The sequence below is a fragment of the Triplophysa dalaica genome, chromosome 8 (genome assembly GCF_015846415.1).
Source record: "Triplophysa dalaica isolate WHDGS20190420 chromosome 8, ASM1584641v1, whole genome shotgun sequence".
Classification (NCBI taxonomy): domain Eukaryota; kingdom Metazoa; phylum Chordata; class Actinopteri; order Cypriniformes; family Nemacheilidae; genus Triplophysa; species Triplophysa dalaica.
Window position 1 is genome coordinate 6359577 of NC_079549.1, and position 115892 is coordinate 6475468.

The 115892-nt window shown below is 38.5% G+C and overlaps 9 protein-coding genes across 12 annotated transcripts; 4 read left to right on the forward strand and 5 right to left on the reverse strand.

The window, feature by feature from the left end:
• Positions 1 to 8833: 8833 nt before the first annotated feature.
• si:ch211-141e20.2 (nectin-2) lies at positions 8834 to 28463 on the forward strand. Its single transcript, XM_056754194.1, has 9 exons — positions 8834 to 8988; positions 9776 to 10114; positions 10426 to 10728; positions 15624 to 15729; positions 16514 to 16665; positions 25064 to 25148; positions 25227 to 25275; positions 25369 to 25439; positions 25858 to 28463. Exons 1-8 carry the CDS (start codon positions 8940 to 8942, stop codon positions 25399 to 25401), a joined length of 1116 nt encoding a protein of 371 aa, XP_056610172.1. The 5' UTR covers positions 8834 to 8939; the 3' UTR covers positions 25402 to 25439; positions 25858 to 28463.
• A 320-nt stretch (positions 28464 to 28783) lies between these two features.
• Positions 28784 to 40788, reverse strand: pdxka (pyridoxal (pyridoxine, vitamin B6) kinase a). 2 transcript variants are annotated; one of them, XM_056754195.1, is made up of 12 exons: positions 40506 to 40788; positions 40360 to 40414; positions 38035 to 38139; positions 34328 to 34411; positions 33982 to 34016; positions 33729 to 33814; positions 33626 to 33643; positions 33482 to 33527; positions 33234 to 33345; positions 32111 to 32247; positions 31380 to 31446; positions 28784 to 29765 (listed from the first exon to the last, which is right to left on the reverse strand). In XM_056754195.1, exons 1-12 carry the CDS (start codon positions 40584 to 40586, stop codon positions 29653 to 29655), a joined length of 939 nt encoding a protein of 312 aa, XP_056610173.1. In that variant the 5' UTR covers positions 40587 to 40788; the 3' UTR covers positions 28784 to 29652. The 2 variants fall into 2 exon arrangements, with proteins under 2 accessions (XP_056610173.1, XP_056610174.1); XM_056754196.1 differs by lacking the exon at positions 33626 to 33643 and having other exon boundaries at positions 40506 to 40787.
• Positions 40789 to 44252: 3464 nt separating this feature from the next.
• On the forward strand, positions 44253 to 47574 carry fgf9 (fibroblast growth factor 9). Its single transcript, XM_056755074.1, has 4 exons — positions 44253 to 44295; positions 46784 to 46903; positions 47047 to 47150; positions 47365 to 47574. The coding sequence occupies exons 1-4, from the start codon at positions 44253 to 44255 to the stop codon at positions 47572 to 47574; spliced, it is 477 nt and encodes a 158-aa protein (XP_056611052.1).
• A 1296-nt stretch (positions 47575 to 48870) lies between these two features.
• tmprss3a (transmembrane serine protease 3a) lies at positions 48871 to 54766 on the forward strand. Its single transcript, XM_056755634.1, has 13 exons — positions 48871 to 49207; positions 49337 to 49501; positions 49864 to 50107; positions 50606 to 50713; positions 51098 to 51431; positions 52368 to 52496; positions 52977 to 53023; positions 53175 to 53340; positions 53421 to 53590; positions 53766 to 53861; positions 54002 to 54144; positions 54233 to 54385; positions 54632 to 54766. The coding sequence occupies exons 2-13, from the start codon at positions 49397 to 49399 to the stop codon at positions 54689 to 54691; spliced, it is 1755 nt and encodes a 584-aa protein (XP_056611612.1). The 5' UTR covers positions 48871 to 49207; positions 49337 to 49396; the 3' UTR covers positions 54692 to 54766.
• A 170-nt stretch (positions 54767 to 54936) lies between these two features.
• On the reverse strand, positions 54937 to 63156 carry pknox1.1 (pbx/knotted 1 homeobox 1.1). The gene is made up of 11 exons (XM_056755635.1): positions 63033 to 63156; positions 61243 to 61354; positions 60015 to 60145; positions 59671 to 59842; positions 59394 to 59564; positions 57295 to 57409; positions 57108 to 57205; positions 56894 to 57022; positions 56724 to 56800; positions 56330 to 56493; positions 54937 to 56202 (listed from the first exon to the last, which is right to left on the reverse strand). The coding sequence occupies exons 2-11, from the start codon at positions 61294 to 61296 to the stop codon at positions 56009 to 56011; spliced, it is 1305 nt and encodes a 434-aa protein (XP_056611613.1). The 5' UTR covers positions 61297 to 61354; positions 63033 to 63156; the 3' UTR covers positions 54937 to 56008.
• A 397-nt stretch (positions 63157 to 63553) lies between these two features.
• ndufv3 (NADH:ubiquinone oxidoreductase subunit V3) lies at positions 63554 to 68345 on the reverse strand. The gene is made up of 4 exons (XM_056755786.1): positions 67909 to 68345; positions 67488 to 67602; positions 65962 to 67110; positions 63554 to 63855 (listed from the first exon to the last, which is right to left on the reverse strand). Exons 1-4 carry the CDS (start codon positions 67951 to 67953, stop codon positions 63683 to 63685), a joined length of 1482 nt encoding a protein of 493 aa, XP_056611764.1. The 5' UTR covers positions 67954 to 68345; the 3' UTR covers positions 63554 to 63682.
• A 146-nt stretch (positions 68346 to 68491) lies between these two features.
• On the reverse strand, positions 68492 to 76964 carry si:ch211-140m22.7 (uncharacterized protein LOC570370 homolog). Its single transcript, XM_056755788.1, has 7 exons — positions 76630 to 76964; positions 76297 to 76357; positions 75812 to 75899; positions 70950 to 71753; positions 69277 to 69340; positions 68938 to 69059; positions 68492 to 68727 (listed from the first exon to the last, which is right to left on the reverse strand). Exons 2-7 carry the CDS (start codon positions 76339 to 76341, stop codon positions 68696 to 68698), a joined length of 1155 nt encoding a protein of 384 aa, XP_056611766.1. The 5' UTR covers positions 76342 to 76357; positions 76630 to 76964; the 3' UTR covers positions 68492 to 68695.
• Positions 76965 to 77004: 40 nt separating this feature from the next.
• Positions 77005 to 83410, forward strand: wdr4 (WD repeat domain 4). Its single transcript, XM_056755787.1, has 11 exons — positions 77005 to 77116; positions 77715 to 77783; positions 77883 to 78023; positions 78513 to 78669; positions 80733 to 80845; positions 80921 to 80981; positions 81092 to 81196; positions 81619 to 81683; positions 82488 to 82674; positions 82752 to 82824; positions 83005 to 83410. Exons 1-11 carry the CDS (start codon positions 77034 to 77036, stop codon positions 83199 to 83201), a joined length of 1251 nt encoding a protein of 416 aa, XP_056611765.1. The 5' UTR covers positions 77005 to 77033; the 3' UTR covers positions 83202 to 83410.
• On the reverse strand, positions 82714 to 114013 carry pde9aa (phosphodiesterase 9aa). 3 transcript variants are annotated; one of them, XM_056755785.1, is made up of 19 exons: positions 113851 to 114013; positions 111352 to 111422; positions 111168 to 111245; positions 110457 to 110500; positions 106046 to 106100; positions 105859 to 105929; positions 97171 to 97255; positions 96567 to 96627; positions 95693 to 95767; positions 93575 to 93661; positions 93273 to 93377; positions 91318 to 91400; positions 91080 to 91236; positions 90708 to 90821; positions 89512 to 89616; positions 89256 to 89384; positions 83846 to 83941; positions 83710 to 83761; positions 82714 to 82848 (listed from the first exon to the last, which is right to left on the reverse strand). In XM_056755785.1, exons 1-18 carry the CDS (start codon positions 113911 to 113913, stop codon positions 83756 to 83758), a joined length of 1485 nt encoding a protein of 494 aa, XP_056611763.1. In that variant the 5' UTR covers positions 113914 to 114013; the 3' UTR covers positions 82714 to 82848; positions 83710 to 83755. The 3 variants fall into 3 exon arrangements, with proteins under 3 accessions (XP_056611763.1, XP_056611762.1, XP_056611761.1); XM_056755784.1 differs by lacking the exons at positions 82714 to 82848; positions 95693 to 95767 and adding exons at positions 83498 to 83630; positions 95515 to 95589; XM_056755783.1 differs by lacking the exon at positions 82714 to 82848 and adding an exon at positions 83498 to 83630.
• Between the last annotated feature and the right edge of the window lie 1879 nt (positions 114014 to 115892).

Consider the following 115892-nt stretch of genomic DNA (forward strand, 5'->3'; position numbering starts at 1 on the left):
ATTCAACACTTTATATACAATAAACACAAATACAATAATATGACATTGTCCAGTAAACTAGTAAAACCTTGCAAATACACACAGATTAAACAACAATTAAAATAATGTTTGATAAAATAAAGATGCTAAAGCTGAGCTTTGCAGAAAAAAACAAATGCTGAAAACAAAACAATTGCATGTATACAAATAAAACAAATCAAATGTGGTTTATTTATATCTTACACTTGTATAGTTATCATAGTTCTTATGTGTCTTATGTGCAGGTAATTGTATGTTTTACATGTAAAATAATACAAAGAGAACTGCAAAGCTTAACATTATTCATGATTTATTTCATTGTTTATTTCCTTAATTTACACTTTGGAATAAAACATCTGCTTATATATATATATATATATATATATATATATATATATATATATAGGCTTTTAACTTGAGATTGTTTAACATTCAAAATATATGGCTTGATAAACCATTTAATGTTGCATTTAAGCCACCTGCTGGAAATAGAGTGAAACACAGACCAAATAAATGCAAGCGTTTATTTATTTATAAAGCACAAAAAGCACTAATAAATTGTACACAGCAGTGGTCACCACATTTTAAAGTGGTGTGTATTTGTTTTAGCGAATTATATCGGAAAACGTGGCAGCAATAGTCGATCGCATCAGAACAATATAAACATCAAAAAGCCGTAATAACATGCCCAGTATATAATGATATAAAATGGTTTTGGACTTAAATGTATTTCACAAACACTTTACACAAAGCATTAGAAACTGCATTAACTAAGATTGACAGCTGGTCCTTACCAGTGTGTAACACAATTAACAGAATGTTTAATGAGGCCTTAACCTTTAAATTTAACATTATTCACGAAAAAGTTGTGAATTGTTCTTTTGATCTTTTCGCATCATCCGCTGCTACATCCACTCTGTTTAACTAACAGCATTAGGCTGCTCACCTCTCTGTCTGCAGCACACGCATTTTCAATGGAACACCAGAGGTTGCGCTACAGTTTTTTTTGTCCGTCATTTTGACTGACATGCTCGTAAAAAATCAGTCATAATCTGTTATTTCCCGTCATTATGGTTCAAGGTGGCGTTAGGTGGTAATTTGTATCTTCGTGACGTCATCACGCTGTACTGGCGTCTCGGAACTTGTTGTATTGTGATACAACAGAATGCCCGATAAAGCCGTTACAGTTTTTGATACCATATTCAAGCCCTTTCCGAATAAGTTTTTATTTTGCTCATATCTTGTGTATGTAACAAAAGTTATGGCTGAGGTCGACTGAAGCGCTGTGATTTTCAGAAACGGAATTTGGAGTAAATCGTGTTTAAATTTCAGTGATGAAATTGAAAGCACAACAGTCCAGTATCACAAATAAAAGTCACTTTACAGTGGTGAGAGACTTAGTCTATTAGCAATTTATAAAAAAATCCTAGTGTTGAAGTCTATAAAATGTGAGATGGTGGTCTAGTGGTTTCCTCCGGGTACTCCGGTTTCCTCCCCTGGTCCAAAGACATGCATGGTAGGTTGATTGGCATCTCTGGAAAAAAATGTCCGTAGGGTGTGAGTGTGTGAGTGAATGAGTGAGTGTGTGTGCCCTGCACTCCATCCAGGGTGTATCCTGCCTTGATGCCCGATGACTCCTGAGATAGGCGCAGGCTCCCCGTGACCCGAGGTAGTTCGGATAAGCGGTAGAAAATGGAATGGAATGTGGCTGTTCATTGCATGCTTCTTTGCAGACACGATATAGCGTCAGCCTCTTCACAGAGGTAATTAACGGCAAGGCATTTGGCTGTGTTAGCTATATTGAATAAATAAGTCCATGCTTGTTACATAACAATCATTGAGCAATATTATTGCGCATCCTTATAGTCCATCAATTTTTGTAATATGGAAACCAAAATCCCCTGGGCTACTGATAAAAGACATGCATAGACTAAAAGGCCCGTGTAAGTTGCTTTGGATAAAGGTGTCTGCTAAATCCGTAAATGCAACATCTATTACTGTTCGTTAGTCCTGTTTTTAGCATGAAAGTCCATGATGTGTGAGTTCAGCAGCAAAAATCAAGTGCAGATCCGTTTTATAAAAAGATCTCTCATTCCAGACTCTCTTTTCATACTGACCATGCATTAAGTACTGAAATATAAATCTAAAAACTACCCGGCGATACAGATAAAAAGATCAAGACCAACAACGTAAAAAATGACAGGTGATCTGAGCGGGCCTCGAACCGAAAAACGACCGTAATACAGAGCAGGAGTCGAATGTGCTACTAAGCAGGCCACATGACCACAACAAATTAACAAAAGGAAGGCACTTTAGATTTTACTTTGTCTGACACCGCTTGTACCAGGAATTGTTAATAGTACAATGATAATATTATGCAATATTTCAACCGATTGCTTTTTTACATTTTATGTAGACAATACGTGCCTATGTAATAAGCAAAATACATACAATAGGATTGGTTGGCCTTTATATAATTGTTGACGACGTTGTGAAACCTTAGATTACCAAAGAAAATGAATATTTTCTTCAGAAAGCAAGCAATAATGTGTTTAATGTTAGCAAACACTGCGCACATAATACAATCCTTTGAAATGATCAGTGGCAAATTGGTCTGGTCTGGCTCAGTTCATCAGGGATTGGTTGACAACGGTTCAAATTTACTGGCTTTGGAAATCAGTGGGAGGGGCTCATTATACAACAGACGAAACGCGTAAATGATGCGCGCTCTGTGCAACCAAAACGGCGTTTTTTACGCCGTCATATGGCAAGACTGCGGCGCAAATAAGGCGTTATAAACGACTTTTCGCGCGTTTTTTGCGGCGTTTGGAATTGCGACGCCGTTTTTTGTGGCGCAAACACCGTTTAAAACGCCGTCAAAAACGGCGTTCCGATACAAACGCGTTTAATCTATGGCGTAATTGTGACCCTCTTGGCTTGCCATAGTTGAGGTGTTAAAATTCGCAAGTTTTTGACCCTCTTGGCGTTCCATATGAGCTGGTACTCGACGCATTCACTAGTTCGCTGGGGTGCGCGTGCCAAATATGACGTCATCGCGGTGTTCGCGAAGTTCGCTTTGGGTGAGCGCGAGCTCATTTCGCGTGGCAGCGTGCAAAAACATTTTTTGTGACTCGAGCGAACAGTCAACATAAAAGCTTTGAAGAGATTTTGGCTGTACAGGTACGCCTGTACAGACATCTTTTATGATCAATGTGTCTGTTTTATATTGTATTCTGAATAAAACAATATTTATCAATATTGCTCTTTTGAACTGTTCTCATCTTCTCATTTTATATAACATAAAGACATCCAATGGGTTAATCTATGGCAATGTACATTTAGCAGTCCCTAACCAACAATATGTAGAAATGTGTCAGCATTATGCACAGAAATGAAAGGGTGAACAAAAAGTTTGATGTAAAAATTTTATTAAATAATACAGTGTAATAAGTGCACTGTAAGTCGCTTTGGATAAGTGCGTCTGCCAAATGACTAAATGTAAATGTAAATCAACAAACAATAGTTCGAAATGCATTTCCACGTCAATAACACGCATCTGCTTCACAAGAGCGATGTATTCTACATCTCCACATTTTGTGGCATGCAGCGGGCGAACTTTCCATCTTCTTTCCCCCCCTTTTTTTTTGATAGCAGCAACAACACAAAATCTCCTACGCGGATTGAAAGAGCGAGGATATATCATTTCACTTGCTTCGATTCCTCCGTCCTTGCGTCTTTTCCTTGCTTCCTTCTCTCGGATCCTGAAGAGGTGGAGCTAGGTAAGACACGAGGAAAGGAAGCTAGGAAAGGAAACAAGGACGCAAAAATAAGAAATGAGAAGCACCCCGGCTCTTTTTCGCGAACCGGTTCATTCGGACAGTTCGTTTCAATGAACCGGTTAAAAAAACCGGTTCATCGGTTCATTTGAACGCGATGACGTACTGTTATGACGTAACGACGTTCGGTCGGGATGAAAATACACTTGGCTGAACATTTAATGAAGACACTTTAAGTCATTAATTATCATCACTTAAAACATCATCATGATCTGATAAGTTTATCACATTTAAGTTTGGCAAATAAATGCACACAGATACAGACAATGGCAGAAATATGCAAGCGAACGTTATAAAGTGAATAATCTGTTATTTATTTGTTATTAAATAAATTTACGCTTTGTCAGATTGCCCCGCTCGTCGTCGTCACCCCTGCTTATTGTGTTCATACATTGGTTTTTACTTCAAGAGTGAGAGAAGCCTGCTAGTTTTCACATGCACGCAGGCGCAGCCGCAGTTTATCAACTCAGTAGCGCTGATCAACCGGTTCACATTTATATTATTCACAAATCGGCTCTAGGTTCCGAAAGACACGGCTCTCGGAAAGCCAATGCAATGCAACCGTTTCGATTTTGTGACTCAAGATTCTCTGCGAGAACGATTCAATCCGCTTGTTTCGTTCCCGTGCATGATAACGTTTAGATGTGTATCATCTTGTTTAAAAATGAAATAAAATATGTTCATGAAAATACCATGGATTCAACATGAAACAAATTAATGTGTAGTTTAGTTTTAAAAACTGATGGCCGGAATTGTTTTCAATCTTTAAAGTAATTATAAAGCAAAAATGCACAACATTAATGCATTTTAAGCCACGTTAACATATAAATAAAATACAAATAGTTTTGACAATTATAAAGTGTGTTCCCTGTTAATGTTTTTATGCTGCAGATGTAGTTTCTTATATGTATAGTATAAGTTTATGTAATTCTATTTTGGTGTATTTGAAAAAGCACAATAAACATTTTTGTACACACTTTGTTTTTTTCTTACATTATTACATTTTATTCTTAAAATATGTTTAATATAAACGTTAAAAGGAATATAAAGCAAACTATTATCTAGGCAACGGGCTTATTAATATGCTTAGACTCTGCCAAGGTAAACTTTGTGTAACCTCAAAAGTCAAAGGGCATGAACTACCCCTTCCCCCATACAGCTGTATACTACAACAAAGACAGACAGATAAAAAGAGCAGCTACAAGATGCACTCCAGAAAAATAGGCAATGTCTGGCTTCATTTTGATGAAACTGGACCTCAACAAGCAAAATGTAAGCTTTGTAATGTCATTTTGTCAGGCCATGGAGGATTAACGTCAAAAAAGCATCCAACTGCATTGCTTGAACATGTGAGACAAGAAGTTTCTGCAGAAGCTACACCAGCCACAGGTAGTACAGCTGCTCTCTCTTTTACTTTTACCCAATCAACATCTGGAACTGGCACCAGTGCACAAACAGCAAGCTAGCAGCAAGCTTTGTGCGAACAACTATTGGCCCTATCAGACAAAGCAAAGTGGATGAGGACTTGGTTAAAATGATTGCCCTAGACTGGCAACCTTTTTCAGTTGTTGATGATGTGGGATTTAAAAGACGCTTGAAGGCACTTGATCCATCATACATTTTACCGAACAGAAAGACAATTTCAAACACTCTGCTGCCACAACTCTACAGCAAAATTAAAGAAGAGGTGCTAGTGAAAGTCAGCATCAGCCCTTTGTCTGAGCACTGATTGCTGGACATCGAGAACAACAACAAGTTTTATGGCAGTCACTTGTCATTTTATTGATGAAGACTTTTCACTTTCATCATTTCTTCTAGACTGCTTCTCATTTCACAGACAGACATACTGCTGACAACCTGGCATGTGAGCTAAAAAAGATTTGTAATGAGTGGGGAATCACAAACAAAGTTGCCGCTTGTGTCACTGACAATGCAAGCATTGTAAAAGCAGCTATTCGGAAAACTGAATGGAAGCACCTCCCATGCTTTGCCCACACTTTAAATCTTATTGTAAGGGAAAGTTTGAAACACATCCAGGAGACAGTGGCAAAAGTGAAACATGTGGTTGAATATTTCCACAGAAGCACTGTTGCAACTGAAAGATTAAAGGGAACACAAAAACAAATGGGCCTTGAAGAGCTGAGGCTCAATCAGGATGTAATAACAAGGTGGAACTCCACCTATTACATGCTAAAAAGATTTTGGCAACAGAAAGAAGCAATCATTGCTACCCTTGCACTGGTCAACCCCTGTCTTCCAACCCTGACACTTGATGAGTGGGACATCAAAGATGTGTGTGAGCTTTTAAAGCCCTTTGAAGAAGTAACTGTTGAAATGAGTGCTGAAAGGTATGTACAAATTAAATTAACTGCTTGAACTGCTGAAATATTTTAAGTATAATATTGTGTAAGTGTCATGTTTTAACCAACCTCCTTTATACTGCTTTATATTTTTCATAATAAATAATGACTTATTTGATTTGAATTGGTTCTTGTGTCCTTTTACTTAAACAGATATGTGACTGCATCCAAGGTAATTTTGATGACAAGGGGATTGCAAAAAATTGTCCAGTGATTGCGGGGTGCTGGGTCTAAACATGCCCCAGTTATTGCAGTGATGGACTCACTGGCTGAGGACATGCAACATCGCTTTCACAACATAGAGCATTTTCGTCTGCTTACCAAGGCAACCCTGCTTGATCCAAAAATGTACAAATGTCCAGTACAGATGCGCAATCTCAAGCTGAGGGCACCTCTTCTGGTCCAGCTCATCCTGTATCCGAACATCAATCTTCAATATGGGAGGATTTTGATGAAAGAGTGGCTGATGCAGTCAGCATCACAAACTCAACATCTACTGCAGTGGCAGAAATGAGAGGGTATCTTGCAGAAACACTGATTCCAAGAGCAGAAGATACACTGGCCTGGTGGAATGCAGGGAAAGCGGTATATGAAGGGTTAATTGCTAGTATGAAAAGGAGACTGTGCATAGTAGCTACATCTGTGCCCTCAGAGAGAGTGTTTTCAAAAACAGGCCAGATTATTTCAGGATATCGAAACAGACTGAGTACTTACAAAGTTAGGCAGATTGTTTTTTTGAATGCAAACCTACCCTCACAATGAAGGTCAAGTTGCCTACTATATCATCGTCACTTTTTAAACCTTATTTGCACTTTTTTGATTGGACAATAACATTTGTCTTTTACAGAATACACGTAGTCTATAATACCTGTTAAAGTGTTAACTTGTAAGTGCACTTTTCCTAGCAATTGGTTTTTGTTTAAAATGTATTCTTTGTTTTACAGAAGTTGTGTTTGGTTTAAACTTTCTAATCTTTCTTTGTCTTTGTTAGACACAATAACTTTAGTTGTTTACAGAAAACGGTTATAATCTTAAATAGGCAACCTACCTAATAATGTGAAACATTAAGAGCTGACTGGAATGTGTAAGTGCACTTTTTTAGCAAATGTTCTTTGTCTAAATTTATTCTTTGTTAATAGAAGTGGCATGTTGTTTGAACAGTTTAATAAAATTGTATTAAAATATTGCTTATTTAATACAAACTCTTTTTCTTAGTTTGTGAATGCGTCATCATTACCCTCATTACATTATCTACAGTACATGTAGGCCTATTTAATATACCAGCGCTTTCACATTAAACATAACATTTCTGTTATTATGGTTCAACATCCTTAAACAAGATCATAATAAATAAAAAATATATAACCAACAGAGTCCTGATAAACACAGTTTTTAAAACAAACAAACAAATAGGCCTACATTTATATAAAAAAATGTATTTGAGTTATTTAAAAAGCTAATCTATGTAGCTGAGCCAAACACATCTTATGTTTTACTTTATTACAGACTGTTTCACAAATTTGTCAAATATTTATATTTTTCATAAAAACACAAACACGTGCATCAGCTAGCTCATCAGTTGAACCGGCCTGGTTCACAACTCGAACGTGTCCGAAAGACAGTGAACCAGCTCTTGGTTCAATGAATGTACAGGGCCCAGTTTTTCAAAAGTAATCCAGTGGGATTTCGGATCACGGATTGGATCAAATCTTGGAAATGGGTTTCTAAAAGCAAAAGAGGGATTCCAAGCTAAAATCAGATCATGTAATCCGATCTAACATTTGATATGGATCAAACATGCTCTTTGGGTTTTTCAAAACTTTTGACTCGGTTTGGGATCTATTTGATTAAAAAAAACAGGGAGGTTTTTTTAAGTGAATGATCACAAAACCAATGTTTACTGATGATATATACATCATATAACGTTCCTCAGCTACAAAACAGGCTGGTGACGGCTATGAGTTGCTTCTTGAAAAAAGTGCAGATGGAAATACATCTCCTAAAGGCAGAGATGGAAAGAGCTGCTGTCCTGTAAATTATTTTATTATAATAAAATATTGGATAGTATTATTTTTGTTTTGTTATTTAACATTTTAACAAAATAAGGAATGAAAAATGTTTCTGTTTATTACAGTGTTTCTGTTTCTCACAATTAAAAAAAACAACGGCTATTTGTGGCCACCGGTATTTTGCCTACATGTTGTTCTTTGCTAAACCAGTAGGCTACACTGTTGGTTTCATTTAAGGCTCTGGTAAACAGGATTTGGTAATCCTGAAATATGGTATTTAGATTTTAGTGATCCAATCCAATGTTCCTTTAAAAAACTGGCATGAAAGTAAGATGGATCACATGATCCTGGATAGCAAAACATAGGATTTCCAAATCCGGATCAATTTGATCCAGATTACATTTTTTGAAAAACTGGGCCCTGGTGATCCAAAAACTGTTGCAATCGATGCTTAAATCATTAACGACAACCGCTCTAGAGGGTGCATGCGTGGGTAACTAAGGAAATTTTCTGGATAAATTTTGACCGATTCAGTTCGATTTGGTGAACCGGTTCGACAGGCTCACTATAAAGAACCGGTTCAAAAGAACGATTCTTTCGCGAACCGGCCATCACATCTCAGTACATCTCGTCAATGAAGCATGCAACCAAAAGGAAGGACAAATACTCGACATGATTCTTCTTCTTGTTAAAAACGAACGTCCGAATACCGAAACATGCTTTTCGAGCTGTTTTTGATTTTTCTCTGCTACGATAAAACAGCAAGTAAGTATTTTAGACATCCATCCTTTGTCTCTTTTGTTTTACATCGATGCTACTCGCTTCAGATGGTGGCTATACTGTTATATCTTTTGAGGCATTAACATACGGTTCTGCTTGTTAAAATGTAATGGGTATATTTAAACGTTCCTAACTGAAAAATGTGGTTCCCATTATTTCTGTTAAGATAATAAAAACTAACCTTAACTTTCTGGGAGCCAAAAACAAAACATAAGGGAACGCTTAAGGGTGGTTGTGGATTGTCTGTTTTTTTTTTATTTGAACACCAAAAACGACTATGAGAAATCGGACATCCTGCCTTTAATGAGAAATAAAAATGTTAAAGACATACTTGTTTTGGAAGTGACAATTTCGAATATGTTTTATAATAGTAATATAACTTTTATAATACTTTTAGGTTTGCATAATGTTGCTGGTCTGGTCAGCCTTTCCTTAAGATCTTAATTAAATTGTTTTTCAGGAGGAGCTCTGTTCTCTTTATACGTGTACTATGTGTACTTTATATGTGTTTTTTGGAGCAAGTTTGTGTGAAACCCATGGGATCACATGTGAAGATTTATCACCACATGTTGCCCATGTGATCCCATAGATCTTTTTATGTGATCTAATGGATTTCACATCGGAAATCACTTGGGATTCACTCCAAAATGTCACAAAATGTCACATTTCACATGTGAATTTCATGCCATTTTCAAAGACTCTAGTCCTACCTGCCCACTTGGTTATCTAGTTGTGAAGAGTTTATTAATCTATACGTTGAATTGTTTTTCAGGTATGAAGATTGGTCAACATACATCAGTCAGATATGGAGAAAATGCCACTTTGTTTTCTCAGTTGACAGATACTGGAGAGAGTTTAACTCGAATTATATGGCGGAAAAAAACACGTGAAGATCCTGAGGAGAAGTCCTTTTTTGTTATTTTTCCAGATGGCCAAACTAAACACCTAAATGGATTAAAGGACAGAATACAATTTATTGGGGATTTTTCAGAAAAAATTGGTTCCGTTCAGATTCAGGAGATGAGGATCCTGGATGAAGGAATCTATACCTGCATCTTCAATTTATTTCCTAGCGGACCATTTGAGACTAACATAAACGTCACTGTTCTTGGTATGATGCTTTGTTTATGGTATTGGCAGGTTTACAGAAATAATAAGCGCATTTCATAATGTCTGCGTATAAGCATTATTCATTGTCAAAATATGATGATTTTTTTTATGTTGAGATGGTAATATGTTTAATGTTTATATTGTAGGCTTAATAGATGTTTATCCGCAAATACTTTGTGCTAAGCAAAAGTTGAAAGAATGTTATAAAGACAATGCTTTAAGAAATGTGAGAACATATTTATGAGCTACTTTGGTTCAGTTCTCAAAATTCACAATGATTATGCTATTTATCTTTCCTTCCTTCATTTTTAGTTCCTCCTGAGGTCAGCGTAATGGAATTGACTCCAGCTGTAGGTGATTTAGATGTTGCTTTGGCATCATGCATCGCCTCCAGCGCACGACCTGCAGCTGTAGTTATATGGAGATTAGGACCTCAGCAAACCTTTTTGAGGACTCAAACCAACATCACAGTGCATCCAAATGGAACTTTTACTGTTGTGGCCAACCTACTCGGTCCCATCCTTAAAAGTTCAAACCAGCAGAAGGTTCAGTGTGCGGTGACACATCAGGCCCTGGAAAAGGAACTTTTGCTGGACTACCAAATAAACATTCATTGTAAGTAAAGAATTTCAAAAACAGTGTTTTCGTTGTCTGGAGGAACATATTTGTTAGTTGCAGACATAAAGCAGGGAGCAATATTTTAAAGTGAACACAAAATGGGCCTTATTATGATGCACAAGGATTTTTTTTGTGTGTTATTCGTTCGTGAAGATGTTCTGACTTTAATTTCCGATTCATTTTTTTTTAAAAGGTTAGTTAGTACTAAAGAAATGTACACCTGCTTCCTACCATTTTAAATGGTGTGTAAAATTTTGATTATTTATAAAAACTGATCTGATTGCAATTAGATGCACTATATGTATGGATATTGTTAACCATATAGCCAATTCGTTTCTGATGCTGCATTCACACAAAAAGTAAATAAAGCAACTTGTGCAACTAAATTACATAAAAAGTCAATGCAGAGACACAAATATATGCGAATTCGCGCTGACAACGAAAATGGCGTAAACCAGGCAGCGCAGACGACACGTCTGCAGAAGTAAACCAATTTTAACTCAAGCAAGAAGTTTGCACAAGAACTCATTGATGGTGACTGTTTGACGCGTCCAGTCGTGTAAAGACACGCCACATAACAATTTGTTTTTCGTGTCACTAATAAAGAGCTTCATGTGAACACATCATTATGCATTTATGCAATACAATATAGCCAAACCTGAAAACCTGAAGGTTCCACAGCATTCCTGGACACGTAATTTGCATAGCTATAATGCATAGGCCGGGAATTTGTGTACATTCATTAACATTTACATAAATTCATTAACAAACATACATTTAAAGGTACAGTGTGTAGGAATTTGAAGGATTTATTCACCAAAATGTAATATATAATACAAAACTATGTTGTGAGTGGTGAATAAATACCTTACAAAATGAAGCGAAATGTTTATATTATCTTACAATGAGCCATTTTATGTATATACACCGTGGGCACACCCTTACATGTAATATATCAAATTGAACAGCCATGTTTCTATAGTAGCACTACACAGACAAACTGAGCGCGTTTCGCAAAACGAAGGATGCACGGGACTACGTTCTTCTTCGGCTGTGTTTTGAGGCAGCTTGCCACGCCACTACATAGAACGATTAGCAGAAGAAGAGGAAGAACAATAACAAAATTCACTCGTCATGTTTTTTATTAGAAATAAAAACGGTTCTTTTGTTGGGGTTAGAAGTGAAATTTGCGCTAATGGCGTAACACACGAGAGAGCGGCAATCTGTTTCGTCAAAAAAGAGAAAATACGATGCAGCAAGGCGAAGTCGAGACAAAAAAACTAAATAAAACCCGAATAAAGATCAGTGTGGCTTTTCCCAAATGGAGGGCACTGAAGCAGGAAAAGGTTTGCTAAGCGACGGCGCAGTTGCCAGCTTTCTGCTGGACCTGTAAGTTTGTCTAATTTCCACTATATAAGTGAACTGTTTGTTTGATAGCTTTAGTTAATAGATGAGCTGTTAATCTAGAGAAGGCGTTTTTCCTTGTAAATATTTAGCACTTTGTAATTGTACTAGAAGTCCTTGTTGCATAGCCGTGTGTAAATCAAGTTAGAAATCATGTTAACAATCATAATTTGCACAAATCGGGTTTAAGTTATATTATAATACTGCTTGGCTTTCACATCCTCTCTTGTGCGGTCCTCCCGGGTAACGTTAGGTCCTCTGCTTCTCCTCGCCCTGCCTGCATCTCCAACCCACCTATCTCTCCAATCTCTTCGTCTCCCTCTTACTACCCGTGATAAGTCTTCTAATTGACTCTGTGATGATGAGAAAAACGTCTGCTAAGACTTTTGCGGTTAGATTACATGCCTTTAGCATTAGCAAGCGGTTTCAATAGGCTGTAAATTACGAACCAAGTTACCGTGCCAAAAAATGCTATGTATAATAAGCAAATAAATCACTGACACAATGTTAAACAGTAAATGATGAATTAAGTAACCTTTATTTATATATTTTTCTTTGTAAATAAGCCTCGTCACTTGACTTGCAAAGCTTACTCTCTGCTGTCTCAGACGACGAGATCTCTGTCCTGTGTCCGTAACCTTAGTCTGTTGTTCGCCTGCGAGACGTAGATTGCAATTATCAACATCACCGATAATTGCCGCTATCATTTACGGAACCCTTTTGTCCTTTGACGGCAACCGTAGCTTCTCTAATGTGAGGGAGAGGGGGATGGCGGAGCTTTAGGTTGCAATTTCCAACATCGCCAATAGTGGCCTCTGAGACTTACACACAGAACCTTTAACACATTTATAAAATCTGATGTTTACAAAGTGTTTGTGAATTTAATCCGGAGTTTTCAGGAAGGTCTGTTTAACAAGCAAATAACTCAGAATTTACGAATGTTTCATGAATGAGGCCCAATGAGTATAAGGGATTGGAAATGAACAACTTCCCTTGCATTCTTTTTAAATGCTTCACAGTCATGTTTCATAGCCTAAATAGTAGATTAAACTGAAGTTAAGCTTTCTTATTTCCATCCTGTAAACCAGAACTAGTCAACTGGTGGCCTGCGGGCCAAATGCAGCATGCCAATCATCTTAACCAGGCCCGCCTTATAGCAAAGCCCCCCTACAATATTGTGAGTAATAATGTAATCTGTACAAGAATTCAAGATTGCTTTATAGTCCCCTTTAAAACTCTTATGAAAATGGCGTTAGGTTTCGTTATTTTGCGCATTCTTCGGTTAACAGCAGCAAATTGGAGTGAATGTCATAAGCATGGTAACGTTACAAGATGTGTGCATTAACATGACATCTGCATTTTTACCATTGTTATAAATGCAGCTCAATATGATGTGGGAGCGATACAAGACCCTTTACCATCCACTGTAAAAACGTTTTGAAAGTAACTATAGGTCAAGCTCAAGGTCATTTTTATTTAAATAGCACCTTTAACAACATTAAATGCTGACCAAAGGGTTTCACAGTAACATACTACAATGATAAAAAATAAAAAAACAGGGCAACAAAAATGTAAAAGAAACGACATTAAACCAGGCAAAAACAGGAACAAGAAAATTAACTCACGAAGACCGACATATCCAAGAACTATGAAAAGGCCTGAGAAAAGAGATACGTTTTCAAAGATGTTTTAAATCCGGATAAGGAAGAGACCACAGCTTAGGGGCAAAAACAGAAAATGCAATATCACCTTTAGATTTCAAATGAGACAAAGGGACAGTTAATAGATTTTCAGAGGAAGATCTAACAGATCTCCGAGGTGAATATAGACAAATAAGGTCTGAGATATAAACTGGAGCCAAACCATGCAAGGCTTTAAATACAGAAGTTAAAACCTTGTACTCCATTTAAATTTAACTGGTAGCCAATGCAGATGTACTAAAATAGGAATAACAGATAGAAAATATTTCCGTTTACGTAAACCCCTAAGTTGGTAAAAAATAACACTCGCAACAGAGTTTATTTGTGTGTTGAATTTTAACTCCGAATCGAAAACAACACCCAAGTTCTTTACATGAGTACGGATATTTGCTTGCAGGGGTCCTAAACTAGAGGACAGGGTGTTGACCAAATGAGGGGAGCCAAATTAAATGACTTAAGGCTTGTTCTCATTTGATTGAAGAAAATGATCACCCATCCAGCTTTTGATGTCGTTTACGCAAGCAAGCAAGCCGAATAAGGACTTACACCCAGGTTTAATTGACATGTACATTTGGGTATCATCCGCATATATGTGATATGGGAACTTGTGAATCTCAAAAATGTAACGAAGAGGGAGCCATGTGGTACCCCACCAGTAACCAAAACAGGTGATGAATGAGACTGACCTAACTCAACAGAGAAACTCCTTGCAGTAAAATAGGATTCAAACCACTCGAGGTCTGAACCACAGATACAAACCTCGGTTCTTAACTTGTTTAAAAGAATGCCGTGATCTACTGTATCGAATGCCGCACTTAAGTCCAACAGTTCCAAAACTGCACAATTTCCAGAATCCACATATAATAACAAGTCGTATACCACTCTTAACAAGGCCGATTCATTACTATGCTTAGATCTAAAAACCTGACTAAATGGATTCAAAATATTATTCTCTATTAAATAATGTGAGAACTGATTTAAACCACTTTCTCCACCTTTCTCATGAAAAACAGTCTTTGATAAGGCGCAAATGCCATCAGCAAATGCGACAGCAAATGCCATCCCCAAAATGCCAATGCTAACTTGCTAAAAAAAGCAACCCTTTATTCGGGAGGGGCAGATACCGCAGCCCAAGCCCTTAAGCCAACATTCAGTTCTGCTTAGTATGCCAGGGATTGGGAAATGCGAGTTGATTTAAACCACATTTTTACCCTCCCCTTTCAAATCGCAGCGACTAACCTGAGGCCGGACATGGTTCTGTGGATCTCATGGACAAAGCATTTGAAAGAAGTCAAATTTCTATAGCAGCCTTAAGTCATAGTGACGTGGCGTTGACTCCGTATAGACAAAATGTCTAACCAGTATGCACTGCTTCATCTGCCGATTGGTCTGCACAGCACTGCATGAAGTTGAACATAACCAGGAAGCAGGTAAGAATTGATATAAGATTTAAAATACCAACACAGGGTAAATTAAAAAATACTCTTTAATTAATACAAAGCATTGGTGACACTATACTTACTAAAACAGTTCAAATGACCCTGTAGACAGTCCAATTGAAATAAGCGAAATGATAGAAGAGAAGTTGACAGGAGACTAAAATTAACACTTGACTAACCACTTCGTCTGGAAACCAAAAAAGTGTAGTGGGCAACGCAGGAAGTCCTAAAGTGAAACAAGTGGTAATACACACACACACACAGACATAAGAAAAAGTAAATAGAGTCAGGAATTTTTTGCTGGATAATGTCTAAATATAATGAATGAAATGTCATTTTATTCTCCTAGATCCTCCAGAAGCAGTGATGATCATTCCCGACAGTACTAGAGATGCTAAAGAACTTAGGTGTGTTGTTGATAGTAACCCAAGGCCGACAAACTACACATGGACAAGGTAATAGATTTATGTCTTCAAAATTCTGTAGTCACTGGGCACTGCCTATAACATTTGAAATGCTCCACAATATTTAAATTATTTAGAGAAAATAAATTTAAAATTTACAGTACTTGGTCAACCGCTTTTCTGGTCAGAATTATTGGCACCAAAAATAACTATGAACTAAGACAGATGTGGAAATAAATATACACTCGGAGCGCGGAATTGGTTATCTTTTGGTATCTGTTTATTTTTTTGGTATGTGATACAATTTGTACATATTCAAGAACAACATTGGTACATTTAAACTTGGCCGTAAACTTAAATAAGTAAAGATTTATTTTACAGCCATCTTTGGTAATATTGACTTTCAATAATCAGACATTTGGTGTTCTGTGAAAAATGGTCCTGAGAAATCATACAGTTTTGTTTCAATACATTAAAGTATTGCTAAATGATAGCCCCTACAGTCAGCATTGTTAACCTTGCATCATTGTAACTCCTGTCGGTTCAGGCATTCAAGGCTCATTGCAGTGACCATTTGAATCAGGTTTAGTAAGATAATAATAAACATTTTAATTAATTAAACTATTATTTCAATCTATTTATGTGCAAAATCTCACTCCACTGACTTGTAGTGCATAACTGTACGCAGAAATTGAAGAATGGATTTTTTTTATGGTACATTTTAATCATTTCTCCTGATATTTTCGCCCTTTTGTATTTTGACATTGTATGTGTTCATTCATATTGCATGAGATCACGTTGACTGTTGCCTCATAAAGCATCTCGCTTTGAACAGGAAATATGAAAATACTTCTCGGACTATTCAGTCTGACGGAAACCAACTTCTTGTTCCAAAACTCTCCCCTGACATTAATGGGTTGTACATCTGTAAAGCTTCAAACCAGTATGGAAGCGCTTTGGGTTCCCTGTACTTGCATGTTCACACTGGTGAGTATATTTTGTTTGTATATTCTTACATTTATGCATTTGGCTTACGCTAAAGGGGGTCGCACACCGGATGCGGAAGCACCTAGCCGCGCAGTGTCACGTCTAATACAGCTCTGCTATTAATGTGGTAGAATCGAGAGGTTTTCTGTATTAATGTGCGGTTTTCTGTTACTCCCAAACAGATAAATACATCTTACAGTTTATGGTGAAGTCAGTGTTTACATTAAATTAGATGTTCCTTGACTGAAATCATATTTAATGTTAAATTAATCATGGCGCATTGTGTCGCTGCAGGACTCAGAACAGCGTCCTGAGTTGTAGCATAGCACCGCTATGAATAGTCCTTCATGATTCTTGCTTGACATTGTCATTCATGTCAGAATGTACGAAAGTACAGAAGACTCAAAAAAACTAATACACGCAAGAGAAATCGTGCAGTTTTATGTTATAGGTTGCTGTTGGAGAAGCCACACCGCAGGAATGCATCTCAAAACGTCTGACATCACATATAATCCCCAATTTTCATTAATCAGTTGACGGTAAACATTTTAAAGTAGCGATGAAGGACTACAGATTTTAGCCTAGGTTTCTCAAATTAGGTTGCAGACGGCCAGATTGTGGTCAAAATTGCCAAGTGGGCACCCCACTTTAGAGACATAATCATTGCTACCCATTAATTTGCGGGTTAAAAATCCTGTGATGTTGGGTGACACCACATGCCAATAAGACATCTATTTATGATCAGACAAGTGTTGGTGCTTTTGTTTTGCTACAATTTTATTACAACTGCATGCCCCGAAATGCAGTCCTTATTAAAATATTTGATGTCTCTGTTGAAGCTACATACAAACTGTGCACAGATTAAGTATATTCATCTGTTGAAACAGTCCCAGTTGAAAAAAAGGTATGTTTTGATGCTGGTTTAAGCTGGTCATTTGTTTTTGTTTGTTTTGTGTTCAAAAACGAGACACCATGTTTCACATTTGCTTCATGTGACCCTCGTTTCATGGGTACTTTCCCTTATAGAAAGCATTGTGAATAGTTTGTAGAAACGTGACCGGTTTGTCCAGTGTTCTTTCACATTTAGAAAATTAAACCTGAAAATCCTTTGCTAGGATTTTGTTCGCTTATAAAAAACATTGTGTTTGGTGTTTAAAGATGAATGTTTCTCATTCGCTTTATGTGACCCTTCTTTCTTGTTTTGTTGTTGGAAGCACAGGCTCACAGCCCTGGCTGTGTTTTCTGCTGACAAGGGGGCACAGACTAGCAGCCTCTTTTGCACTTAAAGAGACACACACCAGGAGAACGCGTTTCTCAACACATTCAAAACTGGGCAATTAGGGCATGGTATATTTGGAGCTGAAACTTCCCAGACACATTCTGTGGACCCCTAAGATTACATTTGTGTAAAAGTAGAAAAAAAAATCTCTCCTTTAATGTAAAAGTAATGCGCTGCACTTTAATTTGTCTGTCCAAAATGCGTCTGCCATTCACTGATCCAAAACCTTTTGACAAAAGTTTAGCTTGATTTAGGTAAAATATGACTTATAATTATTAATGACACACACTGTAAAAAATTCAAGTTGTTTCAACTAATTATTACAACTAGTTCCATAGAAATGTTATGTTCACTCAATTTCTGACTCCAAATTTTAAGCAAAACTAACGGCTAAAGCTATGCCGCTCAAAGTCGAATGGTTGCTAAAGTGTGGCAAAGCGAAAGTGATCCAAATGAAATGTCAATGAAAGATCTCACGAAGTGTGATGAAAATGCCTCACAACAAGTGTCTTCAATGTAAATATCTTTAAAACATTTTAAGGATGGTGCATCTGTTTCAAATAAAACAAGTGCTTACTTTTCTTCCAGTAGATGAGTTACACAACCAAAATGAATGGTTTGATTCTATTTCTAATCACAATGATGGTTTTGTGCAAGACTTGTGGTTGAATGAAATAAGGGACATGAGACGAAATGCTAAAGTAATGGGATCAAGTTCTATGCAAGGTTATGCAAATCCTGATCATTCACTCGCTGTTGTCCATGACACAAATTAACTATAATACTCAAACAACTATGACTACTATTACTATATAGCAGTTTTATCATCTCATAATACAAATACTACAAATGGATTTCGGAACTGTTATATGGATAACGAGGGCGTAAATAATCAGGTATTACCTACGGACAGTGCTTCCAACATGAGCTAAAGAATTTTGTCTAGGGTAACCCCAGGGACTCTAGGATCTCGATCCAGCTTGAAGCCAGAAAATGTTATCTCAGAAATATGAATTGGAAATGGAAAGAGGAGAATTTCAGGAGGAAAATGAAACGATTGGAGTTGGACACCAAAATTGCGGTGTCAATAGCACATATAATAGTATATGAGCATGCTAGAGCAGAACAAAATGGTCTTATGGATTTTTCAGAAAACAGTGTAGTAGATATGAAAGGCTTCACATTAGGGTTAAGAGTGCTGATAGCAACATTCCTCCCTCTTACGAGTTCACATTTGATATCATCACAACCAACAACATTAGATAGACAAGTTCATGTAGTACCAACGGGGTTAATGCCTATCAATACTACATCAACACAACAGCAACCAAACTCAATATCTACGATAAGATTGTCAAAATTTACATTACCTAGTTGCAGTTATTATAGTGGACATGTACATGGAGTACCTGGAGTCCATTATGCACAAAAATTGTGTTTACAGGATGGTCTTGAGGAAGGAAATGTTCTCAAGCTCATTGACAAACAGTGACAAACAAGTTTACCACTCTATTGGTTCAACAACACAACATAACATCGCTTCCAACAAAGGAGGTGCAAATATTCGATGGAAACCCATTACGTTATCACGACTTTATAAGAACCTTTGAAGAAATGATTGAGAAAAAAGCAAGCTGACACTCAGATTGTTTATATCTTCTACAACAATACACAAGAGGACAAGCTTGTCAAGAGTTGCCAACACATGAGATACAAGAGAAAAAGCTTTACTTAAGGAGAACTTCGGCAATGAGGTAATAATCTCATCTGCCTACACGAATAAAGCCATAATAAAGACATTCCGCTTGCATGGAAAGCCATAAAATCTGAAGATGATAATGCTTTACAGGATTATGGAATGTTTCTGAGGAGTTGTTGTAATGTCATGCAGGATATTAGTCACATGAATGAGTTGAGTCTTTCTACCAACATGAGAATCATTCTGACTAAACTACCTTACAAACCCCGAGAACAGTGGAGGAAAGTGTCACATGATCTACAGGGGAGATGTCAAGGCTCAGTTTGCTTTTCTGATATAGTCGACTTCATAGAAAGACAGGGAAGAATGCTTGAAGATCCGTTATTTGGAAATATTAAGGATGTTCTGACTATTGGGGGAAGAAACTTGAATGCCAAATCGCCTGGTACAAATCCTAGAAGTAGTTTTGCCACTACAGTTACTGCAACTCCTGCCAAGGATTCTAGTGGAAAGTAGTGCTATCGTACTCGAGTCCGGACTAAAGACGTCTTCTTCACGATCTCGGACTTGTCTTGGACTCGTTAGTATTTGAACTCGGACTTGGTCATTAGTCTCGCCAAATGTTCTTGTCGGGTCTCGACCGAGTCAGCGATATATGTTTTTTTTTCTCTTTCAAAACAAAACATTGATAGGGCATGCTTCTGTGATCCGAAAATAAATGATCCGAATACTGTTGCCGACTCAAGAACGAGAGCCGCGTGTGTTCATAAGCTCTCTCTTCACACAACAGTTCAATTCAGTGTGGACTGTTGGTGTAACTAAATAACTCCAGTATATTGGTACATGTCTGCGGGACTGTCATGCACGCCAGAAAATGAAGAACTGAATCACTTAAAACAAAGAACTGGTTGAAATTAATGATTCGTTCGCAACGCGAACTGAACCGCTTCAATCACATTCATCAGGCACGATGTCAGCGAGCAGCGGCATAATACAATTTGGTTTTACAAACCATATAGAATTTATTGACAGTGCGGCTAGAACAAAACTTTTTGCAACAAAACTTTCTCCGAAACCTCTGGGACAACATCCGATTTTGTAAGAAACCTGCCGAGGCATCACAAAGAGAGGTAGGCTAAGTTAATGCCATGTTTCAGAGTTAGCATTGCATTTGAGTATTTTTATAAATGTAGAAAGTAGGGCTTAAAGATAAGATTGATCGTATTTTTATTGTCATCGCTATATGTACATTTTATTTAAGGATGGGCACCGAAACGTGATTTTAAACGAGCCGTGGGGCCTTTGCTCTTTCTGGCAGATCCTCTATCGAACACGCACGAGCATGGGCAGGCGTGCTCACACACATACACATATATATTTTGATCATTACAAACAATAATGAAAATTATTATCTTAGAATAGAAGATATGCTGTCACTTGGATCACAAAAATCTGAATTAATGGACCTATTATGAAACAGGAAACGTATGCTGAGGAGGAGCATCAACACATGACTGTAAACAGGATCACAGTTATGAAACTGGATGAATTGTGGGACAAACAATTCAAGGTTGACCTTCCTGAAAGTGTTCAAGGTTTGTCAGAAGATGATCTTTAATTTATGGATTTTGTTACACAATCAACATAACTAAACAATGAACATTACATCATTGGTCTTCCACCCAAAAAGGAACATGTAATCATTCCTAGGAACAGAGCGATTGTGGAACAACATGCTTTTAATCTTTGAAGAAAGCTCCTAAGAAATTCTGCATTACATGCTGATTATACCGAATTCATGGAGAGTGTCATTGCTAAAGGTCATGCGGAAAAGGTCTGGACAGATCTGAAGGACGCTTATTGTGCATACCTCACCATAGTGTGTATCACTCAAAGAAGCAAAAGATCAGCATTGTGTTCGATTGTGGAGCTTAATGTTAAGGTATTTCTCTGAATGAATGTCTTCTGCAAGAACCGGATTTAACATGTTCATTATTGAGTGTTCTCATACGTTCAAGACTATTTTTGCGCTTTTGCGGACATAGAATCGATGTTTCACCAGGTCAAGGTACATCAAAAGGATTGTGATCTATTGAGATTTCTTTGGTGGCCAGAAGGAAACATTGACGGTAATTTGGAGGAATACCGAATGTTAGTTAATTTGTTCGGAGTAACATCATCACATAGTTGCTCAAGTTACGCTCTGAGGAAATGTGCAGAGGATCACAAGGATCACTACGAGGATAAGATCATGGATGTTGTCTTGAATAACTTCTACGTAGATGACCGTCTCATTTCTGTACCCACGGAATCAGAAGCTGTACAATTGTACCACACGCTCACTGAAATGTGTAGCAAAGGTGGATTTCGTCTTATGAAGGGGATTAGTAACAGTCGAACTGTGTTGAGTTCTATCCCTGAGAAATACAGAGACCACAGAGTTAAGGACTTAGATTTGGAACGTGATATCTTACCATTGGAAAGCGCATTAGGTGTGCAATGGTGTGATCAATCTGATGTTTTCAAGTTCAAGGTTCTCATCAATGACTGACCTCTAACTAGGAGAGGTATTCTATTTATCTATTTACGACCCTCTTGGTTTTCTGTCTCCTGTGATTCTACGTGCCAAAATGATACTACAAGATCTGTGTAGAGAGAAAGCTGGATGGGATAATATCATTCCAGAAGTGTACGTGCAGAGATGGACTAGTTGGTTGGAGGACCTTGATGGATTGAAAGATTTAGACGTTTGAGGGTGTTTGAAGCCATAAAACTTTAGAGAAGTTACAAGTGCTCAGTTGCATCTCTTCTCAGACGCCTGAGAGACGGGTTATGGAACTGTAACATACCTGCTGATTCATAAGGATCAAGGACTTATGCATTCCTCTCTTCTAATGAATACAGCAAGAGTAAAACCTTTAAGATCTACTACTATCCTGCGTCTACAGCTGACAGCTGCCAGTCTCTAGTCCCATGGATAAGTTGTGGAGGAGAGAGTTGAGAATGGAACTGGAGGAATCTATATGTTGGAAAGATAGTATGTCAGCACTCAAGTACATAAAAAAAGACTTATAGATTCAAGTGCTTCCTGGCAAATGGAGTTGCTAAGATTAGGAGAGTTTCTGAAGTTATTCAGTGGAGATATGTGAATCCTTTCAACAATACAGCCGATTTAGCATCGAGAGCATCAAGGATGGATTCATTCTTGAAGAACCATATGTGGATTTCTGGTCCCCCATTCCTGGACCAAACACAGGAGTTGTGGCCTAAGGATCCCACGGATGCAAGAAGTTTGTTTTCTCCTTGTGACCCTGAAGTGAAGAAGAGTGTTATTGTGAATGTTGTACAGGCTCGTCAAGAGTATGATTTCACACCATTCTTCAATCATAATTCTTCATGGATTCAAGTAATTCTTCATATGATTTCACACCATTCTTCAATCATAATTCTTCATGGATTCAAGTAAAAATGGGAATATCTTGGATTCCATGATTTAGAAACATTCTCATTGATCTTGCAAGGAAAGGAAAAGACTAACAACCAAGCATTCTAACATGGAAAAATTGCAACTAGAGGCTGTTTTTTAAGAGGAGATGCACAATGTTAGATCTAATATGTCTTCTAAGTTGTTGTCTTCTGAGGAATTGGAAAAATGCCGAGATGGAAATTATTCGTCTTAGCCAAGGAAAGAGATACTCTAATGAATTTTTTACGAAAAATCGATTTGTAAAACAAACCTTTGAACTCTTTCGACTTAACCCTGTGCTTCACCTAGGTATTATCAGAGTAGGTGGACGTCTGGACAAAGCTATGATCAAGCATCCGGTTATACTGTCTTAAGATTTTCATGTTTCAGATTTAATTCTGCAGCAGATTTTGATATTGGACAGTGTGGACGGAATTATATATTGGCCAATCTACGACAGAGATATTGGATCCCTGGAGCTAGTAATGTTATTAGGAGTATTCTATCCAGATGTGTAGTTTCTAAGAGACTGCATGGAACTATAGGCCATCAGCAGATAGCAGACTTCGAGAAAGGACCACACCTGACAAACCACCATTCATTTATGTGGGAGAGGACTGCCTTTGTCCTTTTAAAATAAAGTGAGGAAGGTGTGTTATCAAGCGCTATGGAGTGATCTTCATGTGTTTTACTGTAAGTGCCGTTCATATAGAAATAGTTGCTTCACTGGATACTGACTCTCTCATTCATGTATTGAGAAGATTTTTTGCTCGTCGAGGTCAAATTGTTGAAATCCGATCGGATAACGGAACAAACTTTGTTGGAGCTCAACGAGACATGCAGGAAGCTATGAGAAACTGGAATCATAGCCATATCAATTAATTTCTGCTTCAAAAGGGAATTAAGGGGAATTGTAATCACCCAGCTGGTTCGCACTGTGGAGGAATTTGGGAACGACTAATCAGATCAGTTAGGAAGATTCTGAATTCTATTCTTGGAGGACAAAGTTTGGATGAGGAAGGTCCCTGAAGTGGAATCAATCCTTAATAATATACCTATATCCAGAGCATCAATGGACGTTAATGACTTGGAAGCTCTTACTCCCAAACATCTTCTTTTGTTGAAAACAGAACCATGTCTGCCACCTGGACTATTTGAAAAGGTTGATTTGTATTTACGTGACGATGGCGATAGGGACACTATATGGCGGATCTACAGTATATTGGAAACAGTGGACTAAAGAGTATGTACTTCAATATGTACAAAAGTCCATGCGCCTATCCTTCTTCAGGAAAATCTCAGTCACTTTGTTGCAAAAGTCATCCTGACTTTTTGGCTTATAGCTGTAGCTGTCTGCCTCACCTTGTGCCTGTTGACTGTGGTTTTATGTCCGATTAGCAAGACTAACTATTTCACACACATTCATGAAAGATATTAGCCAGACTATTGAAAGTGAGTGTTTATTATAAAGTGCCTGCAAACATTATATTGGTGACATACAGAGAGACAGTGCAGTCTTTCATGATGATAAGTTAGGCTCTGCCTCCCGTGACGCACGTCACTGTTTATCAGCACATATTACTTTCCCTTACAGCCAAGCACTTCCCTTCTGTAAAAGGTTTTGGAGGTCTTTCACTTAAAATAGTAAACTTAGTATTTTTTATAGAAAATTCTGAAAATTCACATCATCATGAAAAAAGACTGTGAGCATATCACTCACCAGTTCTCATGTTACATAATCGTGATTTCAATATAAAAAATTATAATTTTTGCCATGATCAACATAATTGCACCCAAAAGAAACATTATGAACATCGTTACAAAATATTAAGATGTATTTTTTGACAGCCCTGTAAAGACTTAAACAAACTAGTTTGTTTTATGTAACTGGAAAAGTTACTGTAGAAATGTGATATCTGAAAGCTTCACTCTTTTTTTCTGCCCTGTCTCCTAGAATCCAGCCGTGTCTGTTGGGGTCTGTTTGGGTTTATCATCTGTTGTGCTGTTCTTTGCATTGTGGGTTATGCATTGAGGTTGCGGTGAGTTTGTCTTCTAGATTTTACTGTGTAAAATCCAAGTTTAAAACAAATTTTAATTTCTTATTTTTTAAAATTTAGGTATTTGTACTCTGGTAAAGAAGAGGATAGATACCCAAGTGGGCAGCAGGTATGTTTTATACCAGATTTTATTTAAGCTTTTACCTTTTGCAAGTTTTATTTTTTTAAATCATATTGTATACATTTGCTCAATCATCATTAGGAGGGTAATGCTGAAGAAACTGAGGAACTTTGAAAAAAAAATGGAGACGCCTTCAGATTCTGAGAAACCAGGTGATGATCGGCCAAGTTCCAGCAGCTGATTTGAATTTCAGTTGTGTGAAAGGTTGAAAATAAAAAAGAAGAATTAAAAATGGAAGAAGGGAGCATGAAAATGTTTGAAATAATGAAAAAAAATATTGATATTTACAAGCAAATATTTCAAAATACTAGCCTGCTCATTATTTATTTATGTTAGCTAACACAATAACTAATATTAATTAAAATAAAATATTGTAATGTTTTTATATTTTAACCTATATACAGTAATTTTTTAAATCCTTGGAGCTCCAGACACTATAAGCTTTTATATGTGTACTATAGTTCCTACATGTATGTTGATTGATGTTAAGGCACTGACTTGCTCATACTACTTTATAGATGACTGTATGTCTGTTAATTAAGGGTCCAATAAAGATTCTCTGTTTTCCAGGTGAGTTGGTGGATTCTGCATCAAGGAATCAAGGGCAACCTACAGCTCTGCCACCCCCCTCTCCCTCCCATTAGAGAAGCTACGGTTGCCGTCACAGGACAAAAGGGTTCCGTAAATGATAGCGGCTATTATCGGTGGTGTTGATAATTACAATCTACATCTCACAGGCGAACAACAGACTGAAGTTACGGACACAGGATAGAGATGTCGTCGTCTGAGACAGCAGAGAGTAACCTTTGCAAGTCAAGTGACAAGGGTTATTTACAAAGAAAAATAAATAAATAATATTTACTTAATTCATCATTTACTCTAATCGTTATAGTGAATATTATTGTTACTTGTTTAACATTGTGTCAGTGATTTATCCGCTTATTTTGCATAACATTTTTTTGCACGGTAACTTGGTTCGTAATTTAAAGCCTATTGACTTGCTAATGCTAAAGGCGTGTAATCTAACCACGAAAGTCTTAGCAGACGTTTTTCTCATCATCACAGAGTCAATCAGAGGACTAAACACAAGTAGTACATTTACATTTGTGTATTTAGCGGACGCTTTTATCCAAAGCGACTTACATTGTATTATCCTATACATTTATACATAGGTATTTGCAATCCCCTGGGAACGAACCAACAACCTTGCGTTGTTAACGCAATGCTCTTACCACTGAGCTACAGGAAAGCAGAAGTAAGAGGGAGAGGGCGGAGAGGTAGTGGTCCAGCAGAAAGCTGGCAACTTCGGCGTCGCTTAGCAAACACGTTTCCTGCTTCATGCCCTCCTTTTTTAAAAGAACCAAGCCGATGTTTATTCGGGTTTTCTGCTGTTTTTTGTCTCGACTTCGCCTTGCTGCATCGTATTTTCTCTTTTTTGACGACACAGATTGCCGCTCTGTCGGCTCCTGTGCAGAGTATGTGCATGCAGAGTCCGCCATTAGCGCAAATTTCACTTTTTACTGCAACAAAGAACCGTTTCTATTTCTAATAAAAAACACGACAAGAAAATGTTGTTATTGCTCTACTTCTGCTAATCCTTATATGTAGTGCTGTAAGGTAATATAAACATTTCGGTTCATTTTGTAAGGTATTTCTACACCACACACAACATAGTTTTGTATTATACATAGTTTGTATATATTACATTTTGGTAAATAAATCCTTCAAAATGCTACACACTGTACCTTTAAGGCTAAAAGAAAATATTGTTTGAGAAAGCACAGGTGGCATATCATATATCAACATCTGTGACACAAGAGAATGTGGTGTCTGTTTGACAGTTAAGGGGGAGGAAATCGGTTGCCATGTGCAATAACTGCCCAAACCTTTTTCCCCCTCTGTGATGTTTGATGTCATTAGAGTTTTGTGGAGATTAAAGCTTCAACAATTTTTTTTCATTTACCTAACTCATTGTTCTAGTTACGTTCACAAACAATTATTATTATATTTCTTCATGCTTTACAATTTAAGTGTTATTATGGTTACTAACTTTGCCTTTGTTTACTTTTACATTATCACCTTTGTTTTTTATGTTTCTCTTTAACAGTTTGCCAGTATTTTTTTTATTTATTACATTTGCATTACATTTAGTCATTTAGCAGACACTTTTATCCAAAGCTACTCACAAATTGGGTAAACAATGGAAGCAATTGGGTCAAACATTAGGACAACAAAAAGCATAAGAGGAATGAAAACATGTCTCACAAAGCCTACTACAGTGTATAGAGCAAAGTTTAGTTTATAAAAACATGCATTTTTTAATTTATTTTATTAGATATTGTAGAAAAGATGAAATCAGAAATGATCAGTCAGGTGCAGACAGAAGAGATGTGTTTTCAGCCGATTCTTAAAGCAGCGACACAATCTGCTGATCTTGTAGCAGCAGGCAGATCATTCCAAAAATGTGGAAGTTTCTGAGAATGATTTTTTTTTGCCTTTTTGGGATGGCACCACAGGACGTCATTCTTTTGCAGAGCGTATTTTATTAAATTATAATTATTAAATAAATATTAAACATGGAGACCCTTAGGGGTGCCTTTGTATAGGATCTCCTTCCACATGTATGAGGCTAACATATACATTTAAAGGTGGGGGCGGACTCTGCCGAGATGTGCTCTTTAAGGAATACCAGCTTACCAGCATTACCAACAGAGCAGTGGACTGTTCAAGTAATATTAAATATTAAATTCTGTTACACACATCTCAATGTATAAACATGTCTGTGGGTCTCAATGTCCAATTTTTTATCGTAAACGTTTCAACACATATAAACTGTTTGTTAAAGTAGCAATGATGGAGAATTGTTTTCAACCCAAAAGTTGTCTGCAAGTAGGTTATGCCCTTTGAGATTTTCTGTTAAGGTTAGCATTACTTGTAAAATGAGTGGTTTGGAATGTGGAAACGCGGAAACTTGAAATTAAAGTTCTAATTAATCTGTTCTGCAGCTTGTTTGCATTTTAAGAATATTTATCAATGCCATATTTAATAGTGAGTGAAGGTGAAGGTTTAAGTTATTTATTGCATATGGGTCCATTCTGTGTGTGACTGACCAGCATGTTAATTTTCTTACTCTTCTTTGTAGTTCTATAAAACAATAAAACTGTGTTGTCAGTAAACTCTGTGTTACTGTCATTTCTCACTGTCAACAAAACATAATACATAACACATACATAATTGGTATACACAACACATACATAATTGGTATACACTTGGCACTGCGTTCAAAGTTGAAAGTCGAGTGATCATTTCAAACATTTAAATTACATGTATTCATTTGGCAGACGCTTTTATCCATGGCGACTTTAAAAAGTAGGAGAGCATATTACGTTCTAAACAATCTAATACACTTACAAGTAAAATTATTTTTTTAGCCCCACATTCTGTAAAAAACACCAAAACATTTTTTTCAATTTGTGAAATGAATATCAGAGATACATAAAATTTAAAGGATAAGTTTATTATCATTTATCTTTTTAAAATATGTGATGAAAATGATTGCCAATCATTCCAAATGTTTATCACAATAAAGCACCTTTTTCAACGATGGCCATGGTGTGCATATTGAGACAAAACAGTGGCATTGACATATTTAAAGATATGACAGTGCAATTTTTTTGTTTCAGTTAAGACGCCTCGAACATTAATTTTAGTCTGGGACTAGTCCTTAATCAAAACGTTCAATGTGTCGCTCACGGGTGATTTACACGCTACTATGACAAAGGGTTGTATATACTGACATTGACTATATTGCTTCTGATTGGTTTATACACTGGGGACGTTGCAACCTAATTGGTCCCTATATATCTGCAAACCACCATACACCTAATCCTAGCCACAGGACAAGGGAGTGAGATTTCGATCCCACACCAAAAAAGTGCCAAAAAATACTGAGTTAGAGTGAAGCTTTAGTGTTCGATACAAAACCAAGCCTGTAATTATAGAGCTATACTGATAATCAAAATAAAATGTAATACTAATATGTTACAATGCATAGAATTAATGTTTGTTTAAAAATACTTGAATATCATTGCATGCATCATTAAATCATAGTAACATAAGAAAAATGCAAACAGTCAAGAACAGTATAACTGGAAAGTGAATATTGTTAGTTTTGATACTAAACCTGCACTGATTACTAGAATACTGTATTATTAATAGTTTCTTTTCATAGCACATCATTGCTTTTTTAGTGAATTATATAATTAAAGTGGGACCATTCAGCCTCTACAGTGCGATTGTAACCACTGAGCTCATAAATGTTAATTCTATCTATGACATTCATTTTGTCCAATACAGTGCAGAGCACTACAATATAACAGCTTTCACAATTATGGCAGGATCTTCAATGTCTGCTTTACTCTGTACCATCCGCAACTCAAGCTGAGCAGGGCTGGGCTTTTGATTTGGACACGCCACCTCTGAGAGAAAAAGAAAAAGAAAGTTCATGAACACTCAACTAAATTCTGAAAAAACAGAATGAAACTGAAAAATTCAAGTCACACAGGTTTGTAACAAAATTAGGGTAGGGAAGTTTTTTCAGAATTATCGTGAAGTAACGTGAAACAAGAATTTTTATGGTTGAGTAGATCGTATCTCTTCAAACAAAAACAAAATGCATACAATTGCTGTAGTGACCTCTATGTGTAAAAAGGGTTAGTGTGAAACTTGAACAGCCATTTTTTATCCCGTTATACCATGGTCTGTCTGAATACTCGATTCTGATTGGCTAAACGGTTGGCATTAAAACCGTTTAATGCACAGGAAGTTCCAGTAAGTTTGATTACAATTCGAAATGAATGCGCTGCATATAATTTAATCATATAACACAGACGCACACGCAGAGACATTGATTCCGCTGCTAGTGCTCGCTGAAACGGCATCGAACATGTTGTTAATGTTACCCAGGACTGGGGCTAAAATGGCTCTGGGCATCTTTGCCAAGAGCAGCAATCAGATAATTTTTGTCCGTTGACGTTTGTTTTCCGGACGGATGCTTTTCCGTTCGTTCGTCGTCCTCTTTCCTTTAAATGGGTAGGTGTCCTTTAGGGTTGCACCAGCCATTCGTAAGTACCTTCTTAAAGAGAACGTTAAGTCCACATTAGAGGCTTAGTAACTACTAGCTAGTAGTTCGTAAGATCTCCGTAATGTCATGCGAAGTTTTATAATATGACGATGACATTCAATAGTCCAAAAGCACCCTTTTATAAATAAAATATTTAGTTTACACGCAACGTTACGCTTCAACTAAGTCGAATGGTGCAACTCAAAAATATTTATTAGTGCGCAAGTTGTACCTTACTGCCCATTTATTACATTAACTTAAGCACAGCTGGTTCAACCGCGCCCTGAACACATGCTGCCATGCCGAGTGCTAGAATTTACGAGCTGTAACTGACGGAATTAACTGTAATTTTCACCCGTCTGATCAAAAATGTTACTCTAAACGTCAATAATAGCTTTAACTTGTTTTAAACTTGGTAAATTACCATGGTATAAGCAGGATAATCCATGGCAAGCCATGCATTAAAGGATTTTCCGCTTCGCGTCGGTGGTTCTTCGCCTCCACGTTAAAGGATTCTCACCAAAAATAAATTCTTTCAGCGTTTTCTCACCCTCTTGTCATTTCAAACCTAGTTCTATTGTACAAAACCAAGTAAATGAGGTCCAGTTAACAACATTTAAAAAAAATCTATTTTGTAGCCATACAGGTTTGAAAATGACAAGAGTGTGAGTAAATAATGACAGATTTTTGGGGGGGGGCTGAACTATCACTTAGAGTGCAGACCTTTATGTATTTTTGGGGATTACTGAGATACAGGTCTTTGCACCTAAGCAGCTGGGAGAGCGTGGTGAGATGTTTGATTGCAATATTGATTATTATATATAATAAATTGTACTGTCTTAAATTCTTATTTAAATTCAAATGTAGAAACTAAACTGTAATTTAACATGCATTTCCAGTTTAACTTTTGAATAGCGCACATACATGAAACAGACAAGGAATATAAAGACATGTTGACATCTGACCTTACCTTTAGCATAAGTAATAGTCCTCTGAATGACATGCTGCATGACTGAAACGGTCTTTTCACATGCCGTCTGTCAAAAACACAGAGGTTGTGCATTACAATACAACAAAAACTGCAAAACCTGTCTATACCATATACCATACACCATGCACTTTAACTCCACCACCACAACCGCAATTTCTACCAACTGGACTTCCATGTAGCATGCAGTGCACTTTAAAACAATAATACTCTGACAATATCTATTAATCAACCATTATATCTACAACCACTCTGTGCATTGTGGATTATGTGTATTATGTTGTTTATTTTGCATAATATTGTTCTATTTTAGTGTATGAAAGTATACTTTTATTAGTAAAATGTCTAAATGTGTATGTTATTTGTTAAATATGTCAAATGTATTATGCACTGTCTGGGGCACGCTCCCAAGCTTTTCACTCACGACGGCACAGCACGTTGGTGATGTGACAATAAAAGTGATTTGATTTGACTACTAAGCCACCCTTACAAACGTATGTATAAACTATGAATATAGCTGCTGAAAAAGCCCATTTTCAGTTTAACTGAATTTCCTATTTGTAGGTACAGTATATGTTTAGGTGAAATTGTCATTTTTTGTTTTTAAAATGGATTGAGGCCAATTTTATGCAACTGTATAATATAACATTAAGGCAAAATCAAACGGTTTATTCCTGTACGTGAGAAGCTGATACTGTCGTCATTTTGCGTACCTTTAGATCATTTGGGTGGTGGTGAGTCCATGCCAGGAGCATTGCAGCAAACAGGTCCCCTGTTCCCACAAACACAGCATCTACCTTGGGTATGTCCATACGAATTTGCTGGGTCGCCCTAGTACCGTCTGGTCTTACTGAGACACAGTATTAATATATAGTTAGACTCAAAAGTGGTTCAAACCCACTGTACACTAAAACCATAAGTATAATTTTGTCAAAGGAAACAACGGTTGACAGAAGAGGAACAAACATTGGGAAGAACCAAGACTAAAAGGTTAAGCAAACATATGTAAATGTATATTTCTCCAGTGTTATCCAGAGACATACAGTACCTTTATGTTGTTTAACAAATGATAACAATTATAATGACTCGTTATCAAATCTAACTTTTTTTATCTAACTGACATGAGAGAAACTGGTTATAGTCACCCAGCAATGCAGCAGATGGCAAATGTGGCATGATGATTACAGGTGTGTGGTTATCTTCCTTTTACAATGGCTTTACTGTAAATGCCATTATAAATTATAAATACAGATCCACATCCATGTCAAAGATATAAGGTAGCAATGCTTCACCTGGACCAATACCCCAGCATGACCAAATGTTTCAAAACAATGACTTCTTCAGCTTAAAACCCAATATATCCCTTAACAGCTATTACCCCTACTGAATTATACTATTATGCTATATAGTTAAAAACAAGTTAAAACATGATCCTCCTTTTGGCATAATAGGCCCTTTTCACATGACGTCACGCACCGTTCTGCCACAAAGCAGTGTATTGTTACTTCTTCTATCGCCTCAGAATGGAGTTTACCAAGTCTTGCAGACAAATTTTTGCTTAGGACAACATCAAAGCTAGATATCAATTCTTCGTTAAACAGAGCCTGTTTGATTATGAAGGTAAGTGCTTTGTTTTCTTTTTCTGTTAGCAAAGGTGCTAGGATAAGTAAGGTTACTTGAATACATATTCTGTCAGTTCTTCTTCACTGTTGTTAAATTCCACTGCTTTGAAAAAAGGCGAAAGTTAAGTTACGCCATTGCGAAAAGGGCCTTTGATAGCAGCATACCTTGTGCGCTACCTTCACATTCAAGTTGAATTCATTTTAAATTATCTACCTGTTATCTGACTCCCCATAGCAACCAAGTACTGATCACCCAGAGGAGAGGGCAGGTCAGAGCTAGTGATGACCACTGTGTGTGGACCCTTTGAATGCAGCAAGTTCATGACCTGAAATACAACAGTCAAGTTTTTATTCTGATTAGAACACCAGTTTATAAATAGAAGGAACAGCTAGGCACTAAGACTGCTAAAACCATTGACAGCCAATGACTCCGACTCATAAGAACAGCTGATGCAAACTTACTTCAACTGCATCTTTTTCTGTACTGATGGTTCTGCCAGTAAGCAGCCTTTGAGAGAAACAAACACAGAGTAAAATGTGCACACTGTGTATTGAGATTACTGACACAACCAGACAGATGTCTTTAAAGTGGTCTTGGCTACATACTTAAAAGTGGCGATGTTTCTGGAAATCCAATCATAGTTTTAGTTACGTTAGGATTCAGATTTATTTCATTATATATACATTGACATAATATATATAGACTTACTCTGCTTCAAACTGATTGGGTGTAATTATGTCAGCAGCTGGCACCACTTTATCCCTGTAGATTGCCACCAAGTTCTCAGGGACATACTACATATAGACCGGACCATGGCAAAGTGATTATCTTTAAGCCTTATTAAACACAAATTTTTACACCACACCTAAAGCTATTCATAGACTCACAGGTTCTGATGAATAAAGAGCAATTTTTGAGAACCATTAGGACTAATATGCAAATATTGCAAAGATATACTCACCATAGCCCCATTGTCTCCCAATACTGGATCACACACTAAATATGCAACAAACAAAAAAGTTAATCACATTATATCATGAAGATCTGTGTCGCCTTATTGGCTACATATAATGGTTTGAATCCCAGGTAACACACATAAAAAAGTCAGGATGGATCCAGTATAAAATGAAATGTAAGTGAATCCATGTGCATAGCTCCACCCAAGACAAAAATAATGGAAGACAGCTGCATTGCACATTCCAAAACTAACAAATCACTATCAAATGTTTAAAATAACTTGCATTTAAATAATTCTTACAGGTCAAGCTACATAAAACCAGTGTAACAAGTTAGTTTCATTAACACACCATAGACTAGACTGGGATTTGCCTCTTTCAGCTCCTGTACAATGTCCACCACCATATTCAGAAAGGAATCATCTCTAGTGTACCCTGAAATAGAGGTTAGAAAACATATTCATTTGTATAATTGAAATGATAACATGTAATTATATCTGTACATTTAAAGCACATACACTGTAAAAAATGACACGGATATTTACTTGAAAGTATGGTAACAATATTACACAAAATATTTTTAAGTCCTTTAAATTATATTTCTAATGCAATATCCCATGAATAAATCAAGTAAAATTATTTAAATTATTTAAGCACATGTCAAATGATAAACTTCAGAAAATCAAGAAGAAATACTAATTTGAGCATTGGCGTTAACTTCTTGATCTTTTTAACTTTGTTTGAGATTATAGTATAAGATTACAACATATATGATGTACAAGTAAGCTGAGAGTTGCCTCCGTACTGGGATTCGCACCATAACTGATTGAGTGAAGAAACACACATCATGAGCTCTCTCATGACCTAAACACAAGTACCGCTCTTCTGAACGATGGTAACCACGAAACTCAAAAATACAAACAGCATCTCTTCTAAATCTTAGAGACAACGAAACAATAAACACTATCAAGTGTTTGATAGGAGAAGCATCGTGCAGCAGTAGGCAATAGGCAGCAGTAGGCAACAGAAGCGCGTAAGTGTTATTGATTAATATTGTCTTATAGAGTTGAAACGCAGTGTCGTTGCTTTGTTTTTTGTTTTTACTCGACTGCCTGGTCACGTGTATAGTCGCGTTGTTCTCGAGCTGGTTTCGATCACAACTTCTCCATTCAACTAAGCTCATCAACCATCACATCTTCCAGAACAGCAAGAAACCTGGGAGTGGTGATCGATGATCAGCTAAACGTCACAGATCAGGTTGCCAGCACCACTTTGTCATGTAGATTCATCCTCTACAATATCAGGAAAATTAGACCATTCATATCCGAGCATGCTACGCAGGTACTAGTCCAGGCTCTTGTTCTGTCCAGACTGGACTATTGCAATGCGCTACTAGTTGGATTAGCTGCTTGCACAACCAAACCTCTACAGATGATCAAGGATGCAGCAGCAAGAGTGGTCTTCAATGAACCGAAGAGAGCACACGTCACTCCCCTCTTCATTATGTTACATTGGCTCCCTATAGTCGTTCGCATCAAATTCAAGACTCTGCTCCTGGCCTACAAGAATAGCAGCCCCTTATCTTCATTCACTTATGCAGACTTATGTACCCGCCAGATCCTTACGCTCTGCAAATGAACGACATCTTGTGGTGCCATCCCAAAAAGGTATAAAAAAAAAAAAAAAGAGTTCGCTCTCACGAACCTTCTCTGGATCGGTTCCACATTTGTGGAATGATCTGCCTGCTGCTACAAGATCAGCAGTTTCTGTTGCCATCTTTAAGAATCGGCTGAAAACACATCTCTCCTGACTGATAATTTCTGTTTTCTATATCTTTTCTACAATGTCTAATAAAAAAAAGCATGCTTAGATAAACTAAACTTGGCTCTGTACACTGTAGAAGGCTTTGTGAGACATGTTTTTATTGCTCTTACGATTTTTGTTGTCCTAATGTTTGACCCAATTGCTTCCATAGTTTACCCAACTTGTAAATCGCTTTGGATAAAAGTGTCTGCTAAAAGACTAAATGTAAATGTAATCTAGTCTTTCATTTTATTGTAAATCACAAAAAATAGCTATTTTTCACAAAAATGACACAAATGCTGTAGCATGCAAAGCATGCTGGGAACACTAAATTTTGCTCAGTTAGTGAAATTAACCTAGAAAATGGACTTTTAACTTTTATCTACCAGAAATTGAGTTACCAGAGTGTGCAGAAACACTGTGTAATTAAACAAATCCATGTATTCTTCTTCTTGTTATCTCCATTAAACCACAACAGTGACACAAAAAAGGCTGTTGGTGATCCCTATCAATCTGTCACATTGTTTATGCCTGCCCATGACCGCTGTCAGACTCTGCCTTATGAGCACATAGTTCCACCTTAACCAGAGACACTAAATCAGCCATTTTCAGGCAAGAGCAGATGTAGCCACTAGCCAGCGACAAAAATGTCTAAGAAACAACAAATGTGTCTTGTTTTTTGAAGTAAAAGGAATATAAAAAGGAGGCCGGGAGGAGACCTTCCCGACGAGCCCGGGTTCCTCCCGCTGCGGTCGGAGTTATTAACAATCGAAAGTCCCGGGCGGGACGATGATGACTTGGTTTTCGGGAAGAATTTCCTATTTTACGACAAACCAAGATTCACCTGTCCGTATTTCCGGTCCGTTAAGACTTAGAGAAACGTGCAAGGACTCGTTGGAAAGGTCTCTGCTGCGGCATTTGAACGATGCGGTCCGTGAGTCAATGCGACCCCTAGGCAAGTTCTTCCTGTAGCTGGAAAGGTTGAAAAGACTGAGCTCCAGGACCTGGTGGCCCTTCAGTATAGCATGGGTTTCGGGAAGAAAAAAAAAATCAAGAGTGGATCAGTACCAGCTGTTTGCAATCAAGCTTCATCTCCGGAAGAAGTATTACACATAATTTTGAAATCGCCTTTCTAAAATAATGTGTTTAGCAGCTGTTGTTTACATAGTTGTTGCTAAACCTAAGACATGGTCCAAAGACAGGTGTTATGTCGCAACACTTTGTGGTAAAACACATCGCGCCCATCGGTTCATAAGACTTGTGACTGACATAATTTCTGTAAAGATTACTTATTGCAACAAAAGAAAGTTAAAGCAGTGTCTTTCTTGGGGAGTTCAGTGTTTTGTCGTATGTTCTATGTGCAACAATACATAGAGCTCATAGAAACAGAGTGTGCATTTGTAAGACGAAAAGGTTACGCAGACATTGCTACTCACAACGTAATAACCCCTGGTTGCTGATCTTTACATACGTTTCTGTTATATGCAAGTAATCTGAATACATGTTTATGCCTATATCCGTGTTTATGTCTGTTAGTAATATGCATGCACTTGATTAATCATACTGGGCCAACATTTCATGCAGCAAATGGTCAGCATACGTTGTTCTATCTATGTTTTTGTCTTCTCCATTTAATTCATATTTGTGAACAAGGCATTAAGGTAATTTTTATTTCAGTGAGTGTATGGTTTTGGTTTGACAAGGCTTTACAGACGTAATCGCTCTTTCCGCCATATTGCTTGTCTTGATGTCATCCAAAGCACATGTGTAAGTGCTCTACCTCATATTTTGCATACGGGGAGGGGAGCAGAAGCTCATTTGCATTTAAAGAGACACACACAAAAACGGCACATTTTCCATTGCAGCCACAATGGCCATGTTCAACATATTGTCATGAAAGATATGTGGTGAATTTTGAGCTGAAACTTTACAGAGACATTCTGGGGTTACCACTGACAATTTTTACATTGCAGAAAACACCAGTATTAGTGGCCCTTTTAGTGGGTTGAACATAATTAAATTAAGTTCAATTCACTCAATAATTTGGAAAACGAGATAAGAAAGTTAAATGTCTCGATTAATTTCATGAAATCTAGACTTATTTTTGCAACAAAAAAATCCAGAATCATTTTTACAGTTTACGCAAATGTTTCATGTACAAGCATTGTTATAAACATTATAAAAAGTGACTTTAGAAATGCATCTGTGAACACTAGGATAACACAGTCAACGTGAATTATAGGTATTGACTCTACCTGTTAACACGCAGTCATAATGGTTCACATTGTTGAGCCTGAGCCCCTCGTACAGCACTTTCAATTCCTCTGCAGTCAACACTTGACCTTTCCAGTGTTCATATCCTAACAAAAAGAATAAAAGGGCTTTATTTATTTTGGGTGTTTTAAGAAATGATCTACTCAACAATGCATGCATTATGACAATGCATAAAACAGAAGTAAGATCATTTACGCAACAAACAAAGAAACACAAAGAAAGGAGGCTCAAACTTCTGCCTTGTAGAGCCCGCTCTAAACAGTTCATGGTGCCTTGGTAGATGTGTAACAGGATTATTTGCATGCAGCTGGTTGGTATCACAAAAACATTTAGTGTGATACACAAATGCTCACAGAGTTAAGGTCTGACTTTAAAATAGTCTTTAAGTACACTCAATATGTTTCTCTCACTTACACCACACCTCATTGCTTTCACCTGCACATGACAAACATGTAAATGACCTTAAACAATACAAACACAGACTGAAAGAGGTGTAATTCAAGTAGCTGTAACTGCTTGACTCTAAGCTTCTCACAAACCTGCTGATCTGACAAAGAATTGTTTTCTGTAAGCAAAAAACATAAGCAATGAGATGTTAGTGGCTGGTTTGAACAACCACAGGAAAATCCGGATTCCTTATTAAAGAAATGTATTGTGCTCGTGCACACACAGCAAGATTTTCTTAATGACAGAAGTTTTATCATTCATTGTTTTTTATGAAAAAGCATAACTTGCTGACCCCTGTTTTACCAAAAGTGACCTCTTTGTCAGATATGGTGACCCATACCCGAAATGTAACCTCTGCATCCACACACTGCAAGTCGTGCAAACAAGTGGGCAGCTATCACTGCAGCGCCCGTGGAGCAAACGGGGTATGGTGCCTTGGTCAAGGGCTCCTCAGTCGTTCCCCACCGGCACTGAGAACATACGGGCGACCTTCTGGTCACGAGTCAGACTATTCACTATTGAGAAAAACTTTAAAGCATATACCATAAAAATACCCTGTACTATTTATATCATACTAATATATCATTAAAGCTAATATCAGTGTGAGAACCAGCCTACCAAAAGGTCATTAATATAGAAGTAAAATTTTATTGTAATCTGACAAGAAACTTTTCTATGATTGATAGTATTTTAATGGTGGCCTCAATGATCAATTGACTCAATTTACAAGTATTTTGCGGTTGTATAACTGACACGTAAAAGCCTGTACCTTAAATATATGATGAACCGATTTTTTCTGATGTATTTCCGTGAAATAAAAACATTGTCTTATATCCAGAACAATATGGTTGTTTCAAAGCCAAATAAAAAATATATGAGAATTAAATGTCAAAGCCCCAAAACAGACAAATACTCTTCATAATCATAATGTGTGTGTGTCTTTGAAATTGTGCTTCTCATTCCCTCACATCCCATAAATCATATAGAGTAACATTTATCTTATAGAGTTATTAACATGAACTTTGAGAATCAAACACTAACTTAGTTGCATTTCAGCTTCATGTCACTGTGAAATACATGATGTTGACATCATGATGGAGAAGAATTTATTTAAAAAAGCAAGTTTATGTAACCAAATTGTTTTTTGTGAGAATTTAGGAGCGGGGATTTCCAGAACAGCACTGTGGAAAAGAACTGAGACATTTGGCATTTGTCCCAGAGCAGCGGGAGGAAGGTTTGTTTCAGCATAAAAGAGAGCCTGAAATGAAGATGGCGTGGCAAGCAGAGAAGAGAAGAGGAAAACAACTCCCCCACTGTGAACTATGAGCCTATTGAAGCCCTTAGCAACGAAGCGCAGCTTAAACTCTCTCTTAAAGGAACAGTGCATCACTGGCAACATTTAGCCATCAATTGAAAATCAAAATTTATGTCAAGAAGAAAATAAAATAAATATTTGCACAGAATTGTAGACCGGTTATTCTGATCAAAATACCAAATGACGCATTCATTAACCCATTTTAAAGAATGGGATTATTTTATTATTAAAGTGCAAATCGGCACTACCTCCGAGAACTCTCAACGTTTGTTTAAGGTTTCATTTCAATGTAATAGAATATCCAGCACTAGACGAAATCATCGCCAAAAGAAACATCGTTTGTCTCGTCTTTGAGTGCATGCTAAACACAATGGAATGTGAACCTTGACCTGTGTCTAAAACTTCCACATCAAGAGAGTTAAATAATACGGAGAAAAAAGTTTCGCTCAAACTGATTGCATTTTCAGTCTTTCCCACTGACTAATAATAATGCTTCGACAGGGTTACATTAAAACATTTCCAAATGTTATTTATACTTATTTACCTGTGTGATTAGAGAACTGAACCGAGTTTATAGAGTCAATCTCAAAGCCGAGAACCTATTGACGAAATGACAAGTTAAATTAGCAGCTTTGCATGCACAAATGACACTCCAGGCATTCAATATAAAGCAAATGCCTCTGTACTTACCTGCAGTGGAAACGACGCCGATTTGTTTCCAACGTATCCCCTGACAACATGACTTTGAATGCAGAGAACTCTACAATCCATTTCTAACAGCACTTAAGTTAATATTAAAAGTAATGTCTGACAGCACTTAAGCGCTCAAAACCTGACGCCCGCTTAAAGCAAAGCACAACCAGACTTTAAACTCAGTAACTCCGAATATCACAAGAGCCCAAAGAAAAAAGTAAAAAAACTGTTAAATAATAACAGGCGTCCAGTACTATCGTCTTCTTCTTCTATGCTGAATTACTCCTTAGAAGCATTGTCGCCACCTACTGTTTTTCTTGCACGGGTGGCATGTCGAAAATTCAGACTCTTTTGGATATTTATGGTGTTTAAAGGGATACTACACCCAAAAAATAATTTACTCACCTTCGAGTTGTTCAAAATATTAATAAAGATTTTTTTCTGATGAACACAGAGAAAGATATTTGGAAGAATGCTTATAACAGATCTGGCCCCCATTGTCTCCCATAGTAGGACATTTGACTTTTTTTCTACACAAAAGAAGACATTTAGAGGAATATATGACAGCAAGCAGTACCGGGGCACTTTTGACTACCATTGTATTTTTCCCATTATGGTGATCAATGGGGGGCAAAATATGTGTGGTTATAAGTATTCTTAAATATCTGTCTCTGTGTTCATCAGAAAAAAAATGTTAACAGATTTGGAACAACTCAAAAGTTTGTAAATGATGACAGAAGGGTGATGAATTTTTGGGTGAAGTATCCCTTTAAAACACTGTGCCAATCTGTGGACCAATCAAAGTGCGTGTTCAGCTCCTCTAACTCAGGGAAGACAGATTATTCACATTCATATAGCCTAAGCTATTTATTAACTGATCACATATACATTCAGTGCTCTGTACACCTGTCTGTCTCTGATAAACCTTCTTCTAAATATCTTCATTATTTACCCTCCCTATTTCCTATGAGTAATATACCACAGAATCTAGTATACATACACCCCACATCACATAACCCATTTTCATGCAAACCTTATAAAAAGTGCTAAAGAATAAGACAATGTTTCATTCACACTGTCACTCATACTGGTTGATAATGAAATACTTTACATAACTCAATGTTCTTCCCAGCAGTAACTTGGAATATGTGTTATAATATAAACTTTTAGAGCATGAAATTATACATTTCACTCAGTGCTTTAATTTCATTCTCTGTATACAAATTAGTCAAGCTCCCGGAATCCACATCAGTTAGAGATGGCATGCAAATACAACTGTAAAAATGAAAAAGCACATGCAAATGAAAATGCAAATGCAAATTAAGATAATTGCATGTGTCAGTCAGATAATAAACCGGTTTTGCCATAAATAAAACCAGAAACACATATTTAAGGTATTGTTTATGGGAACCAATATGGAATCCTATTTCCTAATGAAGAGTTCATTCGCAAAAACAATTAAATCAGTTTAATAAAAATAAAAAAATTATGCTTTTATTGTGCATTCCAAGTAGGCCTAATATCAGTCAAACTGCAGATGGTAGTTTTGATTAAGTATTAATAACTAGAAATTTCAGCTAACAGACTTGAAAATTAAAAAGAAAGTTATCTGTTTTTGCTGATTTACTCTTCAAATGTTAATCAATCCAAAAGAAAAAATGCTTTTACTATAATAAAACGTATTGATCCATATTTCAAAGTAATGCATATTTCATTCTGCTTTCTAAAAGCTAAAATGATATGAGGCATATTACTTACTTCAACATGATTTAGACATTTTGTGCTTTTAGAGAACAAGGAGCACATATGTCAACCCCCTGCCATCTCAGGTCTCAAAATCATAAACAAAGAAACTGTTCAATTTATTGAATCATTAGACTTTGACTCTTCTTGCATTATCACACCACATTTTTCATACAGTCCACTGGATGAATAAATATTGCAATCTCACACAGAGACCAACATGTAGACATTACAGCATAGTCATTTTAAACCGCTTCCAATGGCACAAAATACTTAATCAACACCACTCTTTTATTAGTTTCTCCTGTTGCCCTGATCCTTATATTAAATATATTTTTATCATACATTGGTCTTCCCATTTTCAGAGAGGTTGACTTTCAATCATTGAAACATAAAGCATACTGTAGAAAATAAAAATCCCTATACACGGTTTCATCGGACGTGCACGCCTGGCCCGAAGTTAACTTCCTCTCTGTGTTTATTGATGGGTCTTGCTTGTGGCTAGTAACTATTTATATTCATTTGTATTTATATTTTGATTTATAATAATTGTATTAAATAAACAATTAGTTGAATTTAACTGTAGTTAATTTTGTTAAATGCGCATGCGTATGACCTCATCATTTTTGGAAATGCTGCCTCCAGAGTTTACATGGATACCATAATGCCTTTGTTTTCAAGAACTTGCACTTTGAGACCTGTTTTCAAAAGTTCGCATTTTCAGTCCCCCAAAACGCTGTTGTCATGTAAATCAACAGCCAAAACACACAAAAAGTTTTCCATTTTCCGTTGAAAACAGTCTTGTGTAAACGGCATCTAAGTTTTGCCAATTAACGGTTCTTCTACTATCAAGTCAAAACAATACTGGCTGCAAACATTTTTAACTTGCTAGCTAATGTAATTAACTTGTAATTTATTTTGCTTGTTTTTCAGAATTAATCTGCAGGGTCTCTATTCTTTGTAAGTGAAGTTTGGGCCACAAAAGTTTGCACGTACAGTAACGATTTTTTATGTTGTTGCTAGAAAATTGTTTCCATAGAAAATTAACAGTCTAAAAATGTAATTTTAGAAAATTTTACTGTTTATTCATATTGTTGAAATAATGTAAAAACGTTAAATTAGAGAAAAAAACTTTACATGAAAATTCTGTTTTTACCGGATTTTTTTACAGTGTACACAACTGCATACAACCTGGTACATTGTAACACCTATTAATGATCATCATTTAATCCTCCAAATCAACATAAAATAATAAAATGATCACATTCTATTCTTATTGTACCTGCCAGAGTTCTACTGTAGGCCACTTTTCTAGTTTATCCCTGTTTTGTCTACATTTCCTGACAGATTACTCACAACAGCTAAGACACTTGTTGTATTTATGTAGCTAAATTTAATACCATATCATAGAACTGTTGTCTGTAGATAGTAACGCTTTTAGAAGCATGCCCAAAGAATGTTTCCATTTGTTGTTGGTGACGTAAATTAGCCTTGTTTTGAACGTTTTTTATGTCTCTTACATCAGCTCACATCACTTACCATGCAAGATGAACACACATTAGATAAAATGTCACTCTGAATTAATACAAACGTTAAAGTCTATCAGCGTGGGCATGCTTGTTCTTTCATGTGCGTGCGTCTCTTCTGATTGTACACTTGGTGTGGGTATCAGAGCTGAAGATATATGTACATAAGATGGAGATATAGGAGAAATGTGCAAAATGTTAAATGTGGAGTCACACTGACCCTGTAGTGTAAACTCTGTTTATGTTGAGGGAAGGACACTTTTTTCAACAAAGTTCACAGTTAAAAGAGGCTCTACAGTGCAATATCGCAGATTCTGATTCACATGGAGACACTATTTAGAGTTGTTGACTTGATGTCATGGATTTCCCCTGTATACTTTTATGCTCAACTGTTATATTGTCACTGTGTTTGATCTGTGACTGCACAAATGAAGATACTGAATTCTCAGGTGATCAAGTAGGCCGACTAAGACACATGTGGCTGCTCTCAATGATGGAAACAAAGATGAGAGAGAAAGGTAATATCAAATTGGTAATTGTAACAAATCTACTTGCTTGTTTAATCAAAATAAACAAATAAGACATTTGTATTGTATATAACACACTAAACTAAAGCTTAATTTCAATGACAATTTAAAAAAATATGATATCTGTTTCGCCTCTGGATGCACTTGTTCAACATAGCTTTGCACCCATACAGTATAATAGAATTAGTTTTTTACATTTGTTACATAGCAATGCTCTGTTACTTCAAGCGGGCGATATTCAAAGGGTTTTACCCAATAAAATAATGCCTTTATGAAAAATAGGTCAAATGTTAAAGTAACTGATTGGCCTAGTGCTTAAATAGTATTACAAGTAGCTTTATTATTTGACCAAGGGGCAATGCCTTTCATGGTTAAACACAAAATATATATTTATGACTGTTTGAAGTATATCAAAGCCATGAGTATGTTACTGCTTAACTATAGGATGGACTTTTCCATTTCACGTCACATTTCCTTTTTGACCGTGTACCGGGGAAGCAGTGGTACAATGTGATAATTTTATAATAGTCAAATTTTCACATTTTTGATGACAGTTGTACTGGTGGACATTAAGTGATTTTAACGCAGCTAAAGCCACATTCACAATTTGGACCAATGAGATGTTTTATTGTGTTGTTGGCACAGAGGCAACAAGCTCAACTACAACTGCAATACTCAGTATTCAGGATGCTCATAAGTTTCTTTATGCAGTATGAGGTCTTGTCTATATCAAAGAAACTATAATCAAAGACACAAGGCCAGATCTTTGACGCATATCAAGAACATTTGACTGATAGTAAACCCTGATGTAAGTGGTGTGTGTGTGTGTTTGCTTTGGGGGATGTTTGTAGAAAGTGTTATTAACTTGAATAAGAGAGAGTCGATCAAGGGTGAAAAAACATGATGCTTCCCTGGTATTATACCCTTGAGCACATTATTTATTTATATTACATGGCTCATTGGAGTGCTTAAATTTTAATTAGTCAGTTACCGTATTCTGAGCTTCAATTTCTTTGTAAAATAAAAGAGCTAACCTACACTTTTTACTGTTTCCCATGTAAACAATTTACTACATAGCTGTACCAAGTGTGTTTAAGTGTGTTTTCATGCTAAATATTCTTTTTCTACTTTTCTACTGAAAAAAAACAATCTATATTTTATAATTATATTAACCCTGCAAACAAAGGCAAGTCCAGAAGACGTCTTTTCAACGTCGTTGATGACGTTGCATAGACGTCCCCTGAGGAGCCAGAATGAAAGTTTTTACAACGTCTTTTATGACGTCTTCTGAACGTGTGCTATTGTTGTCCAGGTGATCTCTATAACTGTATTGGACTGATATCACTATTGCACCTGAAATTAATATTGAAATTTATTAATCCACCATTATTGTGATCAGTGTTTGCTTTAGTTGGTCTCATAATACTTGACCTTCCAATGAATCCTCTTTCAGACAATAGTGTTTTACAACACTTGTTTGTCATTAAAGAAAGAGATGGCAACAGAAGTTATTGTACTATAAACAAAGTCATACTAAGTGTTGAAGACAGTTAGATAGAACTAGATCATACATGACTGATGTTATAAGCTTTGAATTAAAATTATCCTCAATCTTTTATTGACACACTTTGACATCAACACTCATCATACAAACCTCAACTATGGTGACAATAAACAAAAACATGAAATAATTAAATCAATTGCAATGCATGCTGGGAATCATGAATGTGTTTTGTAATATGATGTCACCCAGCATGCATTGCAGCGCAAAGTATACTTCTGTTGGTTGTCACCATTGTTGAGTTTCATACAGTAATTCATCATGTCTTATTTACTCTTGGCGTTCAATCATTTGAGAATATATTTTATAAAATTGTTAAGAAATGACTGACAAGCGAAAGGCTTTAACCACATATTATGTTAAAGTAAATAGATCAGCCAACATTTGCACAACAATACAACACAGTCATGTTAGTAAGAATATTCATTCCGCAAAGAAAATTTAAAGCTGATATCATTATGATTTAGTATTCTTTGGCCACTAAAACAGTGTATTAAAACACATTTACAATGGCAAAGTACACTTACATTTTCTGTAATTATTAAGAGTAAAGAGCCTGACTAAAGCAAACACTGATCACAATAATGGTGGATTAATTCAATTTCAATATTAATTGCAGGTGCAAAAGTGATATCAGTCCAATACAATTATAGAGATCACCTGGACAACAATAGAACACGTTCAGAAGACATTGTAAAAACTTTCATTCTGGCTCCTCAGGGGACGTCTATGCAACGTCATCAACGACGTTGAAAAGACATCTTTTGGACTTGCATTCGTTTGCAGGGAAAGTTTCATGAAATGTGTTAATGTGAAGAATAATGTGCAATCAACCAGTAATCATCGCAGTAAACTGAACCATATGCCATTTATCTTCAGATTTTATTATATTGCCTCTGAATTTAAACTTTCTGTCAGTTAATCCAACTAGAGAGCTCATCACATATCAGCTTCTGTATTGCCGTGCTGGAATTGGTTTCCATCTACAGATTCTGAAGAACGGAAGTGTGGGGGGTGTGCACGAGCCATCTGAATACAGTATGATTTAATTTTCTTTGTCTATTAAACAGTAACATATTTATAACGATTTTATGCTTATGTACTTCTTTTTTATATCATTTAAACTTTTTCAAACATTGTATCACTTAAATATTCCCCCCTCATTCTCTGTGTGTCCATAGGCTTACTAAGAGTGTTTGCCATGAGCCCTGGGGTTGTGGGTATCCGTGGTGTCAAGAGTGAGATGTATTTGTGTATGAATAAGGAAGGAAATGCTTGTGGAATGGTGAGAGAAGCCATCTATTATTCCATCATTCTATCTGACATTACTATCATCTATTATAATATTGAATACTTAAGGAAATTGCAGTATTTAAATTATCTGAAATAATACTCATCTTATTTTTTATTTTTTAATGTGTAATCAGTATTGAAATCAGCCTCAAACAATCAGACGTTTGCAAAAATATTTTAACATTCATTATATTTCTTTGTTGTAGAAAGAGTTCTCAAATGAGTGTCTATTTAAAGAGCACATGGAGGAAAATCACCACAACACCTATTCCTCTCTGCCCCATCCAGGGCTGTACCTTGCGCTGTCACAGCAAGGACAGTTGAGAAGGGGTAACAGGGTGGCCCCACACCAGGCCAGCACACACTTCCTTCCGCGCAAACCTCACTTTAAACAACGGACTAGTGTCAAAAACTGAACCACAGTCTTAAACTCTGTTTGAGCAGGACAGGCATTATCTTAAACCACGACTAGGCCTTACATTAGTGTATTTAAATTGGTTTTAAAAAACAGAAAATAATTTACTGGTGTGCATATTACATTCACATTTATGCATTTGACAGAGGCTTTTATCCAAAGCGATTTACATTGCTTTATCCTATACATTTTACATATGTGCAATCCCCTGGGATCGAATCCACAACCTTGCGTTGTTAACAAGATAAAACAATAGCACTGATATATTTTAAGATTTGTCAGTGAAAGTTGTTTCTAATCAAGGCACCTCTAACATTTAAATTAATCTGGGACTAGGATTAAGCCCATATTTTTATTTATGTAAACTTTTAAACTGATGAATGACTTTTGAATGTGATGTAGTTCCTTATATTTTATTGTATTTTTTACATTGTGTAAAATAGAGATTTTATTTATTTATTTCTCAAATGTGTGTACAAAGCTGTTTATAAGCTTTATATTATATGATTGTCTGTGAACTATTTCCCCTCTGTAAATGCATTACATGTATTGTATTTGAAGAAAGCTGTGCATGTTATGTAAGGCCTAACCAAACTGAGAAATGACATAACTGAACAAAATACAGTGCTAAATTAAAGTGCACTTAATTTTGGGCTTCTGAAAGATTAGTCAAACTGCTACATTTTAAACCATGTATTGGGGTGTGATTGCCCATTTGATGTCCGGCTAGCAGATTTGCAATAGTTCAGTCTAGAAATTACTGTACACAGATTTAAACAAGGAGTTGTGCAGAATTTAGTCAGGTTCTGTTGGCAGTCAGTTTGAACTGCATCTGCAAATCTGCATGATAGTGCTGTCTGTGCATTGTGACCAGCAAGGGTGTGCTAGTTGTCAAAGATTATACATGAAATTCTGGTTTTCCTGGATGGTGTTGCAGTTTTTGTGATCCTGTGATAAGATATTGCCGTTGAAGTTTAAGAAGAGTCTGTCTCTGACAGACTCTTTTTAAACTTCACCATTATCTTACCAATTTTACCAATATTTAAAGTCGAAGAGATGTACATAACTTTAAATCTTTATATAAATACGTATTTAAGCATTTGTGAGCAGTTTATTTGGGCAAACTCACTTTTTCTTTTTATCTGTCAACATTTCCTGTTCAGACTTAAGAACCTTGTGTATTAAATTTATTTAATCAGATGCAGCAATTTATTCCATCAGGCGCTAAAAATGACTCATAACTAAAATACATAACTAAACCACACTCATGCTACACCTACAATGTCCATTTCTAGACCAAATGGTCCTAAAATATCATAATCACAGATTATTTTATGAACATTTGAAATATATCACACTGAATTATTACAAAGCCATATTTTTATTTGTGTCCCCCTGAATTCGATCATGGCAACAGGCCTCTGTAACATGAGCTTGTGTTTAGGGAGATGATGGGGTCACCCGATCTCGTCTCACAATGACACAACTTCTCAGTGCTCCCCTGCTCAGGTGTCCCACTTTATCACAAAGTGTCTGTGTCTGTAAGAAGGAGACAAATGAAGACCAAAAATGTTCTACAGAAAACTGAAATGTTTCAAGCTAGTCGGACCAAATGGATTTCATAACTCAATTAGGTAAATTAGACTTTTGTACATTTGTATCTTTGTGTTCTGTCCACCATGCTTTTTAAGATTTTTCTGCAATTACTGTTTCCTTCTCCATTGTTTTGAAAACAGTTACTTAACTTTTATCTTTTTCTGCAGATCAATATAAATTTGAAATTATATATTTAAGATTTTTAAAATGAATTTATGAAGTAAGAAATGGCAAATTTAGAGGAGTTGGAGTCTACCACAGGTGTTGAGGTTGAGGCTGATGTAAATGGAGAATCCATAGCCAACACAGAGAGCACCTATTTAGATTCACAGGTGAGGCCATGGAGTAACTCTTTTATGTGTGCTGTTTAGATCGTAATTTTCATACTAGTGGGTTTGATTCTATGACAGCTTCAACAATGGTGGTTTAAATCACTGGGTCTCAAATGTTTTTTTTTGTAAATAAATGAAATTTATTTTACAGAAATAATGCAAATATAATTCTGCTACGACTGAAAAGTTTTCAAAATACATCATCATTGTAGCCAAACATTATTAAATTGTGAAGAAGTTATAATAATGTCAGGGTATTTCTCTTACAATGTGTTGTTCCATTTTTGATTTTTGAAAATAAGGGGATGTACAGAACACTCATACATGATGAATCAGTCTTGAGAATCCACACTTTCTTACAGGGGACAGTGGAGCACATTGTTTCCGATAGAATAGAGGTAGTCTCTGTAACAGAGGATGACATTCCTGCTATCGATACAACAAACACGCTCAACGTCAGTCCTCTTGACTCTCCAAGTGCCAGTACTGCACCTGACAGCAACATTGTCAAACCAGCTTTTGAAGACACATCAGAAATCCAAATAAATGCCTCGACCCAGCCCAGCTCCTCAATGCCAGTAACCAAAGTCCAGCCCTTTGCTACAGGTACATTTTCAGACATGTTCGTATGCCAGTCATTTTCATTTACACTGGCTCCACCTCAATTACTTCAACCTACAAAAATATGAATTACAAAAGTTTGACTCATGGATTTGTATAAATTACACAACCGTTCAACTAAAATTGGAAGTAAAAACATTTTCAAATGTTTTGGCATTCACAATACACTAATGCACAGTTTATAGGCTATGTGTCTTTGTTTTTATGACATCCCTACAACCCAAACACAGCTACAACTAATAGAATTAGGTGTGTTAGATTTAAAGTGTGCGTGCAAAAAATCAAACATTGACAATAGTCGTTTGTATTGGGGACAGACTTGGGCCGGCCCTGTGTGTAACTAATATATTTTATTTTATTTTACATAAATGTCATAATGATGAAAGTGGTGATGGAGAAATCCAATTTAAAAAACGCCCATGTTTAAAAATACTATTTTCAAGCAAATATTTATGGTATGACTTTACTTCTCGTACAATCTAGCTGAGGAGAAAACACTGCGTGGAAGTCTGTATGCACGTCGGATGGAAATACTTATTGGGGCGTGTGTAATTCTCATCCTCATCTTTGTGCTTGCCGTTGGACTGGGAGGTAAGAAAAGTGCAAGACTTCACACAACTGTAGCAAAAACCAACCGACACAAAAGTGCTGAATAATTAACAGATTAAACGGTATTAGATTGCACAACTAAGTGGTGCAAAAGATGTCAGCAACTCTGGATGCTAAATACAAACCGAGACCTCATTTTCATGGAGTCATCTTACTAAAGTATGTCAATAGGCGATGTATGGTTATTATTATATAGTGCAGTAATCCTTAACATTAACAGTCATTATGCATTTAAAATGATTAGCGTAAGGCATTACCTTTTTATTTTTCTATTGTTGTGTGTTAACAGGCTTTGTGCAGTAAAATTAATGCATATAATTATCATTATTGCCTATCCCAATTAATGTTAAAATTTTCTGACATAAGTGGGATTGAGTTGTATGGGAAAGTTTCGGTGTGGTTCCTATGGATGCGTCAGCATGTCTGCGCAGTGTGATGGCCATGTAGACTGTGAACATGGAGAAGATGAGCTCAGCTGTGGCAAGTTAAGAAAATATCCATGGATTACTGTTCTTGAATACTGTTGTTACTATAAAACTAACGTGTGTGTGTGTGTGTGTGTGTGTGTCAATGCAGTGCGTTTGAGTGGTAAGAGCTCTGTACTTCAGGTCCTTACTGAAGGGGTCTGGAAAACTGTTTGTGCTGATGGCTGGGACTCTGATCTTTCCCTCTCTGCTTGCAAACAGCTCGGCTATTCCAGGTACTGAATACGATCATGTTTTGGTGTGAACTTTTTGTCATGCCCTCAATTACACACAGTGAGAATGTCAGAATCCGTTTAAATCTTTATGTGTGGACACAAGACTCACCTCTTTCAGGAATGTTTTTGCAAATATGGCACACCTCGTGTTAAAAACGTCAGATTTTTTAGGTGGTACTTGTATAAAAGGTCTGTACAAACTTCAAACTTCCCATCTGTTGACAGTCCCATTTATTTATATATCAGCCTGGATAAGCGTTTCACCTTAAAATACTCTGGTGTGTTGGCATGACACATATTCCAGATTCTTGTTCCACTCTGTCAGTCTTAAGCCAGCTGCTTTTTAAGCTTCTTTAGTTTCATAAGGCCAACATCAAACTATTTATTGACAAACAGTCCTTTTCTAGTTTATACATTGAATAAACACATGTGAACATTTGTAAAATGCTAGGGACATCTGGGAACATATTTTTGTTTTGCATTGCATACTACATCCATGATTGTGTTTTAATCTAAAATAAGATTTTGAAGGGATTGTTCACCCAAAAATGTATTTTGTGTTTGTTGAACACGATATTTGGTAACATTTCAGCGATTTTCAGTTCTGAGACATCATTTACTGCCACAATAGAAAAAAAATATTGTATATTTTATTGTATATGTTTTGTTCTGTTGAACACACAATGAGATATTTTTAAGAAATTAGAAAAGCAAACAGTTCTGGGGCACCTTCGACCTACCATTTAAAATGTCCCTACTATGGTATGCAATGATGTCCCAGAATTTTACATTCTTCGAAACATTGGTTGTGTTCAGCAGAACAATGTAATTTATACAGGTTTGGAACAACTTTAGGATAAGTAAATGATGACAGAATATTAATTTTGGCATGAACTGTCCCTTTAGTTTCGTTTTTATTCCCCCCCTCTCTGACAGATATGTGGAGTCAAAGTCCCATCCTCTGTCTTCTATTGAACAGGACTTCCAAAAAAACCTTGTGTCAATAAGTGCGAACTACACAAACACCAAGCAGGTCATCAAGATACACAGCATAACTAATATCAGGTGTGATGGAACATTTTCATAATGGTAGTTTAGTGTTTTCTTTATGCATTTACAGGGATTTGTAGCTAAATAGGATAGAGACGTGGGGGTCAGTTTCAAGTGTTAGTAAAGAACCAGAACACCATACCATCACCCAAACTGGTACCCAGAAAACTGTAGCAAAAGCATAGCAATTCCTGGCTACAATTACAAGGTAGCAGTTTGTCACAAACCTTCCAGGTATCCTTAGCAACTATTATTTGCATAATATTTTAACTTTGAAGAGCTTTTTGTGCACAAAACCCCCTAAGCAGGCCTCTGTTCTTTGGCCAATAGCTTAAGGTGCGTTAAAGCTCCAACTGCATCTTATTATTTCACATGAAATATTTGAAGCAATTTAAACATCAGCTTGGTACTTTAGTGTGAGCTTGCAAAGTCTCAAAGTCAAATATAATTAACACTTGCATATCCATTTAATTTTGCTGCATTCTTTTTTCCTAGTAAATCCCAGTGCAGTTTGGGGGGGGTTATAACACTGAAGTGTTTAGGTAAGAAGGTAATTTGCTGTTACAAATTTTAGAACTCGCACTGTCCATATGATAAACTTAAAAGCTTTGTGAATAAAACGGTCATACCAGTGATATATCTGGAAACCTTTTTGTTTTATTTCGCTCTCCTCATTATTGTGTACATCCAAAGCATGTGGTTCCAGACCTCAGTTCAGTGCTCGTATAGTTGGTGGAAATCTGTCAATTGAGGGCCAGTTTCCATGGCAGGTCAGCTTACATTTTAAAAATGAGCACCTGTGTGGAGGCTCCATTATATCATCTTACTGGATGCTGACTGCTGCACATTGTGTGTACGGGTGAGTTTATTATGTCCATTAAAACAAATAAAAGTAGAAAGAAAGTGGAATAGAACTGATCATACCTTGTCTTTTTTCAGGTTTGCATTTCCTACTTTTTGGTCAGTCTATGTTGGATTAACAGAACAGCCAGTGAATGGTGCGAAAGCACTTGCAGTAGAGAAGATTATATATCATGGTCGCTATAGACCCAGAGGCTTGGACTATGACATTGCTCTACTTAAACTGGAGCAGCCTCTCAACTTCAATGGTATCTTCAACATAAGCACATTTGGTGTTGCTGTTTATTTAAGTGCAATAACCTGCATGTGATATACCTGAGCTTATTTTCTTCTTTTTGACATTCTTGATATGATCATATTCCCATTTAGCATTAACTGTAATGAAAAGCTAATTTGATAAAACGGTGTACCCTTTTTTCTGAGGTATTGTCGAGCCTATATGTCTACCAAACTTTGGCGAGGAATTTGAAGATGGCAAGATGTGCTGGATCTCAGGTTGGGGAGCCACTGAGGATGGGGGTGAGTCTGCAAAGGATGAGGAAAAGAGGGTATAAGTACATTTGGAAGAATTCAAGTGTATTTACAGTGTACAATTTATCAATATAAGACTGATCTTATCAAACTAGATACAATTACAAGTAATGTTTTCTGTAATCTAGGTGAAGCAAGTGTGTCAATGCATTCAGCAACAGTACCACTGATCTCCACCAAGGCCTGCACTCAGCCGGATGTTTACCAAGGTTACATATCTCCATACATGATATGTGCGGGGTACCTAGAGGGCGGAACAGACTCCTGCCAGGTAAAAAACTACGGATGTAGCAGAGGAAATCGCCCCTCAAATTTTGTGATTGTTTTTCCTTAATAATAGTATTAATTGTGGGTGATAGGGTGACAGCGGTGGTCCGCTGGCTTGCGAGGATTCCTCTATCTGGAAATTAGTAGGGGCCACGAGCTGGGGCGAAGGGTGCGCAGAAAAGAACAAACCTGGCGTTTACACACGCATCACACAGTCCCTAACTTGGATACATATGCAGATGGAGGTCAGGATAATGATTGTGTTTGTAAATCTAAATATGAGAACAGAAATGAATGTGGTTGATCCTAAGGAACCAAGCAGTCACATGTACAATGAATGGGCCTAAGATTTTACTTGTGTTTTTAAGATAGAAAATTCATTGTGATGTGATTGTCAAAAGTCTTATCATGCGATTAAAGTTATTTGATAAATCAGTGCCCCCCTCTGGTTTAAAAAAATCAAACAACAATCATTTTCTTTTTTCCTACAGAGAGAAGAAATGATAACTCCTGCAACTACCAGCTATGATTATTTAAACAACTATGTTTAGTTTTTAAATACACATTAATAACTAAATTCTGTAATTACATGCAAGACATTAAATAATTGTCAAGTGCATTCAAACTGGATTTTTTTAATTTGGTGTAAGTAGTCTTATACAGTACTTGCTATTGTTTGAAGTATAATAACCTGCCAAACTTTCTTCTGTTGTGTCATGTTTAATTACACTTGAGTATTTTCACAGACACAGAAGTGACAATATGCTTAAAATACATAATAAATACAGAGACAAAAAGCACCCATTCATGCAAAGAAAATCCATGTATTTGCAATGTTGCAAAACTTTTTAATATGAAACACTACTGTACTTCTACGGTCCTTAAACAATTCCCAAAAAGCAATAGTGAATGTACAGTGTTGTGGCAACTTCGCCTTAATAAAGACTTTTTATGCCACTTTTTTTTTCAAAGTATTTTTAACGGATCTGTTTGATTTTGGAAGCATTACGTGTGTTAGGTCAAATATACATTGTCCTAGAGCAGTACAAAGAGCCCCCTCTGAAACGAAGAAACATCTTCAGCTAGGACACATTATAACATAAACTGGAAGATACTACAACTCATTACTGAATATAGTCAATGCATTAGGCTTTCTGTGCTTATTAGTGTAATAGTTTTATAAAAGATGTAAGGCAATTTTGTAACATGTGTTAAAACCAATTTACATATTAAAAATGGTTTTTAAGTCCAACATCTTTTTTCCACTTTTTTTCTTAAAAATTTAAATCATCCCCTGAAAGCAGGGCACATAGCTATAATGTTTCTGTACATAAATATTCCTTATAAAACACAAACTAATAAAAAAGGAAAAAAAAACACTTTGTTTATACAATGCTCATATATAAAAATAAGAATCTCTTTTGTCCTCAGACTCTGTCTTGCAGCTGCTCTCAATAGTAGTGAACAAACATTAGCATGCAGTGTGAATAAAATCAGCACAAAGACAAACTCTCAAATCTTGGCATTCAACTTCGTTAATACAGAACACAAATCATTACCAAACATGTACTAAAGGAGTTTAAAACTTGCCTCAGTGTGTTTACTTGCATTTTCTGTCAATTTTCACAAAGTGTATCTCATACCTAAAAGTGCACTTACCTGCACAGCTATGCAATAAAAACAGGCGCTAAAATGCACACACACCACACCCTTCCACGACATTGTGCTGTCTGTAAACTGTTCATGTGTGTTTGTGTATTGTAAAAGGCCCACATACAGTACTCTAAATATTTTCTTGTAGTGCACAAGTATCAGCTTGGCTGAATATCTATGTAAGCATGCAGTGCGTGTTCTGAAATCCACGTAGTTTAGTCAGTAACATCTAAACCCAGCCCAGTCATGTTGGCAGATGACAAATCTGTGTCGCCTTCTTCATTGTCACTTTCTTCCGATTCCTCCTCGCTGTGATTTCCCATCATAACCTGTTGCATGGCAAGAGTTGCACCATCTGATGAAAGAGCTTGGAAGCCATCTACGTTCATCCCAACTGTTACCAAACTACCTGCATACAACGTCAACAACATTCCACTTTTGAGAATTCCATATTTTGATTCTATAATCATGTTTCATCATTGACGGCCAATTAATTTGTCCATCTCGAATTATAACACATTATGTGGAGGTTATACCATCTGGCATTGTTAGATGCTGCTGGGTTCCAGAAGAGACGATGGAGTCCGACCAGAAGCGGTGTAGAGGGCGACTCTGAGCAGATTTCTTCTTTGTTTTGGGCGTTTCTGAGCAGCTGGCATCCAGCATTGGCTGCAAGATCCGTCTACGGGCATTGATGAACCTAAAGCACAGAACCAGATGATCCAGTGTCATGAAATGAGACTTTTTTGTATGATGCACAAAGCTGATGGCTACGAAGAGCCTTCCAAACTATTAACCCTCTGGCGTTTCTCTAACACATAGAATGCTTTAGATTTATAATGTGACCTTGCATGCATTAAACAGCTGAAGACAGAATGATTTTACATCACAGTCATTTGTCTATATTGCTTTACTGTCAGATTGACTTACCAATTATTAACTTGCAGTAAAGTCAGGTTAGTTTGAGTTGCAATCTGTTTCTTCTCTTCTTCAGTAGGATAGGGATGCTAGATGAAGACAGTTAAAATATGTTCATGAAACATACCAGTTAAAATCAAAACAGTGCACTTTGACAGTTGAAAATGAGTTAGTCTCCTCACTGCAATGTGCTGGAAAAGCCAGGAACGCATGACATTAGTAGCTTGTTTGGGAAGAACACCCCGTTTGTTTTTAGGTGAGCTGTCATCAGCACCAAAGAAACTCAAGTCCTGATTGAGCTGAAGTTGAAGCTGCCATAGAGAAACACAGGGTGAGTGAATGTGCTTGTGATCTATGTTTGAAATGTTTGAATGTAGTGTGTGCAATAATGCAAACCTGTGAGCTTTGAATATGTATCGTGCCAGGTGAGATGGCTTGTGTCACAACTTGCCCCTGTGGTGTGACGACTGTTACTGGCTGATATAGTGCATTACCTGCATACAAAGTGGATATTACCATGATGAGAGAAACTCTGCAACCAGTAAGCTGGTTAGAAAAAACATGTTTTTGAAATGTAACGTACCCATCACCCCCTGTGATGGATTGACAGTTGCCAAGGTAACATTGCCCTGTTGATGACCTGATGTAGGCACCACAAGGCCCTGTGGACTAAAGGTGCCTGAGAAAGAGCTGGACATCTGCAAAAATAAATTAAAGGTTACACACCTAATTCTGTAGTGGCCATCAATGAATTGGCACTATTGCCAATTTTTGTACACATTTATGTGCATAGACGACATTAGAAATTAACAAAAGAAGGTTAAAATGTGACAACACAAATCATAATATGCCAATTATAAAACTAGGCAATGTGTTGTCAAATTTAAATTTGATTTATTGTAATAATATGTTAAAGCAAATAGAAGCCACTGGACATAAATAAGCTATATCTATATATCCTACAAATGTTTAAATTTACTTTTTAAAGATACTGTATTTGTATGCATGTAGAGTCCTGCTCACCATTATTGGGACCCTTGGGAAATATGTAAAATGTCAAATAAATCTGCATTGTTTCTCCATTTGATCTTTTGTAAAAAAAAAGATATACAATATTCCTACATTTCATTTAAGTAAAACAATTTGAAGTAGGAGGAATATCACATTGAGAATTTCTTTTTCTTTAATACACCCTGGCCACAATTACTGGTATCCCTAGAAATTCTAAATACCTCCCAAGTATTTCCATTGATATTTACATTTTCTTAGAACAGCAAGGTGATTAGAAACATGACGTTGTGCAGTTATGACTTCATGTTGCAGAGGAGAATAAATATTAGTAACACAAAGCCCAACCCCTTTAATCATTTATCACAATGGATAAAACCACATTATATAGTTCTGATGTGCAATATAGTTCTGTTGAGCTACACAAAATGGCTTTAAGGAAAGCCTCGTCATTTCCAACATCAGGGCAATGATCAAGAAGTTTTAATGACCTGGAAATGTTGAAAATCAGCTTGAAACAGGATATGAGTCTATGTTGTCTCAATGCACAACTAGGAGAAGAATTTGAGTGGCCAAAGACTCTTGCAGTAATCAGATGAATTTTGGGGTCAGAAAGCATTTAATAAACAAAGGAAAACTGCACCTCCATCATCACAAGTTGTTTGCGACACTGTTCAAGAAATAAATCTTCTGCTCTTATGTAAAAATAAACTGCACCATATTAATCTGCCAATACTGGAACTTCAACCAGGACTGGGGTCTATGGAATGAAAAAAAAAAGTTTTTGGCAGCAACAACAGAAGATAGGTTTGGGGCACAAAGGGATAAAAGAATGCCCCGTGTCCACAGTTAAATATGTCACCAGATCTTCATTGTTGTGAAACTATTTTTATACAAAATGTCCAGAACCTCTGGTAAAGATACATGTCATCATGTCTTATATCAAATACCAAGAAGTAAAAAAATTAAAACCTGACTTGCTCTGCTAGAAATATTCTAATGGGTCGTGGTTAGATCTTACATCAGCACATTGGTTCAAAATAAACATCAACATCAATAAAAAAATGGGTCACTGAACACAAAATCAAGATCCAGCCATAGTCATCCCAGTTCCCTTACCCGAACCCTATAGAAAATGAGTGATATGAAATGAAGAATAGGGAGGACCAACATTTGAAGGATCTGGAGAAATTCCTTATGGAAGAATGGACTTAGATGACTCTCAATGTAATCTCAAACCTCATCAGACTGAAAAGAAAACACTCATAGCTGATTTTCTTATAAATTAAGGTTGGGGGGTGAATTAAATACAAGGGTACACATAATTGTGGCCAACATATATTGAAGTTTTTTTTTTATCAATGTGATATTCCCCCCACTTCAAATTGTTTTCCTTCAATGAAATGTTGGAATATTGTAGTTTTTTATATAAAAGATCAAAAAGGAGAAACAATGTAGATTTACTTTTACAGCCTTCTTAGCTCATATTTACAAAGGGTGCCAAAAACGGTGAGCAGGACTGTACATACATGTACAAAATTCTCACGTATTGTGTTGGTTTAACTGCCTTTAACTTGACTTTGTTCATAACATTTGCATGCCTTGCATTGGGAATAGATGTCCAAATTGTACCCTACTTGTAAAAAGTGAAAAATTAGTGTAGTAAGTGTCTACCTGGTCATGGGTCGGAGAGTACGGGCTACCTTGCTCTCCACTCAGCAGTGTCTCACTGTTCATCTTGGTCTTGAGGCAGGTAATGTAACGACTGCAGAAGTCCTTGCAGAGGTCACTTACTTTCTCCAGCTCCAATAGATGAATCCTAAGCACCTGGATGGCCTTGACCATCTACGAAGATAAAAACAGCAACATGAGTGTTGATGCCAAGATGGTAGATCTAGAAATTAAAATGTCCAAAAAAACTATTCCAACAGTATCTGGCCAAGAATCCTACCAAGCTATCAATTTCAGAATCTTCAATAAAGAAGGCCTTGCCCTCTTTCTCCTGAATGCGTACAAAGTTCTGAATGTCCACGTCAAAACTTGCAGAAGATGCACAGTCAGCGCCCTGAGTAGACTGCTCACACTTTTCAAACAGCAGAGCCAAAAGAGGGAAAAGGGGATGTCTGCTTTTAACAAAGGAATCATATGTAAGAGATGACGTTTGTTCAGTGAACATCTTGTAGATCCAACACAATGTAATATAATGCAATTCTAATATATATAATATATAATACAATCAACTTTATAAATTTCACTTATAAGCCTGCATGTAAATTATGATAACAATCATGTCACCTATATATAGAGGCTTTGTCAGCATCCATTTGCGTCTGTGGTTCAGTGGATGCAGGGCTGTTTGATGTTCCTATGTTTCCATTGGCAAAACCCTCTTCAGGGTTACTGTCCGACTGGTCCATCACCTGTATCTAATGCAGTGAGATTTTCAACATCAAATGCTATTTTCATGGCAAAATCAAATTGTTGAAAATAAAAGTTACTGCTGGGATAACGTCATGTCATTTTTGTTAAACTGTATTATGTTGTACTGTATGATGTTTTCTGGAAAAATCGTTTGCAAGACAGCAGTTTTCTGTTCTCATACTACTCACCTTAGTGTGGAAAATTGGTTAAATAGATGAAGGACAACAACCAAAAATCTGAACAATACATTGCGATTTAAAAATCAACTAATTTAATTTACCATGCTAATATATTCTGAAGGTTAAGCCGTTTAAACTTTCCTTCACAAAAAAACAATGCTCATATGAGGCTGAATATTCTGATTGTTTAATAGTAAATAATATGTTTATATTATGTGAAATACTTTGTGCTGAATAAATTGCAGATGTTTAATACTTAACGTTAGAAATTTAGAACAAACCCCTTTCCACCATGTTAGAAAATTATCTACTGTATAAATTTCTGTCTTGCAAAAAATGTAAATATCTAACAGCATAAAGACAATTTCATCAAATGCCACCCCCAAAGTGGCCAGTTGCATAAACTGCTTAGACTAGTTTTATAAGCGAGTAATCTAATTCTTTAAATCAGTTACATCCAAAGGTATACCTAAAGTGTTATTAGTCTTAACTTAACAACTAAGTTTTTGCAACTAGGCCAGTCTGTGTTTGGTTATAGGCCTTGTTAGTGGCTAGTTATATAACCGTTTTTAATTCATGTTCATTTATATAATATTACAGAGGTCTGTCGGAAGCTAAGTTTGGTTTCATAAACAAGGCTTAGCCTAAACCAGGACTATGCCTTAGTTAATTTAGGCAATTCAAGTTGCATTTATTTAATGTCTTCGTAAAAAAACATTACTGATATGCATCTTGAGACACTGATATATTTTAAGATATGTCAGGGCAAGTTATTTTCAGTTGAGACAGTCTCAAATTTTAGACTGGGACTAGTTTCAAGCCTTGTCAGTGAAACCGGGGCATACAGACTAAAAAAACATTGAGGTTTGTTGTTTGGCATGTTTTTTTGTTTGTTAAACTGCTGTTAAATGTATCATGCCCACCTGCTGGTCTCCCTCTTGATATTGCTCTAAGGACGCTGACTGGGTAGCCATCATATTCAAAGTGGCCACTGCCAACACTGGGGCATTATATAAGCGGGGAGAGGGAACTGACCTAAAAATAACAGACGTAGAATATATTAAATCAACAGGTAAAACCACAGTTCGCTCCAAAATGAAATCATTATTTACTTTCAAGTTGTTATCTGACAAAGTGAATGCGTACTGGGATTTTTAACATAAAAGCCCCACAAAAACAAAAACATTCACATTGTTTGAGGAAATACATGTGAGCTTAGTCGTCATGATATCCTTGAATATACACCTTTTGTTTTATAGAAAAAGGCAGCAAAAAGTTCTCTTTTTATTAAAATAAACATCAAAATAAGGAGTGTTCTTTGTGTATGAAATAGTATAATTTTCCAGTCAGTGGAAGATTCTTCTTATGGGTAAGGGATATTCTCATTAATGAGACAAAAAATTGTGTATGCTCTAGGCAGGGACTAACAATCAATTTGGTCAATGTACCCAAATACAGTTCATTTAAAATATGGAGATCAACCATCCCCTTTTGATTGTGTACCCTACTTTTTCTAGTATATTTATTTATTGCATCTTCTTCATAATACATTTGAGAACGTTTTATGCATTCACAGCTAAAAGGCAAAGGCATCCTTTATAAGACATAATACAACGGGGTGTTTTGATATGGAAATGCGGTGTTATGTACTGGAGCAATAGAGCACAATGAGACATTTCCAGGTTCTACAACAACCACCCGACCGCTAGCATCTCACTCTCACACAGACGATCAGTTAGTAGGAACCAGTACTTTGTTATTTGTCTGCTTGTGAATGTCAAATTAAATTCATACGTGACTCCAAACATGTTTTATAATATCATTTTAGATATAACGTTTTGCAAAATAACGGTCATTTTTTTAACAAAAACACGGGGCCCATGCATCTGATCATTTTGTGAAACTTTTAAATAAAAGAAACACGGACGACACGTTAGCTTAAGCACAGCTATACCCTTGTTAAAGCGAACGGTTAAAACAAAAACCGAGGCGGCTATCCAAGTTCGCACTTATCCTTTCGTTTAGTCAGTTTTAACCAAACGTTGCTAAATATTGTTAGTCCCTTATAAATAAACAAACTCCGTGATGTACACAGGGAATTTACAAATGTGTAGCAGAGCTTGTTTAAGCCGAAAAAGCCATGTCCAGCTCTGAAGAACGAGTCGTGGCTAGCTAGCTAGTGCACTAGCCAGTTAGCAAACACGGGACTATAGCAGCACAGAGCGCGTGCTGTTAGCAGCCAACCGCAACACAGGCTTTCATCACAATCTAATTATTCAAGTTTATTTGATTGTACAATCCAGATGTAAACATGGTTTGAAATGGAATTGAACATTTTCGTAATTTCGCCTGACGATATAAACATTAGTCATTTTTAAAAGCAACCACAAATGTCTAATCTAGAGCAGAGTCTGTTTTCTATGGCTCGCTTGGCCTGAACGACAGTGCTAAAAAAGGAAACAAGGGGCCGTTAAGACCGGGCCTTTACTCAGCGTTCGCCCTTGCTAGTACAGGGTTCTCCTGTCACATAAAAAAGCAGACATTTTTTTTATTTTAAAGATATTGAAATGATAACTGACTCGACTGTCCTATGCAACTCCCATGAGCCCCTAACAACTACAGTCGCTTTCTTTCAGCTCCAGGCATTTTTGTGTGTCGCTCGCGTCGTTTGATTGATAGGGAAAGGAAAAGACGAGTTTGAGTGACAGCTTACCTTGGTGCCAATCTTCGTCACACTGACAAGCGTTTGCAGCAATCGGGATCCGCATTTGTCGCGCTGCGTCATCACGCAAGCGGACGCAGGGCATTCGGGTCCTGAATATTTACGAAGAGGGCGGAGAAATGACGCGAGAGACGCCAGGGCACTGTCTACAGCTCTTTAAATGTTTAGAACGCATAACGTTACTGTCGTTTCATGTTGATACCAAAAATATATTTAAATCCCTGACTCTGTAGTGTTGGCAAAGGTTAACAATAAGGACTTTAATATGCCAGTTATCCAGATTTTTACTGGCCATACTACAAAAAAAAAGAGTTTTGACACCAATCACTGAATCAGATAGCACCATTCTTAATCTTTAGCTCCAGTTGAATGTCATAACGTTCTCTGTATCATTTTATAAATGTCTAAAACCCATGATGGTCTCACATCTTATTAAGTACATAATGATAGCAATACAGAAGGGTTGTTGGGTTTTAAACAGCAAAACATCCACAAACAACTCAAAACTCTAATGAAGTTAAATCATATATTTTAATTAAAGAATTCTGGCATAAAGTTTAGGATTTGTCAATATGCTATCTAAAGAATAAAGAAACACAAGCAAGAAACAAGATTGTGGATCAAGATAGCAAGAGAGTGGCTCAATGCATGGGTGAGGGTCTGCCTGAGGAAGGCTGGGACAGACGATGTTTAGCCATCTCTACATCCATATCAGCAAAGGTGTACATGTTGTAGTCGTGGTGCTGCAGGTTCTTGTATGTTGTGTTATCAAAGGGTTCAGGCTCTGGCTCTGCCGCTTTCTCCAATGCTTGTTCTGAGAAAATGAAAAAATGCAAGAGAGTATATTTAAGACATGTGAAAGTAACAAATGACCAAAGATATTACATCAAAGTGAACAAGAAAGTGATGTTCTCAATCTACCCTTGAAAAGGACCTAATTACAATATTTACACCTTTCAAGGTGTTACAGTAATCAATACACGAAAAAACTGCTGGTGGTCCTTTGCATCACACAGAAAAAGGTGCCAGAGGCTTTTAACTACATACCTCTGCCAGTTTCTAGTGAAGTCAATCAAACTTAAAATATATTGCAACTTTTTGTCATTATGCTAATTTTCATGAGGACCATTGATGTTCAAAAAATAACAAAAAAGTTGTAATAACTGCAAGACTTTAAATGACAAACAACGCGCATAGTTTATAAATCATAACACTTATTTGTAAGTAGAGGAAAATGCATTCAACAAAATATTTAAGATTAGAAAAGCAAAAATTTAAGTGTAACAGAAAGGCATCTCATCATTCTGATTTCAACCATTGTCAGTTTAAAAACAATAATACAGTATGCTGTAGCTGAAAGAAGAATGGATAAGCTTCACATATATCATCATCAATACTTTTAAAATAACACGATCACACAAACAAGCAAGGTTTAATTCACAAATCAGGAGGTGTAAATCTAATCTAGCAATAAATAAAGATCAGGCCTGGACGTGGAGATGTTTTGGTAACAAAAAGAGTGATTGAGCAACAAATATCTGGTGTTAAAGCCCAGCCCCTACAATAGCCCTAAGATAATAAAGTAAAAGAGACCTAAGAAGGGGTAAAATTTTTATTTTTTTACTTATATAAAAAAACTAAAACTGGAAGTGCTTCTAGACAACTAGTAACATTTTACCCCTTCGAAGTCTATACAGGGCATGCACGCATACAGTGTTAGTGGATTTTGACAAGTAGGTGTACTGTTGGATGAAAAAAGTATCCAAATAAATAATGTCTCGTATCAACAAGATCATCAAATGCGTAAATTATCAATGTGTAAATCACGCTAAATTCTTTTTAAATCATGATTTACAACTGTATCCCTGTATGTGGGGATAGAATGAAATTTATATAAAACAATGTAAAATATATGAAAACAGTTACGTCCCTCACAGAAACTTTAACTTCTCCATCTCCCAGATGGAATCATGTGCGCTCCAATACATTTATTGGTTGTTGTCGCGTCATGTCACTCAACAATATTTTTTCTGACCTTATCCAACAGCTGAACCCGTAGTCCTGCATGCAATGCATCACCGAGAGTTGCAAACACTCGTATTGCCGGAATACCCAACAATCATCTTAAATTAATGAATTTGCTTTGTTGTAAAAGAATGTGTAAACACACCTTACAGTAAGCCTTGTTTATTAACAACTGAATTGCAGAGACTCCATAAAACCGAATATAAATGTTATACATAAAGTGTGCGTATACACAGCGTCTGTACCATATTTTTGCAAAATTTATGAATGCTGATATAGGAGATGGTGGTCTAGTGGGTTAAACCACTGACTGGTAAATCAAAGGTTGCTGGTTAGATCCCAGCAGCCACCACCAGTGTGTCCTTGAGCAAGACACTTTACTCCATGTTGCTCCAGGGGGATTGTCCCTGTAATAAGTGCACAGTAAGTCGCTTTGGACAAAAGCGTCTGCCAAAATGACTAAATGTAATATGTGTGCAGAATAATCTAAATGCTTTTCAATCTCACTTGTGTCACTATACAACATTTATACATCAGGCCCTAGAATCAGCAGACCCACTTGGAAAGAAGTTACATGGTTAACTGGATGTTGATTTAGCAGACAGAGCAATAGTGATTAGTGAAGTGATTTCAAGCCTACATCCAGAGTACATTTATTCTAGGGAGAATTAAATACAAGAGAGCTTGCCATGCTGTCTCGTGCAAATTTAAGAGAGTTAATAAATTAAATTAAAATTCAAACCGACTGAGATAAAACATTGCAAAGCCACCTGAGAAGAGCATTAGCCATGTCACAGTAGAAATGTAAGATTGTGTTCTAGAAATATGAGAAGAATGTGTTTCTGTGGTGATGGATCTACAGAGAGAGACTGAGTAAAGATGATGTGTGATGTACCCTCAGGTGCTTCCATAGCTTCGGTCTCAGACAGGGACTGAGCAGCCACAGCATCAGCAGCCAGAGGTGCAGGATCTTTAAGATCTTCTGAAAAGGCCGTCTCAACATCTGTTGCATTAATATCTTTAGCCACCATCTCTGATGCAGCCTCACGTTCATGTTTAGTCACAATGTCTTTAACAGACTCAGAAACATCTTCTCCAGAACACTTTGCAGCTACTCTAGATTCAACAGTTATATTGTCTACTTCTTGAAGTCTGCATACTACGGTAACCTCTGGAATGACTTTAGGAAAAGTATTGACACTAGCAGGCTGTTGTTCCTCTTCATCCGCAACCTTAGCTTTGGTTTCTGATTCATTTTCAACAATATTTTCAGTAGGAGCTGTTCTTACTTCTGCAGCACTGTCCACCATCTCATCTGGGGAGACATCGATGGATTCTGCGCTAACTTCAGGAATTGTTTCCATCATGGAGGAGGATATTACAGGGGCAGTGTCAATAAGGGTCTCCACCGAGCCAACTGTTTCAGTGCTTGTGGTAGGCACTCCTTCAGGTTTTTCCTTAGCTTGAGCATATTTTTTGGATTCTTCTTCCAATGAGCCACTAGGTGCAATAACTGATTCAGACTCTACAAAATTTTCTGCAACATGTACTCGTTTACTTGTGAGAACTTCCTCTGCTGCTTTAACTTCAGATTTGACCACCGTTTCAATCTTTGGTTTCTCATCATCAGAATCAGAGTCAGACTCAGAATCACTTGAGGATGAGGATGAGGAAGAAGTATCCTCCTGATCTTGCTGTACTTCTGCCTTAACATCAGAGGCCTTACTTTCGTTACTTGCTGCACAGACCTTATAAGCAGGGTGGCCTTCAGTGATCTCAACATTGCCTGTAGAAATAGCTTCAGAAACTTCTGTTTCCTTAGTGAAATGTTCTTTGGCTTCAGTAATAGACTGGGATGTCAGAAGTTGCTGTTCTGTTGTGTCAGATGTGGCCACCACCGTCTCAGTTATCACAACTTTTGCAGTAGAATCAGACTCATCTAAAGCCATGTCTTTGGGAAGAAATCCAGTGGCAGACAGCTTAGAAGGGAAGGCAACTGCAGGCTTGTAGGCTAGAAGAGAGGCTCTCTCGTCGGCCTCTTTGGCTGAGAAAACGTCAAATGGGATAAAATATATGAGATTGTTTTTGTATGCATATGAGAAACCCTCTTGTTAAGTGGAACCATTATCCCAGTGAACACCATAATGAGAAAAAAACACCCTACATAGAGGCCAAACAGCATCTTGCCACCTCGCCCAAGGCTTAATGTATAAAATAGTCACATGAGTTCCCTATCTAAGCGGAAAAAGTATTGTTGTCTGAAACTGATATGAACTTAAATGTACGTGTAGTTACGTAATAATGTAATCATGCTGCAGACACACCCGTGAGTGGAAATGAATGGCTGTAATTGTGTACAAATTAGAGGAAAAACACACAAATTGTGAGAAGGGATGTTAATTGTAAAAGTCAATTGCTTACTCTTAGTTGTAGCCTTTGGCTTCTTTACTGTTTTGGGAGGGGCGTCCGCTTTAGTGCACAATGCTGCAACAAACGGGCTCTTCTTCTGTGTGCCCCAGATTTCACGCAGGAGACACTATATAGAAAGTCACATGAAAATCATGCGCTGCCTTATAATACGACATTAAGAGATCAAGACTAATACACCCTGAACATGTCTAAAGATATAAGCTTAAAAATTCGATTAAATCTAATTCTACATATGTAGCTAATGTTCTATCAGCTTTCATTGTTGAGTGTAGTTACAAACACCCGTAATGCGAATGGCGTTTTATCTATAAGGGCCATTCGCTTAACGTTATAATAACACATTTAATCAACGTGTTTCTATGTTTCTTCGGTGCTATTTTTGTAAAAATGCAACAAGATTATTTATTTTTACCTTAGGAGACCCAAGTCGACCTAACCTAAGCAAGGACGTCGCCATCTTTGTTCTTCTGTTATTATTGTCCGGGCGGAAAATATCACCAAAGATCGATAGTTCCTATAAAAATATCATGTCATTGATATTTAAATCGAAGACTTGATCTCTGTTTTACTGATTTGTAATTACGAAAGTCATTGTATTTGCAGAAATATTTAGAATTATTTCACAAAGAATCAAACAAACTGTTTTGACCCATCATTGCAAAAATGCAACTTATTGTGCAACCTTTTTATATTACTTTACAAATATCCCCTCCTAATATAAAGCAATATCTGTCATTCTTGGATATCAATGTAGTACTCAATACAAATCCTTAAAATGTAACTTGACCGCCCAGTTTCCAATGGAGCTACGATCAACGTAGGCTTACGCTGCTTTTGGGAAACACAGCCCGGGATTATTTCCTGCCCTGGTTGAAGATAGATGGATAGACCCCAACACTCCCAAAGACCCCAAATAGGATAAGCGATAAATATAGATGATGACCTGATGAATGTTTGTAATAATTTTTAAAATAAGAACAACGTTTTACACAGAATGTGTGCGGCTCAGTTTATTCAGCTCTTTTCCTAAAGAATTCAAACAAACTTCCACATGTGCACCACATAAATCAGCTTTTCATCACACATGTTTGAAAATTGGCTATTTAGACTTGCATGTATAATCTCACAATATATTAAGGCTTACAGATGAAAGACAATTGACAAAATGCACATGAGAGGTACACACAAATACAGACGATTTACTTTGAAGACACTTCATCAAATATGGGCTCTGTAAATAGAAACATTGATATATTAGTGGTTGTTTTATTTAGGACAAACAAACCAAGATTCAAGACAAATTCACTGCAATAGTTACAAAAAAAATCACAAAATGAGTTTCAGGAAGTCATATTGTTTTTTTCTTTGATTTCTGTGAATTTTTCAGAACTTCCTAAACGATCAGATTTAATTTATTCTATTAATTTTACTGTTGACATACCAGGGAATTTGAAATCTGGGAATGAAGTCAGGTCACCCCCACCATACAGCCGCTTTAGTTTATTTATTTCCTCAGCAAGAGCCTTTTGGTACTCAGGGCCTGCATCAAGACCACCAGCAGCACTGAGTAAACATAAAGGGGCGGTTTTCCAGACACCAATTAATTTAAACCAGGCCTTAGTTAAATTAGGACTGCAGAAAGTAATACATTGCTTAGCATATAACCATTGTTGTTTTTAAACATACTAAATAAATAAATTTGGCTGACAGACCAGGTCATTTGCCGCTTTTAGTAAAATATGAAAGATTATGACAGTAAGAATTTGAGAACAACACTCACTTGCTCTTTGTGGTGTATGCACGAATTGAATGTAGGAAAAGATTCTGAATAGGGTCCAATCCAGCTGAGTCACAGGAAAAAGAACAATTATTAAATATCTTTAAAAAACACCAGTCATACATATGAATTGTACACTAAAGGGATGTCTTTAGCCCTCATGCATAAGAAGTGCCTAGGGTGGCCACTGTAAAATATATACTGGACGAAGGAGGTAAAGAATTGAGTGAAGGAACAGGTTAGGCTGGGAGTAACTACTACCAAGATTGCATCGTCACTGAAATGAAAGGAAGAAGTTTATACCACAATAGTGTTGAGACAATGTATATTTACCATAAAGAAATAAATATTATTATATTCAAGCAGTTGTTGTTGTACACTCTCATAATCTGATGCTTCCATTCCACATACAGCAAACAGAGTGCAAACTCAATCTCACCGAATCCACCATATACCACATTGGGAAAGTGGGTAAGAAATAACAGACATTTCACATTTATCTTTCGCATACAAACCCACATACACAGGAAAAGGTAAAAGGATAATTAGCCGATATCATGCGAAACCCTGGGAAAAAGAGTGATACATTGACGAAGTTTGTTCGGGTAAGGAGAGAAGAATGGCAATTCCATCTTACCATACAGTATAAACCTTTCCCTTTACATTTAACATAACATTAACTTTAACAAAAAAGAAAACTAACTGATAAAGTTTTCCATCAAATTTACAAAGCAGAAAAATCTTGAATTTTGTTTTTACAGGAAAATACACTAGCACAAACTATAGACAGTATGTGGCTGCTTGGGATGTAAGTTGCGACAAAAGGAACAATGGGTATGATTTCGAACGCTGATAAAAAATATAAACGAGAAGAGAAAAGGAAGGCGAAAACATGAAACAAACATTTTTAAATTAATTAATGGGCGAAGAACTGAAACATGCAAAACAAATGTATTTGAGCATTGAGGAGTCACAATAATAAATAAGCAAAAATAGCAAAGTATGCAATGAAGAACAAGCATTGCATAACCTGAAGAGTAAAAAAATCGGCAAGCAAGCAAACAACTAACGCAGGCATGCACAGACACGGATGACAAAGGAAGAGACTACGTTCTATGTCATGGACTGAGAGTAATAGGATCAAGACAAAATCCACTGTCTAGTCTTGCGGACTAAAACCTTGAAAGAGTCAAGCCTTGTGCATACTTTGCGTTTAATTTTGTTTAACTGCTGATTTTCAGAATATAATATGATACATGTTCTTTTTCAAGAACAATCATTGTTTTGTGTCAGACTGTATATAAAAAGGAGTGGTTCAAAGTTTAATACATTGCAAGAACTCTGCACTTATAAATATAAACTTTTGAGATGTTTCAGAATTACTTTAGACTACAAAAACGTAGCCAAGGTCGCACCGTGTGCACTGGGCTTAACTTGGGTGTCTGTTGCTGCAGTAATGCTTAGCTTTAGTAAAGCTTGCATATGTGCTATGCCTTACAAATTATTAACAGATACAATGAAGAAACTGCATTGTGATATTTACACTAAACCATTTTAGCTATTATCATTACAATTACTTCTTAAAAAAACTATACAAAATGAGAAAACAAAACAGCTATCAAATGTGCTGTATCCCATAATATGAAAGAGGGAGGTTATAGGGATATGGAGTATACCCTCAGGTGTCTCCCCAGCAGGAACCTCAGCAGCATCTGTTACCACAGGGACAGAATCTATCAGCTCTTCAGCAGGAGCTGTATCTGCAACAGGGGCAACTTCAGTCACAACTTCTGCAGCTACTTCAGTGACAGCCTCTACAATAGGGGCAGCTTCAGAAATGATTGAAGGGGCAGCTGCTTCAACTCCAGGGGCTGTCGCTTTGGCTGCAGGGGCAGCGGCTTTAACTACCGGAACTTCAACTGAAGGGGCAGCGGCTATGACAGTATCGGCTTCGACTGAAGGGGCAGGTGCTTCGACTGCAGGGGCTTTGGCTGAAGGGGCAACCGCTTCAACTGCAGGAACTTCAAGTGAAAGGGCAGCTGCTTCAACTCCAGGGGCTGTCACTTTGGCTGCAGCGGCTTTAACTGCAGGAACTTCAACTGAAGGGGCAGCGGCTTCGACTGCAGAGGCAGGGTCTTCGGCTGCAGGGGCAGCGGCTCCGGCTGCAGGGGCAGCGGCTCCGGGGGCAGCGGCTTCGGTTGCAGGGGCAGCGGATTCGGCTGTAGTGGCAGCGGGTTCTGGGGTTTTGGCTTCAGGGGTTTCAACTGGAGGAGTCAGATTAGTGGCAGATATAGCAGCTTCAACAGTAGGAATGGTGGCTGGTGCTTCTGCTGCAGCAGGAGCGGCAGTTATAGGGGTGGCAGCAGATGCAGCTTCTGTGGCTGCAGCAACAACTGTAGGCTCCTTTTTGGGGAATTCCACATACGCTCTGTGCTGGACAAGTGTTCCAATATCAAAGTATGTTTTTGGAGCTGCTTTTTCTAGGATGGAGGGGGAAGCAGGGTTAACTTAAAAATGCAATAATTTGATTCATCATGTTCATTTTCAGACCCAACGGAGACCACTTCAAATCACAGAGCAAAACAACTTTCCCAGGTTTTTAATCATAAAGATCAGATCAGCAACCCCTGGTGGTGGACCTTTAAATCGTATTATCAAGTAAAACAAAATGTGAACTCTTGCTTGTATAAAAAGTAAAGCATTTTTCATAGAAATTTGTTACCCAAAAGATTTTTATGAAATATCCTTTTAGTACACTCACCCTCTCTCTTTAGTAACTAGACAAATACAATTTTAAAGCACATTCTCGCGTATATCTTAAATGAGTCATATGACTTGATTTCGTGGTTTCCTGTATCTTTGGTGTGTTACAAGTTTGTCATGCATATATAAAACACGTAAAGTTAGAAAAATTTAAGCCTCACACCAAAATATAAGTTTGATTTAAAGGGGCGATGAATTAAGACCTCGATTTTAACCCAAGCTTTTGTTATATAAGAGGGAATCGAACATCCTGTAAGGGTCAGAACTGAAAAGAACCTTGTTACTGAAATTAAAACTGTTATTGACACCAGGCTCAGCGAACGCTAGCTCCTGGAATGCACATGTCTAGGTTAAAACAGCCTCCCCAAAAACATATCAACGACTACATCTCTAGCCCCGCCCACTGGTTCGCCCATGACAGTACCACAAGTTGCACAGAACCAGATAGACCGAGCAAGCAATAAACATGCCATGTTAAAGATCGCAAAATATTGTTTAGCGCCTGGTTGTGGAAGAACACAGTCGCTCCACTACCTTCCTTCGGATTCCGAAGTTTATTCCTAAAGACGTTCCAGCTCACGTGGGTAAAACATTACCGCGGATTCCTTTGGGAAAAAGGCGGGGTTAACGATGGATTTGCGGAGAGATTAAAATAAAAAAGCAGTACTATGTCGTCATTATTGGACCAGACAGGAATTGCGCACCAATCTAATGTGAGCACAACATATTTATACAATGCCTCACTATTGCTTTGTTAGAGATTGCTTGATGTGCCCTGAGCCCTGTTTGCACCGGATAAGTGTAACCTGGGGATCTCTAGTCATTTGTAATACTTGCAGAGGTTGTCTGTGATCCATGTGGTTGATAAGCGCAATTGTCTGTTGCCAGTGTTGTAAATAATGTCGCTGTATCATGAATTTGTTTACAAAGCTGATGGAACCGGGGAATTCAGAAACTTGGTGATGAAACCATCTCACACTCTTCCGCAGGACATGACGAGTTATCTCGTCATTAAAAAAAATCGCTTCCCCGCCAAAGTTTTTTTACGGCAATCAGTGTTTGTACTGTTGTACAGCAGGTGACGCTATTACACACCACTGGGAAAAAGTATAGAATCCCAGAACCTGGAAAGTATATGTTTTAGCGGTTTTTAATGATTGTTCTGAGTGGAATCTGGGCGGTATCTTTGACAAAAAAAACTTTAATTATCTCAGCTGTTTGATCAAAATGATGCATTTTTGAAGAAATCTACCCACATCTACGGAGTGATAAAAAAATGAACAAACGAAGATAGAATAATACGGTTTATTTTGTTTAAAAGCTGAGACTCTGTTCTTTCATTTGACATATTGTTTGTCCATATTTTCTTTGCAGAAAATTTACCGTGAGTCATTCAAATTGGGTGAAAATGTTAAAAAACGTTGGCGTAGGCTGGCAACTTTTTTTTAAAGAGGTTGAGGGTTGTTCTACAACTGAAATAATTTAAGAGTAACAGATTTTTACAGTTCACTCATGAAGCCATATTTCCATGCTTATATCTCTAGGACTTAACCATATAGGGCCTTTATAAATGTAGTTCCCCAAAAATGTAGGTAACGCACATGAATCTAAAAGGACATTAAGGTATCTCAAAACGGTTCTGAAGTCACAAGCTTGCAAATTTTGTTAAAAGAACAAGAAAAATGTCTTGTTGATTAATAAATTGAATGTGCAGATATGTTATATTGCTCAAGCAGTGGATCCAGTCACTATTTCATCTCCCCTGCTTCAGCCATGCGCTTATCTATCAATGTCCTATAGCCCCACAAAGACGTGATATGTGCTTGTGTAAGAGGTCAATTTAATGTTATTGATGATAAAGCGGAAGTAACGACAAAGTGGGGCCAAAAACACTCACTTATATTAAAGGAATTGTGTTCTTCTTGTATGACTTGTTTATGATAAAGAAAAACGTAGCATACAATAATTTAGTTGTTAAAGATTTTTTTAAACACACCTTTTCACCACTTAGAGGTCATGAGGAGCTTGATAAACTGTAAAGGAAGGTGGAATTATGCAAGCAGTTGTCTTCACCTAAACTGTTGATGGAAATTAAGTTTTACAACGTTAGCCAAAGTGGCTCACTGGAAACAACAGTGGTGTGCTATACAACTATATTTATTCATTATTACAACTATCATTATTAGCATTCTGCAAAGCATGAAGTGGAACAAAGCTAAGATTTCTACGACAGTAAAATAGGAAGATAAAACTCACATGACTCCATTAACCGGTGCAACGAGGAGGAACATTTACATTTATTACAGGCACACACTGGTTACACAGTTAAATTGTGAATTTCTATGAATGCAAACATTGTTGGAAACATTTGGGATAATGTAAGACACAAGTGAACAAAATATATTACATTGTGCTAGTGGTTATTGGATAGCTTTCCTGTAGCTCAGTGGCAAGAGCATGGCACTAACAATGCCAAGGTAGTGGGTTCAATCCCAAGGGATTGCACATATTTAGAAACACATGTATAGGATAATGCCATGTCAATCGCTTTGAATAAAAGCGTCTGCCAAATGCATAAATGAAATGTTCATGTAAACTTACCATAAAAACATATTTGTGTCACTGGGGAGACACATCCCAGCCCTTTGGCATTATCAGATTCTCTTCAATGAACAAAAGGAGTGGCTTAAACTATAAAGGCTTATTCATGCAGCACGGTCCTTGATTCTGATGTCAATGTGGCATATATACTGTAAACCAAGGGTCTATATATAAGAGGTCCAAATATACCACTTAGCATGTGATTGAAATGAACATCTGCCAGTAAGTGGGGAGTGGATCATAAGGTTATCTTCCTACACATGACCAGTATAACATATTTTATTTAATACAAAATTTCCTTTACATGTGAAAATCAACCGATTCCAAAAAGAATTTGGTTCTTTGAATCCTTAGAAAAAAACCTATCAATTTCTATATTTTCATTTGAATGTTTCATTCAAGTGTAATGATATTGTTTTAGAACGGGAACCTGTTTATCCTCATTCCAAACTAGCAATATCATCTTTGTGTCTTCTAGGGTGTTAAGACATGTTAGTAAAGTTTTTTTATATTTATAATTCATAGGCAGTGATATAACACCCACGTTTCTCAGGACTTTGAGTATAAAAACTAAGTATAAAACTAACAAAAATATTTGTAAGAATGCTTGAAACTAAACAGTTGGACACCATTGACTCCCATAGTAATAAAAAATATTTTCTTCCAAAATCTTTCTCTGTGTTCTCCGATTGGAACAATTCTAGGGTGAGTCAATTATGACAGAATTTTAATTTTTGGGTGGGTAATCCCTTTAAATATTGATATTTCTTCTGGTTGTGAGTCGCTTTGGATAAAAGCGTCTGCCAAATGAATACATATAATACAAATGTAAAGCATTGGTCTGATTTAACAACAATTGAATTTTGTCAGTGAATGTTACAAAACAATATGTACACTGTAGAACATTAATTTAGTATGCATGTTTATTTGCACGGTGTTATTCCTGTATGGCACAGCTAGAGACTCAACAAAATCTACTGCGGGTTTAGAAACTACAGCTGAGGTCAGAGGGCATGCATGAAGATGTCAGCGGTCTCTTTTAAAAAAAACTCACATGTCCCACGTACGGCATTAAGATTACATCTACAGATACTTCCATCCCCCCAAAAATGAATAAATAACACCAATTATATTAGAAAATACTTAACGTAACATATATGTACAAAACATATACCTTTGCTGGGCTTTTTGGACTTCTTGTCCCCAGATGTTGTGCTCAGAGTGACAACAGGAACTCTTACAGAACTCTCTGCCAGCAGATACTATCAAACAAGAGGAACCAAAACATAGCAGTTCAAAAAACAGACAAAAAATATCACATACTCATTATATTATTGAGGTGTAAAGGTATTTTTCACAAGTATTTGATGTTGTCTCAGAACGTTTTCAGCAGAAAGTACATCGTGTTCCCATCGACGTTGAGTTAAATTCATATGTAATTCCAGGATTATTTTTTAATACCGTTTATACTCAGCTGTATAAATTATTTAATAAATCCAGTCTGAGGGGATTTAATGCCACAGTGATTTGCTACGTAAACTAGTTTTCCACATATGGGATCAGATCTGCGCATTTTCCGCCAATCACAGGATTAAATGTGCTTGTTTATCACTAAAACATGCACGCATATTGTTAATGTCGCAAAATTTATTACATTACCTTAAGCGTTCCAAATCGTCCTACCCTTAGCAAGGAGACTGCCATGATTGCTGCTGTATGCCTATGAAGAGAACAGTCGCATCGACATTATCCATCACAAATCCTGACGTCTCCCATTGAAAAACAAGCAATAGTTGCTTCATAAACAGAGCGAGAAAGGCTATTATTCGTGGACCGGACAGCAACAGATATAGGCTAATGCAACAACACACATTGAACAATGATGGATGACCGTTACGCGCAAACGTTATATGATAAATAAAATAGCGCATATCCATGTGAAATGCTCAGATTTTCTTGATAATTTTTGTTAGGTGCAGATATTATTATTACCTGAATTTCAGATTTATTTAAATCAAAATTCCAGTTTGTCTAAAACGACAGATAGAATTGAGCTCAATGTAATAAGAGTACAACAACTTTAACGTTAAATGTGTTTAAATAAAGTTCTTGCATAACGTTCACGCCCCCTCGCACAACTCTGTGTTCCTATTAATAAGTAATGGTAATGGTTGAAATGGTAAAAAAAATTCCACAAAGGATTCACTAAACGCTTATAAAAAGCATCATTAAACGTGCACACTGTAAACCAGGAGTTTAAATCGAACACGCCGATATATATTATTCCTTTTTAACTCGTACACTAGTAATGGCGACTTTCTCGTGACAGATTCCTGCACGTCTATGCGTATGACGTATTAAACGTGCGACTGACTCACATGTGAGCAATATTCATCATGGCAGTAGTGAGTTCAAAAGGAGACTGGTTTGTTTCAAGCTGTTCTAGTACTTTAATCGCAATAAACCTTAAAAAGACCAGGTGAGTAGCTGACCTATACCCTATTTAGCATTGGATTTAATTCGATATTTGCACGAACGTCTACTGTGACATTAATGAGTGCTTTAATTTATAACGTTAGTCAAAGTCTGCTTTATTGTCAATTCTGCCACATGTAACGTTACAGTGCATACATATAGACATACGTTAGAGGATTGGAAGGACCTGCGGATGTGGAGCATCAACATAAAGTTCATATGCACTGAAATGCTGGTTCTTCCATATTAATTTAGAAATAAATAAATATATTGAGTAAGTTAACCTAACACAGTTATCGATTTGGATGGACTTGGAAATGTCATAAATGCACGCATCATGTTGTATTTAAAAATGTATATCATAAAATCAAAGTTACTTTCGAAATCTGATTATATTCTTTTATCCTTGCATAAAAGCATTATATCCACAAAATAAGAATACCAAAAAACTATTTGTGTACTTGTGCTTTTCTAGACTGGCATGTTTTCGTTTTATACATTCTTATAAGTTATACATTTAAATAAAATAAAGTAAATAGAGAGGAATGGCATGTAAGCTGGTTAACATGGTAACTCACTCCACTTGATCTACGTTCTGATAGGGATTTGTTTGTGTTTGACTGTGCAAAAGCAGAGAAACGAATAAAGGAAGCTGATGGCGACGAGAAAAGGTAACCTTTTCATTTACAAGTGCTGTGTAATGAATGTTTGTGTATTTCATATTTAAGGAGGGTATGAAATTTTAAAACCCTTTTATTCCTGCATTTCAGTGGAGGAGGATCAGATAAAGACAGTGACAAGATTCTTGCATTTGCTGTCTCCGCATCCGGCAAACATGTAGCACTCACAGATGACCACAAACGTCTTGTTCTTTTCTCTACTGAGCCATCGTGGCATTGCATTAGTACACGGTAACAGCTCTCATTTCAGTGGAAAATATCATAATGTTTATTTACTTGTTCCAAGTAAATAAAGCTTGTTCCAAAGACTTTCTTCCTTGAAATGGAAACCTATCACGACCACTCTTTTCCTTGTAATGAAATTCAGTGCTCTTTAAGATTGTGGACTAGGGTTGTCAATCTTCAAATTGAAAAAAGCCTCAAAAGTATTTAATGAAGAATAGACCTCCCAAAGCTTCGAACTGAGCTGTGTAAATTGCATTACCCATATTATTTATTCAAACCTGAAACTGGAAGAGCTTTTTAGCGGGCTGTTGGTTTAAAATTCAACCTCTGGATAAAAATGTTTGCAAACAACATGTAATGGCATTATATTTGATTTCAGAGGATTTCCTGAAAGGAAGGTTGTTTCACATAAGAAAGTGTGTCACATGTGGCACGAGGGTGTGTAAATGATAAACTACTTCAGATTTTATTAAGACTGTGGTTATTTTCTTATAGGTGGGTTATGCGGAGATGCACATCTGTTATATTTACTCAAACCGAAGATGAAGTCTATGTGGCTGATAAGTCTGGTGATGTGTATTCATTCTCCGTTCTGGAGCCACAAAAACCAGGAAAGCTACATCTGGGACATGTCTCTATGTTATTGGCTGTGGTAAGTGTAACATTTGGTTTTGTGCAGCAGTTCAACAGAACATTATTAAGATCCACAGAATTAAAAAGCTTTCAATTCTAACTCAAACTCCACATATCCACGGGCTGCCCTTTCTGTTTTTTTGTTTATTAAAGGGTACCCACTGTATAGAGAGATGTATGGCTTAATATGTTGTAATAGCCTTACACTACTACTACACTACTAGGATTTGTTTGTTAGAAACACATCAAATATTTTCAATTCTTTAAAGAGTAGGTAGCATGAGATCATGAAAATGACATTTCATGCAGTCTGTTATGTTGCCGTGTTTGAAAGTAAGCTGTCTGCCAAGTTGTTAGTCCGAAGGTGAATAAATAACAAAGTTATTTGCTTGTAAAAATGGGAGTCGACTCTGAATCACACAAACGAGACGTGGACTTGTACACCCGCGTATCTACCTCACTATACATAGTCCCCGCCTACGTTTTGCTGAGACTGACGCGAAAACTTATTTCTCCTCCCACAAACACTGTCGCCTGTTCGTGCTGCATGTGTATCATGTCTATAGCCTGTGTTCTACGGTGTGAAACTAAGTCCGTCTTATTTCAACTACCAAAGGAAGAACGTCTGTGGGGAAAAATGGTTACAATTCATTTTTCAAGCGATACCAAAGGAGTATAACCCCGGGGTTTAACTGTGCGCGCGTCATTTCACCGAAGATTGGTTTAAAAATATTGGCGCGTTCACTGCAGGGTATGTGAAACGACTATCCTTGAAAGAGCGGGCAATACCAACTCTATTTGGACCTGTTAGCTCCACCGAATCACACAACCTGTAAGTGTGACTATTCATTTTTGTCTTTAACTTCAAGAAATATTTTTGTACCTTATGTCTGAGGTGTTACAGTTGGTTTATCTTGCTATTAACTTTGCATTTTGACACATTCGCCGCACATGCACCTGTATAGATATATTTGGGTTTCATATATATAATTTTTCATAACGTCGACTTTCTGATATGCTCTAACGCACAGTTAAGACTAAATCATATTATTACTAACGTATTAACAGTATTTTAGGAAAAAAAAACATCATTGATGAGCAAAAGCACAACATGCATGTTGTCACACTGGGAGTATTTATGACAAGAGTTACTGCCACTGACAAACATCCTGCTCCAGTCGTGGTGGAGTTTGTTGTGGATTAGCGTTAAACTGTGTTAAACTGAACACTGACACTAATCAATATAAGGGGCTTTTTGATATATAATATATTACAAACACAATGTTTTTAGCCATTATAAAATGCATTTCATCCAGATTTTGGCTTTTTGATGTTGATTTCTCAACATTAGTAGCCTTACGTTATTGTCTTCTCTCTCCATTATTCACGCGTGCTCTAATGCAGAATAAATACCCAAACCGCAAGCATCTTATTGTTGTGTTTATCAGTATTTTCTCATAATGTATAAAGTATACGGTATGGTGGATGCTGATGTCTTAAATAGTCTTAAATGTCCTAAAGACGGACGTTTAAAACTATGATTTAATGCACATTTACGTTGAACAGATGCTTACTGACACTGAAGGGAACGCATTCTTCTTTTATGGCAGTAAGGCTAGCTTGTGTCAAGAGGACATACCGCCACCTACTGTCCCTGTGTATTTATATATCTTGTCTTATTTTTGACGTCTCAATATTTACTTTTATACATTGAAAGCGCGTGTGCTTCGCTGTAGTGTTAACAGAACGGGTTTAGGTTGCAAACTTTTTCCGTCACCGCTTTTGACGCAAAAATGCGGCCTCAGGGTATTCAAGGTTTATGAATACTGTGACCGTTACACTGTTTTTTTATTTCACATTTATGAAGTCAATGCCATTGCTAATATATTTAGCCTTACGTCTCTATATACCCAAGATTCCTTTTAACAATTGTATCTGATTTGTATATTCTTTCAGCTACCAAATTACCAATAGTACTTTTTAATAACAATTTTTTATATCTAAATCAACTTTGTAAGATACATCCTTCAAAAATTCCCTTTATTGTTTTTAACTGAACGCCTTTTGTGTTTATCTACACAGGCTCTTTCTCCAGATGATAAGTATATCATAACCGCAGACAGAGATGAGAAAATCAGAATAAGCTTCCGACTTCAACCGTACAACATTCAGGCTTTCTGCCTAGGCCACAGAGAGTACGGACAGTAGGAATTTGTTGTTGTCATATGGTTCATATTAGTTCTGGTTTGAACCTGATTTTTTCTTGACAGATTTGTCAGTGCATTGCTTGTGCCTGCAGGACACCCTGACTGGCTTCTCTCCGGCTCAGGGGTAAGCGTGCTTTTACAATTCACTTACCTTTATGGTTAGGTTGCAATATCTGGAGGCTTAGTAGTTATGATTTGATTTGATTTAAGAGTTATTTTTGAAATGTTTTACAGGATGGCACAGTGAAAGTTTGGCATTATGAGACTGGTCAGAGGTTACAAAGCATTGACCTGAATCAACTTGTCATTTTGGATGACGCCAATTTAGACACAGAAAAGGTGACCCACAAATGTTCTAATTATCACGAGACCCTGGCATATATTTTGGAAGTTCTCATCTTAATATTGAATTGTATGATTGTCACAAAAACAATACCAAAATGCAAAAACCTTAAAAGTAGACAGAGCAAATTCATCCCAACTAGACCAGTGCTTTACTACTCTATTATACATATGATCTCGGTTCCATTCACATCAAAAAATGAAAAGAAACCACAAACCCTATCGATTAACGTATGTCTACTTACCAACACTTTCAGTTTTGTTTAATATGAAGGTTTCACTTCTGATATTTCAATGCAAATCTTAACCATATGCTATATAAAGTGTTTTTAAACTTAATTTAACCCAAGTGTTTTATAAACATGTTAATTTGACACCACTGTCTTTAAAAAAAAATACCAATGTGTCTTCTTTCTTAGAGGTTTGCTGTTAGCCGGATCATCAGCTCGCCAGATGGGCGACACATAGCTGTCCAGTGTGAGGGGTGTGTTCCTTTCATTAGTATCAATGTCTGTAGAATTCTTTAACAACACTCAGACAAAAAAGTATTTTGTAAGATATTGCTCATCTACAGTTGAAGTCAAAAGTTTAGATAGCCTTTGGTAGAAAAAAATTGTGATTGGAATTTTGAAAATTAACGATGAACAAGTTATTTTATAAATGTTAACATGAAGTTGAAACCAATGAATAATACCAGAATTTCTAAAATAGCCCCTGATCCTTAATACTGTATGATGTTACCTGCACAATCAATGACAGTTTTTATGTTTTGTCATAGTTGTTTAAGGGTTCCTTATTTGTACCGATTCATTAAACTTTCCAATGATCTTCAGAAAAATTACCCAGGTCCTCCAGAATCTTCGCTTTTTCAGCATTTCTGTATATTTGCCTCATGTCCAGCAGTAACAATATGATGTTAAGATTCATCTTTTTACATTGAGGACGATCAAGAGACTCAAACACAACTATTACAATAGATAGAAACATTCAGTGCTTTTCATGAAGTCGATTCAATTAAGTCAGGTGGGTGTAAACTGCTAAAAATGTTTTTGGTGTAAACGGTTTACATTTATTTTCTTTAGAAACATATATATATTTATAGCTTCGGAAAGACATTACTTAATAAAACAATGCATATATAAACAATAACAATTTACACCAAAAAACCTTTTCTTATTTTTCTCAACAAAAAAAATTGTTGCATTTTCTAGGTTCTCCAAAGAGGCATGTCAACTTTTGACTTTAACTCTGTCATTTTGCATAAAAATGATCATAAACATCTGTTTAGATTTCTCTCAGTTCAGCTGTTTTTGGTGGATGCTGGGACAGAGGTCTGCTTGAAATCTGCTGAGAAACTTGTTCTTCCTCATGCTCCCTGGGATATGACCTTTGATTCACAATGCCATCTTTGGGTCTTACTAGAGAATGAAGACGTGAATGTGCTTCAGTATCAGTACTCAGAAGAGAACTGGGAGGTATACCAAATTTTAAGCTGTCTTTTGATGCACTGACGGTGACTTTACTTTTACTAACTGGTTTTGCTTGGCTATAGCTGTGTGACACTGAAACACCTGAATTGAGCAGGGTCACTGAAGCATTAAAAGCCCAATGGAATGTCTTTAAAGGTAAGAAATCCACTAAATATGATTCTGTAACAGAGAAAATAAATGTTAACAGGCTAGAATTGGATACAATGGCTTAACCACATTAAATGGTCATATCAAGACTTTCTACAAAATACATGTTAACATATCTGAACTTTGATCTCTAAGATTCTAATGATGCATTCTGTCCTGTGTTCACAGGTTCCATGGGGCTGGAAAGTCAATATAAGCACTTGTATAAAGTGAACTTTGACAACATGGCATCGTATTTACAAAAGAAACAGGAAAGACTAGAAAAGGAAAGCAAGAAGAGAGCAGCAGCAAATGGCTCTAAACCAAATTCGACTGAAAAAAGAAGTAAAACGGAGAGCGATACTGGGATTCAAAGCACCGGCTAAATAGGAAGATTCGTTTTACATTTGTTTTCAAACAATGACAATGATTGTTATTTTTTTACTGTTTAAATGATTTTTTTATTGTGTGTGTATTGTCCATTAGATATCACTATAATTTCTTTTATGCTCAGTTAATAAGCAGCAATGATGATGGCATTACTTTTCATGCAGCCACAAAAGAATATGAATAAACATAAAACTTAATTAAAATACAGAGTGCTTTTAAAAGGACGCCCACTGACGTTTGTTAAAAGTTAGTCTTTTATTTTATGAGTAAAAGTGACTATAAATCTGTACAACGTGTATATATTTATACTTATACAAAACCCCCCAAAAAACCACGAATACTAATTCAGATTCACGGCAGAACTGTACAATGTTCAATTCCCTGAAAGATGCTTTAGATTTTCAGAACTGTTACATGGATTCAAGCTGAAACAAAAAAAAAACATTAAATTTCACCAAAATTAAGATTTACTTTTTACGTTTTCAAGTGCTTTTGGATACTGACCTCATTTATTTTTTCCTCCCATTGTTAAATTTTCAGTCATATGTTTCTATACCTGTAAAAATAAGGCATAATAAAATTAGTTGGAAATTATATTTCCCGTTACAAGACAAATGTTACAAACATGGTTGCTGTTAACCTCATTCATGGCGTCATCTATCTGTTTAAGCTCCTCGTATCTGTCCCTGGATTCTCTTAATGGCTGTACCATTACCTCCTCAGTCTGAGGAAATAACTTCAAAGAAGAATATCAACATCACATTTAGTCATTTAGCAGTTGCTTTTATCCAAAGTGACTTAACTCAACTTTATTTATATAGCACTTTTTACAATTTTCATTGTTACAAAGCAGCTGTACACATTGAATACAAGAAAAACAACTAAAGGCATATATATACCTGTAAAAACAAGAAAAAGGTGAAAACAACAAAAGACAGATACACAAATGCTACATACACACAATATGAATACATACTTAAACACATTGACGCAAACACACACGCACAGTGAAAGCAAACATTTAATAAAGGATAAAGGAGAGAGAACCACAGGTCAAATATTAAACGGACTATAAATTCTTATATGCAATATTAATTATGTCTAACTTCTGAATTCTAAAGCAGCCCCCCCCCCCCTTACAGATGAGGTAAACAATGGAAGCAATTGGAACAACATAAGGGCAACAAAAAGCATACTTGCAATAAAACAGGTCTCATATAATATAGATTTTTAAAGATCCCACTTGCTGCGATTGCATTTTTCAACTTTTAGTTAATGTTTAATGTTGCTGTTAGAGCACAAAAAATACCTGCAAAATGATAAAGCTCAAAGTTCAGTGCCAAGCGAGATATTGTCTTTAAAGCGGCCGTGGCATGGGTATCATGCATTCTGAATTCTTTACAATGTTAAACGTGCTGTCTTCTCATGCTTAACATGGTCAACTTGTCAAAAAATGAGTTGGGTGTATTATGTAGTATTTCTGTGCTCGATACACTTCCCCAGCGATCGTGCAGGTTTCGGAAAGTTTTATTTCTTACATATAAAACTGTTTTGTAACAACTTTTCTTATTAACAATGTCCCTTATTCTCCCAGAAAAGCATGAGGCACGGCCACAGGAGAGCAGGAGCATGCACAGACGTCACTTTCACTTGTGTTCAGTACAGAGAGAGAGCATACATTCGCGTTGTTCAGGTGCTTGTTTGTTCACTGCATTTGGGTGATGGATGTCATTTAAACTGTGGATATAATGCTGGATTTGGAGATTGTTTGAAACTGATATATGGAGCCGTCCCAGGGCTTAAAGATGCCGGACATGCGGTGAGTGAAACTGATGTCTGTGTTTTGTTGACAATGGGTAAGAAATGACACCGGACTGAATGGTGTCAGACCGGTTATATTAATTAACACTAATAACAGAAGCTTTAGTTTTGCCTGTTTGTATTGGACCCGAGTTGGATAATAAAACAAGCAAATTGACAAGGAGACATTTGCAAGTAGGACTTCAAAGGACGTTTCATAGAAGTGTTTAAGAGGTTAGCGCACACACAATATCAGTGTATTACACGCAACAGCTTTCACAGCCGATGTTAAAGTCATGGAAGCTGTTATTTGACCTTTGGTTATCTTAGAATGTGTGTAGCGGAATTCTTTTACCAGCTGTAGGACTGTGATGAAAGTGAAAGTAGTTTATCGCGTAGCTCAGTCAAATGTTTACTATCTCTGATAACCAAACACTACTCCAGCGGTGCTTGCTCTCCCGGGGAAGGCCTCGCCCATTTTTTGGTGTATTCCTTTGGGCGGAGGTTATTAAAAGCACTCGGAATAGTGACATCATGTATCGGGGAAGTAGAGGGCTGTAGTCCGATTCCAGCAGTTTTCTGTAGTCCTTGAAAAGCTAATTCTGTTAAAGACAATATCTCGCTTGGCACTGAACTTTGAGCTTTATCATTTAGCATGTATTGTTTAGGCTCTCACAGCAACACTAAAAACTAACTAAAGGTTGAAAAATGTGATCATGAGGAATGGGATCTTTAACTTATATTCTGATAGAGTGTCGTCTGACAGCAGTAACCAGGCTTTTTTGAAGGGATTCAGTAGCTTAAGATACTGACAGGAATCTGACAGGAAAATTTGTCAAATTAATGGCTTTTACGAAAATAAATGAATGTAAAGAGCAAATAAATTGTTGCCTTGGTTTTATTTCATTATATTTTATTATTTACCGCAATGGTGACAGTTAATAGTAACTTTCACCACAGCAACGGGACATAACATGGCTTCTCGTACCACTGTAATGCTGACGACACCCAGATTTACATCTTGTTTATCCCAGACGATACCACTGTAGCAACTCGCATTACAGCCTGCCTAGAAGACATCTCAGTTTTGATGACAGATCATCACCTCCAGCTGAATCCTCCAAACGTCCCAAGACAGAACTACTTGTGTTTCCGGGCACACCCCACGGTGCAACACGATCTCACCATTCAACTTGGCAATACCATTCCTTCCAAAACAGCTAGGAATCTCAGAGTCATATTTAATGAACAGCTGTCCTTCAATGATCACATTGCAAAGACAATGCAGTAATGCCGTCATGCAACATTAGAAAGGTTAGACCCTATCTCTCTGAGCATGCGGCACAACTCCTTGTCCAGGCCCTGGTACTCTCAAGGTTGGACTACTGCAAGGCTCTCCTTGCTTGTCTTCCTTCAAAGGCTATCAAACTGCTCCAGTGGGTTCAGAATGCAGCAGCGGGCCTCGTCTTCCAAAAGCCCAAAAGGGCTCATGTGACTCCCATTTTCATCTCTCTCCACTGGCTACCTGATGAAGCCCCTATCAGATTCAAGTCACTAATGCTTGCCTACAGGACTATCACTGGATCTGCACCAGCATAATTTCACACCCTACACTCCTAGACCCCATCAAGAACCCTGCGTTAAGCAAACAAGCAGAGTCTTGTATTGCTTTCTAAAAAGGGCCGTACATCGCTTTCCCGCTCATTCTCCTTCACAACTCCTTCCTGGTGGAACATTCTTCCTAACTCAGTCCGGTCAACCACATCTCTCACAAAATTCAGAAAACTACTTAAAACCCATCTCTTCTGTGAATACTTGACAGTAATATGAGTTAAAAAACTAACCCTCTCTCTTTCTCTCAACAAGTATTGGTCTGGCTTTTGTTGAAACTAGTTACTTTGTATTAGCACCTATTGTATTATTGCTCCTGTATGACATATCGCTTATTGCTCCCTGAACTATCTGTAAGTCGCTTTGAATAATAGCATCTGCTAAATGACTGAATGTAAATATCCGTAACAGTAACAACGTTTACTGTTATTAAGTATCTGAACAAACGCTTTGTTGTTTAAATATGTTTTAAAGGGGTTCTGCAACGATGTGTCATGCATTCTGACTTCTTTAAAGTGCTAAACTTGCTGTATTCTCATGTTTAACATGATCAACTTGTCAAAAAACGAGTTGGGCGTATTATGTAGTATTTCTGTGCTCGATACACTCCCCCAGCGATCGTTAAGGTTTCGGAAAGTTTTTTTTCGTACATATAAAACTGTTTTGCATAAATATTTCTTAGTCCCTTATTGGACAATTCTCCCGGAAAAGCAAGTGGCAAGGAGCACGCTCAGACGTCACTTTCACTTGTGTGCAGGAGAGAGTGAGAGTGCATACGTTTGCGAAGTTCAGGTGTTTGTTTGTTCACTGCATTTAGGTGATGAATGTTATATAAACGGTGGATATAATGCTGGATATGGAGATTGTTTTAAACTGATATATGGAGCCCTTACAGCGCTTAAAGATGCCGGACATGAACAGCATGCGGTGAGTGAATCTGATGTCTGTGTTTTGTTGACAATGTGCTTTAGTTTAGCCTACCCCTATGCAATACTACTCTATAGGTACTCAAGAATAATATGAGATTTACAGAAACCGTGTGTGTTAGGGCAACTTTAAACATGTTTGTATACTGTTTCAAATGCAATCTGATATGTTGCTGTCAATATGTTGTGGGGCGAAGGAAGACAATTGAAGGATTGATTGTTGTTTCAGAAGTGTTTTACAGGAACGAGATAAGGCAGAAGTTGGTGATTGGTGAAAACAAGGAAGATCCTGCCCCCAGCAGAAGAGAGATCGGCGTGAAATAACAATAAATGCTGTGAATATGTGCTGTGTGGGGCTATTCCTTGGAAGGACAGAGGAGTGTTGTCCAGCAACCCAGCGCGCTGTATTTTGATACTTTCTGACCAATAAACTTCAATACTTGTTAGAGATTGCCTTCCTTAAATTTTTGAACATGCAGGACGCCCTTAAAGTCCAACACAATCCCTTACTGTGTCTGCAACCGCTCCCTCGCTCACTTCATTACTATTCCCTTTATAATGACATTTGAGTCCATTATATGGGGAAGAAGTGAATGAAAATGAGTGAACGATTTCAGACACAGATGTAATATAACCTACGTCTGATAGTACTGTTGCGGACATTCGACATAATGGTTGTCTCACACCTGTTTGGCTTCATGTCCATCTACACGACATCCTTGGGACCCATCAAACATGACGCAATGATTTAATAAATTTGTAAAGTTATTTTTCACCTTATTTGTCACGTTTTTGTATTTTTTTTAATAAAGAGAACAAGACTGTTTGCCATGTTTATATACTTTTAATAATAATACGTTTAATACAATTATTTAATATATTTAAAATAAAGCACCACTGTCTACAACAATAATTTAATCAGTTTATTCTCAAAAACACGACTTCGAACATGCTGAAGTGTTTCCAAAAAAGTGTGCCATAAGCATCAGACGTTCAGCCAATGGATCTTGGGCGTGACGTCTAGGCTGAGAATAGGATGGAAGTAGTTCACTCAGGTTTTGGACACCACTACAAAATGACGGAAACACGATATAGTGCACTATATAGGAGATATGGAGCGGTTTTAGACATAGCCCAGAAATGTCAATTTTCCGGTCGCCATGACGTAACTCAGTTTATACTCGTGCGCAGGACTTACGCCGTAGCCTACGCAGAGCCGCTTACCCTATGCCGTAGCCTGGACAGGTGTGCGTCAGGCTGGGGCGTGAGGACCTTGAACCCTTTCTTCAGGTCAAAAAACTCTGCGATAGCGTCATGTTTTCTGAAACACATTTCCGAGTTAATTATCTAAGTAAATTATTTGTTCATCTGTATTTAACATCTCAAGCTGCAAAAAAAGTAACTGTTTACTTTCTGCTATCACTGCTAAATGCTTCTTAAACGAGCTCCTTCTTGTTCGGCTCTTGGCTTGGTTACACAAACAACACTTGCGTGGACACTGATGCGGTCGTTGCCTGTTGACGCAGACAACGACACAGAAGTATAACTTAAAACCGACACGTACGTAGCCTATGGCGTATGATTAGTTGACATAACGTAACAGTCACGTATTTTGGCTAGCTGGGATGTTTATACATTTTAGTACTAAAATATATTCATAAAGCTTGTGTCTTCATAAAACAACATAATTTCAAAATTGTATTCAACGTTTACCTTCATTACTGTCTCAAACATAGGGATGAGGACAAACTTGATGAAGCCAATTTGAGCAGTGGGCTTGGTCACTTTTTCTCTGTCCATGAAAGGAGCGACAGGTAAACCCTCTGCTTTCTCTCGATCACTCTGTTTTGATGTATTTAGAAAGAATACAATATTAACGAAGAACATACATAAAACTGATTTGAATTGAAGTTTTGATTTGTGAACATGTCTTACAATGTAGGATGTAATTTATTATGTATTCACACACCTGCATGAAATACTCTTCCAATAAACAGTCCACCCACGGCTCAGCAACTTCCATCGGCCGAACTTCATTAGAGATGTCACAGCATTTAATCAGGACCATCTTTAACTGTAAGAAAAAAGGTGTCATTGCTTCTTACACGGCTCGTTGGAATGCTTGATTCTTGATATTTGAACACCGTTTCTTACCTTAAAACCGATAGCAAACAGGTTTCAGACATTCAGTAAATATGTGCTAAAGAAATATTTCAAATCCACATTTTATATCCAGGTTTTTTTTCTCATGTGGCAAGTAGCCGTGTAATAAGCGGGATGATGCATCCTGCTTGGCGTCGGGTCCTTATCAGACTGTCAAGGCTTATTTCTGCTATAACAACCGGCTGCCTGTATCCCTTACATGTTTAGGTAAAATTATAATTTTTTATTTCATTCTGTAATTATTATTCTTTTCCAAATTCTATATAAAATGTTGTTTCTATTCGCATCAAAATAAAAAGCGGAGAAACTGGTCAAAATACTGACCTCAAATACTGCAAAAACACTAGTTTATATTGCCTTTTAAGAAATACAACAGTAATAATTGTACATGTATATAGGAAAAAATCAAAAAAACATATTATGTGATAACCTCGATTTTAACGTTTTTTTTCTTAAGCATTTTTATTTAAGCAACTTAGGCTTAGTCCTGACTTAACCCAAGCCTCTGAAACCCGGTCAATAGACATTTAGGCATTTTAAGCTTAACAGTCTTTTTTAAGAATAGTAAATTATTTCTGATTTCAAAATTTTTTCAAAATGCGTTTTTTTTTATTGAAGTGTTTACATATTGTGTCAAAGTGTTTAATTTCAAAATGTACCCGTTTCTCAACACTCTAAATGAGCCTGTTTATTTGCATTGGGTCGAATAGGACAAACCCAGAATTCTGGGATGACAAACCAGGTAATTTGTGTCCCCATTTTCCCCACCGTGTTGAAATAATCTTTCCTTTTTAAGGTTTTATAGTTAAAATCCAGTTTAAAGTATGCCCATCAACCCCTAAAATATACATACTATGGTACTGTACTATATCTTATGGTAATGATCACCAAATTCATATAATAGTATTGTTTACATGGACTTTGAGGGGACACGTCTAAAAACATGGTAATACCATTGTACTTTTTTTGGAAATGCATGTAGGTACTGAAAAGGAAGCTCACACAAGTAACATGCTCCTCATTAGCGAAGTCAAAGTTATCCACTTTCTGTTTAAAAGAGTCCAGAATCTCTTCATGCCGAGCCATGTCTGTGGCCAGTATCAGAGTGATAGTTCGCTGTGAAAGAATCAAAGTATTTGGACACTTCAGTCAAACTATTTTTTTTTTAATGTAATTGCATTAAGTAACAACACATATGACCAAATGCCATTTTAAGAGGATTTGGGTGAAAAATGAAATCACAGACTAAGTATAGTTCATTACTATGTACAGTACTAGCCAAAAAATATTTTTGGAGGACATGTATAAGCATTTACTTTTAATTGAAGGTTTTATTTATTAATTTATTGAAACTAGGAAACAGGAAAGCCACACCTGACGAATCTGTTTGAAAGCTTCCAGATCGAGGTTGGCAAAGATGTTGCAGTCTGGCTGAGAGAATATCTGAAAGGCCACAGCACAGTGGTGGTTCTCCAGAGGGGAGATGTCATTGTACCTCACGGCCAGCTCTGTGCGTGCATTAATCTGGTACCTGCAAAACAGCGAGTATGTGAATGTGTTTGTGGGAGCATGTGTATGTTTATATTCCTTTATAAATGATAGAACCTCTTACGTATTGTTGTACCCAGGATGATCCAGGTCATGACACACGGCTGCAGTCATCAAAATAAGAATATCTACTCGTGTGAACTTTTCCTAAAAAAAACACATCACACAAAGACTTTTCTATAAATATGATTGTGTGTTTTGATAGGGTTTTCACATGTATTCCAGCCCTCCTAGAATGGTACATTGGAGTTAGTAATTTGGCCTCTAATAGCCAGGCCAGTAATAGCTTGGATAATTAATCCTCATAACACAAGGCCATGGCAACCGAGAGAAGAGTGAGGCACAGGAGCGGAATCGGTTTTATTACATCATATCAGCGGAAGTACGTCATTTTCCTGTGTGCGTATACCCTCTTGCATTCATCATGTCCCACACCTCTTTAATTTGTATTTGCTACTCTTAACTTTCTTATTAAGAGAAGCAGGTGGCTATAGAGCATAAATTAGTCTTTTCAGCTTTTTTTGTCTCTTACATTTGCATTTATGCATTTGGCAGAAGCTTTTATTCAAAGTGACTTACATTGCATTATCCTATGGGATCGAACCCACAACCAATGCTCTTACCACTGAGCTACAAGAAAGCTATTCTCTTATTGAATAGAAATACTGAACAAGACCCTGTTAAGTCTAGCTTGTGAGACTTTTACAGTTGAAAGAAAAAGTATGTGAACCCTTTGGGCTCACTTGGATTTCTTCATAAATTGGTCATAAAATGTGTTATGATCTTCATCTAAGTCACAACAATAGAGAAACACAGTCTGCTTAAACTAATACCGCACAAACATTATACGTTTTCATGTTTTTATTGAACACAACATGTAAACATTCATAGTGCAGGGTGGAAAAAGTATGTGAAACCCTAGGCTAATGACTTCTCCAAGAGCTAATTGGAGCCAGGCGTCAGCCAACCTGGGGTCCAATCAATGTAATGAGATTGGATGTGTTGATTAAAGCTGGCCTGTCCAATAAAAAACACACACCAGTTTTGAGTTTGCTGTTCTTTTGTTGTTCTGAAGAAGCGTTGTCTGATGTGAACCATGCCTCGCACAAAAGAGCTCTCAGAAGACCTACGATCAAGAATTGTTGACTTACATAAAGCTGGAAAGGGCTACAAAAGTATATCTAAAAGCCTTGATGTCCATGTGTCCACAGTAAGCAGCAATAACCTCAACCAAACGTTTCCTATAGTTGCAGTTTTTAAGTATAGTTATAGTTATAGTTTTTTAATACCAGTGCAAATACAATATAAACAAATTATTTGTGTCATGAGTGAGAAGTATTTTGTTTTTTTTTGTAAAATATTTTATTATAAATAGAAAAACGAATATACAATAGTTTTTTATTAGTGATTCTCTTTTTTGGGCAAAATATGTCACGGTTAAGTCATGAACGGGCATCGCAGAACAGAGCAAGGCGAGCATTTGTGTTTATAAAGCATATCCATTTTTTTTTTTTTATGAAGATTAGCGATCGTTTTGCTAGATAAGAACTTTATTCATCAGATGGCATCGTTTAAAGCCCTTTGAAGCTGCACTGTTTGTCTATGTGTGTTTAAAATGATAGCTTAGAATATTTCAAATGCCATTCACCACCAATTGTGACATTTTATTAGGTGGCAGAAACAGCCTGGCCAAACCGAAGTACTGGTGGAGAGGCAGGGTCACAGGTGATTAGGCTTTTATAACATGATTATTTTAATTGTTGTGCATTATATTAAGGTTATATTAAGGTTGCACTGTTAAAGAAGTCTATTAATCACTCAGTCATACATACAGTAGTTTTATTAATGTGGGCATAAATACGAATGTATATGGAAGTCTTTTTTATTCAGACTGTAGATGCTGTTTATTTAATGTATTTATTTAGAGGGAATGATAAAAAAATTCACTGAACTAAGACAGAGGTGAAATATTAGGTGGTGGGTTCCCTTGATAGCTTCTGTGTATATTAAAGTTTATACCTGTAGGTTGCAGAGGTAGATCATACTGTACATCATCTGTGTGACACAGAAGCAGTGGCGGAAATTATGAAAAGGATTGTTCCTGTAATTGTCATGGATGCAGAGCTAAGAGTAAACAGAGAACAAGACTCAGTGACACAAAATAAAAAGTGTAAAAATATTACATTGAATATACATTGAACGGGCGCCCTAAGTCTGGGACGAGAATGGCTCTTGGCAAGAACTCACATTCACTCCAGAAATACCACTGATTATATCATCTCTGTAATTTTTTTGTTAAATTATAGCTATAGTTTTCTTACCAGCCACCTTTTCATCGTGATAGGGTTTATATTAAAGTCCCTCACTAGTCCCAGGTCATGGTACATATGCTCCAGGCAACTCAGCATCTTAAAATAAAAAACAACGATGATAGCATCTTATGCAGTAGGAAACATGATTATCAGCATTTGTTGTATGCCAAGCATTAATATATATATATATATATATATATATATATATATATATATATATATACACACAGTCCAGCCCGATATTATTCATACCCCTGGCAAATTCTGACTTGAAATTACTTTTATTCAACCAGCAAGTTTTGTTTGGACCGGAAATGACGCATGCTTCCCCAAAAAGACAATGTACAGGAGGCATCATTGTGGAAAAAAAATATTTTTTCAGCTATTATTTACATTTGAAGTGGCATGTCCAAAATTATTCATACCCTTCTCAATAATGAATCGAAAAGCCTTTATTGACTATTAAAGCAATCAAACACTTCCTATAATTGCTGACCAGCTTTTTGCATGTTTCCACTGGTATTTTTGCCCATTCATCTTTAGCGATGAGCTACAACTCTTTCAGGTTGGAGGGTCTCCTTGCCATCACCCTGATCTTTAGCTCCCTCCACAGATTCTCAATATGATTTAAGTCAGGACTCTGGCTGGGCCACTGCAAAACTGCCTGATGTTGTTGTTGAGAATTCTGATGTATTGCTCCTTTTTCATGGTACCGTTTACAGTGATTAGGTTCCGTGGTCCACCGGCTGAAAAACACCCCCAAAACATTAGGTTCCCACCACCATGTTTGACAGTGGGGATGGTGTTCTTAGGGTTGTAGGCTTCTCCTTTTTTTACACCAAATGAAGACTACATAATTGTGGCCAAACAATTCAATTTTTGTTTCATCGGACCATAAAACAGAAGACCAGAAGTCTTCTTTTTTGTCCAGATGAGCATTTGCAAAGGCCAAGCGGGCTTTTGTGTGCCTTATCTGGAGAAGTGGTGCCCTCCTTGGTCTGCGTCCATAGAACCCAGCCGTGTGCAGTGTCTGTGGACTGTCTGCCTTGAGATGTAGCCACCAGCAGAGCCCAGATTCATCAGATGGCCTTGGTGGTGATCCTTGGATTCTTTTTTTACCTCTCTCACTATCCTGGCCAGCACAGGTGTCACTTTTGGCTTCCGACCACGTACTCCGAGATTTTTCACAGTGCGGAATGTCTTGTATTTTTTAATAATACTTTGCACTGTAGCCACTGGAACGTCAAAACATTTTGATATGGTCTTATAGCCCTTTCCTGACTTGTGAGCAGCCACAATGCGCAGCCACAGGTCCTCAGTGAGGTCCTATGCCTTAGCCATGACTGTCCACAAACCAACAGCAGAGAGCTTCTGTCTTTCACCTGTTGAGTTGATTAAAACAGTTGTTCCCAATGAATCAGGGTAATTGGGATACTTTAGAACAGCTTGGACTATTTGGAATGGTATAGAATTTAGGATTATCCCATAGACTGTGACAGTTTGCAAAGGGTATGAATAATTTTGGACCTGCCACTTTTTGTTAAAATGTAAATAAAAGTTGAGAAATATTTTTTTCCACAATGATGCCTCTTGTACATCATCTTATTATCTTTCGGGAGAAGCCCGGTCCTTTCCGGTCCAAAAAATTAAGAAAATTAAAATAAATTAAAATAAACATAAACCATTCCATATTGATAAAAAATTATACAGAATCTTTTTCAGGCTTATGAAAAAAATTAGGGTTATAACTATAAAACTTTGTGCTTAGGGTGGCAGAAAGACGAAATGTTCTCGTAGACAATTTTTTTTTGACTGTTTTAATGAATTAAGTACATTTTAATGGATTTTATTCATTGCATAAAACTGTTTGGTATTTTTTGGTATCTTAAATTGGAGTTTTTAATTATTATTCTGACATCCATCAGATCTTTCATCAGGCTGATGCTCACCTCATTAGGTTCCCATTGCCACACATCGAAGATTGGCTGCCTCAAAGCTTCTACTGTCTCCTTGGAGAGGTAGTACTACACAAGCCCACACAAACACACAAGCAGCAGACGCAGAAGAAAGAAAACAGGCCAAGAGAGAAGAAAAGAAAGATCCGACAGTGCAGTGTTAGACTCTTACCTCGTTGGATTCCCACAGCCAGACGTCGAAGGTGGGTTTTCTGAGGGCATCTATGGTTTGCTGGGAAAGCATGTACTGCAGGCGACAGAGCTCCCAGTTAACCCCCAATAACCAACGCCTGGCTGTGGCCATTGCATACATTTCATTCAAACATCTATGTTAAATGTACCATAAAGCAGGTATAAAGAATTATAAGGCACTGAACATGGGGATGATTTTTATCAAAGAAGTTTTATATTCTGTCATTATTTACTCATGTTACACTCCTATGTTGTTAGAAGGAATACACTTTGACATACGAATAAATAAATTCCCTTAGTTACAACATTTTAATATTTTGAGTAACTTTTTAATGCATCTTGTTTTCAAAAATTGATGGATTAATGATGCAGCTCTTTTAGATGTCAATCTTCTCATCTACACATTCAAACTGGCATGCTGATTTTGGCTATAAACACTCGAGAAACAAATGAGGTTTGGTATCAATGAAGTCAAAATGTGAGAACTGCAGCAGAAGGAAATATATTCAGTGAATTTAATTTCCGTCTGCTGTTAACTTTAAAAGACTTACAATATAGCACTCAAGTTGTTTGGGCTTCTGTTACAGTGGCAGAAAAAAACTGCATGAAGATTTTACACAATTTCTCTATTTGTGTTCCACAAATAAACAAACACATAAATAAAAACAGCATACAGGTTTGACATAAAACATGAGTAAATAATGACAGAACTGTGAGTAACCTTATCCTTGAGAATACACAATGTAGTTCCGTAAAGCATAAACAGTGAATTACAATTAAAAAAAATGGAATATGGTTAGTGTATGAAAATAATAAAGGTAATAATAAAATTACAAAGACATCTGACATTTTACCTTTGGGTATGAAGGCACATCTCTGCGAGGAGTTAATTTCTTGTTTTCATCTAGAAAACTACTGCAAAGGTTAAAATAACAGCAGAGTGTGAGGTCATTGCTTCATAAGAGAACATACTGTGTTTTAAGGTTTTATGTCCCATGCCAACACCTCTTAAAGAACTTATCTTGAGCATGGACAACTACGTTTGATTCAACTAGAATCTGAACCTTAGTAATACGTGAGCATATGACTAAGACAACACCTTGGCTGCCATTTAGTTCTCCTCTGATTAAAAGCAAACAGCAGACAAATTGAATTTTTTTATTTACGTTTTTTATACACATTCCTTGCATTACTGTATGTTCTCAATCAATCTTTCATAAAATACAAAATCATTTATAAATATTGCAGATTTTGGAAGTAAAGTGACGGAAAAGCATTTCACTTTGACTTTAAAAACCATAGTTATATCCATTTCATCTGAGCATTTATTCAGTTAGCCAGTTCAAAGCTATATTTATTTGATATAAGAATATAAAAAATGATTTACTGCTTTCTATATAAAATTCTAACAATACTGATAACTGTGATGGCTTATGGGAGGTGTTTAAATTGCCTGACCTGTTGTTCCTGGAGGCCATCTCCTCCTGCAGCTTCTTGATGTCACTGCGACATTTTTCGATCTCCACTACTTTCATACCCTCCACTGTTGAAACAGAGATGTAATAAAACTAAAATGTAAGACTATGACACAAAGGAAGACCACATGGTTTTGCATATTTAAAGTGGGCCATACAGAAAGAAAATATGGAAATGAGCTGGTTAACATGCTTATCAGCTGCATACCCACATGCTAGTTTTCATGAACAATTTTCCCTACAGACTTGCAAACATGCAGACTGCTGAGAAATTGCAGTAAAATGATATTTGACACCTGCCGCTGTATGCCATGTTTCTCTCTACTGTCCGAAATCGTCCCGCTGATCTGTATTACAAACATCTATGTAACTATAATGTTATCTAAATGTTATAGAAATGTAAAGATAGTTTACATGTATTTTCATTCATATTTCACAACCTCTGATGTTATTCTGGAGACATGTCTATAATTTAGTTTGTGTGGTCATGCATAGCTTGTCCTTTCTGACATTCCAGCTCAGTTTATAGACAACAGTGATATATCACCACACATTGACTGGTGGATAGTCTGCATTGATGAAAGAGTCAAAGTCCATCCCCTTGGTGAATGAATACTTTACATTTTTATATGGATTTCTATGAGAACACAAGGCTATGCTGCTATGGAGTGAATCCTGATGGCCCAGAAGTGTGTTATCAGTGAAACTAAGTCTGAACAAACTAAGTGAAGTGTATAATTTTTTCATGTATAACGCACATTTACATTTAGGCATTGAGCAGATGTTTTTATCCAAAGCGAGCAATAATACAATAAGTGCTTATACCAAGATACTAGTTTTCACAAAGCCAGAACAATAATTGTTGAGAGAGAGAGAGGATTCGTTTTTTGTTGAAAAGTCAACATTTACCTTTCAAGTATTCACAGAAAATACATGTTTTGAGTTGTTATTTTGAACGTCATAAGAGATATGGTTGACCGGACTGCATTTTGAAGATCATTCCACCAGCGAGGAAGGAGAATGAGTGGGAATGTGATTTAGTGCCCTTTTGTGAAGGTTATTTAATGGTAAGAGAAAGTTGTAGGTCATATGTAAGTTACGCCAACATGTGTGAACACTGGCTTTTGTGAAAACATTTCTCTGATATAACCATCCAAACTAGCCCGACCAATATCAACCTTGGCTACCATAAGAAAGAAAAATAAGTGAGATATCTGTAATATTTCAATTATTTGTGAGATTACAGTGGAGCAAATGGAAAGTCTCCTGTGTATCAGATATTATTATCTGTTATATCTTATTATATTATTCAAATGTCTTTTGAACTGAAACAATTCACATTAAATGTACCCAAATTCAGATTAATATTACAGCTCTGTACTCTATTGTATTTTCACAAATGTCTCATTTATTTCGGCCTCTATTTCTCCTAAGCAATGTGAGGAAAAAAATCATTTAAATGAAACACATCTGAAAAATCCATTCAATCTTTTGATCTATAAAAAAGCAACCTAGTAAAAGTAGGGAGGGAATGTTATACATGTTCAAAAATATTTTCCTAATATCACTGTGGTAAAAAATTCCACATCTTTAAAGAGAAAGGACTTCTATGTGCTGGTTTCTCATGCCTGACATGCATCATCAAAACGAATTGGACATATGATGTAGTATTTCTGTGTATTCCCCCAGCATCGAAAACTTTTCGAAAAAGAAAACTTGACTCTTCGAAGATACAAAGTATGCTATATTACTCTATAGCATTCAAGATAAAAGAAGATTGGCAGAAAATGCATGTGTTACATTCACTTTAAAGAAAAGCTACATAATAAAATTGCACTCAGATGCCTAATTCAACACAACACAATTTAATATGGAAAACGTCTTGGTTACGTATGTAACCTCAGTTCCCTGATGGAGGGAACGAGACGTTGTGTCGAGAACGACAGATGGGGTTCGCCCTTGAGAACCAATCAACTCTGACTACTATAGAAAAGGCCAATGAAATTTGGCGAATGCAATTTGCATGCCGGGCTCCGCCCCCGGAAATCCGGTATAAAAGGAGGCCGGCGTGCAGCATTCACTTACCTTTGTTCTGAAGAGCCTGAGACCTCTCAAACTGCAGCAGAATACGATACGTGTTCGTGGCATAAGGGACACAACGTCTCGTTCCCTCCATCAGGGAACTGAGGTTACATACGTAACCAAGACGTTCCCTTTCTGTCGGTCTCTCGACGTTGTGTCGAGAACGACAGATGGGGTTGCCTATGGAAAACGCCACAACGCTGTATCGCGTCACAATCTCTAGCGAAGCGACGGTAACAAGCCTGGGCGTGTCATCTCGAAGCTTTCGTGAGACTGTAACCTTCCAGTGTGGTGGTCGGGGGGTTCCAGAGCTTTCTTGGAGAAAGATGGGTACAGCCCTGACCGGTAACTTTCACGGACGGGGCCTTAGCTCTCTATAGGCGAGAGGCCGTCCAGATCAGTTTACACCGGGTAAGCGCGACTCTTAATCAGAGAAGCGCTACAGAGGCCACCTCCTACCCGTGGGGAGGAATATGGTGGATATAGGTATGGTCTCGTCCTTGGAGGAGAACGCATGGAACGTGCGGACTGAGTAGTTAACCGCGAGGTGGAGGCCCACCTGGGGAAGCTCATGGGTTACCAGGAGTGGGAACCATTCTCATGAGGATACATCAGACGGAACAGCCCACGGAGGGGGTGTTACAGACGTCCGGTAGCACTAGGTCCGGTTAGAGCTATCTGTGATAGCTCACATGGTATCCCGGCCTAAGGGGGAAGGCTGCTCTGCCCAGCCAGCCCCCAGGGGGTGCTTGTTTGGTGATGGATGGAATGCCTATTCTTAACCAGTGTCTGGGTAAGAAGGGAGGCTGGTGAGGTACCAGTTTCTTAGCGATGTGTTCGGGTAAGAAGAAAAGGTAAATAGCACACTGACCCAACCTGTTAGAGGGTGGAAAGGTGCTTTCGCAGGCATACGCCCCCCCGGATGCCAGTCCTACATGTCGCCACGCAGGACGTGGGCTGACACCGGGTTTACGCGAAGGTTGTTAACCCTTGCGAAGGTGTTTGGGCATAGCCCAACCCGCAGCTCTACAGATGTCTGCTAGAGAGGCGCTTCTGCCAGTGTCCAGGAGGTGGCTAAACTCCGTGTGGAGTGAGCCCTCACTGCCAATGGGCATGGGAGATTCTGAGATCGGAATGTCGTCGTAACGGCGTCCACGACCCAGTGCGCCAGCCTCTGTTTGGAGACAGCCTTCCCCTTCTGCTGTCCTCCAACAGACACGGAGCTGGTCAGAGCTTCAGAGCTCTGCGTGCGGTCCAGTACGTACTGGACACAACACTAATCGGGTTGGGTCTTCCTCCCCTATGGGGAGCGCCTGCAAGTTCACCACTTGGCCCCGGAGGGAGTAGTGGGAACTTCTTGGGCACGCATCCGGGCCTGGGTCTCAAGATAACGTGAGAGTTTCCAGGGCCGAGTTTAAGGCAATCCAGGGACACGGAGGATGCTCGGTGGTCCCCTACCCTCTTGAAGGAAGTGAGCGCCGTCAGGAGGGCCGCCTTACTCTATGAGGAAGATCGGAACCTCCGAGGGGCTCTTTGGGGGGCCCTGAGGCTCCCCAGGACCACTTAGGGTCCCAAGAGGGTATGGAGCGGAGATGAGGCGGATTCCGCCCTCTCGCTGCTTAGGAACCTGGTGACCAGGTCGTGTTGCCCTAGAAACTTTCCACCGACTGAGTCGTGATGAGTGGCAATAGCGACTACATACACTTTCAGTGTGGAAGGGAGATGTTAGTCTCCAGTCTCGTGAGGAGGGGAACACAATCCTGATCAAGCACCTCAGTGGGTCTTTCTCGTTGAGAAAGACACCAGGACGAGAAGAGGCACCGTCTAGAGGCGTGTAACCGCCTAGTAGATGGGGCCCTAGCCTGGGTGATGGTCTCAGCCGTATAGGGGGAGTAGCCATCTTAGGATCTTCTCGTCCCGTCTAGAGACCAGACATGGGTGTTCCAGAGGTCTGATCTGGGATGCCAGAACGTGTCCTTCCCCTGAGAGAGCAGGTCCTCTGTCAGGGGAATGGTTCAGGGGGAGTCGCTATCCAGAGCATCGGCTCTGAGGCCAAGTGCGGTTAGACCGGTGTGGTGTAACCAATAACACTTGGTGCTCCTGCTCCCTGACCTTGCACAGAGTCTGTACAAGAAGGCTCCTGGGGGGGGAAGGTGTGCTTCCGCCCATCCCGCGGCCAGCTGTGCGCAAGGATATCCGTGCCGAGGGCAGGGACTATCAAGCGGGCAAATGGTGGTGTTACGGGAGGTGAACAGGTTTTACCTGGGCCTACCCGAACAGCCTCCAAATGAGCTGGACTGCACGGGGGTGGAGTCGCCACTCTCCACGAGGCATAAACTGGCGAGAAAGCACGTCGGCTGTCTAGTTCAGTTTGCCCGGGGTGTGTGGCCTGCAGGGAACGAGTCACCTGTTGACTCCACCGGAGGAGGCGTCGAGCAAGTTGTGTTTAGCTGCTGTGTGCGAACGCCACCCTGACGATCTGTATTCGCTACAGCTATAGTGCTGTCCTCGGAACAGCACGTGTATGTCTCGCACGAGAGGCCGTAGCCTGCTCAGTGCAAGTAGCATAGCCCACAACTCTTGGCAATTGATATGCCAGCGCAGGCGGGGGTTCGTCCAACACCCCACCTGCGTGCCCGTTGCACACTACACCGCACCCCTGCAGGGAGACTTCAGTCGTCACCACGACCTGCCTCATAACCTGCTCAGAGGGACCTGAGTCCGTCGAAAAAGTCATAAAGACTAGGGGTTATGGTGCGTCGGCAGCAGGGCGGCATCACCATGCGCCTGCTGCCGGTGTGCCACGCTCTCCTCGGAACTCGACTCTGAAACCAGTGTTGGAGCGGTGTCATGTGCATCAACTCGAGGGGTATTAGCCCGCGAGGACGCCATGTGTCCCAGGAGCCTCTGAATTGTTTCAGGGGGACCGCTGTCTGCCTAAAATGTTCATTTCAGACAGTTCAACACTGGTTGGGCACAACTGCGGACAGGTGTGCCGACATGGTGACAGAGTTGAGTTCCATACCGAGAAAGAGGACGCTCTGCACTGGGGAGAGCTTGCCCCTCTCTTGGTTGACCTGGAGTCCCAATCGACCTAGGTGCCGGAGCACCAGGTCCCTTTGTGTACATAACAGATCTCGCGAGTGTGCCAAGATAGGCCAGTCGCTGAGATAGTTTAGTACCCGCTCGCCTTCCTCCTCTCAGGGAGAAAGGGCGGTCAGGGACAGACCGAAAGGGAGGACTCTGTACTGATATGCCCGCCTCTCGCACGCGAACCGTGGGAACGGCCGGTGTCGAGGAGGATCGAGACATGAAAGTAAGCGTCCTTCAGGTCGATTGCCACGAACCAATCCTGACACCTCATAGATGTCAGGACGCGCCTCTGTGTGAGCACCCTGAATGGCAGCTTGTGAAGGTGCTCTGTTCAGGGTACGCAGCCTTTGGGGGCAACCCGCCGTCTTTCTTGGGAACGATGAAGTGCGGGTGGTGACCCACTGAACATCTTGGTTTTGAGGGACGAACTCGATGCCTGTTTTGCCAGAAGGGTGGTGACCTCTACCCGAAGTACGGAGGCGTCCCTGCCTCTGACAGAGGGAGAGATGATGCCCCGAAACTTGGGTGAGTCTCTGGCGAACTGGATCGAGTAACCAAGACGGACCGCCCTCATTAGCCAGCGAGACAGTGTGGGCAGCTCTCGAGCTCCCAGGGACTGTGACAGGGTGACCAAGGGGACGGTCTGCTTCATCATTCCCACGGGGGGTGGTTCGTCGGCTGGCGGAGCTAACCATGTCGCGGGGAGTCCCCGGAGGGAAGGTTTTTGCTCCGCCTGCTTACCTGCCTGGCGGGACAACGGCACGCACTGTCGGTTTGAGAGTGGTGACGGCTGTCGTATGTGTACGACCTCACGCCTCGCCAGGGTGTGAGGTCGGTTCGCCGAGCACAGTCCAGTGGAGTGTGCGATCGGCTGCAAGTAAACCCGGGGAGAACAGAAAACTCAGTGAGTAAGTGGGCGCCAAGCCCTAACAAGGGCCCGGCTTTGGTGACGAGGCAGGAGTCGTCCCGTACCGACCGATCAGAGCCGTGGCTGTGAAGGTTCGGGCCCGATGTTGTTCTCCCTGGGGTCTTCCCGTCAGTGTCCCTTCTCGCGAGGAGGTTGCTGACGGGGTGGAGGTTTCCCCCTCGACCTCTGCTTCCGGGGTGCCGCCTGTGGGGGCACAGGAACCGGAGCCGATGCCGAAAGGGTCCTGGGTTGCAGGGAAGCAGACGTCACGTGAGATCTCGGAGGCCTGTAGGCGGCCGAGTCGCGGCGTGAAAAAAATGTGGTTAATTGCCACTGTCTGCTTCGCCGTCAAAAAACTGCTGAGCGCAGTCCTCGACGGTGTTACCAACAACCCACCCTGCGAGATGAGTGCATCAAGAAAGCGGACTTCCTTGCTGTCACTCTTCTGCACAAGGTATAGCCGGGGGTGTCTCTCCTGGACCACTACCGTGGACATCGTCCGACCCAGGGCCCGTGCCGCCGCCTTAGTCGCCCGTAGAGCGCTGTCAGCGGTGGCACGGAGATCCTGCATTATACCCGGGTCGGCCTTACCCTCGTGGAGCCCTCTCAACGCCCTGGCCTGGCGGACCTGCAGGATGGCCAAGGCATAGAGAGAGGAGGCAGCCTGGCCCGCAACATCGCAAGCTTTCGACACCAGTGATGCCGAAGTCTTACGTGCTTTGGACGGTAGGAGTGGTCGATCCCCCCCCAGGTGGTAGCCGTCCGCGGCACAGGTGCACCGCAGGCGGACGTTCCACCCGGGGGATCTCGACGCAGTCCTTGGCTGCCTCACCATCGAGGGAAGTAAGGGAGCCGGAGCTGGTTTCACTGGAACGGTCCGTGAGTGGAGCGTTCCAAGTTTTACACAGCTCCTCATGCACCTCCGGGAAAAACATGGCACCCGGGGTGGGCGCGGTTTGCACCGCGCACCGACCTCGGGAACCACGCATCCCCGGGTTAGCACGGATGACATCACTTCTGCTTCCTCCTGAACTCGACCGCTGGGGGTGGAGTTTGGATTCGGCAGAGTCGGATGCCAGTCTCCCTCCGATGCTGCGAGCGACATCTCATCTACGTCACACATCGTTTCCGAGTGTGTGCGTGAGGATCCGGACGGTATGCCACCGCCGGTTGGGGAACGTTCAGAAGAGCGAATCGGGGTGCGATCGGCCCGTGAGCACTTGGCTGGCGGGTTTACGTTCGCAGAGTTCCCCGTATCACTAACGCTGCTAACGTGGGTGGTCATCGGGGCCGTAGCCACAGATGTCACAGCCCGGGTAGCAGACGAAATGGTGGCTGGTTCCCGTAGGAAGACAGCCACCCGTGACCGCAACTTCTGAATGACAATCTGCCCGCAGTGCAGGCAGATGTGTCAACGAACGCTGCTTCAGTGTGCTGGACGCCCAGACACCTAATGCAGCGATCGTGTCCATCCCCCTCCTCGATGAGGGTGCCGCACCCAAGAGAACAGCGGGACATGCCGCGCTGGAGAATGCTCAGTCAGTCCTGAAAAGGACTTTTAGAAAAAAATCTCTAACACCTCCGGAACCGCCGAGACGCCCAGGGGAAGGTCGCTGCAGGAAGGGACGATCCGCTGTAACACGTCGTAGCACCAGCGTGTAGTTGTAGAGGATTGAATCCTGAGTTGTACTCATGAGCGATGGCTCTGAAGAACAAAAGGTAAGTGAATGCTGCACGCCGGCCTCCTTTTATACCGGATTTCCGGGGGCGGAGCCCGGCATGCAAATTGCATTCGCCAAATTTCATTGGCCTTTTCTATAGTAGTCAGAGTTGATTGGTTCTCAAGGGCGAACCCCATCTGTCGTTCTCGACACAACGTCGAGAGACCGACAGAAAGGGAACACAGCATAACAAAGACGGCATAGAGACATGTAAATGTTCAAACAAATTTTAAGCAATGACACATTTTGCCTAGAGGAACTGTGTCTTGAGTTTTACAACCTTTGATGTTACTCGATGCATTTGGCACTAAAGATGGGTACAGAGCCTTAAATAAACAATGCTGAAGAGCTATGAATATCTTTCTAGTCCAAGCAAGAAAAGACTAAAAGAGCCTGTAAATTTGAACGGAACGTAAATGACAGCAATATAACTTGAAAATAATATTTTTTTTCTTGCTAGATAATATCAAAGTGAATATTAAAGTGAAGAATGTTGGGAAATGTGGTGATATTCTAATAGTAAATCATGTAAACTGGCTCTAAAAATAGCAAATCTGCATTTATTGAAATATCTGCTTTGTAGTGCAACATGTTACGTTTTGTTTATGTGCATTCTACTAAATGCGCAGAATATCTGTGTAAATTGCATAAATATTGTTGTGGTTATAAGTTTTGTATTGGCACCTACTGCATTATTGCTCCTGTATGACATATCGCTTATTGCCCCCTTAATTCTTCTTTGGATAAAATGACTAAATGTAAATGTAAACCTTATGTTTCAGTCAAAGGATGCAATGTTTTCATGAGTGAGTCATTCATAAGTATTCTCTCTATCCATGAGCCAAAAAATATTGGATTTTAAACTTACATTCTACTCTCTTCTCCAGCATGGCTAGACGATTCGTCACCTCAGTCTTCAATTCGTTGATTTTAAATGCCCTTTTTGAGGACAGTGACATTGAAGGAGACAGAGAAAAAAGTAAAAATCAATTATTCATCCAGCAATATAAAAAAGGTGTATTTAGAAGAAGGTCATTTGATGATGTTGAAAATACCTGGAGAACTGCTCTGCCACCTGGGTCAGCACATTCTGGAACAGCTCTTCTTTATCTGAGAGAGATGAAAAAACGTTGTGTCTAGACAGAATGGGGATTGAACTTGAGAACCTGTCATGTCTTATTGTACTTTTAAAAGGCCATTGACCTTGTATATACGGGTATAAAAGGAAGATGGTGTGCCCATTCATTCACCTTTTTGGCATGAAGGATACAATGTCTCGTTTCCTCCAACAGTCGTAACCGAGACGGCTCTGCGCCGTGGTGTTTCATATAGGGTCCCTATATAAAACACCACGCCGTTGAGCCGGGTCACAACTTCCAGCGGAGCGACACTAACTGGCCTGGGCGTGTCACAAGTAAGCGCTGCCGCGAATCCTAACCCTCCTGTGGTGTAGTATGGCATCAGTTCGAATGTGTCAATGACGAGAGGCTCTGACCAACGGCCTTATGGGCGATGGCCTTCCTATATAGAGACGAGATTGCTGCCCGGCACCGTAAGGAACACTGGAAAGCGCTACACCCTTGCCTGAGGGGGAATGTTACGGAGACCACATCCTGGCGTACAGGGGAATACGTGGAATGCCTACACGGTCTCACCAGTGGGGAGATCACATGGGAGTAGTAGTGAGGGGCCCGAACAGGGGTGCACAGAAGTGGTGGAGTCTATCAAGGGGAGGTCACAGGTTAACCAGCAGGGGAACTAAGAGGCAGTAAATGTCAGATGGGACTGCCCAAGGGGGGGTCCCTAGGTTTGGAGCTCTAGCTCAGGTATAGGGGCTCACCTTGTGAGGGATAACTATACCTATACAAGGCTTGTTATACGGGCTGCTCTGCACAGCATGTAAACCAAAAAATGCTTAGTGATGGTTGGGATGTCTGTACTTCCCTCGGTGGGGGATGTAGGGAAGCTCAAATAGCGCAATGACTCGCCTGATGAAGGGGAGAAGGCTCTTCGCAGGTGTACGGCCAGCTGGCCTTACCTGTTGGTACTGTGCAAGATGCGGGAAGACAATGGCTCTACACAAAGGTTGTAGAATCTCACAAAAGTGTTGGGCATAGACCAACATGCAGCTTTGTAGATGTCTGCCAGAGAAGCGCCCTTAGCCTGGGAGTTCTTGGGACCAGTATACCAGAGTGATTGGGGTCCACAATCCAGTGTGGCAACCTCTGTTTGGGGACAGCTATCCCCTTCAGACAAAGAGCTGCTCAGAGCTTCTGAAACTCTGCATGTGGTCCAAGTCGAGGCGCATGGCGTGTACTGGACACAACACGGCAAGAGATGGGTCTTCCTGCCCATGGGTGAGCTGGTCCCTGAAGGGATTGGTGGGAACTTTGGCCATGTAGTTAGGCCAGGGTCTCAGAACCACGTGGGAGTTTCCCGGCCCGAACTCTAGGCACTTGTTTGGACACAGAGAGTGCATGCAGATCCCCTACCCTCTTGATGGAGGTGAGCGCCACTAGGAGAGCCATCTTCATCGTGAGATGAGGCAGAGCAGCTTCTCCCAGGGGCTCAAACAGGGCCCTTCCCAGGCGATGTCGGCTTGAAGAACGGGAGTATATATGGCCAGGCCATGAGATGGGACGGGGCAGGGACCGTCCCGGTGACACTCGACACCAGTGTTGTGGCTGAAGTCGTGTCTGATGTCCTGGGTCTAACTGGGCTGTCCCCATCAGGGCTGCTTAGCAGATTTCTTCCTAGGTGGCTTCCGACGGGTGACCTTGCCGCGTCAGCCTCGTCCTGGGCTTGACTGTCCAAAGCCAGGAGCTACAGGGAGTCTTCAGTGTCCGATGCCAGCAGGTTGCCATCTGATGGCACGATGGAAATCCTCTATGGGTCGTTCGACTGCAGCCCATCGTAGAATGTTTGGTGAGCATGTGTGAGCGTGGACGGTCCGCGGCATTGGCTGCGGCGGGTTAATGTCCACGGGAGTCCCCACATCACCATCGCTGCTGAACGGGAAGCAGACGATGTTGTGGCTTTGTCCAGAAAGCACACAGCCAACCGTGACCGCAACGCCGTGTTTCCCGGAAGTGCATGAGGAACTCAGAAAGACCTGGAACACCCACTTTTCGGCACCTACACGTCAAACTAGTTCCGTCACCCTTTCTTCCCTCGATGGGAAGGGCAGCTAGAGGATACGTCGGTGTCCCCCAGGTGGAGTGTACTGTCACGGTGCACTTGTGCAAGCAGATGGCGGCCTCCTGGGGGGCTCGACCTAGACTCCCATCCAAAGCATGTAGGTTTTCGGCATCTCTGGTGTCGAAAGCTTACACTGCTGCGGGCCAAGCTGCCTCCTCTCTCCACGCTATGGATATGGTCCATCGGCCCAAGGGGTTTAGAGAGCTCCACGAGGGTAAAACCGACCCAGCATTTATGGAGGAACTCTGCACCGCCACCGACCTCGCTCTACATGTGACCAAGGTGACCACGCGGGTCCTGGGTCGGACTATGTCCACACTTGTGGTCCAGAAGAGACACCTCTGGCTGAACTTTGCACAGATTAGCAACGCTGAGAAAGTCCGCTTTCTCGACGCACCCATCTCACCCGGGGGGCTGTTCAGCGATACTGTCGAGCAGCAGTTCTCGACAGTAAAGAAGCAGAAAGAGGTTGTCAAGGAAATCCTCCACCACCATGACTCGGCCGCCGAGATCCCATGAACCGTCTGCTTCCCAGCAGCCCCGGTCCTCTTTAACGCCGGCTCCTGCGCCCCCCACTCACCCCCAGACCACAACCCCGTGAGCAGCCACCGCGGAAGCAGAAGTGGCCCTCATGGGAAGACCCCAGGGAGATCGGGAATAACATTGTGCACGACCCCAGCCATTCCATTGCTGGTTGGTCAATCCTGGATGATTCCTGCCCCGTCCCAACAGCCCACTTTCTCACAAAAGAGTTTCCTTTCTGTCTGGGTGTTTATCACAGCCGCTTTCACCCTCCACATGACGATGTTCGGCAACTCGATGTTGCGTCACGGCGATATCGACCCAATATCGAGGATAATCAGCAGACCACAGCACTCTCAGTCGACAGTGCGTTGTGCTACATAATCACCAGGCAGTTAAGTCACCAAAGACCATCTACATTCTTAGACAGGTTGCAAGGCGCGTCGTGATGACGACAGACTCCTCCCTACAGGGTTGGGGTGCCGTGTGCAATGGGCATGCAGTGTCGGGGCGATGGACAGGCCCCCGCCTGTGGTGGCATATCAACTGCCTAGAGTTGTTGATTGTACTACTTGCACTGAAGAGGCTACAACCTCTCGTGCAGGACAACCACGTGCTGCTCCGGTCGGACATCACAACTGACGTAGAATATGTTAACCACCAGGGTGGCATTCGCTCACAGCAGTTAACAGGACTTGCCCGACGCCTCCTCCTGTGGAGTCAACAGGTGATCAGCTCCTTGTGAGCCACACATATCCCAGGCGACTTGAACCAGACAGCCGACACACTCTCTCGTCAGTCGATGCCTCATTGAGAGTGGCGACTCGCGCAGTCCAGCTCATTGGGTGCAGTTTGGCCAGGTTCAGGTAGACCTGTTCACCTCCCTGGACACCACCCATTGCCTGCTATGATGCTCCCTGTCCGAGGCCCCCTCAGCACAGATGCTCTAGCCGCGGGACAAGCGGAAGTATGCCTTCCCCCCAGTGAGCCTCATTGCACAGGTTCTGTGCAAGGTCAGGGAAGAGCAGCATAAAGTTCAAAGTTGATAGGTTCTCAAGACGAACCACAGCTGTCGGTTCGACACAACGTCTCGTTACCACCATCAGGGAACTGAGGTTACATCCGTAGCCAAGACATTTTCAGTATGCATGCCACGATGTACAGCAGTGGTTCTCAACTCTGGCCCGCGAGAGTATAGCCCCAATCTCAGTAGGAAAGTGGATCTCGTGGGCCAGAGTTGAGAACCACTGATGTACAGTATACAAGCAAAAGTCAAGAGTACTGCATTGTGGAATACAACATTTTGTTAAATGTATTTGATTGCTCAGGAACTCTATGCATACAAAAATATTGTACATGCTTAATATTAATAAATAGTTAAAATACTACGCTAGTATGCTATTCAAAGCCAGAGTATTTGTGCAGGGATGTTAAAAAACAAAGCAGGATGGAACATGTTGGATTAGAGATTTTTTTTTTTTTTTAAGTTAATTTCTCAACTCAAGATAACAGAGACAAAAGGGTTTCAGCAGTGACAAAGGGCCCTACATTTCTGTACACTCCATCTATGGTGATTTTTATTGATATGCTTGATCACTCCAATTGAACATTCCCTTTTCAGTCCTTATCTAAATATATTTTTTAAACCCCTTAAAAAATAAATGCTTACACAATCTATTTATGAAACCACATGATTTCTTGCACATGTGTCTGATTATTAAAGGGTACAGAACATCTGACACTTACCTGAAAGCTGTCCGCCAGTTATTGGCACCACTTTGTATGGAGACCTTGAAAAACACCAAGACACACAAACGCAGTTACAAACCAGCTGTTGCCACACTAAAATACGTCCCTTCTTCCTGACTGACAATCAGCAGCAACTCAAATGCCAGTAGTCAAATGCCACAAATGCATTGCTATCCAAGACGGCTACACTTCTTGTCAGTGTATTGGAGGGTGTCGATAACAGCAAATGGCCACTCTTTAATTTTCAAACAGGAACTTTACCTTTATCTGGCCGAAAGCCATTGTTTGCCTTGCATGAAGGGCAGATCTGTACATAATCCACAGATAAGGTTTTTACAGTGGGCCACTTTATTTTTGGCTCACCTGAGAATGTTTTGACAGTGTCTTTATGTATGAAGTGTTCTCTATCTCTTGTCCATAAGTCTGTCTGCAAACGGGTGTTAAAAGATTCTTGAGAATTTAGCTCTTCGGTTTAATTTTTATTTAGTATTTATCTGTAAGTCCATATTAAAGGTAATTAAACTACCTGTTGTTTGTTTTAGGTCTTATCTATTATAAACAGTACAGTGAAGTATTTACTATTATGCCATTCTGAAGAGATTTGGGTCTTGCAATTTTGTTTGTGTACTCAGCTTACTTGAAAAACTCACATTTGAAGCAGCTCACAAATGTATATGATTTTAGAAAAGGGGCAGAGGGCAAAATTACCTCTCAGAGTTGTTTGGCATTGTGGGGTCAATAGAGACCATAGCTCCTGTTGAGTCCAGAAGGGAAATGGTCGTGTTCCTGTCAGTAGCAGATACACTCTTTAAACACAGGAGCACTTCACAAATGGAAACACTTCAATCACACACACGCAAGCACACACACACACAAAAATATAATGTTGAACCTGGAGAGCCCTGTGGCAGTGCAGAACAGCTCCTTAATGTCACACGGACTACAGAAACGCCTAAAAATCACCTAAAATAAAGAAAAAATGCAATAAGTGTCTCTTTTTGTTATTGTGCAACTGTGTACATAGTTATATAACTGTAATTAGTTTAACTACTTAAAATAATGAAAAATTACAGGCTATGATTTCATCTGTGTGATAACATATAGATTATCAGAACCAAAATTGTAATATGTCTAATATAACCACATTTCACAACAACAAAATTGGAATGCAGTGCTGGAATTTTTGTCTTAAATTTCTATAAAAACTACACAAATAGCAAATGAAAAACTAAAATGTTTGCATATATTTTAGCCTAATGTACAAAGCAAAATTGATATAACTTTAAGACTTTTATAATAAATAATGTAAGCTCAGAACAGATGTTCTGGAATAATGACTTATGCTAACAATTGTTTTCCTTAAAACTGTAACTTTATCATACAAGCCAGAAGTTCCCCTAACAGAAGAATAATCTTACAATTGACTTTGGCATAGTTTGACCATGAATTTATGTCGGTGTCATTACACAATACGTTATTGATTATTACAGACTTTGCACACCATCAAGGCCATCGTTTGTACTGCAGTATCAGTCCTGACCACTGAGTTCTCTGACCCACTACAAACAAATGTCTGACTAATGACATTACCAGACACAACAAGACAGCAAAAACATGTTACAATTAAAAAAAATGGGGTGGGTCGGTTTAGGGGGGCTGCAGCTGACAGACAGAAAGAGAGAGAGAAAAAGTCGGTGAAAAGGAGCTTTATAGTATTGGGATTTATAGTGTTTAAGGGATTGTGTAATAGTGCAACTACACTGCTTTCAAATTGAACAATAAGAAAAATTAATTATTTTAAGAATTGCTTGTAATTTAGCACTTTGTCAGGATGTCATAATGGCGCCGAGAATGGCAGCTGTGTTGCGAGCTCCGAGAAAACTCTGCAGTTTATTGTATGTTTTATTTGTTATTTTGTTGTTTTACTTGTTGGATGTTGTTAGTATAACTGTCTACGATAGACGATTGATAACTGTAAGAATATCTAATAATACACTGTGTGTACTGAGTATATGTATGTTTATATTGTACACTGCAATAATCAGCAAATATATGTATCAATTAAGCCACTTCTTATTCTAAATTGCAAGTTGAGTGGATTGTTCAACTTTGACAAATCTGAAATATTGAACTTTGAAGAGCACTGGTATCTGAACCACACTGGACCTTAACTGATTTCTAGTGTATGAACACTTGTGTTCCACAGAAGAAAGTATTATAGATATTTAATAACATGAGGGCAAATAAATGCTGACATAATGTTTGAGGGGTGAACTATTAATTTAAATAGTTGATTCTGTGTTTGTTTGTTCTGTGTTTATAATTGAAAAATCTTTCAATAAAGTATAAAAAAATTGTGAATTTGGAGCAAGTGAGATCTTAGGCATTGTAGTATCCTTCAGTGCAATTTTTCATTTATTGAATAAGCGCTAACGGAGAAATGTGTGGACATGCAGCAACACTAAAAAAAATGAACATAGGCCTTTTTGTTTAGCCAGTACTCCAGAACTAGAAATGTTTGTGTGTTTTGCAAATAGTGTGGGTACAGAAATACAAAGATGTGCTCAATAAATCGTGTGTGTCATTGTGCTGTAGGCTTTTATATGCTGATTGTCTCGTTTTTGTCCCATTGCCAATACAGAACAATGACAGGCAGAGGCACATTTACAACTATTAGAACTACATAGCATTTTATTACTCTGGTGTACAAACAAGACAAACATTGTTGTTATTGAATTAGTTCTAAATATAGAGCAGTGGGATGAAAACTGATTGTCACCTAGATACCTGTAAACGGAACACAAATATCCCAACAATCTGTCTCATCACGTAATTTATTATCATAGACAAGTCAGACCAGCTGTTTAACCTTATGACAGCAGGAGCTGAGACCACACACTACTCAAAACACAAGACTTTGAAGAAGATTTAGTGAAGTGTTATAATAGTGAAGTGCACATAAAGAGGATCATACAGGATAAGTGTGTAACAAAAGACAAGAAATAGATAAATTAAAAGTCAAATTGGGAGACATTAAAAAGACGTTGTGGGTACAACAGGTGTAGTAATTGAATTGATACCATTAGTCTAATAATATCTTTGTCAAACTTGTTAATGTAGCAAAATAATGTTTATTTGTAGTATACAATTAAAACCATGCATGTTTAATTTCGTTAGGGAGAGGATGTGCACGAAAATAGTAAAAAAAAAACATATTTAAATTCTAAATTACATAACTATAAAAGTATATATTCGTAAAGTTTAAACCAAGGAAACTAAAAAGACGTCAGTTATAGCATGATGATAATATAACTAACTTTAAAAACTATGTATTAAAAGTGCATACTTTCCTTTTGAAAAGAAAACCCACATTGTACATTTGCGCATTTACCTTCTGGATCCGTCCATCCACTTCTAGGTATATCATCCGATACGCCGAAGACGCGCTGCCCATCTCGCTGCCCTTTCTCGCAGTCCGTTCCTTGGACTCCTTATCCCGTAAGCGACCTAATGTAAAGATCTGACAGTTTCTTTCAGCAGCAACACATTTAATAACGCAGACACTGTGTCTCTCATTGCACTGATCTTTCAACTCATCGCCCCCTTCACTCCCACTAGTTCACGCGCGAGAAGAGGAAAAAAGCACGCGCTCTCTTCACGATCTCCATAGTAACTGAGGCCCACAAGGACACGCAAGGATGGAGAGGCTGAATGTGTGAAACAAAACTGCCATTTAGTCCTGATGTGCAGTTTTGCTATACTTTTGTTTGAGGTGATGTCAAAACGATATAGCTTACCGAAATATATTTTTTCTCTTTTTAAATTTCTTTCTCTATTCGAATATTTTTTAAATATTGGGAATATTGCTTTAATTGCGTCCCCGATGTCACTTTCCATCCTATTAGTCTTTTGTTTTATCCCTTTTTTGTTTCTGATGTTTCCTAAAAGGAGATGCAAAAATGACAAGACCATTTTAAAGTGGACCAGTGTTGTTTACATCTTGCAAAATGGTGAGGACAAAAATATTTAGTGATAACATTTTTTATTCAAAAAACCCCCTCCGATAAAACATTTATACTCTGCCTGTTCATGTTTTCCTTGTGTAGTCTAAAATGTAACTGTTTGTTGTGGTCCTACATTGTCTTTTGTTTCCTCGCGTTCTCCCTGGTTTTTGGATTTATTAAAGTTTTTTTGTTTTCATCCTATGGTGTGGAGTAAATCCCTTACAGAAGAGTAGACCAAAATATGGATTACTTGCGGCACAACAAGATGGCGATAAAGAGATACTTGGAGGACTTCATTGTACTGTGCCGTCAGGTGAGTTGGGACAATCGTTCATTAAACATCCGCAAGAGCCTGCTGCCAAGCTATTCCTCGAGCCAGACAAGCCCGGCCTGCAGTGTTCTTCGAGCTGTCCCGTCCAGCCTTCCAGTGTTCTTTGAGCCGAACGCTCCCGGCCTTCCAGAGGTCTTGAAGCCGGTCCCGTCCGGCCTTCCAGTGTTCTTCGAGCCGGTCATGTCCAGCCTTCAAGAGATCTTCGAGCCGGTCCCAACCTGGCTTGCAGCAGACTTCGAGCCGTTCCGATCCGCAGACGATCTCGGTACTGCCTCTCCGGTCTCCTCTCTGCGACTATTGCGCCCGTGCCAAAGCTGCTTGTCTCCTTGCTCCGAAATCAAGACGACGGTGGCAGTGTCAAGCTTCTCGTCTCCTTGCTCCCAAGTCAAGGCCACGGCAGCCATTCCTAGTTCCTCAGCCTCATCCTCAAGTAAGACTTTTCAAGACACACCACCAAGGCCTCTGGACCTGGCTAGGCCTCCGTAGCTATCTGAGCTACCGGCACCGCCGCGGATTCCCGGTGTCGGAAGCGAGGTACTGCAGGCTCCCTGTCTTTGTCCCTGGTTGTTCATCGGCGCGAGGTCCGGCCTTCCAGGAGGGGGGACTACTGTAACACTCCCGTCGGTATCTAGTTTGGTTTTCCACGTTTTTGCTTCAAGGGTGTAATTTTGACCCGCTCCCTCACCTGTCCCTCATCATTTTCCCTGCACCTGCCCTTCATCTTCATCGACTCACTAACCGGACATTATTTATACTCTGCCTGTTCATGTGTTCCTTGTTTTGTCTAAATGTAACTGGTGTTTGTTTTTCTCCTCCATGGTCTAGTGCAGTGGTTCTCAACTCTGGCCCGCGAGATCCATTTTCCTGCCGAGTTTAGCCCAAACTCTGGTATAAAACACCTGAACAAGCTCATCAGCGTCTTTATGAATAGACGCGTTCAACTTAATGCGGCGCTGCGCAAATCTTCAGCGTATGACATTTAAGTACCGCGAGAGCAATTCAACTGCAGATTGCTCTGTACGGATTTGAATCGCTCTCGCGGTACTTTAATGCGATATGCCAAACAATCTGTGCAGCCCTACATTAAGATGAACGCCT

Bases quoted from the DNA above. Each gene is read 5' to 3' on its own strand.
- si:ch211-141e20.2 (XM_056754194.1), top strand. From the start codon at position 8,940: ATGCTTTTCGAGCTGTTTTTGATTTTTCTCTGCTACGATAAAACAGCA. The intron at 16,666-25,063 runs GTGAGTATATTT...CCTGTCTCCTAG, and splicing joins GTACTTGCATGTTCACACTG to AATCCAGCCGTGTCTGTTGG. The intron at 25,276-25,368 runs GTATGTTTTATA...AATCATCATTAG, and splicing joins GATACCCAAGTGGGCAGCAG to GAGGGTAATGCTGAAGAAAC.
- pdxka (XM_056754195.1), bottom strand. From the start codon at position 40,586: ATGGATTGTAGAGTTCTCTGCATTCAAAGTCATGTTGTCAGGGGATAC. The intron at 32,248-33,233 runs GTAGATAATTTA...ACTGTGTCTCAG, and splicing joins TATGGGGAGTCAGATAACAG to TAAGACCAGACGGTACTAGG. The intron at 29,766-31,379 runs GTAAGGTCAGAT...TTTTTCTCTCAG, and splicing joins GACTATTACTTATGCTAAAG to AGGTGGCGTGTCCAAATCAA.
- fgf9 (XM_056755074.1), top strand. From the start codon at position 44,253: ATGTGGCTGCTCTCAATGATGGAAACAAAGATGAGAGAGAAAG. The intron at 46,904-47,046 runs GTATGATTTAAT...GTGTGTCCATAG, and splicing joins GCACGAGCCATCTGAATACA to GCTTACTAAGAGTGTTTGCC. The intron at 47,151-47,364 runs GTGAGAGAAGCC...TCTTTGTTGTAG, and splicing joins AAGGAAATGCTTGTGGAATG to AAAGAGTTCTCAAATGAGTG.
- tmprss3a (XM_056755634.1), top strand. From the start codon at position 49,397: ATGGCAAATTTAGAGGAGTTGGAGTCTACCACAGGTGTTGAGGTTGAG. The intron at 50,714-51,097 runs GTAAGAAAAGTG...TTCTGACATAAG, and splicing joins GCTTGCCGTTGGACTGGGAG to TGGGATTGAGTTGTATGGGA. The intron at 52,497-52,976 runs GTGTGATGGAAC...CTTTTTTCCTAG, and splicing joins CACAGCATAACTAATATCAG to TAAATCCCAGTGCAGTTTGG.
- pknox1.1 (XM_056755635.1), bottom strand. From the start codon at position 61,296: ATGATGGCTACCCAGTCAGCGTCCTTAGAGCAATATCAAGAGGGAGAC. The intron at 57,023-57,107 runs GTTTGCATTATT...TCTCTATGGCAG, and splicing joins TACATATTCAAAGCTCACAG to CTTCAACTTCAGCTCAATCA. The intron at 56,494-56,723 runs GTAAGTCAATCT...TCTGTGCTTTAG, and splicing joins TTACTGCAAGTTAATAATTG to GTTCATCAATGCCCGTAGAC.
- ndufv3 (XM_056755786.1), bottom strand. From the start codon at position 67,953: ATGGCGACGTCCTTGCTTAGGTTAGGTCGACTTGGGTCTCCTAAG. The intron at 67,603-67,908 runs GTAAAAATAAAT...CTTTCTATATAG, and splicing joins GTCGACTTGGGTCTCCTAAG to TGTCTCCTGCGTGAAATCTG. The intron at 67,111-67,487 runs GTAAGCAATTGA...ACGTTTTCTCAG, and splicing joins GCCAAAGGCTACAACTAAGA to CCAAAGAGGCCGACGAGAGA.
- si:ch211-140m22.7 (XM_056755788.1), bottom strand. From the start codon at position 76,341: ATGGCAGTCTCCTTGCTAAGGGTAGGACGATTTGGAACGCTTAAG. The intron at 75,900-76,296 runs GTAATGTAATAA...CTTGTTTGATAG, and splicing joins GACGATTTGGAACGCTTAAG to TATCTGCTGGCAGAGAGTTC. The intron at 69,341-70,949 runs GTATACTCCATA...CCTGTGACTCAG, and splicing joins TGCTGGGGAGACACCTGAGG to CTGGATTGGACCCTATTCAG.
- wdr4 (XM_056755787.1), top strand. From the start codon at position 77,034: ATGGCAGTAGTGAGTTCAAAAGGAGACTGGTTTGTTTCAAGCTGTTCT. The intron at 77,784-77,882 runs GTAACCTTTTCA...CCTGCATTTCAG, and splicing joins GCTGATGGCGACGAGAAAAG to TGGAGGAGGATCAGATAAAG. The intron at 81,197-81,618 runs GTGACCCACAAA...CTTCTTTCTTAG, and splicing joins CCAATTTAGACACAGAAAAG to AGGTTTGCTGTTAGCCGGAT.
- pde9aa (XM_056755785.1), bottom strand. From the start codon at position 113,913: ATGGGCAGCGCGTCTTCGGCGTATCGGATGATATACCTAGAAGTGGAT. The intron at 97,256-105,858 runs GTAAGTTTAAAA...CTGTTTCAACAG, and splicing joins GCTGGAGAAGAGAGTAGAAT to TGGAGGGTATGAAAGTAGTG. The intron at 93,662-95,692 runs GTAAGAGTCTAA...TTTTATTTTAAG, and splicing joins GGCTGTGGGAATCCAACGAG to ATGCTGAGTTGCCTGGAGCA.